The sequence below is a fragment of the Antechinus flavipes genome, chromosome 4 (genome assembly GCF_016432865.1).
Source record: "Antechinus flavipes isolate AdamAnt ecotype Samford, QLD, Australia chromosome 4, AdamAnt_v2, whole genome shotgun sequence".
Classification (NCBI taxonomy): domain Eukaryota; kingdom Metazoa; phylum Chordata; class Mammalia; order Dasyuromorphia; family Dasyuridae; genus Antechinus; species Antechinus flavipes.
Genome location: NC_067401.1, coordinates 96,819,120 through 96,963,298, shown reverse-complemented (window position 1 = coordinate 96,963,298; position 144,179 = coordinate 96,819,120). Strand labels below are relative to the sequence as shown.

The following is a 144,179-nucleotide window of genomic DNA, read 5'->3' as shown; positions in this document are numbered from 1 at the left end:
AGAGAACCTCTGCTTGGGGTAATGGTATCGATAACAGAGAGAAGGCAGAGCTGCTCAATAGTTGTTTGCCTCTTTTTTTTCTGCTCTGGAAAATAACTTTTGCCCTGAAAATAACAACATAAACATGCCTAAATAGGAGCTGATAGCCAAACTAGTAAGGTGAGCTCCTATTTGCTCTTGGTGAAGTTATATCATCTAGTTAAACTGAACTATATGCTCAATTACTGAAAGTACTGGTAAGTGTGATTACTTAGTATCACTTAGTAGTTAGTCGTTAATGCTATATGAAAAACTGTACGAAACAGGAGTCATACCATAATGTTGAAAGAGAGAATGTTGTTCTGATTTTCAAAAAAGAAGGAAAAGAACAGAATTTTGAAAACTGCAGGCCAGTGATCTTAACTTAGATGTTAGGAAAATTCTCCCAAGCTTTAATAAATAGATGGTGAGTGAACATATAAAAAGGAAAATATGAACATAGCTTTACCAGGTACAAGTTATGTAGATGACACATTTCTTTCTTTGACAGTTACCAAATTAGAAGATCAAGGAGATGTTATAAATATAGTTTATACAAGTTGATAAACAATCCCATATTCCTTGTGGAAAATATGGTTCGTAATATAATTAGATGGATTTAAATTTAGTTGAATGATTGAACTCAAATAATATTAGTTAAAGATTCAATGTGCATTTGGCAAGAGGTCTCTAGTGAAGTAGCCTAAGGATTTCTGCTTGACCCTTTGCCACTTAACATTTTATTACTAATTCAGACCAAGGGATAGATGGCAAGTTCATTAAATTTTCAGATGACACTAAGGTATGAGGAACAGTTTAACACAATGATCATAATTGATTCAAAAAGATTCAGCATTAGATAGAATCTAATAAGATAAAATTCATTAGGGATAAATGTAACCTCTTAAACCCAAATTCAGGAAACAAGTATCTGTATAGAATTAAGGACCCAAATCAGTTTGACTTTCATTGATTGGTTGATAATAGGTCCCAGACCAAGCCTCACTTTCTCATTGTTTGAGTTTTGATGGCTCAGAATGAGTGTAAATAGCAATTGTTTCTGTTTTGTCCAGAAAATCTGAGGGTCTTCCCTTCCCAGATTGATTCTCTTGAGAGATCAAACTAGGTCATCTTTTGCTTCAGTTCATGACTAGTCTTTAATAACTAAATGGATTTTGCCTCAAATAAACAGAGACTTGGGAGAGCTTAGCTTAAAAAGACCAGAGTCTCCTACTGCATTTGAGGCTATTGCCAATTGTCCTGAGCTAGATTTTGCCATTGGACTCTGATGACCCTTGAGGAGAGAATGAGTTAATGATTTTGTAAAGCCATGCCTCACTTAAATCCAATTCACTCTTGAGTCGAGAAATCACCCTCTTGATACCAGTGATGCCCTTTGAGATTGAAGGATGAACCCTAACAACAGAATTAGTGTAGATTAAAGTTTATTTTTTAAAAGATCTAGGGGCTTTAGTAGACTACAAGTTTAACTGTTCTGGCAGTTAGAGTAGTCAACAAAACTTAATTGATATTGTGCTACATTAAAAAAAATCATAGTTTCAAGGCACAAGGTTGTAGGTAATAAGTGGTCCTGCTTAATTTAATCCTTTTGAACCTTTTGGTTTAAAGACATTAATAAGGTGGAAATTATCCAGAAGAAGACAACCAAGATGATGAAAGGCCTTGAATCTACAACATATTAATACTGGTTGGGTGAAGTAGGGATACTTAGCCTAGAAAAGAAGAAAATTCAAGGATAATATGATAGCTATCTTTAGGAATTTGAAAGACTATGATACAGAAAAAGGATTATTCTCTTTGGTACCAGAAGTCAGAACCAGGAGTAGTATGTGGAAATTAAAAGGAACAAAATTTAAACAAAGTCAGGAAAAACTTTACCATTTTTATTATATCATATTATATATTATATAATAATATAAATTATTAATGTACAATTAGAACTATCCAGAAATGGAATGGGCTGCCTCAAAAAAGAATTGGTTTTCCTTCATTGGAGGCTAGATGATTATCGGAGGCTAGATGATTATCCATCAGATGTGTTAGAGTGAGTATTTTTTTATGTATGGATTGTACTAGATGGCTACTGATTTCTCTTTCAGCTATAAAATTTTGTGATTCTGTGGAAGAGAATCTTCCACAGCTTGAGCTAGCAACATATAATATGTAGTCACATTGGACTAGAAAGTCTTTTGATCCAGGCTTGGTGATAGGTTCTTAAGATGAGTATGATTAAGTTTTTAGAGAGTTACCATCAGAGTTGGTTACCAGGTGAAATTTTTGGCCAAAACAATAGAGGAAATTGCCTCCTAATTAATGAAGAGGATTGTGATTAGTGTTTACACTAAGGAAATTTAAAATCCTTGAAATATTCTATTATCTAACAAAGTATTATATAGGCTTAAGACATTTAATAATCAAATACTTCCTATGAAATCTCTAAATGTTTAGCTTTCTTTTTTCATAATTTGTATTGATTATGTGGAATTGGGTATGTTTCTCTTGTTCTGTGTCTTTCATATACTCACACAAATCATTCATATATATGCACATACATGTGTATGTTTATATGTATGTATATGTATTGCATATGTATATAAATATATGCATATATACATATACACACGTGCATATAATATATGTATATGTAAACATATACTTTAGAAAATAAAAATAATGAAGCTTTTGAAAGTATGTAATATTCAAATAATCATAAGGGATAGTTATTATTGTGAGTAAGCTTCTCAATTGGTCATAATATCTCCTACATCTAAAATTGATACTTTACAATTAGGAGGCACATGTATCATAGTTATGCCAAATGGTGGTAAAAATTAAAGTTTGCATGCAAAAGATGAGAGACACAGAGTAATAATTGCCCAGTCTTGATCTTTGAAGAAAGGCAACTGGTAGACAAGCATAGTAAAATATATTTCCTGAAATGTACTTATAAATACAGAATGTTTACTAAAACTAATCACAGAGAACTAAAATTCAAATACAAATGAGTTTTGTATTTCTAAACCAATTTGACACAAAGCAAATGCCTAAGTGGAGAACTTGGCCAGACCATATCCCTGAAAATTCAAGAAAAGCCAACAATGTTAATGAAAAAATACTCATATTTATATATTAGTTTTTACAAAGTAAAGAGTAGTAAATTTTGAGTTTGCAAAATATTTCCTTAATAACTCTTTGGAGATAAGTATTAAATAATGAGATTCTTTAGGGGGCAATTAGTGTGGTACAAATGTAGATACTTAAAGTCTGCAAAAGACTTTATAATTGAATCTTTATTAATTTGCCTTATTGATTTCATTTATTCAATATTTACTTATTTGAATTATAACCATTTTTGTTTCTTTGTTTTATAGAATTTTTTCCTTTTACATTATAGTCATTTTAGAATGTACCCTTCTCCTCTACCCGCTCCTACTCCTTTCCTTACAACAAAGAAGACAAAGACTGATTAAGAAAAAATAACTGTTATATTGATCAAAGTTGATCGTGTATCATTCTTAGTCTCCAATCTCTATAATGGATAAAGGAAAAAGCATTTTTCTTCATTTCTTCATCTAGGTTAATTTTGGTCATTACCATTATATATAATTCACTTTGATCTTATTGTTTTCATTAGAGTAAAACATAGTTTAAAATTTCTCCTACAACTTAATTCTCATACTCAGAAGGTCTCTGGAGAAAGTTGTCTCTGTAATTGTTTCTGTTCAGGAATTTTGTAGAATTCTTTGATAGTTGTAAACACAAAAATTACTTAGTTCAATGATACCATGATTATCAATATCAAGTATATAACCAGAAGACATGAGGTCAAATATGTTCAGCAGCATCATGGAGAATGTCTTGAATAACGTTCAAACGAAAGAGGGAATTCTTTATAAATGGAGGTAGCTATTTTCCAGTTGTTTATGTTTATGAATGCCATTGGTATCACTCATTCGACAACTTACTAAATGACTACAATGGGCCAGACACTGTGATGTAGAGAATACAGAGTGAAAAATAAAATAACTAAATCCCCACTCTCAAGTCCCTTACATTCTAGTGGGACAAGCACCATATATTTACATAAGCAAACACAAAGTACTTTCAAGCTAAAAAGGGATTCTAAGAACTAGAAGGATCAGAGAATCAAGTCCCTAAGGGCCTTTTCAACTAGAAAAATAAATGCTCAAAAGAGATTGTGTGACAATCCATACAGGAAAAATCAAATGGATGAAAAATACATATTGTTTAGACTTGTACCTGAATTACCAATCCAAGGAGTGGAGTTGGACCCAGAAGTGAACAGAAGAAGAATCAGCTATATTGTATTTGGCAAATAGTAGTCCTTTTGATGATCTTAAATTTATCTTTGATAGAGCAACCTATCTTTACTTAAAAAAAAAAAAGTATTGATACATTTTTCCTTAAAACAATAGTCACTTTTTAATAAATCCTCCCAACTCCATTACAAAGTACACTTTTCAAAATTATTGTAAATAAACCCATATACAAATATCTGTAAATTATCTAGTAAAAAGAAGAATTTTTATAGTTTTTTGTTTGTTTCATATTGAAAGTATGGCAAAACCAACTGTTATAACTCATTGCCCTTTTGTTACCTCTCCAAGTTGACTTTATTTACATTGCTGCGTTGCTGAATTCCTTGATTCTTTTTTTTTTTTTTTACATTTTTCTTTTTTTTAAATTTGAACTTAAGAAATAAAACAAGTATTTTCATAGCAAAGTCATCATGTAACTTCCTTTTTTTCCTCTTTCTCTCCCAACCACCAAGTGACTACCATCAGATGCAAATTTATAGATATAGATCTATAGATACAGAGATGGATAGGTATAAGGTATCTATACATATATATGTGTGTGTGAGTTCTTTCTCTGGATGCAAATAAAATCTTATTTCATAGAACCTTCCAATTAATTTGGGTAATCTTGTTTATTTCTTTTTTGCTCTGCTTTTTTTCCCCTCTTTTCTTACCAATTTCAATTTTGTGTTTCTCTGAATTCTTTGTATTCATCATTAATCATTCCTTACAATGAAGTAGCATTCACTTGTATTCATGTACCATAATTTGTTCAGCCATTATTCATTTATGGGGTACATGATTTGTTTTCATATTCCCATTATTACAATAATGGTTCTATGAACACCTCTGAGCATTTGTCTTTTCTTTCTGTCAATAATATTCCTGGTATACAGCCTTAGTAGCAAACCCTCTGAACTAAAGGGTATACAACTTTAATTTTCTTCAAATAAATTAAAATTATTTTCCAGTACATTTAAATTAGTTTATAGTTCCACTAATAGTGAATTCATATTCATTCTTATTTTCCTATAGGCTCTCCCACAACAGGCTTTCTTGTCTCTTTGCATCTTGGTAATCTTTATTTATGTGATATAGTAGTTCATTGTAACCTTCATTTACATTCCTGCAATTGTTAATGATTCTGAACATTCTTTCTGATGGGTATTGAGTTTGTATTTTCCTTTTTGAAAACTTCATTTGGAAAACTTTGTTGTTGTGCAATTATTTTAATCATGTCTGATTCTTTGTAACCCTATTTGGGGTGTTCTTGGGAAAGACACTAGAGTAGTTTTGCCATTTCCTTTTCCAGATCATTTTATAGTGGGGGAAACTGAGGTAAACAGCATTAAGTGACTTATCTAGGGTTCCACAACTAGTAAGTGTCTGAGGTCAGAACTGGACTCAAGAAGAGCAGACTTTTAGACTCCAGGCTCAGCTCTCTTATCCATTATGTCACAGCTACCCCTTACTTGTCTGTTGTAGAATAACTATTAATATTAAATATTGATGTTACTTCTCTATAGATTTTTGATGTCAAGCTTTCATAAGAGGGATTTAATGTAAAGATCCCTCCTCCCCACCATCTTTATCTGTTCTAGTTCCAGGTGAACTGATTTTACTTTTGAAAAACAATATTTTAAATTTTATATAGTCCAGATTGTCTATTTTATCTTTTGTAAAACATCTTTTGTTTTCTATGAAATGTGTCTTCTGAAAACTACTAGTCTCTGATAATTATATATGACTATGAATCATGGGATAAAACAATTCCCAACAGATCCAAATTTCAGGTGATCCAAAGGGCAATGAATGGGGAGAGAAGCATGGTAGGCATAAGTCAAGTGCAGCATATTCAGTGATGATTTACATATAAGATATATAAAAGAAATACAAATACATGTAGATCAGAGATGTGCAGTGTTTTTTTGTTTTTTTTTTTTTTTTTTTTTTGAAGCAACTAGGGTTAAGTGACTTGCCCAAGGTCACACAGCTAGACCCTGTTAAGTGTCTGAGTCCACTCATTTGAATTCAGATCTTCCTGACTTCAGAGCTGGTGCACTATCCACTGAACTACCTAGCTGCCCCAGAGATGTACAGTGTTATCCTGGACATGTAATGGGCTGAGGCTTGAGTTGATGGACTGAGGTCCCAAGCACATGAGGCTAAATAGTAATTGGACCATACTCTATTAATATATAAGCTTGGAGAAAGAATGGCCCCCACCCACTCTTTGTGCAAGTCCTGATGTGTTGTATAGGAAATGACGATTTTGGTGGGTGGAGGCAGGGGAGTGGAAAAGGAAGGGGAAGGAGAGACTTTTGGGATTGCCATTGCCACGGTTTGCCCAACTCATATCTCTCTCTGTTAGCTGGCTTCCTGTCGCAACTGCCCATATTGCTATTGCAATCTTTCTTGCCTATATTTGCTATTGCAATCTTTATTCACCTCTTCACTTCAATAAATATTGAAGATTTTCCCCTTAACCTGAATTCTTGACTCCAGCTGATTTTAAATACATGGTCATTACATTTGGCGCCCAATGTGGAGCTGCTCGCACTGGACATTGCCCTTCCGGTGGATTATAAAACCTGTCTGCCGGAGCCAGTGCATCTTTGTCAAAAATCAAGAAGTTAATAGTATAAAGTGCTAGATTTAGTAGTTCTCTAGGGTTACCTGTGGCTCCCCCTTTCTTTTGTTTTTGGAGGAGCGTCTTAATGTCTCTGTTTCTCCTCTCTACTATTGCCTGTCCTTGAGGATTAAAGGGTATGCCAGTGGTGTGTAAAATCTTATACTGTGCACAAAAGTGTGCAAAATGTTTGGAGGTGTATGCAGGACCATTGTCTGTTTTTATTGCTTGTAGCACACCCATAATGGCAAATGCTTGCGTGAGGAATTCAGTGACCACTTGGGCTGTCTCTTTTGCTGCTGGTATAGCAAAAGTGAATCCTGAAAAGGTGTCTATCACAACATGGATAAAAGACAGACGACCGAAAGATTTATAATGGGTTTGTGCATAATAAGACCCCTTGAGCCCAGAAACCTGCTAGCAACCCCCACTTCCCTTTGGTGCTTTTCATCTCCCTTCCTGAGATGTCAGGGAGGGCGTGATTATCTCCTTTTTAGTGCTTTCACCTCCCTTCCTGAGAAGTCAGGGGGGTCATGATCACCTCCTTTTTGGTGCTTTCACCTCCTTTCCTGAGAAATCAGGGAGGGTGTGATCACCTCCCCTTGGGGGCTCTGACCTCCCTGAGGAGTCAGGGATGGCATGATCACCTGTGTTCTAAAACAAAAGAAAGTGGGAGATGTAATGGGCTGAGGCTTGAGTTGATGCACTGAGGTCCCAAGCACATGAGGTTAAATAGTAATTGGACCATACTCTATTAATATATAAGCTTGAAGAAAGAATGGCCCCCGCCCACTCTTTGTGCAAGTCCTGATGTGTTGTATAGGAAATGACGATTTTGGTGGGTGGAGGCAGGGGAGTGGAAAAGGAAGGGGAAGGAGAGACTTTTGGGATTGCCATTGCCACGGTTTCCCCAGCTCACATCTCTCTCTGTTAGCTGGCTTCCTGTTGCAACTGCCCATATTGCTATCACAATCTTTCTTGCCTATATTTGCTATTGCAATCTTTATTCACCTCTTCACTTCAATAAATATTGAAGATTTTTCCCTTCACCTGAATTCCTGACTCCGACTGATTTTAAATACGCGGTCATTACATGGACAAGTCATTTAATTACTTTGAACCTCATTTTCCTGGTACATAAAATGAGGATAACAATACTTATATCTCAAGGTTGTTGTAAAATATGAGTGAGAGGATTGTAAAACAACTTTAAAGTGATATATAAATGTCAATTATTACTAATTCAAATAGATTTAAATAAACAGAGAATGGACATAGTGAATTCTTATATTCTCATTTTCCTGGTCAGTTGTTGAACTAGGAAGATGTGTTTAAATCATCTGTGAAATATTTATGAATATATTTCATCAAAGATACTTTTGATATGTACATAGGTCATGGTTATAAAAATGTTTTGTGTTAGATTATGTGATGATAATAAACTGTGTTGGACTTGACTCCAATTCCAGTGAACTGTGATAGAAAGAGCCATCTGCATTCAGAAAGAGGAATGTAGGGACTGAATGTGGATCACACTATATATAGTATTTTCATCTTTTTTGTTTTTGTTTGATTACTTTTTTTTCTTATTTTTTTCCTTCTTATGTAATGTAACAATTAGAAGAATTACACATTTAACATGTATTGGATCACTTGCTATCTAGGGGAGGAGGTGGGGGAAATGGAGAGAGAAAAAATTGAAACACAAGGTTTTGCAAGGGTGAATGTTGAAAACTATTTTTGCATATATTTTGAAAATGAAAAGTTTTTTGTTGATATTTTTTGTTTTTGTTGATAAATTTTCTTTTGAAACATCATACAAATTTAATGCAGCTTAGTCTCTGACAATGTATAATCTCTGAAAACAAATATGAAAGAGTCATGAATAATAGCACATGCCACCCTCTACTTTTGCATTGTATGCCTTATTAAAGCATTTAGAAATGTATAAAAGTTGATACAAATATTGTTTGTTGATTATTTATAATTTGCTGCTTTTAACAATTATTTTCTTTTGCATTTTTGTTCTAGTCATATAGTCAGGTCTGACTCATAGTTATCTCATTTTGGGGTTTTCTTGACAAAGATTTTAAAGTGGTTTGCTATTTCCTTCTCTAGCTCATTTTACAGATGAGAAAACTTAGGCAAACAGGGTTAAATAATTTGTCCAGGATCTTGTAACTACTGTCTGAGGTTGGATCTGAACTCAGGTTTTCGTGACTCCAGATGTGGCACTCTCCATTGTGCCATCCAGCTGCTCTTCTTTTGTATACTCATATTCATTTTATGTATTTTTCTTTTCATCCTACATTCTTCACTCTGCCTTATTTCATAAAACATCATGAACATTTTTTATGTTAGACACCTTGTTGGTTAGTAGACCTCCTTATAAAACCATATATGCTTTTTTTTCCTGTTATAGAATTTTGTCCTTTTTTATATGGTTTGAAAATCAATCCTGAGTGTCTTTAAAATTATGTCATTTCCAACACAAATTTCTTCTGCATGTATTTGTCATGTCTAACTTTTCATCATTATTTTTAGATTTTTTAAAGGTAAAAATGAAGGAACAGGAGAACATTCATAACTGATGTCCTGAATCTTTTCAGTTAAGTTTAAAAAATAAAACAAAATTCAGCAACAATTTGTAAACAGTGATTATTTTTCCAACCCACTTTACAAAAGTCAATGACACAATATTAAGGTAATCTCATGTTCAAGAACTCTGCAATCTACTATATTGGCCTTCTTGCTGTTACCCAAACAAGACTCTCCATCTTCCAATCTAGGATTTTTATTGGCTGTCCACCATACTTAAAATTCTCCTGCTATTCTTCTCTACCTTCAAGATTCCCTTTCAAGTTTCAGCTAAAGTATCCCTTTCTGTAAGAAAACTTTCCAGTCTACCTTATTTTTAGTACCTTCCATCTGAACCTCCCCAAATTTTCCTGAATATATATATGCATATGTATATATATTTTTTTCTTTTCTTTTTTTTTTTTATTATAGCTTTTTATTTACAAGATATATGGATGGGTAATTTTTCAGGATTGACCCTTGCAAAACCTTCTGTTCTAACTTTTCCCCTCCTTCCCCTCCTCCCCTAGATGGCAGGTAGACTAATATATGTCAAATATATTAAAGTATATGTTAAATACAATATATGTATACATATCCATACAATTATTTTGCTGCACAAGAAAAATTGGACTTAGAAATAAGGTAAAAATAACCTGAGAAGGAAATAAAAAATGCAAGCAGACAAAAAGCGAGGGAGTGGAAATGTTGTGTTGTGGTTCACACACATTTCCCATAGTTCTTTTGCTGGATATAGCTGGTTCTCTTCATTATTGAACAAATGGAACTGGTTTGGTTCTTCTCATTGTTGAAGAGGGCCACATCCATCAGAAATGATCATCATATAGTATTGTTGTTGAAGTATATAACAATCTCCTGGTCCTGCTCATTTCACTCAACATCAGTTCATATAAGTCTCTCCAGGCCTTTCTAAAATCATGCTGCTGGTCATTTCTTACAGAACATTCTTACAGGATGTTATTCCATAACATTCATATATCACAACTTATTCAGCCATTCTCCAATTGATGGGCATCTATTCGGTTTCCAGTTTCTTGCCACTACAAAAAGGGCTGCCACAAACATTCTTGCACATACAGTCCCTTTCCCTTCTTTAAGATCTCTTTGGGATATAAGCCCAATAGTAATACTGCTGGATCAAAGGGTATGCACAGTTTGATAACTTTTTGAGCATAGTTCCAAATTGCTCCCCAGAATAGTTGAATGCATTCACAATCCCACCAACAATGTATCAGTGTCCCAGTTTTCCCACATCCCCTCCAACATTCAGCATTATCTTTTCTTGTCATTCTAGCCAATTTGAGAGGCATGTAGTGGTATCTCAGAGTTGTTTTAATTTACATTTATATATTTTGTTTTTATAGACACAGAGACACACGCAGAGACAGACACACATACATATATAAAACACTACTTTCTATCTTATTTGCATATTTATGTATTCATCTATATCTCATTTGCATATCTTTCCAGCGATGTATCTATCTCCTGTTTGCATATCTATCTACCTATTTATTGATCTATTTATTTTGTTTACATATATATCTAGGTATCTATCCATCTATTTATATATGTATATCTTATTTGCATATCTATGTATCTATGCATTTATCTCTTGTTTGAATATCTATCAATTGGTCAGTTGATCTATCCATCTATTTATCTTTCTTTGTTTTTCTTTCTGTTTCTTCCTTTCTTTCTTCTTACCTATTCACTTATGTATCCATCTATGTATCTATATTTTGTTTGCATAGTTTTGTATCTATATCTTGTCTGCATATCAACGTAACTACATTTTGTTTGCATATCTATGTATCTATTTATATCTTGTTTGTATATCTATCTATATCTTGTTTGCATGTTGTCTCCTCAAACTGTGAACTCTTTGAGATCCCTTTATATCCCTGAGGCTTAACACAGTGCTTGACACACAATAGCCACTTAAAAAATGCTTATGACTTGCTTTGACAACCCAAATGAATAGCAAGGTGCACATATGTAAATATACGAATTTTAGTTTTATTTCACATGTCACATATACTAAAGAAAGCACAGTCCAGTACTTGTATTTGGTTTAGCTCTTTATCCATTGATCAAGTGACTGTAGTTGTCTAACAAACAGCACTCCCTGTCCTTTTCCCCCAACCCAACAAATCCTTACATTCTGTTTTTGAGTATATTGACATCAAAACAAGTTTGTGAAGTTAAACAGCTAACAGATCATCACATCATCTGAGAACATCATGTCTGCTTGGCTTGTGCTAAAGTACCAAGTAAGGAATGTCTAAACCACTGTCTGTACTGAAGATACATGTCTCTGGCAAGCAGGACTATATCATCATTAATTCTGCTCTTTTCTAGACTGACATTTTCCTCTGAGAATGTTTCAAGGTCTCTATGAAAAAGATTCATACTGCCACAGGACATCTTTTTGTCATGCATATAAATTAGATGAAGATTTAGTGCCATCTTTACTACTTTTTGATTCTTCAAGAAGCACTCATTTAAAAAGTTCCATACACTGGCATTAAGTTGAAGAGGTCAGCAGGATGTGCAAACCTATTTTGAGACTTTTTGCACCATCACTGGATTCCACTGGTTGTAGCTGCCTGACAAAGTAATGATTTCTAATTTTTTTAAAAAACATACATTTTTTTGACTGTTGGTTATGGCAAATTTAATGGTACATTCACAAATTTCTACATTAGCTTTTATATTGTGAAATGGTTTGTGAAAATGAAAGTCCTTATATTTTATTTTATTTTTCAGACCTGGGAATATAGCAAATGTGAGCAGATTTTTTTTTTTGGGGGGGGATGATATGCTTACCAACTGTGTGATCCTGGGAAGTCACTTAGCCACTGTCATCCCTCAGTTTCTCATCTAAAATAGGGAAAATAACAGCACCTACCTGCCAGGGTTGTGAGCATAAAACAGTTATAAAGCACTTACACAGTGTCTAACACTTAGTAGGTACCATATACATGTTAATTATTATTTTTATATTTTAAAACACTAACAAAAAGGAAGATACATATTTTATTTTCCACATAATTATAGTGAATTTTTATATTATCAAGTCAGATTTTCAAGAATCAGATTCAGCTTCTATGAACACAAAGTATAGAGAAAAGTCAGAAGGTCTTTTTTAGATGAAACAAGAAACAGCCTTTTAAAAACCTGGAATGCTAAAGCCCTTTACTGAAAACATGTCAGGGCATGCCTGTTTGGGATGCTTTCAAGTGCTTTAGGCTCAAATCTCTACATATGTACTTTTCAAGTTGTTTTCTTTTAGCCAAGCATCCTGTTGATGGTATTTGTGTGCTTGGCTTTTAATTCAACTCTTTCAGTTCCAAATAAAAATTTTTTAAAAATTCTTTGTTTCCATATCTTAAACAAAGCAAATGATAGAGCAGAATTTTTACTTATGGTTCCTGGGAGCTACTGTCATTGTAAGAATTCCAAAGAAAAGAATTTGTAAAGAAAAAAGAAACTTTAAAACTAGCACGGTTTGGGAGGTAGGGGGTGGGAGTCTTTTTTGGGCTGGCTCTAGAGTAAAGTCAGCAAATCAAAGAATGTAAATATAATTACAATGGAAAATAGTCATGGAATTCTGGAAAACATGGATTTGACTGCTGACTGGGATGGTTTCTAACTGTGACATCCTGGCCAAGTTGATTTACCTCTCCAATACATTTCATCATTTATAAAACGAGATGATAATAATAGCAACTACTTCCCAAGCAACTACCTACTCTCAAGGTCATTGTGAAGATCAAATAGGATAGTGCAGGCAAATGCTTTGCTAACTTTAAATGCTACTTAAATGTCAACTGTTTTTATTAATGGGCCACTAACCTTCTAGTATTAGCTTAATTATTTTCTCCCTTTTGATTATATAGAGCAGAACAACATATTCACCTGAGTCAAGGAAGTAAGAAAAATACCACCACCACAAACAAAAAAAAAATCCCTCTTATTTCTTCTCTGCGAGGTAAGTGTTGATTTATAGGTGAATTCTCCCACTCAATGGGAAATTTTCTTTTGTGGTAGTTTGGACTAATTATTATACTATTCGAAATGGGGCATAGTCGAATTTGATTGCCTATCTCCATAGTCAAAGAACCCATTATCTATGTTTATCCCCTGAAGGAAGCAGACACCAAACAAATTAGGCCCTGATAGGAAGTTAGGACTTAGAGCAGGGAGGAACCCTAATAATCCAGATGGTTCAAACCCCTCATTTTATAGCTGAGGAAACTCAGGTTCAAGATAGTTGAGTGGGGTGATGGGGCAGTAAGGAACAAGATGCAGGATTTAAGCCTTCAACTCCAAATCCAGGGCTTTGCTTTTGCTATTAGTATGGGCAGCATTCCCACATTCCCAAACAACGGGTCCAAAAACAGAGAGAAAAGACATGCTCAGAAGGTTCTGTTTTGCTTTGTTGTTGTTGTTGTTTGAAGAACCAGCTATTCATGACATTTAACTTTTAGGAAATTCTTTTGTATTGTCTGTTTTATTGGGGACTTTCCCATGGTGTTACATAGATAACAAGAAACTATCCCAGGAGAAAACTAACACACAATCATAGCAAAGCTGAAGTCTGTTAAAAAAGAAAACCCAAAACAAAACACAAACTCTTTCCTTCCTTTCCCAGCAAAAGAGCCCAATTTATAAATGTCTTTTTAAAAATGGCCTTGTTATAACATATAAATTTTGATTTTTTTCCCTAGTTGTAACCTAGCAAATTGGTCGGGAGAAAGTAGCTGGATTCATGCTTTACATTTTCCTTAGTTGGTATAATTTAACTACTTCTATGTCTGAGTTTCAACGCTTCAGACTGAGTTCTGCTGTTTCTAAAAGAAGAACAGTAATCCTCATGTAAAATTGTAGTATTGCTGCCCTAGGCAGCAGATGGTGTTATTAAATACACAGGCAAAGTCTAAGGTCATAATGCACTAACAATTAACCAGAAATACGATCTGACACAGTCATTTAATGGGTAACTTAGTAGATATATACCACTCATATAGCTGTGTGTATAACTAGAAGGTATATAGCAATACCCTTAGAGCAATCACATAGGGGGCCTAGAAATGTCACAGTGGTATTCTTGTGTGAAAGCAATGTACTAGAGAGAAAGTGAAAATCAATTTGATTTTCCCATGTTTTTTTTCTTTCTTTTCCCAACTTTCAAATCGACTCTACCAACTCAGAGTATACAATTTCTCAACAATCATTTAACTTAATTTGTGGGAAATTTTTGAACTGGTTATTGTGCACTAATCTCCCCAAGCTCATGTGATTAGAAATCCAGATTTTCTACTTCTTGGCTTTGATGAAGCCATTCTGTTTCTATACCTTCACAGGCTCAGATGTTATTCCTGAAATTCTACAGTTTGGTTTAAAGGAAAATTGAGGTATAAAAAATTTCATAGACTATAGAATTGGAAGGAATTGTAGAGATAATTTAGTCTCTATTCTATCTATTTATCTGTCCATTCATCCATCATTAAACTTTCAGAAGTGCAAAGAAAAAAGGAAAAAAAAATGCTTCTAAGAGCATCTGTAGGTTATGGTATGATAGCCTATATGGACAGAGAAAAAAAAGCGAAGGAATGAGGAGAGGAAGGAGGGAAGGAAGGAAGGAAGAAAGAAGGAAAGAAGGAAGGAGTGAATCTTCCAAGGGACCAATTCTAGTTTTACTGGAATTTACTTTATAGAGGTTTACTTTACTTTATTTTACTTCATAGAGCTTTACACACATATATATATATACTTATATGCAAGTGAATTGGATTTAAGTGAGGGAGAGCTGTGCAAGGTCACCTGCCCCACTTTCCCTCCAGAGCCAGTTGGGTCCAGTGGTCAGATATAGATCAGGATAGCTGGAGATGGTCCTGGATGAAATGGGAGACTTTGGCCTTTTTAAACTAAGATCTGTAACAAGTTTCAGTTTAACTGAGGCCAGACTCATTCAAATTCTAACATTAAAGAACAGCTGTTGAGCCTACAGAGGCTAAGGTATTATGTTGTTGATGTTGGTGTTCAGTCATTTCATTTGTATCTACCTCTTTGTCACTCCATTTGGGATTTTCTCGACAAAGACTTGTCTTCTTGACAAAGACACTAAAGTAGTTGATCATCTCCTTCTCCAGCTTATTTCACAGATAATAACAGGAAAAATGAGGCAAACATTCTTAAAGTGACTTACTCAGGGTTATTGAGTTAGTAAGTACCCGAGGTCAGATTTAAACTTAGATCCTATGATTCCAAGTCTGGTGCTCTATCTTACTGCCCTAATATCAAATAGACCAAAGAAACAAAAACAAACAAAAACACACACACACACAAACCTCACTTGCAAAAACTAGACTAACCTCCATGTCCAAAATAGAAAGGAAGAGATGAAAAATGAAAATTAGGAACAGTGTAATGTCTGAGCAACCAGTCAACTAACATTTATTGAACAATGACTATGAACCAAACACTATGCAAGTAAGGAGAAAGACAATCTATATTCTCGTGGGAGTCATAATCTAATCAAGAAGGCAAAATACAAGTAACTATATAGAAACAATATATAGGCAAGATACATTGTAGATGATGAATAAAGAGGAAAGCTCTAGTATTAAGGGAGATCAGGAAAGGAATCTTATAGAATGTAGAGCTTTAACTTAGAGGCTAGGGAAGCTAGGAAGCAATAATGAAGAAGGAAAGAGTCCCAAGTATGTGAAAATTCTTGGAGTCAGGAGATGGAGTGTTGTGAGTTCTGAGGAAACAATAGTATTCCATTCTTAATCCCAATTTGTTTTTAAATTTTGTCTTTTTTGGTTTAAAGGGTAAATATGAATCACAAGAACAAATACACACACACACACACACATACACACACATATATATACACTGAACAAAAGAGCAGCTCATCCAGCTATGGATTGTTGAATATACATTTATACTTTCAGCTACAAATAGCTCGATTTTCAATTTATCTAGATTCCTCCTGAAATTTCAATTGATCCTCGGAAAAGTTGGTTGGGTATACTTAGACTGAATGAATGAGAACTTTTTGGAGTGCAGAATATTACTGAAGGGCCAGCTGTAAAAACATGGCAGCAGAAGCGGAAAGAGCATCTCATGACCAAGAGCATGAAAAAAAGTATCTAAAAGCTCAAGGCAGCAGTACAACTCAAGACCTTACTAAGCATGATGAATGTTATTTCTAGGACTCCCTCCAACACACTTGGACACTATCCAGTGCCACATCCTTAGGTGCCCCATGGGATGGTGTATGCTGAAGAATAGTTCATATTACATCTTATATCCAAGGAGAAGATTCCAAACTAGTGTCTCCATTTCTCTGATAGGGAGGTTTCAAATTATTCCTGGACCACATGATGTTGCTGCTTATTTAATTATGTTGAAAGAAAACAAAATTTGCAAATTATTATGGACAGTTTGTTTTTATTATAGTTAGGTATGTTAAAGCATCAGTAGAGCTAAATTACAGTCTTAACCACAGATAAATTTCCAAAAGACCTACATATATTCTCTGTCTGTCTCTGTCTATCTGTCTGTCTGTCTATTGGTCTCTCTCTCTCTTTCTCTCTCTCTCTCTCTCTCTCTCTCTCTCTCTCTCTCTCTCTCACACACACACACACACACACACACACACACACACACACACACACCACATACAGGGAGGAGCTCAGGGAACTAAGCCAACGATTCTTACTGGACCATGGCAGCCTCTGAAGGTTAACCAAAGGAGTATGTCTGTAATAATATCTTTATGCATGGCATTGATGCTTCTAGCTTTTCCTTGCCCAGTATCATTTTAAAAATAATGTTAGGGGACATTTGTGAATGTGGTTGGTTATTCCACACTGTGGAAATGTGGGAAATGTTAATTCCCCATTATAAATATATTTTATTACTGAGAGGTATTTATATTCATATATGTAACATTCAGTGACTACAAGTACAGGTGCAGTTTGGCTTTCAGATAACTTGATCTGCAATATTCTGAACTTAAAAAACAGGAAAATTTCCAGGATATTTATTCACATTGCTAAAGATTTCTTTACTACACAAAATAGAGGATTCAGTACAAAATTCATTTAAATAATAAGATGTCCTAATGTATTTGAAATTAAATTAACTTTAGAAATCAATTAATAAATATAATTTTCAGAGGCACAGCTATTATATAAAGCAAAGTATGGCACTTTTTGTACTTAGATATAGCTAATAATACCTATAGATAAGAAGCCATCAGTATTAGTGTCAATTTTCTTCAAAAGACATTTCTATTTTTATAGAATCAGTCTCTAAGAGAAATAGTTTACTACTATTTTCTTTAAGTTATAGCAATAGTTATTAGAATAACAAAAATCAGGGTGCAACTTAATTTCCCAATCATTATGATCAATCCATCCATTCTTTTGTCCTTATATGTACACTTCTAAAGTATGTATTTTTATTTCTGGATACAGAAGAATCAAGGGTCAATTTGAATCAAAATTGATAAAGGTGGCTTTCTTAATTTCTTTGTCTACAAAAAAGCAAATTATAACCTTTTGCACTTCACTTATGTTTTTCTTTCTAAAATAATCCAGCAAAAATCAAAATGTCTATTCTAGCCTATTTTTATGAGAAATGGTAAGTTTGGTCTTTTCATACCAAAAAAGCACACGTGTGTAGCATTCTCTTGGACAAAGAGAGATACATCTAGGACTATTCCGGGCTATTGATAGAAAGCTGTCAAAAACTGTAAGAGGTCTGCATTTAGTTTGTGCTATAACTAAGTCAAGGGAAACATTTATCCCCTCTAAAGTATATTGTAACTCTGCAAATTCTAGGGACACTTTGTGTGCTTAATTCTCAGTGTGCCAGGAATGGAACTGTAAAAAGCTTGCTAAGAAATGAGTCACAAAAAGGTGTTAATGGATGTGCAGTGTCAGTTAAGTGTTGACAAGGTATTACCAAAAAGAAGAGGAAATCCTAGTTCCAGAAGAAAACTAGCTTTTCCAAGAAGCCTTTCTTGATCCCTCTCTCTCTGTCTATGAGAAATCCTGCTCCCCCACCTTCAGGTTTCACCTGTCCTTTTTGCTTATCATATTTCACTCAGGTTCCAGTTCTTTGCTTACACAACTTTCTACTAGATTTTTAGATCCTGGAGGGCAGGAATTGCTGATTTGAGTTCCATTAATATAAAAGGAGCAGATCTTAAGGAAGAGAGATGGTTCAGTCAGAGACAGAAGAAATGCCTGTGTAGAATGGAGAACAGTGAGCAGAGTGACAAAGAGAGAGTATCATCAGAGGAGAAAAAAGAACTTAAATCCTTACCAATTTGGTAGCCACATTATGTGAAACCCCGAAGAGATTAATGGACTGGGAAGATGCTACGTCCTGAAGAGGATTCTCAGCTAAAACCATAAGGTCAATGCTGGGATCTGGAGTCATTCCTTTGGAAGCATTCATTTGGGGAATATGTGGCAGGTATTCATAACAAGACATTTGTGGGTTTTCCTATGTTTTCCTTTCCATGTTTTTTTGTTGTAATAAAATTGCCTTTGATATATTGCATGCAAAAAGGGAGAAACTGGGCAGTCAAGGACAAGGGTGGTTTTTCTTTTTCTTTTTTTAAACCAAGATTGTGGACTAAGTATCTGAACCAGAAAGCAGTCCCATTGTATCATAGTGGGTTTCAAAATAAGAACTCAGGAAGCCTTCCCCAAATCTCCTTTTGGCAGGGTCCTCTGAAGGCACGCTCACACATACACACACACATATATTCTCACAAAAATTTTATAAAAATAAAGAAAATAGGTTTGTGTTTTGGTAGTTATTGGTGTTTCCTTAATTATCTCTTGAAAGTAATATTATATTTTCATCTATCTGAAATATCTTGTGCATTGATCTTTCTGTGCTTTTATATGTCATTTCAAAAGTTAATTTACTGGTTGGGCCCAGTTAATCTCCTTTACTTGGCTTTCTAAGTACCATTTTTTTCTTTATTTAAAAGACCTATCACCCCAAGAGTTACTTTGATTTTTGTGCTCTTTCCCTTTAACCCCTACAATAGTGGAGCCATCCAGAACCATCTGGACTGCTTGACTGCTTTCACAGATTGGATGAAATAAGAGTCATCAAATCCATTCATTTTGGTGAGATGGATGACCATTTGGATTATAGAAATGGAGCATCATTGAATCTTGGAGTTGGAAAGATCACTGATGAATAATTCTGTCTGGTCATTATGCCTTAATGTCTTCTAGGCCTTATCATCTGTCCTGCTTCTAAAGTCTTCTAACTCTTATAGTCTGGTCGATTGATATAATTGCTATCCAAACTTCCAATGCAACCTTTGGACTCCCACGTTTTCCCAACCATTCTGAAGCTGAGTTTTTTTTTTTCCTATGTCATCTCCCCAGAGTATGAGTTTCCTAACAGTAGGAATTGCCTTGAATTTTCTCTTCAGTACTCAGCATTTAACACAGTGCTTGGCACATAATAAGTGCTTAACAGTGGCTTTTTCATTCATTCACTCATTCATTCATTCTAGACTGAGAAATTAGCATCCAGATGTGAGGGTTTCTCTCTCAAAGATGAAGAAAATACAGCATGATAGAATCATGGACAAATTAGCTCTTTTTAAAAAAAACTATTAATCTCATACTTAATTCATATTTGAAACCTCTTGGGATGATGTGACTCACTTAGGTCTCATTCCAATCTTTCTGTAGCTTTGTTTTCACTTCCACAAATATTCAGACTATTTTAGGGTAGTGTTGCTTATGATCTTCAACTCAGTAATCATTTACTAAGGAATTATCCTAGGCATTAGGATATAAATACAGAAAAAAATCAGTTCCTTCCTTCAAGGAGTTTCTATTCTATTTGAGATTATAATAAGTAAGCCAACAAGTAAATATATTAAAACAAAAACAAACAACAAACAAAAACTTTAGAAAGATCAATCAACCAACAAGAATTTATTAAAAACTAATTTTGTGTCAAGTACTCTTCTAAGCCTAGGGGTACAAAGAAAGAAAAAAACATAATCTCAATCATTATAAAACTGACATTTTAATAGGGGTGACAACATACAAAAGATGATGCATATGATATGTATATATATATATATGTATACAGGCTAAATGAAAGGTAATTTCATAGGGAAGGGACTGGAGGGCAGGAGCAATGGAAGAGGGAGGCATCAGAATCAGGACCCAACAGAAGGTTGGGTCTTAGGAGAAACCAGGAAAGCCATTCCAGAGAGGGAAGCAAGGAAGAAGAATATTTCAGGCATGGTTGACAGTCAATGAAAATTCATGAATTAGGAAAAGGGATGTAGTGTCTGAAGAACTTCTAGAAGGGCTGGTATCACTGGATCTTAGAGTTTATGGAGGGGAATAAAGTAGAAAAGTAGGAAAGAGCTAAGGTAGGAAGGATTTTAGAAGCCAAACAGCAGGACATAGTTGCACATAATGCATAATCCCTGCAGTAATTTCCCTTACTGGAAAGGCTGAACTGAAGGGTTGCTTAAATTCAAGAAATTTAAGATGACTAAAAATGATCAGGTGTTCACAATTAGTTCAGCACCAATCTAATGATCCACTGTGATTATGGGATCCACCAGGTTGCTAAGGATAGCTGAACTGAAGAATGTTATCAGGCTGAATAAGGATAGCACAAATCTGAAACAATCAAATTAAAATTTTCATGTCACTAAACCAGCTACGCCCAGTGAAAGAACTCTAGGAGAATAAAAACCATTACATTGAATTCCCAATCCCTATATTTTCACCTGCTTACATTTTGGATTTCCTTCACAGGCTAATTGTACAATATTTCAGAGTCAGATTCTTTTTGTACAGCAAAATAACGGTTTGGTCAAGTGTACTTATTGTGTATCTAATTTATAATTTAATATATATAAGATACACTGGTCATCCTGCCATTTAGGGGAGGAGGTAGGGGGAAGGAGGGGAAAAATTGGAACAAAAGGTTTGGCAATTGTCAATGCTATAAAATTGCCCATACATATAACTTGTAAATAAAAACCTATTAATAATAATAATAAAGTAAAATAAACAGAAAAAAATAAAATAAAATTTTCATGTCATTTATCAATAGGATTGACCCATAAATGACCTCTATACTTCCAATCTTAAGAAAGATAGGTTGACCAAATCTAAAAAAAAAAAGTCAATCAATGGGTTTAAATTTGATTCTGGAAGTCATAGGGAGTACCTGGAGTTTACTGAATTAAGTGAAGGGTGACATGGTCACACTTGAACTTTAGGAAAACTCTTTTAGACATAACACATGAATTGGGCTTTGAAAGAAGTGAGGGACTTCATTAAAAAAATAGATTTTTATCATTACTTTCAGTTCTAAATATATCTTTTCAAAATATATTCAGAGAACTATTCCTTATAGCAAAGTATATTTTTAAGTTCAGTGAAACTAACCAACATATTAACTAAATTTGAAATATTGTGAATTGAATATTGAAATTGAAAAATTAAATACTAATATTCCAAATTCATTGTCTTCCACTTCTGCAAAGGAAGAAGGGAAGCCCATCTTCTTATCTCTTCACTGAGGCAAAGAAAGCTAAGAATTCTAAATTATAGAGATGAATAGGAATTGCATTCCAGATAGAGGGGAATGTCATGTGCTGAAACACCAAGTAGGCACAGTTTGTCTGGGAAATATAGTGTGTAAAATGGATTAAAATGATTTAAGTCTAGAAAGAAAACCTGAATCCAGATTGTAAAAGATTATTAAAATGCCAGATACAAGAGATTACATTTTATCCTAGGGGAAATAGGGAGCCACTGAAGATTTTAGCAGGAAAATTACATGGTTACACCTGTGCTTTAAGATTAATTTAGCAACTGTGTGGAGGATGGATTGAAGAAGAGAGATTGAAAGCTGGGATTACACTTCAGAGGTTATTGCAGTAGTAGTACAGGATAGAGTTGAAGACCTGAGCAAGAGTGATAGACATGACAGTAGGAGAAAAGGGAACAGATCACAGGGGTAATCTGCAAGTAGTACAAGACTTGACAAGATATTTGGATGTTGGGAGTGATAGAGAAGAATAAAGGATAACACTTTGTAATTTGCAAAGTACTGTGCATTTACTCTATTTGTGTTAAGGAGTTAATTAGAGCTAAAATGGAACAGGTTACCTTAAGGGGAGGTTCATTTCCCTTCTTGGAGGTCTTCAGGCAGAAGTTGGATGACTACTTATTCTGTATGTTATGATGAGGATTCTGTTTGTATGTGGTTTGGATTAGATGGCCACTGAAACTCTCAAATATTTTGATGCTGTGATCTTGAGGGTGCCTCCTGGGTTGTAAGCCTGGACAACTGGAATGATGATGATGACGTCAATAGAAATAGTGAAATTTGAATGAGAATTGGGTTTAGATAAGGAGATAAAGAATTTCAGTTGGTGATGTTGTATAAATGAATTTGTATTTCAAACAAGTATTTGAGTTTGCTGCCACTTCTCTCTTCATGGAAAGATTAAAATGCTCATTCCAGCACTTTGCTGGTCCTTTTAGCCTCCTCATTATAGCAATTTATACATCCTTTCATACTCTGCACTCCATCAAATTCTTTTTTGGGGGGGTTTAAAGCTGTATATTTATAGCATTGCACATATAAATTATTAGAGTTGGATTAAGGATTACCTTTTTGAAGTGCAAATCAAAGCAATATATAATATGTAAACCTTCCAGACATCTAACAAAACACTTATTGTGAAAAATCTTAAAACACTACAAATTCTAACTAAATAACTCAGCTATATGGGAACAAATGACCCCTAGAGTCTACCTAGAGCTATCACTTGAACACAAAGCCTGAGTTTTTGGTAGTCTGGAAAATTCCATTTGTTAACATTGGAGTCTTATTTATTTATTTATTTTTATTAAAGCTTTTTATTTACAAAGCACATGCATGGGTAATTTTTCCAACATTGACCCTTGCATAATCTTTTGTTCCAAATTTTCCCCTCCTTACTGCCACCCCCACCCCTAGCTGGCAGGCAGTCCAATACATGTTAAAAATGTTGAAATACATGTTAGATCCAATATATGTATACTTATTTATACAATTATCTTGTTGCACAAGAAAGTTCAGATCAAAAAGAAAAAAAAAAGAAAAACTGAAAAAAAAAAAACGCAAAACACATAACAGAAAGAGTGGGAATGCTATGTTGTGTACCACATTCTGTTCCCATGGTTCTCTCTCTCTCTTTCTCTCTCTCTCTCTCTCTTTCTCTGGGTGTAGATAGCTCTATTTATACACTGCACAAGTGGAACTGGTTTGATCATCTCAATTTTGCAGAGAGCCATATACGTCAGAATTGATCATTGTATAGTCTTGTTGCCAGGTATAATGAGCTGTTGGTTCTGCTCATTTCACTTAGCATCAGTTCATGTAGGTCTCTCCAACCCTCTATGAAATCACCTGCTGGTTGTTTCTTATAGAGCATTAGTATTCCATAGCATTCATATACCATAATTTATTCAGCCATTCTCCAATTGATAGTTATCTACTCAGTTTCTAGTTTCTTGCCACTAAAGAGAGGGCTGCTACAAACATTTTTGCACATGTAGGTCCCTTTCCCTCCTTTATGATTTTTTTTGGGATTTCCCAATTAATAATATTATAACAAAGATTATAACAAATTAGAGTAAATTCTCTATATATTTTGGAAATGAGGCCTTTATCACAACCTTTAATTATAAAAATGTTTTCCTAGTTTATTGCTTCCTTTCTAATCTTTTTTGCATTAGTTTTGTTTGTACAAAAGCTTTTTAAACTTGATATAATCAAAATTTTCTATTTTGTGATCAATAATGATCTCTAATTCTTCTTTGGTCACAAGTTCCTTCCTCCTCCACAAGTCTGAGAGGTAAACTATCCTATGTTCTAGTTTATTTATAATCTAGTTCTTTATGCTAAATCATGAACCCATTTTGATTTTATCTTGGTGTGTGTGTGTCCATGCCTAGTTTCTGTCATACTAATTTCCAATTTTCTCAGCAAGTTTTTTTCAAATAGTTAATTCTTATCCCCAAAATTGGGGTATTTGAGTTTGTCAAACACTAGATTGCTATAGTTATTGACTATTTCATCCTTTGAACCTAACCTATTCCACTGATCAACTAGTCTATTTCTTAGCCAGTACCAAATGTTTTGGAGACTGCTGCTTTACAATATCGTTTTAGGTCAGTTACAGCAAGGCCACCTTCATTTGATTTTTTTTTTTATTAGTTCCCTTGACATTCTTGACCTTTTGTTCTTCCAGATTAATTTTGTTGTTATTTTTCCTAGGTCATTAAAATAGTTTCTTGGGAATCTGATTGGTATAGCACTAAATAAATAGATTAGTTTAAGTAGTATTGTCATCTTTATTACATTCATTCAGCCTATCCAAGAGCACTTAATATTTTTCCAATTGTTTAGATCTGACTTTATTTGTGTGGAAAGTGTTTTATAGTTTTGCTCATATAGTTCCTGACTTTTCCTTAGCAGATAGATCCCTAATATTTTATACTATCAACAGTTATTTTAAATGGAATTTCTCTTTGTATCTCTTGCTATTGGATTTTGTTAGTGATGTATAAAAATGCTGAGGATTTATGTGGATTTATTTTGTATCCTACAACTTTGCTAAAGCTGTAGATTAAGATATAGCAACTTTTTAATGAATGCTTTTCTGTAGTGTAATCACTGACCCTATTTTTCTATTTTATAGATATCTTTACTACAAAATATTATCATCTATTTTTTGCTCTATCTGTTCCCATTCTTCCTACTCTCCATACCTCAGCCCATTTAAACAATTTTTAAAAATTTATAATATCAATTTAAAAAACTAAAATGAAACAATTTTAGAGAATGTTTTAAAAATTACAAAAACTCATGAGATATTTAGAGGCATTTTTGATTACTGCAAAAGGAGGTGAAAATCATTGTTGTATCAGCTTTGTCTCTTCTAAGTTTTATTAAAAAATAAAACTTCTCAATGCATATAAAATGACAAATGTTGTTCTGGATAACTTTATTGTAATTCTTAGATAGGTAGGAATATTGTTAATATAATGCAGATCAAATAGAAATTTATCAATTTCTCATGCACTATTATGAAGTGCATGAGTATTTCCAATAAAGTTTTCTTGTTTTGATGAAGTATACCATTAATGTTTTCTGTGTTGTGTTTTCTTTGAACTCTTACTGTCTCCTTCAGACCATTTGGCTTTTGCTTTTGTGATCATTATGATTCCTATCCTTGGGTTGGTTGTAGTTAGAGGAGGGAGGGAAGATTATAGACTTTATATAGTTTCCTGTCAGGAATTCAGTGAACCAAATATGTTTTACATTAAGTACCAAAACTTTGAAACAGAGGAAGAAGATAGCAATGAGAGACAGACATTATAATTCTTTTTTTTTACCAAATGGAAACATTTACTTATGAAAACATATATTGTTTTACTTTCTCTCATTCACCAGTATCACATATTGCTATAATCTTTACTTTTTAACACTAAGTAAATATTTTGTCTTTATTTATACTTCAACTAGACAAAAAGAGATTCTGTGTTTATGAAGACCCCCAGCAGCAAAGATGATTAGAATACATAGTGAAACTGCAGCCACTTAATTTTCTCCTTTTTATTATTATGACCCTAAGAAACATCAACAAACCTGAACATTTCCTTATTCACAGAATAAAAGATAAGAGTTTTATATGCTGCTGTGAATTTCTATTACATACAGCTTAATGCAAAAAAAAAGTATACAGTAAATTAAACACAGTTGTTCCTTCACTACTCTGCATAACTGTTAATTTACTTTTGTCTTTCCATTTTTTGTGGGCTTCATTCAAGGGAAACAGTCAAAGAGCCTTGTATAATGCTCTAAAAAGTATTCATCGGAAATATTAATGAACCATTTTGATTAGAAAGAGAATAGATTCCATTGATGCTTGGACTTTCTAAAACAAACTAATCCAGAGAAAGAAAAAGATAAGTTAAATTCTGAAGTCACTTAAGATATAGGGATTTGATATTGTGATTCAGGGAAATTCATATCATATTGTTCCCTCCTTTTCTTCACTGCTCCCTTTGACATTCATACAGAAGTATAAGATTATAAAAGCCTCCTTGAGGAACACTGAGTTGCTTGAGAATCAGTGTTTTATGAAGTTCATGATCATATAGGCTTATCTAATTGGAAAACTAGTGGCAATTCCCTTTTTAAAGTGAGCTACCACAAACATCCTTCAAATATAGTGAAATGTACTTTTTCCTTTACACAAAATAACTATTTAATTTATATATCTATTCAGTTGTTTTTATATCCTTTTACATTCTATATTATGAGAGCTATGATGAACACTTTTTTTTTTTTTTTTTTTTTGCTGTCTAACAAAATGCCATATGTGGACAGCTACTCATAAACACTTCTGATGGTTAGATAAGGAATGATTCTCATTGCAGCTTAAAAAATCCCCCCAAACTTCCTGTAGGCCTAGAGTGATCTGTAGCAGATAAACTAGTCTCTGACAGCCTTCTTTTCCTCTGAAGACTGTTACTGTTACTACTGCTTTTACACTTTATCTGGAGTGAGAAGCACTTTGTCCTTACTTCCTGAGAGCATTGATAGTTCCTTGATGACTTCCTGCTTGGGTAGCTATGTTAAGATGGGTAATGGATTTATCAGAGAAGGACTTCAAGGTGGTGATGATGGAGCAAAAAGGGCAGCTGGAACTAGAGCTGTCTGTCTCCACTGTTGAATCAGAGGATGAAAGAACTTGAGAACTGGAGGGATCCTATACAGAAGCAGAGAGGTAGGGTTGGAAGGAATCTCTGAAACATCTGATTCATTCTTATCATTTTACAGATGAAGAAACTAAGACCCACAGAGGTCAGATGATTTGCCTAAGGTCATACAAATAATGAGTAGCAGATCTAAGAGTTCACCTCTGACTCTAAATCTCTTGTTCTTTCCTCTTGAACAACTTTTATCTGCCCAATCTACAGTTGGCCAGGGTTAGTAATTCTCCTCTGAAAGGAGAGCAGCAGTATGGGTGAGGAGGATGGAGTATAGCTAGATAGTGCTTTTTAATATTCAAAGTTATATGAATATGTCAAAGGTATCTCAGTCTCATTGATGACCAATAAAAATGATGCTATAGTCTAGATGTAACTTTTATTAAAGATGGAGTGATTATTAAATGATAGAAATAGAAGTTGCATATTCACTATCCCCCCTAACATGAAACTTGAAAAGACAGAATATTTGGTATCAATGAATAGTTGCAAAAACCCAGAGTGCTATCAATGTACTGTCTTCAACTCTCATTGCAGAGAATAAATGGTGAGTGGTCCAAATAGGTAGCAACTGAATAGCACCTAATTTACAGCAGGAGCTCGGTGCTTTTACTCTCTTTGCCGCTTCACTGGAACAAGGAGAAAAAGACATTAGGATGAAGGATAATGTGCTATAGACACATAAAGATGAAAGAGAGAGTGAAGCATTAAATGTCACTTATTTGAAGGTCCACTTTGGTCTGTTCTGCCCTGTTCCCCCTGAAAATACATTCCATGTGATTTTAACCATCTCTGCACCATTCTAGAGCTCAAGTTTCCTAGAATTTTCCATTTATCTTTAATTCAACCATGTAAAACTGTAGTCTATAGTTTTATGGGGAATAACTTATGGATTTTAAGGTATCTGATAAAAGAATAGAATGCTGTTGTTTTTATAAAATCAAGAACTGAACTATCACTAAAATATATAGAAGATAGTATGAAATATAACACATAATCAATGTGTTATTAGCAATTATGATTATTTTGTGATATAATCTACAATAGTAAAACACTAGTAATAAATTAGTTTTATTTTATATTATATAATAGTTAAATACTATTTTATACCTGTATATATTATTGTGGTTGTCATTTTCATATTTAATGCAACATGAAAGTCATATGATTACCTTGAAATTTACATTTGTATTATGATTACTAGATTTACCTACAACCTTTCAACTCTTACAACTCTGATAATCATGGAAATGACTTGCCCAACACCACACAACTGATATATGGGGGAAACCATTTCTAGAATCACTAGAATGCAGGCCTGGCATTCTTTGTACTGAGCCATTTCTATCCACTGTATCACTTTTCCTTTAGATGCTCTCTGATTTAACTTCCTTCCTAACTGTGACTCCAAGAACTGAAAACAATACTATAAACAAAATCCCAACCTGAGGCAAGTACAGAAGTACCATTGCCTCCTTGTTCCTAGAAACTTAAATGCTCTTGCAGCACACGATTATATTAGTTCTTTTGACTGTCATATCACACTATTTACTCATTGTGATCTTTCAGTCCAATAAAATCCCCAAAAGCTTTTTTTTTTTTTCAAACAAACTGCCATCTAGACATGTCTCCACTATCTTGTGCTTAGAAAGTACAAGATAGTCAATTTTTGAACCCAAATGTAGGACTTTTACCTTATTCCTAATATATATATATATATATATATATATATATATATATATATATATATATATATATGTACCTTATTATATTCAAAACCATCAAAATATTTTTGGATCCTGATTATCATCCAGTATCTTAGCTATATCTTCTAACTGGGTCACCTTTGAATTTGATGAGCACACTATTTCCGTTTTTTTTTTTTTTTTTCAAGTCAGTGATAAAAACGTTAACCAGCATAGGATCAAAATACAGATCCCTGGGGGCACTCCATTAGTCATGGCCTTCCAGGATTGACAATGAGGCATTAACTATTTGAGTCTAACCAATCTACTAGTTCTGAATCTTCTAACTGTACTATTGTCTAATCTCTACCTCTTCACCTACCATTTTAGTAGCTGCCAAATTAATAACAAGAGGTAATCTGACATGTCCTGTCCTTAAGAGATGGAAGATTTGTGATTTCCATTTCTATTTATATATGATCACTAACTATCCCTTTAATAATATATCTCAGAAATTTTTTTTAAAGATTTGAACACAAGCTTACTGGCCTATAGTTATTATTATTATTATTTTTGAAAACAGAGATTATATCTTTAATGCTACAGAATTCTCATTCTCCATGACCTTGAAAATTTCACTGACAGTGATTCAATACCTGTCATATTTTTCTCTACCTGGGGATAGGTTAGGTTACTTGAAATTGTCTAGGGCAACTAAGTACACTCTTATTATGTTTCCTTTCTGATCTTTGGTATCAACCTCCATTAAGCTTCCCATTTTGTCCTTTCCAGGACAAAGGTCATTGTTCTTGGCTGAGAAAATAGAAGCAAAGTAAGAATTTAGAAGCTTTGTCTTCTCTTTATTATTAAAGTCCACTTCAAGCACTGGTACCATACCTTTTATAAAAAAAAATCTTTTCTCCAATAAAGCTCTTAAAATAAAATTTTAAAAAACTTTCCCTCTATTTCCTTGACAACTTCAGCTAATTTGAATTGTCAGCCCATGTATCCAATCCATTGTCAAATATTTGTTTTTATCTTCCACTTATGTCACCTTTGAGTCCCTTTCTTTGTACTCACATAGCCACTTCTCTCATATGGGTAGCTTTCTAATTGATCTCCTTGCCTCAGTTCTCTTCTCACTCCAAATCATCCTCCATTCAGCTACCAAAGTGATTTTTAAAGTGATTAATCACTAGATCTGACCATGTATCTCCCCCAACTTATACTTCACTACAAAACAAGCTCCATTGGCTCCCCATTATCTCTAGGATGAAATATTGCTATTCTAAAATCTTCATACCTTATCATCTTCTTACCTTTCTAGACTTCTTAAACTTTATTCTCTCCTATATACTGTATGAGCTAGATGCATTGGCTTTCTTGTGTTTCTCATATGAAACATTTAGTTTCCTATAGTCTTTGCACTAGCTGTACTTCAAGTCTAACTAGTTCTGCTCTTCATTTTTACCTCTTGGCTCCCCAGAATCCTTTATTTCTCATCAAAATTTACTTTCTGTTGGAGAGCTTTCCCAGAATTTGGCCCTCCTCAAATCCCCTTCCATTTATTCTGAAATAACTTGAATGTACCTAGTCATTTACAAACTCTTATCCTTTAAAATGTGAGCTCTCTAAGGGCAGGGACTACTTTTCCTTTCTTTGTATTCCCAGAATTTATCATAGTGCTGGGCACTGTGACAGAAAGAACAAATAAAATGCTTGTTGAATGACTAACTGACTGGCTGGCACTATTCTTAAGAGTATAATGCCACACTTTTGTATTTGTCTATTGTCATCTATGCTTACTTCCATATTTTGCACATATCTTTTAAAATTCTGAGTTGGTTGGTGATTCTTTGTACATCAGTCTTTTCAGACAGTTCCCATTTTTCTCTTTATCAGAGGAAATTTTTGTCTTCTAAATTACATTCTTAAGAGTTTCCCATTCTCCTGGGATGACATCTCTTGTAAAATTTTAGTCAATCAGATTCTACTCATCCCACCTCTGACTCCTTTGAAATTTGCTGTGCCTGTCACACTTAGCCAGACTTGCCTCTCTTCTTTATCACAAATTCTTAGGTGGAAGTAGTAATCTTCCTTTAAAGATCTCACTTCAGCAACCAGTTCCTCCTTATTAGGGACAATCAGATTCAGAATAGAATTTCCAGTTATTCATTGCTCTACATTTTGAAGGATGAAATTAGCATTAAGGAAAATTAGTGGCTCTGCATTTGACAGAGAAAATGTTCCATCTAATGTCTGGATAATTGAAGCTCCCCATTATTATTATATCATGATGCACTACCAGGCTTGTGTATCATCTGTTCCTGCTCCTTACCTGGATCCATTTTTTAATCTAATGGTCTATGTAGATGCTGATGACAAAAACATAATTTCACTTGATCTCTTCACTGATCTTTTTTCAGATGTTTCTCCCCATATTTTCTACTTTGGTTCCTGAATTTCTTTATTTAATTGAAGAACATTTATTAAACACCTATTAAATGCTAGGACATGAAAACAAAAAAAGTTGATAAATCAATGAGCATTTATTAAACACTCACAATGCCAGGTACTAATAAGCAGATAAAAGTAAAAATAATGTTGTTGCCCTCAAAGAAGTCACAGTTTGATGAGGGAACAAATTTGAAAACACCATGTACAAACCTAATATATGCAGAATAAATGGGAAATTATCTCAGAGGGAAGATAATGCTGTAAAGGGGAATCAAGAAAAACTACTTGTAGAAGGTGAGGTATTAGCTTAAAGCAATCCAGGAAATCCAGAAGAGAGATATAAGGAAGAGTAAGCATTCCAGCTTATAGCTCAACCAGGTAAAATGCCCAGAATTAGAAGATGGAGTCTCATGTGTGAATGATGGATGTATCACCAGATCACAGAATATGTGATGTTGGTGTTCGTCCTTCCTTCTTGAAGGGGACTAATGACATCAGCAGGGTGATGTCTTGACTTACAAGTAAATTGGATTTAAGTGAGATAGAGTTATACAAAGTCATCACCGTCACTCTCCACAGTCATAAGAGTAGGGAAGAAAAGAGAAAGAAAACTGGAAAGCTAAAAAGGAACTAAGTTCTGAAGGACTTTAAAAGCCAAACACAGGATTGTACATTTGATCCAGAGTTAAGAGCAAGTCACTTGAGTCTATTGATCAAGATGTGACATGCACCTTAGGAAAATCAATTTAAAAGCTGGATGGAAGATGGAAGAGTCGTTCACAGTCTTGGCATTTCCTCTATATGTATACATTGTTTCTGAAGTTTTAAGTTATAATTATGGTGGGAAGTAACTTCTTTGATCTGAAAAATCACATGGTGATTATTAGTATTTCTCATATATGGCTCTAGTTTGTTAACTTTTAGAGCAATATGAATAATTTACAGTTTTTAACAATTTAAATTGGTCTACCTAAATGAATTAGTAACCTAAGAGACCCTATTTTATGCTGCATGGAGATTTAAATATTTTGATTAATGATTTAGCTATGCTAGTGCACTGAAGTATTAAGCTGAAGATCCTATTAAAAGCAGTGACTAATAAGTACAGTACAATAATATTGTACAAACAATAAACTACATTTTCTAAGTACAGGGAGATGGAAGAGAATCTGGTTGCTCTCTCCTTTATTGTAGCTCAGAATTATGCAATCTGTATTTATATTTATAATTAAATGGCTCATTCAACATCATACTGTCCATGTAAATTTGACCAAATTATTCAACCTCCCTGAACCTCAGTTTCCTTTTCTGTAAAATGAAGGAATTGGGATAGATGATCTCTAGGGCCCCTTCCCAGCTCTGATTTTTTCAATTAAGCTATCTAGATAGGTTTGAATTATATAGGAAGAGTTATTGATGGTGGGAATCTCTCTCTTTCTTTCTCTGTCTCTTTCTCCATGAATGTGTGTATGTGTATGTATGTGTGTGTGCTTTAATATTAAAGAGAATAGTGTGACATTAACTAAGGGGAGGGAGCCAGCTACCTGATGCAGTGCATAGAGTGCAAAATCCGGAGTCAAAAAGATTCATCTTTATGAATTCAAATATGGTCTCAGATAGTAGTTATGTCACCCTGGGCAAGTCATTTAAACCTGTTTTCCTCAGTTTCCTCATTGTAAAATGAGATGGGAAAGGAAATGGCAAACTTCTCTAGTATCTTTGCAAAGAAAACCTCAAATGGGGTCATAAAGAATCGTACAGGACTGAAAAATGACTAAACAAGGACAACAATAAATAGAGTTAAGGGACAAGCTTTGGAATCAGACTGGGCCAGGTTAAAATTGTGCCTTTGTTATAGGCTGGCTATGTAACTATAGACAATCCAATCAATATCTCTTAAATTCTCTTAAATCATATATTCCAGGAAAATTATTAATCTGCAGTGGTAGAGAGTATTCACATTAGGAGTTTCCCCATGCTATTGAAATCACAAAAATGCTCCCTGCCACAAACAAAATTAAATTCACTTTTCCTTTACATGAAATTGTTAGAGTTTGTCTCAATTTAGACAAAAGATAGAGTAAGAAGCATTACAATCTAAGGAAAGAAATAAGACATGAGAAAGTATAAACAGCATGGGAGACATTTAAGAAAACATATCCATTATGATAATTAAATCAGTTTACTTAAAAAAGGAAAAAATAGTGTTTGCATATAGAATAAACACAACTACATACAGTATTTATGTAGTTGAAGCAGACATGACAAATAATTAAAGTGAATTGTCAGGAAAAGGGCATTTAAACCAATCTTTCTCTTCAAGATAAACTATAAACTTTTTAAAAAAAGAAAAAGTTAGAATATTATTATCTCTGGGTTATAATCACTTATAATAAATAGAACCTATAAAATCAAGCCTGTGAACATATATGAAATCTCAACTGTTATTTTGTGGTCAAAATGTCTGTCCCTCTATGTCTGCTAGACATCTGATAGAATTTGTTTAGAATATTGAAATCAGCAGAATGAATATAGAAATGTTCATTAGGTTGTATGTATTGTTTGAATTTCAGGGTTGCATTATTTCGGGTTTTTTTTTTACCATCTACCAAACCTTTTATTGTCAATATCCAAAACTTCACTTATTAAGAACATTAATAAATTACTTACTGATTAGTTTTCAGGATCTGAACAATATAGTAATTTCAAAAAACAAACATGTTGACAAACTAGTCAAAATCCATGAATATATAGAAATATTTATAATAAATGGACAGTTGTTATTTTTCATATGAAGAAAAAGATTTTTTAAATTAACATGAAAGTTATTTAACATTTAATACTGCCAGAATGCTTTCTTAAAAAGTTTTAACTAAGTTACAATTTTGTCAGCAATGTTCAATTGTACCCAGCACTGAGTTTTGTTTACTTTAATTATTTTTCACAATTTCATGCTTTTGATTTTGTACTTTGAAACTGTCCTTTAGTTTACTCCTTTATCTTACAATTTTGGGGTTGTCTGATAGGAATAGAGGAGTAAAGTTATCATTTCTTCTATGTGTTAATCTGAATGAGCAACCTCCATACCATGCTACAGTCCGAGATTCCATTTTCATCAAAGTTCCAATTGCCAAAATTGAGGAATTTTGTTTTAAGAGGGACTAACAGAACTACCTTCACATCAGAATTCTAATTAGAAGTTAGAGGCCAATTAATCTGTAAACTTCTCAAGATTCAACACTTTCTCTGCCCTAGGGTTAACAGATTTCCACTTGCTCCTCACCAATCCCAATGGTTCAAAGTTGCGTTTGTTGAAATGCTCCCTATTACCCCTCCCTACAGTCTCATCTCCATTTAGCTTATACCTCCTTGTCATGAATGTCAATTTTCCAGGTTTTAATATGCATAATTTATAAAACTTGACCAAAAGTATGTGTATCTGAGAAAGGTATGATTTTGGCCATTCAGTTACATCATTTTTCAGATGGGAAAATAGAAGATGAGAAAGATTGTTTCCTAAGTTTCTGTTTTCTCTTTCTATTGTTTCATTTTTACAGTTCCTTTCTTGATGATCTGATTTGCCTGAGGTTATACAATTGGTATATATCTGAGATAATATTCAAACCAAGATTTCTTTGACAAAGACAAGGTCTAATTGAGTTTCAATTGATCAACAATGGACAGAAGCTGCTACACCCAAAGAAAGAATACTGGGAAATGAATGTAAACTGTTTGCATTCCGGGTTATTTTTACCTTCTGAATCCAATTCTTCCTGTGCAACAAGAGAACTGTTCAGTTCTGCACACATATATTGTATCTAGGATATACAGTGACATATTTAACATGTATAGGACTGCTTGCCATCTGGGGGAAGGGGTGGAGGGAGGGAGGGGAAAAGTCAGAACAGAAGTGAGTGCAAGGGATAATGTTGTAAAAAATTACCCAGGCATGGGCTCTGTCAATAAAAAGTTATAATTATTAAAAAATAAATAAATAAAAGAAACAAATAGATTAAAACCAAGACTACCTAACTTCAAGGCAGAAACACCTGATAGGCTATTTCACATGGCTGTTTATTAATTGTTTATGCGTTCATTGCTGCAATTATGCCAATTAGGTCTACTAAAACTTCCTATTATTTAAGCCCATTTCAATCCTTACCATTGCATTTTAATCCTTTCATTCATGTCTAATTGACTGTATCATATTCCCAGAAAAACTATTCAAAACTTTCTCCTCTTCAACCAGCCCTGAAATCAGGAGAATCTGAGTTCAAATCTGATCTCAGACACTTAACTCTTTCTAGCTATGTGACCTTGGGCAAGTCACTTAACCCCAACTCAGCAAAAAACCAAATAAAGCTTTCTCCTCTTCCCTAATGTCTTCATTACTACTCCATTCTCATCTTTTTGAGTAGACTACTCACCCACTTTACTGAGGAAGTAAAATCATCTATTAAGAGCATTTTAATTTTATTTCACAATGCAAAATCTTTGTATATCTTCATTTTGTGCAAAATATAAAAAAAATTTTGTATGATTTCATGGACAAACAAACATCAATTAAATGGTCCCTGTCTTCAAGGAACTTATATTCTATCAGGAGAAAACATATATATATATATATATATATATATATTATATATATATATATAAATAAATATTCAAACACTTAAATGTTCTGTGATCTTATCAATGTGAAAATTTTTTCTCTTTATATTCCAGTGAAGAGAAGAAGGATCTTCTACTAGCCAATATTTGTTAATATTTGTACTTTTGGTTCTATCTCTTCCCATTTCCTCCAGAAGTATGCCTCATTCATTTTTCATCTTTATTTTGTACCCATAGTCTGGTATCCTGACTGCTTACAAATGTGTTTAGCCCTATCTTTTCCTTCAAAAGATTTCCCTTATCCTGGCCATCCCTTCAAGCTGTTGTCCTATAGTTCTTTATGCTTAAACTCATTTACCACTTGGAACTTGACTTCTGACACACTCTATTAATACTTATCTTTCAAAGTATATCAATGATCTCTTCATTTTTAGAAATGACATTTTCTCAAGCCTACTAGACTACTATGCAGTTTTATATGCTGTTGACCTCTTCCTCATGGATACCTTTGATTCTGTTCATTTTTGTGACAAACAATATTCTATCTTGATTCTCTTGTTGCTCATCTTATCCTCATTCTCCTTTGTTGGATCATTATTGATCACTTACTCCCTAAGAATGAATGTTCCTTAAGACTTTGTCCTTTTTCTTTTTATAGTTTCTTGTCTACAGTTCCTTTCTTGGTGACCTTATCAGTTCTTAGTGATGAACTTTATGAAAATGAGTTCTCTATCTACATAGCTAACTCTAATCTTGTGTCTGAACACCAGTCCACTTTTTCTAACTGTTGATAGTCCTGCTGACAACTCAAAACTAACATGTTCACTGCCAAACATACTCTCCTCAAATGTTTCTTTCTCTAACGCTTTTATTTGTATTGATGCCACTACATCCTCTCATTTATCTGGGCTTGTGATCACTTATTCCTTTGCTTTTCCCTTCTCCTTAGCTCACCACCTTATATCAACTGTCAAATTCTGCTATTTCACCTTCCACAATATCTCTGAGATCTATTATTATTTCCTGCCTACTCTCAAGGTAGCCATCTTAGCTCAGGTCTTCCTTAACTTTTACACAAACTATTGTAATAACCTCCTAACTGGTATTCTTTCCCTCACTTTTTTCCTACCTTTTCACATATATCTTGTATACTATGACTTAGAAATTTTGTTGTTCCTCTATCTTAATCACTTCATCCTTCCACTTATAAACTTATAATGGCTACCTATTACCTATTGAATAAAGCATAAGATCTTGATTCTGCTATCTATATTCTGGCTCCAATCTTCCTTTCTAGTCTTATTTCATATAATTCCCTTTCACATATTTTATGTGCCAGCCAAATTGAACTATTTTGTAAGCATTATTCTCATCATGCCTTCTCCCAACTGTTTCTTTGCTCATGGTGTTTTCATGAATTGGAATGGACATCTTCTCTTCTATCTCAATTTGTTGAAATCCCCCCACCCCATTCTTCAAGTCTTAATTCAGGTGTCAGCTCTTCCATTAAGAATTCACTCTTCTTATTACTACAGGATAAAAGTGGTCTCTTCCTCCTCAAATTTCAAAGAATATTTGCCTGAACTGTTCCTTTTCACAAATATTACATAAGAATTCATAATTTGGGGTATTAGCCCTAGTTGTTTAGACATTCAGTCCCCATGAAAGTATATGAGAGGTTACTTCATGAAATCTACTGTTTCCTTTTTATTTGTTACTCTATCATAGAAACAAATTACATATATCCAGCTGACCCTGCTTATACCAAAGACATAGTATTTGTTTACGATTTACTCTGATTTTGATTTGAGTTGATTGATGTTTTGATATTTTGTTGATTTTTCCAGAATATGCCCATGTGTGGATTTTAAATGAATAGTTTGGTAATATCTAGCATTAATCTTTTCTCCTTTAAAAATGTGAGTAGGCTATTCACAGCATCATATTGAGATGGCCTTTTATTCTAACTGCCTCTGGGACTTGGAAAAATGAAATTATTTGTCATCAAAACGAATGTAGTTGATTAATTAGAGTGTCTAACTAAGAGTCAGCAAGACCTGGCTTTGAATCTTGCTTTCAAATTGGATGGCTTTGTAACAAATCCCTTAGCCTCGTTTTTTTCATCTGTGATAAGTGGGTAATAATATCTATAGCACTTGACCATAAGATTGTCATGAATATTTAAGAACCTAATGTATGCATAATGCTTTGTAAATTTAAATGCTCTAGATAAATATCTTTGTCCAAGAACTGATAGCTACAGCCATATGTAGCAGCATCAGGATTTGAACTCTGTACCATAAGCCCAACCCTCTTCAACTATACTACACTGCCTTCCTAAATTCCCCCAAATGATTGGGATCAATGTATTCAGCTTCTCAACCATGAAGACTATTAGTTTGTCTTCGTGAATAGCGTTGGTTCTAGAATGCTCCAGGTTTCAGTTCAGATGATTATCATCAATCATTTTTTAAATGCTTACTGTGTTCATGGCAATGTTCTGTGGATGGATGGATTTGTCTATTACACCTAAGACTTAGTCTTAGAATTCAAGTTTATAATTTTAAAGGGAAGACAGGACTGTAGGAAATTTTCCCATTTTTAACAGCAGCCAACCAAAGTTTCTAACAGCAAAGGGAAACCTTAAAATGAGATTAAGGATAGTGATGGGTGGCTTGAAAGTGTGAAATCTTTCCACTTTAGACCAAAATCCCTAACAGTATAAAATATTTTGGATTGAATAACACTTTATGTGGGCTATCCTATAGAAGGTGATAATGTACCAATGAATAACAAAACCTCATTTCCTCCACCTACCCACCTACCCCCATCAATTTCATTCCAAACAGTGAAGATGCTACATTACTTCCTGGAACTGAATTGAAAATTGCAATAACAACAAAAAAATTGGCCATAAGAAAATCAATTACAGCTATCCCTTTCATATCACTACTTTCCTCACTGCAGTTTTGATATATCATGGGTCAGCATAAGAAATTAAATTGGAATTTTGGGGGAGTTTTGCTGAAACTGCAGATGACATGTGAAGGCCAGTAGATGACACAGAAAAAATGTAGAAATTCAGAAATGCATAAAATATGTGTATAGCATTGTATAATATCAATGTATTTTCTTTTTTTATTCCATAATAAATCAGACTTCTTCTCTAGTATGAAGGGAAGGCCAAAAAGATTTTATATAGATTTTCCAGATGTCAGAGGTGCTGCCCTGAATTTCTGTGATGCGGAAGGAATAACTGCAATTAATTTACTATTAGAAAAATTAGCATTATTAATGAGTGATAAAAATTTTAAATTTAACATACATTCCTCTAACCAGAAAATCCCCACAAAAGTGATTAGTATACATTTTATTTATTTTCAAAGTGGAAAGAAAGATAAGAGAAAGGAATCTGAAGGACAATCCCTTTGTATTGTGTGTGAGAGATAGTAAATGAAGACTGTAAACCTTCAAAGATATTAGAGTAATATCAGCCATCTTTATTTCTTCTCAGGATGATCTAAATGAGTAAAGAGCCACCTGAAATTCTACTTTTCTTTTATATCATAAGGGAAAGTTGATTGAATATTTAAGTATTTCATCAATTGAAAATACATGCTTGGTGTCATATAGCACTAGAGATCTGTTTATATGTTAGATGAAAGTAATGATGAATGAAACAGTGAGGTTTTGTTTGTGCTTTAAGAATTTTTTTGTTCTTTCCACATTGACTAAGAAATGCTTTTCTAGTCATAGCCTCTACTTATGAATCACTCCATCAGTTTTGTATTTCTGATCTTTACAAATATCACCATCTTTAACAATTGTTCTATTTCTCAGAAACTGGTTGCATGGGAGGTTATTCTTCAGTGACATAAGAGATGAAGATTCTCTCTCTGTACATGTCATTCCCTCTTTGCTTTCCATTTCCCCTCAAGGAACTTATATTCTTATTATGAAAAAGAATATACTATAGGGTGCTTTTCAGGGTTTGGGATAAGGTTGGTGGGGGGGAGGTGGAGGAAAAAATACCATCTAGAGCAAGGCATAGTGATGAAGTCTGAATATTAGATGCAGAGTGAGGAGGGGAATTAAAATTGTTCAGCCTGGATTCATCCCTAAAATAGAGGCATTGGGAGGAACTCAATAAAGGGAGAAAGAGGCTGGCATAGCAGAATCATCTACTAGGATGAAAACTATAGAGATACAGCAGATGGAGCACTAGATTTGAAATCAGGAAGACTCCTCTTTGTGAATTCAAAATTGGCCTCAGACATTTACTAGTTGTGTTTCCCATCAAATCACTTAATCCTGTTTACCTCAATTTTCTCATCTATAAAATGATCTGGAGAAGGAAATGGCAAACCACTCCAGTATCTTTGCCAAGAAAACCCCAAATGGCATCACAAGGAGTTGGACACAACTAAACAACAATAAAGCAAGGATCATATATACACAAATGCTGAATAAAAATTTCAGCTATCTAAAGCATGCACTGAATGAGAAGTTCTGCCATAACTGAATTTTCCAGAGAAATTAATGATATATTTCTTTAAATACCAATACATGATTAAAAAAAAAAAAAAAAGCTTAGGGTCTCTATCTTATCTAGACTGGAAGTGAAGAGAACTCCTTATGGCTTTGATCCATCCTGATTAACATGGGGAAATTCTTTTTCTGTCTTGGGTCAGTTCATCCTTGCTTAAGAGAACCCTAATTTTCCCTCTTCTCAGAGGGCCAGGGGCTCATTGTGTTAATGCTAAACTTAGTTGGAATACCCAATCAACTTTCCCACTGCATCTCAGCATTCCTGGTATCTAGGATTACAGACTTATCACAACACCCAGCTAAACAATCAACATATATAAATTTTTTCTTAATAATTTTGAGTAGGAGATCTTTCTAAAATATATCACACATGTTCCTGCCTTTTTAAAAGAGTAAACATAATTTAGATTTTTAAAAAATAACACATTCATTACAGATATACAGTATGGTTCAGTTCTTCAAACAGTGATGTCTTTCAAAGTCTTTTGAGATGTATGATTATTTGTCTTTATACTAAATAGTCCCTAAATGCTATGCTTTCAGTTTTTTTTCCTGGTTTACTTTTAATTCCCCCTTCCCCCCTTTCTTCTCTACTGTCAGATGTCTCTCAGTATACCTATATACAACAATTTCCTTTTATTCTTCTAATTTGTTATTTTTAATCTGAAGGTTCAGAATCTAGGCAATCAAGTATATTAGAATTGGGTGTAAATCAAGAATAAGTAGGCTTTTTCTAGCAAGGCAGAAGCTCTTCCCTCATATGAGAAAAAGACTGAAACTTTAGTTTAGAGACTATGTGGTATCAATTATCTGATAGATTGAAATATTCTTATTATTTTATTTTTGTTATTTAAAAAGGTCTTCAAATCAGGTCAAATTGTTCTAGACCAGATTGAACCAATTCAAAATACTCTAAATCTTCTGATGACAGTTTTAGATAATTCAGGTTACTGATCATGATTATTTTTATGACTATCACTTTGGTGTCTTTTAAAGCTTTTTATTTTCAAAACATATGCATAGATAGTTTTCAACATTCACCCTTGCAAAACCTTATGTTCCAATTTTTTTCTCCCTCCCTTCCCTCATCTGTCCCCAAGTAATCTGATAAATGTTAAATATGTGCAATTCTTCAATATGTATTTCCACAATTATCATGCTGCACAAAAATTTCAGATCAAAAAGGAAAAAAAATGAGAAAAAAAGGAAAAAACAAGAAAGCAAACAACAACAAAAAAGTGAGAATACTATGTTGTGATCTACACTCAGTCCCCAGAGTCCTCCCTCTGGGCGCACATGGCTCTCTCCATCAAAACCATTGGAATTGGCCTGAATCACTTCTCTTTTGAAAAGAGTCACATCCATCAGAATTGATCGTTATATAATCTTCTTGTTTCTGTGTACAGTGTTCTCTTAGCTCTACTCATTTCACTTAGCATCAGTTCATGTAAATCTCTCCAGGTCTTTCTGAAATTATCCTGCTGATTGTTTCTTATAGAATAATAATATTCCATAAGATTCATATATCATGACTTGTTTAGCCATTCTCCAATTAATGGGCATCCACTCAGCTTCCAGTTCTTTGCTGTTACCAAAAAGGCTAACCCTTTCCATCTTTTATGATCTCTTTGAGTTACAGGTCCAGTAGAAACACTGTTGAGTCAAAGAGTATGCACAATTTAATAGCCCTTTGAGCATAGCTCCATATTGCTTTCCAGAATGGTCGAATCAGTTCACAACTCCATCAACAATGTGTTAATGTCCTGGTTTTCCCACACCAACATTCATCATTATCTTTTTCTGTCATCTCAGCCATTCTGAGAGGTATGTAGTGGTATCTCAGAGTTGTCTTAATTTGCATTTCTCTGATCAATAATGATTTAGAGCATTTTTTTCATGTAACTAGAAATGGTTTTAATTTCTTCATCTCAAAACTGAAATTTCACATCCTTTGACCATTTATTAATTGGAAAATGGCTTGTATTCTTATATAAATTTGAGTCAATTCTCTATCTATTTTAGAGATGAGGCCTTTATCAGAATCCTTGTATGTAAATTCCTCCCCCCAGTTTATTGTTTCCCTTCTAATCTTCTCTGCATTGTTTTCCAAAACTTTTTAACTTAATATAATCAAAATTATCCATTTTGCATTGCATAATGTACTCTAGCTCTTCTTTAGTTACAAATTCTTTCCTTCTCTATAGATTTGAGAGGTAGGCTATGTTTTGTTCTTCTAATTTGCTTATAAGTATCACTTTTCATATCTAAATCATGACTGTGGTATCTATTTTGAAAGCCGCCATAATAAACAGTTGCCTTTTTCCTCTGATTAAAAATATTAAGTAATGTATTTAAGTATTTAAAAGACTCATTTAAAATGCTACTTGGAGATCTTTTTTGCCTCCTCTTTTTCAGCTGCATTCCAGACAGATGAGCTTTCCAGAAAACTGAGTTCTGGATAGATGAGGTACAAATATAAAGTATGGCTATTTCCCATTTGTATTCTGCAGATAACATGGGAAATTAGTTACCAATTATTTGAATACTTATATTCAGGGACCATTTTCTCTTAGTTCACTGAAGGCTTGAAATTTTTTAATAGCCCTGTGAATTGAAATGACAGGAGAGAAAAATGCTTCAGGTTTCTTTCAGTGATTTTTAAACTCATAAAAATGCCCTTAGTATATCTAAGCCAATGTCTGATCCCAGACAAATAATGACCCTTGGAAATCTATCTCTTGTGGCTATCTCCATATTGATGACACTTTCCTCATCCCCCATTGGTCTAAAAGATTTATCTCCAAAAAATAACCGCTTCTGTTCAGAATCTTATTGGCCAAAAACGTTGGCCAATGGGCCAACTATAATAGTTCATAGCAGTTACTATAATCAATATAGAGAAAATCAATTGAAGATGAAAGTATTTCATGTGCTGTGAAAGAAGAAAAATTTCTCCAGGTAAAATTATACCAGAGATTCCCAAACTACTAAAAACATCCAGAGTCATAGGCTTTTTCTGTAGGTGGGATGCACCTAAAATTGGAAGGGACTTATTGGACCCTTATATTAAGCCTAGGGAAATGAATTGGATTATAAAATGTCACCCAGTGAATAAGTGTCAGGAGCAAAATTTGAACTCAGGCCCTCTCACTGCAGAGTCATCTCATGGACCATGCCAGGCTTATACTCAATTCTCCATATAAGAATAGTCAATTCCCTTTCTTTCCCCTCCCTCCCCCATCCCTTTGAGAACACCCAAGAAGCTTATTGGACTGTGCTCTGAGATCTTCTGATCTCACTCCACCATTCTGTCACTGTTTATATTAGGTATCAGGCTCACAGCAATCATGTGATAAATTTTGCAGTCAGCATGTTTACCTTGTGTTAAACTTTTACTAATAGAAATCAAGTAATGTTTACCACTGAACTGCTCCTTGCCATGTTCAAACAGCACCTGTGAACATTTTTTAGCATGCATTTTAAGTCCCCTCATTTTGTATTTCACCTTGTTGGGAAGGCTGGGGAAATGGCTTCTGTTGATTCTCTGGTGATTATTAAGTGACTGCAATCACTGATTTCAATTCATTTCAAATGAACAGATATCATTTGAGCACCTGTTAAGTGGGAAATACCATGCCACATGGTACAAAGATGACTGAAAGTTATCCTTTGGCTTAAAAAGTTTATGATCTGTAGGGAAAACAAGGAAGAGATGATCCATGTATTTAGAGCTGGAATGGACCTTGTAGGTCACTGCTTCCATTCCCCTCATTTTGCTGATAGGGAACCTTAGACCTAGAGAGATGGATAATCCAAGGTCATAAAGGTGTTAAGTGTCTCAGAGCTGGGTTCAAACTCAAACCCTTTGAATCCAGAATAATGTACCATGATGACACAAACATAAACAATAATTTTCATTCATATATCTACCCCCTTTGGAACTTCATTTTAATGTACTAACTTCTAAACATACTGTGTCCTAATAAGTACAAACAGAATAATGATAGTGATATATCATTTTTAATATTTAAAAATATTTTGTGAAGACTGCCTAAGCTTTTTAACATTGCTATGAAGATACAGGTACAGCTAGTTGGAACAGCAGATAGAGCACCAGGCCTGAAGTCAGGAAGTCTCATCTTCTATACTTCCTAGTTGTGTGACCTTGCTCAAGTCAGCTAATCCTAATTTCTCATCTATAAAATGATCCAAAGAAGGAAATGACAAATTTCAGTATTTTTGCCAAGAAAACTCCAAAAGGGATTAGTCATAAAGAATCAGATGAAATTGAAATGACCAAACAAGAAAAATGATTTTTGTTACATATTAAAAAGTCACAGAGATAGAATGAGGTAAATGATTTATCATGGTAATGATTGAACATTTACCTAATGAAAATGATATGCTTGCTGCAACACCAAGAGTTGCAAAGTTAGGATCTTGGCCTTCTAAGTAGACCCAGTGACCCAGTTTGCCTATCTTTGAGTTGAAAGTTAAGGGTGTGACAGACTGTTGATTTTGTATTTGGGGTTTGGTGTTTCCCTTTTCTGATTTGAACTTTGGATCACTCAAAGGACAGGCGACCCCTCAAGACTAGGATCTCATAACTCAGTTTTGTCCTACCTTTCTCACTAATAAGTAATAGTAAAGATAAAGTACACTATAGATAAAGTAATTCTGTGTGTGTGTGTGTGTGTGTGTGTTTCTTTTTAGGGGTCATAGGTGGAGAAAAAATAGTCATTTTGTTAGTTTTTATTACACTATGGGCAGGGCCTCAATAGGACTTTGTTTTTACCTGCCTTATCAAGTAGGTAGTTTTTTTTTATGTTCTCTTGCAAAGTGTGCAAAGTCATTTCTAGATGAAATAGCTTTGTGCAGGAAATCTAGGTTAACTCAACTTTTATGATTATGGGTAAACCCAAAGGTAGAGATGTAGTCAAAGGAATATAGAAACCCAAGAAAGAGCTGATAAATAGAAGTATAAATCAAAAAATTTTGCATATACAACTACATACATACATATACACATGTATATATGCCCATTTGTGTCTAAATGTGGCCATCTCTAGGACTGGGAGTGGGAAGGGAAAAAAAGAAATTTACATGATAACTTTATTTTATATTTAAAAAGAACAGCATGTTATACATAGTAGTTTTGCAGTTTTATGTGCAATCATATTTTTAAAAAAAATATACTGTGTTATAGAAGAGATTATTTTATTCCATAAATTAAAAACAAAATATATTAAAAAAAAAAAACTTAGCATATGTAGAGAGCACCATGGAACAGGGTGCACACATTTTTGGGGTCTTGCAGGCCAACAGCATTAAATGATTATCTCAGATCCTGTGGCCCTGAAGTGGTGACTAGAAGCAGTGTAATGCTGCCAGGAAGCCTCTGCCTCCTTACTCCTTTCTTATGTCAAGGCAACTGGTAACCTCTCTGGCTAGGCTGATGGGAGAGGGAAGGGGCAATTTAGTTCATAAAAGACAGGTGAGTTTGAGAAATCTTGAGAAAGCATAGGGTAATTCAATACTTAAGTAATCCAGTTTTATGAACAAGTAAAATGGACCCAAACCTATACGAGTTGGCAATATAATTTGATTTTACTTCTCTAGGCATTGGGAGGCTTACTATTTGAGTCACCATGGTCTAATGGTTTTAACTGGGCCTTAAATACATGGTATTTGATGTTAGAAGCATATACTGATTTAGGATGAGGGGGAGCCTATAGGACCAATTGCAATCTCTTCAAGGATAGAAAGGAAGGAAGAAATAGGCATTCTTGAAATGCCAATTATGCACCCAGCACTGTGTTAATAAGAGTTTTTTCATTATTGTCTTATTTGATCCTCAAAACAACCTTAGGAGGTAGGTACTACCATGGGGGAGGGGAGATGTGGGATTGTTATTCCCAATTTACAGATAAGGAAACTGAGGCAAAATAGAAGTGAAGTTCCTTGCTCAGGATCACACATCTGGCAAATATTTGAGGCTGGATTTGAACTCAGGTTTTCTTGACTTCAGGCTCAATGCTCTGTGCTAACTCATTGCCTCTAGATTTTATTCTGTGCTCTCTCTTGAGTCATATAATGCTAAACAAAGAGTGGTTTTAATAATGATAATAACTTATATTTATCGAATATTTTATATAATTATCTCATTTGAACTTCAAAATAGTTTTATGAGGAAGGTGCTATTATCTCTCTTATTGGTAGCAAATATCTAAGATAGGATTTGACCCCAGCACCTTTTTGACTTTCAGTTCAATACTTGATGCATCATTAGAGAGCCCATGCTGCCTCTCAATTTACCAAATATTTATTTTATTGATGATTAGAAATTATCAATCTTGAATTGAACTTCTTCCAAAGTTTTTGTTAGCCTGATTGTAGAATCCATCCACTAAAAACAAAACAAAACAAAACAAAACAGCTTCATGCCCACTAAGCTCCTTGGTTTATCATGCTCTTTTCAACTCTATCCACTATTTATGTAATTACAATAATATACTATCATCTGCTTTTTCATTGCATGGATTCTTGGAGGAAAAAAGGAACAGAAATTAAGTACTTGTCAGTGCTGAATAGAATATCATGTCCTTAGTGGATCATATAAAATTAGCTAATATCATGAAGTATGTTCTTTATTGGCATCAATAATTCTGAATGATTCAATGAATTTCTCCATGTTTCCATGCCTCAATTCATTTACCTTCTATGGATGGCCTTGTCTCCCTTCTAGCTCTAATGTTCTATGGCTTCTTTTTAAAAATTTTGATAAGGACTTCCGGTTAAGATGGCGGAGAGGAGGCTCACAGTTGCATAAGCTCCGCGCTTTCTCTCACTATCCACTTCATTACAAGCCTCTGAATCAATGCTTGACTGAAAAAAACCCACAAATAGTTACCAAGAGAAGCCATCCTTGAGATCTGCCAAGAAAGGTCTGTCTTTACTGGAGGGCTGGGGCGGTTTTAGATCGGGCACAGGCTGAGGGCAGCGGCAGTGAGAGCACGGGAGCAGACTGGAGAGGGGGTGGAGAGTGATCGTAGCCGTTTCTGCGAGGAGAGCTTCGCTACAGGTTTGGATAATTTCCTCCGGCAGCAAGTCAACAGCCCAGCAGAAAAGCTAAAAACACCGGGGCTGAAGAATACAACCGCAAACAGCTGAAGTCTCTCAGGACCTGGCCCCCCCCCCTTCCCCCCCCCCTCAGTGACTCAGCACGCTCTGGGATCTCAGAGCGCAGGCGCAGCACAGTCCTGCTAGTGCCTCACTGCTACCACCTGCAGTCTGTAGAGGAAGCTCGATAACACACCCAGCCCCTCCCCCAAAGAAAGACTCCAGTTTTTTTCTGTTTTTCTTTGGTAGTTTATCTCTGATTAATAGACAGAATGAGCAAGAAGCTGAAGAGGACTTTAACCCTTGACAGCTTCTATACAGATAGAGAGCAGACTCTAAATCCTGAGGAGACTAAAAACAGGCAGTCCCCAGGTGATTCCCCAAAGGAGGAGATCAGCTGTTCCTCAGCACAGATGAACCTCATAGAAGTGATTAAAAAGGCTCTCACAAGGGAGCTAGAAGAAAAATGGGAAAAGAGTCTGGAGAAAGTTAAAGAGAGAGTGGATAAAGAAGTAAAATCCTTGAAAAATAGGATTAGTGAACTGGAAACAGAAAACAGCTCTCTAAAAAACAAAATTGGCGAAATGGAAAAAAATTCCACAGAACAAAAGAACTCAATTGGACAATTAGAGAAAGATTTTAAAAAAGTGAGTGAAGAGAATACTTCACTGAAAATCAGAATTGAACAAGTGGAATTGAATGACTCGAGGAGACAAGAAGAATCAGTCAAGCAAATCCAAAAAAATCAAACAATGGAGAAAAATGTGAAATACCTTCTGGGGAAGACAACAGACCTGGAAAACAGATCCAGGAGAGACAATCTGAGAATCATTGGACTCCCAGAAAAACATGATGAAAAAAAAAGCCTGGACACTGTCTTCCAGGAAATTATCAAAGAGAACTGCCCAGAAGTCATAGGAACAGAGGAAAAAATAAACATTGAAAGGATTCATCGATCACCCACTGAAAGGGATCCTAAAATCAAAACACCAAGGAATATAGTGGCCAAATGCCAGAACCCTCAGGTGAAAGAAAAAATATTGCAAGCGGCTAGAAAAACCCAATTCAAGTATCAAGGAGCCACAATAAGGATCACCCAGGATCTGGCAGCATCCACATTAAAAGATCGAAGGGCCTGGAATATGATATTCCGAAAAGCTAAGGAACTTGGTATGCAACCAAAAATAACTTACCCAGCGAGAATGAGCATCTTTTTCCAGGGAAGAAGATGGACATTCAACGAAGTAAGCGAATTTCATCTATTTCTGATGAAAAAACCAGAACTTAACAAAAAGTTTGATCTACAAATATAGAACTCAAGAGAAATCTAAAAAGGTAAAGATTAATCTTGGGAACTATATTTTGACTATATAGATGTATAAAGAATACATGTATACCTTGTTCTAGAAATTGATGTGGAAAGGACATTGTACCAGAAAAAGGGTAAAGTGGGGGTAGTACATCTCATGAAGAGGCATAGGAAACCTATTATATCTGAGAGAAAGAATGGAGGGGGATGAATATAGGGGGTATCTTACTGCCTACAGAATTGGCTTTAAGTGAAAAATCTTAAGACATATTCAATCTATGGTGAAACTTCTCCCATCTCATTGAAAAGTGAGAAGGGAAAAGTGGAAAGGGAAGGAATAAGCTAAGGGGAAGGGAATACGGGAACTGGGAGGGAAAGGGGTAAGATAGGGGGAGGAACTCTAAGGAGGGGGGAGGGATACTAAAAAGGGAGGGCTGTGAGAAGCAAGGGGTGCTCACAAGCTTAATACTTGGAAGGGGGGGAAAGGGGAAAGAAGGGAGGAAAGCATAAACCGGGGTTAACAAGATGGCAAGTAATACAGAATTGGTCATTCTAACCATAAACGTGAACGGGGTAAACTCCCCCATAAAGAGAAAGCGGTTAGCAGAATGGATTAAAAGCCAGAATCCTACAATATGTTGTTTACAGGAAACACACCTGAAGCGGGGAGATACATGCAGGTTAAAGGTAAAAGGTTGGAGCAAAATCTACTATGCTTCAGGTGAAGTCAAAAAAGCAGGGGTAGCCATCCTGATCTCAGATCAAGCTAAAGCAAAAATTGACCTAATTAAAAGAGATAAGGAAGGACACTATATCTTGCTAAAGGGTAGCATGGACAATGAAGCACTATCTATATTAAACATATATGCACCAAGTGGGGTAGCATCTAAATTCTTAAAAGAGAAACTAAGAGAGCTGCAAGAAGAAATAGACAGTAAAACTATAATAGTGGGAGATCTTAACCTTGCACTCTCAGAATTAGATAAATCAAACCAAAAAATAAATAAGAAAGAAGTCGAAGAGGTAAACAGAATACTAGAAAAGCTAGATATGATAGATCTCTGGAGAAAATGTAATGGAGACAGAAAGGAATACACTTTCTTTTCAGCAGTTCATGGAACCTATACAAAAATTGACCATATATTAGGACATAAAAACCTCAAACTCAAATGTAGTAAGGCAGAAATAGTAAATGCATCCTTTTCAGACCACGATGCAATGAAAATTACATTCAACAAAAAAGCAGGGGGAAGTAGACCAAAAAATAATTGGAAACTAAATAATCTCATACTAAAGAATGATTGGGTAAAACAGCAAATCATAGACATAATTAATAACTTCACCCAAGAAAACGATAATAATGAGACATCATACCAAAATGTATGGGATGCAGCCAAAGCGGTAATAAGGGGAAATTTCATATCTCTAGAGGCCTATTTGTATAAAATAGAGAAAGAGAAGGTCAATGAATTGGGTTTGCAATTAAAAATGCTAGAAAAGGAACAAATTAAAAACCCCCAGTCAAACACTAAACTTGAAATTCTAAAAGTAAAAGGTGAGATCAATAAAATTGAAAGTAAAAAAACTATTGAATTGATTAATAAAACTAAGAGTTGGTTCTATGAAAAAACCAACAAAATAGACAAACCCTTAGTAAATCTGATTAAAAAAAGGAAAGAGGAAAATCAAATTGTTAGTCTTAAAAATGAAAAGGGAGAACTCACCACTAACGAAGAGGAAATTAGAGCAATAATTAGGAGTTACTTTGCCCAACTTTATGCCAATAAATTCGACAACTTAAATGAAATAGAAAAATACCTCCAAAAATACAGCTTGCCCAAACTAACAGAGGAAGAAGTAAATATCCTAAACAGTCCCATCTCAGAAAAAGAAATAGAACAAACTATCAATCAACTCCCTAAGAAAAAATCCCCAGGACCAGATGGATTTACATGTGAATTCTACCAAACATTTAAAGAACAATTAACTCCAATGTTATATAAACTATTTGAAAAAATAGGGATTGAAGGAGTCCTACCAAACTCCTTTTATGACACAGATATGGTACTGATACCTAAACCAGGTAGGCTGAAAACAGAGAAAGAAAATTATAGACCAATCTCCCTAATGAATATTGATGCTAAAATCTTAAATAAAATATTAGCAAAAAGATTACAGAAAATTGTCACCAGGATAATACACTATGACCAAGTAGGATTTATACCAGGAATGCAGGGCTGGTTCAATATTAGGAAAACTATTAACATAATTGACTATATCAATAACCAAACAAACAAAAACCACATGATCATCTCAATAGATGCAGAAAAAGCATTTGATAAAATCCAACATCCATTCCTAATAAAAACACTTGAGAGCATAGGAATAAATGGACTTTTCCTTAAAATAGTCAAGACCATATATTTAAAACCATCAGTAAGCATCATATGCAATGGGGAAAAACTGGAACCTTTCCCAGTAAGATCTGGAGTGAAGCAAGGTTGCCCACTATCACCATTATTATTTAATATCGTATTAGAAACACTAGCCTCGGCAATAAGAGTCGAGAAAGATATAAAAGGAATTAGAGTAGGCAATGAGGAAACCAAACTATCACTCTTTGCAGATGATATGATGGTATACCTAGAGAACCCCAGAGATTCTACCAAAAAGCTATTGGAAATAATTCATAATTTTAGCAAAGTAGCTGGCTACAAAATAAATCCCCATAAATCCTCAGCATTTTTATACATCACCAACAAAACCCAACAGCAAGAGATACAAAGAGAAATTCCATTCAGAATAACTGTTGATACCATAAAATATTTGGGAATCTATCTACCAAAGGAAAGTCAGGAATTATATGAGCAAAATTATAAAAAAGTCTCCACACAAATAAAGTCAGACTTAAATAATTGGAAAAATATTAAGTGCTCTTGGATCGGCCGAGCGAACATAATAAAGATGACAATACTCCCTAAACTAATCTATTTATTTAGTGCTATACCAATCAGACTTCCAAGAAAATATTTTATTGATCTAGAAAAAATAACAACAAAATTCATATGGAACAATAAAAAGTCGAGAATCTCAAGGGAATTAATGAAAAAAAAATCAAATGAAGGTGGCCTAGCTGTACCTGATCTAAAATTATATTATAAAGCAGCAGTCACCAAAACCATTTGGTATTGGCTAAGAAATAGATTAGTGGATCAGTGGAAAAGGCTAGGCTCACAAGACAGAATAGTCAACTATAGCAATCTAGTGTTTGACAAACCCAAAGCCCCTAACTTCTGGGAAAAGAATTCATTATTTGATAAAAACTGCTGGGATAATTGGAAATTAGTATGGCAGAAATTAGGCATGGACCCACACTTAACACCATATACCAAGATAAGATCAAAATGGGTCTATGACCTAGGCATAAAGAACGAGACTATAAATAAATTAGAGGAACATAGAATAGTTTATCTCTCAGACTTGTGGAGGAGAAAGAAATTTGTGACCAAAGATGAACTAGAGACCATTACTGATCACAGAATAGAAAATTTCGATTACATCAAATTAAAAAGCCTTTGTACAAATAAAACTAATGCAAACAAGATTAGAAGGGAAGCGACAAACTGGGAAAACATTTTCACAGTTAAAGGTTCTGATAAAGGCCTCATTTCCAAAATATATAGAGAACTGACTCAAATTTATAAGAAATCAAGCCATTCTCCAATTGATAAATGGTCAAAGGATATGAACAGACAATTTTCAGAGGATGAGATTGAAACTATTACCACTCATATGAAAGAGTGTTCCAAATCATTATTGATCAGAGAAATGCAAATTAAGACAACTCTGAGATACCACTACACACCTGTCAGATTGGCTAAGATGACAGGAAAAAATAATGATGAATGTTGGAGGGGATGCGGGAAAACTGGGACACTAATGCATTGTTGGTGGAGTTGTGAACGAATCCAACCATTCTGGAGAGCAATCTGGAATTATGCCCAAAAAATTATCAAAATGTGCATATCCTTTGATCCAGCAGTGTTTCTATTGGGCTTATATCCCAAAGAAATACTAAAGAAGGGAAAGGGACCTGTATGTGCCAAAATGTTTGTAGCAGCCCTGTTTGTAGTGGCTAGAAACTGGAAAATGAATGGATGCCCATCAATTGGAGAATGGCTGGGTAAATTGTGGTATATGAATGTTATGGAATATTATTGTTCTGTAAGAAATGACCAGCAGGATGAATACAGAGAGGCTTGGAGAGACCTACATGAACTGATGCTAAGTGAAATGAGCAGAACCAGGAGATCATTATACACTTCGACAACGATATTGTATGAGGACATATTTTGATGGAAGTGGATTTCTTTGACAAAGAGACCTGAGTTTCAATTGATAAATGACGGACAAAAGCAGCTACACCCAAAGAAAGAACACTGGGAAACGAATGTGAACTATCTGCATTTTTGTTTCTCTTCCCGGATTATTTATATCTTCTGAATCCAATTCTCCCTATGCAACAAGAGAACTGTTCGGTTCTGCAAACATATATTGTATCTAGGATATACTGCAACATATCCAACATATAAAGGACTGCTTGCCATCTAGGGGAGGGGGTGGAGGGAGGGAGGGGAAAAAAAATCGGAACAGAAATGAGTGTAAATATAATGTAATTATTAAATAAAAAAATTAAAAAAAAAAAAAATTTTGATAAGAGATTTTAATTTTCAAAATATATGCAAAGATAGCTTTCAACATTCATCGTTGCAAAACTGTGTTCCAAGTTTTTCTTCCTCCCTTCTCCCAACCCCTTCCCTAGATGGCAAACAATGCAATATATGTTTAACATATATTAACATGCAGAATTCTTCTACATATTTCCACATCAACAAAAAAATTAGATCAAAAAGTTTAAAAAAATGAGAAATAAAGAAAAAACGTCAAGCAAATAACAACAAAGAGTGCAAATACTATTTTGTGAACCCCATTCAGTCCCCATGATCCTCTCTCTTGATGCAGATGCCTTTCTCCATCACAAGTCTATTGGAATTGACCTGAATCATCTCATAGCTTTGAAAGAGCCAAGCCCATCAGAACTGATCATTACATAATCTTATTGTTATGTACAATGTTCTCCCGGTTCTACTCACTTCACTTAGCATTAGTTCCTGTAAGTCTCTCCAGATTTCTTTGAATTCATCCTTCTGATCATTTCTTACTGAACAATAATATTCCATAAAATTCATATACTATAATTTATTCAGCCATTCTCCAAATGACAGGCATTCACTCAGTTTCCACTCCCTTGCCTGTGCAAAAAGGGCTGCTACAAACATTTTTGCACATGTGGATCCTTTTCCCTTTTTTATGATCTCTTTGAGATACAGACCCAGTAGACTCACAGTTGGATCAAAAGGTATGGACAGTTGGACTTTGAGCATAGTTCCACATTGCTCTCTAGAATGATTGGATCAATTCACAACTCCATCAGTGTCCCAGTTTTCCCACATCCCTTCCAACATTTATCATTATTTTTTCCTGTCATCTTAGCCAATCTGAGAAGTATGTAGTGGCACCTCAGAGTTATCTTAATTTGCATTTCTCTGATCAATAATGATTTAGAGCATTTTTTTTCACATGACTAGAAATGATGTTCTGTGGCTTCTGATTAGTGTCCTCATGTGAAATGGGAATCATAGTGAGAAATGGGTAATCAAGTGGGTTCAAAGGGATTTGGTAGGAAGGATGATGCTACTTGAATAATATGATGAGAACTTCATAAGTGTTTGTTGAATTGAATTGAATATTATTTTAAAATTTTCTTATATTTACATTTTTTGACCCTTTTCTTTCCCCATATAGTATTCTGTTTTGTTTTGTCTATACTTCTTTGATTTGTTTAAATATAACATAGGGTATAGTTCTATCTTTCTGCAAGTGCTCATGAGAGAAAATCCTCATTGTGAAGACCTGAAAACTCCAATGGAGTATATATAATCAGTGACATCTAACCAAGTCTGTAGCAAAATGAGCCAAGAGAATAATGACTTTCAAAAATAACAGCTAGCAATTTCATAGTGTTTTAAACATTTTACATTCATCATTTCATTTGATCCTTACAACAATCTTATGAAGTAGATAATAACTTTATTTCCTTTTTACAACTGAAGAAACTGAGGTTGAGGTAATTTAAATTGTTTGATCTGAGTCATACAGCTATTGCATATGAGGCAAAATTTGAAGTCATGTCTTCCTAACTCTAATTCCAACAATCTATGCACTATTGTACCTAATAATTCTCATTAGAGAGCACAGAGACAGATAAAATTCCAATTTGTGCCTAATGTAGATCCCTATTTGTTCAAGTTTCATGGTTATAAAGTATTCTTCCAATGTCTTGTCATGGTTTAGAAGCAATCAAGATGAGGGCTTTGGCAACAGCATCCCAGGTCAGTTAGGGCCTCCAGGTTTACATGGTTCAGACTATTTCTGTAAAAGAACATGTCTAACTAAGGAAAGGAGACTTATCATAAGAGGAGACTTCAAGGAAATGAATTTTTTGGTTGCAGAAGCTCTTGAAGAAAGGGTGCTGATTTGTAGCGAGTCTGTGCTCTGTGTCAGTGGAATAAATACTCCACTTTTAAGATCATGGATCTTTTGAAATGTGAGTAAAAACTTTTTTTATTTTTATATTTTTAGAACTGCTTAGGAGTGGGAGAGACACCTCCTCTATGGAACCTCCCTCTTTTAGCAACTCATCAATAACTTCTTGACATTGAGAGCTGACTCAGGAATTAAATGTTTTGCTCATAGTTTTCCAGTAAGTGTGTATCAAAAGGAAGACACAAACCTAGGACTTCCTATTTCTAAGACCAATCATCAACCCACTAAGCCATGCTGTCTACCAGATCATTTTCCATTTGGACATTTTCCATTTGGAAAGGAACACTGGTTTTATTTGTTTCCAAGATAGAAGAGATTACATCCAAATTGCGAGAGATTGCACCTTAAATTCTGTGCACTGGACAGTATCAAGCTAGTATCTTTACAATGCATTGTAGAGTTGTCACATCAAGATGGGTAGATGATAACATTTTTTTAGAATTCCTTCCTTACACATCAATGACATCTTCCTAAAATACCTCTTCAATCACATTTCTTTGTCCAATAACTTTCAAGGACTTCAGGGTACTTATCCCAGCCTTAAAAAACCTTTCACAATCTGTCCTGATCTTACGACCATCTCTCAGTGTGAAAGTTCTACTCTAAGTAGATTGTTCTACTGAATCTGCCATTTTCCATTTCTCATATCTTAATTTGAAGTTTTCTCTTCCTGAAATGCTCTCCACTATATTCTATTTCCTGACTAGACCCAGCTCAAGCTTCACTTCTTTTGTGGATCTTTTCCTGGCTTTTTAAATTGATAGAAATCTATAATTGCTCTCCGAATTCAGGTCTTTCCCTACTCTGAACTCCCAGAGTGATTACTATCTGTATCATTCACTTGGCACTTAGTCATATGCTGATTTCTATTGTTAGGTAACTTTTCAAGTATGTGTGTATATGTATATCATGAGTCCTTTCCACTAGGCTACAAATGGCTCATAGGCAGAGACTATGTCTCATACTTCTAAGTTACTCATTGTACCTGGGTAGATTGTCAACATTCAATTCATAGTAAGTACATGGTAAATATTTGTTGAATGAATAGGTCAATGGAGCATTCGATGGTTGAATGAGAGGATACAAACTTCAAATGTTCTTTGAGCAAGTTCCTTGAGAGAGAATCTCTGAAATTTGGAAGATGATCACATAAGAGGCATATGTTTGTGTAATTGTAGACATACACATACACATGCACATATACATATATATCCACATATTTATTCACTCATACATCTAAATGTGTGTGTGTGTGTGTGTGTGTGTGTATACATGTGTATATATGTATATACTAATATTCTACTGAGTCATGCCCATCTTTTCTGGTCCTAGTGTCATACATTTGTATATATTTTGCATGTTGTTTTTCCATGTAGGGTGTGAGTTCCTTGAAGAAAGGGACTAATTCATTTTGGGTTTTGCATCCCCATTGATTAGTACAATGCTTGTTGGTTGAATGACTGATTGATTGGAATGAACATTGGATTTTGTCAGACTTCAAAATCTGGCCCTTCTCCTTCCCTTTTCTTATATATTAAATGGAGTTAGGTTAATTGATTTCTAAATTTGAAATCTTTTATTTCTGCCCAGATGCTTACTGCTTATATGAAATTGGTCAAAACACTTAAATATTTGGGCCTGATGTAATTGAGAGGGATGTTGCTACCTGTGGTAGTGGGTAAGGTACTTAAATAATATTGAAGAACAAACTTTTAAGGGCATGAGAGCAGTTGTACTTGATTCCCATTTCAGTAGGGGTAACTTCAACTCCACCCTCTCTCTGATGGTTTTAAAGTGAAATTAGGAGGGCATCTTTTCAAGGGACTTCTGTTTCCCCAAAAGGACCAACCCTTTTGGGCCTTATAATGTGAGGCAACTTGGAAAGAATAGTGAATTAGATTAGAAGTTTCTGTTAGGAGAAAGGAATGCCACTTGAAAGCATGGCACATCCTCAAACCTTTCACTGCAAGTAGATACAAGCCCATTGTTGTTCTGTCCCAAGTATTCTTTCTTGTCCTTGTGATGACAGCTTCATTTCTTCTTCCCATAGGCTTTTCTGGCAATTCTTCTCTACCAAAAAGAAGATTTGCTGAAATATCTTTTTCAAGTCAGACAACTTGGCAAAGCTGGGCAACAGCAGAAGAGTGACTGGTTTCAAGTTGTTTTTATGAAGTACATCTGGAGAGTGATCAGGAAATGCTACCAAGCAACAAAACTAAATTCTCTTTAAAGTTATTTGTTATTTTGAAGTTAAATAATAATAAAACTTTATATTGATATGGCTCCTGTTTCTCAAAGAACTCAAAGCATTTTATAACATGGCATTCTTCCAACATCCTGTTAGGGAGGACAATTGGCAAGGTCATCATTGCCACCCTTTTTTGCAATGTCCAAGATCTGGAACTGTGGTAAGGGGGACTTATCTCACAGTTGGTTCATTTGTCCATGCTTGTCTGATTGGAAACAAATGCAGATATCAGTTTTATTATTCAGTCACCCAACCCACAGCTCTGATCAGAGTATACACCTGTGTGGCAAGATAACATACATAAAGAGCCCAGAGCATCATGGCTTGCATTTGTGGCTACAAGAACTAAGAACTATATGAGAACTTTTATAGAACTGTAGATTTCCTTTCTCATCAGGGACACAGCTAATTGCTTGGAGAAGAGAGAGATCAAATGGATGGAATCTTTCCTTCATGCCATTGCATTAGACCTGGAGATTAGTAATTTTCTTCCATCTCCTCATGGAGGTGCTCAACCTTGTACAAACTAGAGATGGACTTCCCCCTCAATCTATAAATTAATTAATCAACAAGCATTTATCAAATGTCTACTTTGTCATGCACTGTTTCTGATGCTGAGAGTTCAAAAATAGATATTAAATAATTCCTTCCCACTAGGAAATTGCATTCAATTTGAGAAGATAATAAGTAAAAGCACACAATAGATATAGAGTAAATAACAAATAATTATGAGTGGGAAGGAATTAAAAACTAGGGGGATCAAGAAGACACAAGAGTGGAAGTTAGAGTTCCCAAAGACTCATTGGGTCTCAACAGATACAAGTCAGAGATTGACTTACCACCTACTCTACTAGCTCAAGTGGCCAGGAAATTTCATGTAAGGTATGTGGTCACCAAGCATGTAGAGTTCTTGATAGCAATAACTCTGCCATGCTCTCATCTCTAAGTTGTTACATCTCTGTGACCAGAAAAGAAGCTCCAGAATCTCAGGTTGGCTTCCTTGTGATGCTTGGAGGCCAGGTCCTGATGAAGGCTAGAGGGAATAGTGTTCCTCTCAAGAAGAAGAGATAAAGGGAGATGGAAGGAAGTAGCTTTAATAAAGACATGTCATAAAGTAAGCCTGCATCTTGGTCTCAGGCTTTGGGCATTATACATAAAGATATAATCCCACAAACACAGAGATGCTTTCCTCAAATCTGCTAGCCACTGACAAATTGGATTACATAAGACTTTTTGCAAAGAATTAAGGGAGAAAGACCCCTGAACAGTAGAAATGATTGGGAATGGAAGGTATGATTCCAATCTGAAATCATATAGCTAGGGTCTTTGTGTCTGGTTATCAAGCCAGAGCAGAGAGAATGAGAGAGTGAGACAAACAGACAGACGACAGACAGACAGAGACAGAAAGACAAAGACAGAGCCAGAGACAGAAAGAGATAGAGACACAGAGAAAGACAGACACACATAGAGACAGAGAGGTAGAGAGACAGAGAAAGACAGAGAAAGAATCAGAGAGAGAAAAAGAGAGACAGACAGACAGACAGATAGAGACAGAGAGAAGGAGGGAGGGAGTCATATGGCCCTATGATTCTGACCTTTCACTCATCTGGTGTTTTTTTTCCCTAATTATTTTTTAAAAAGTTTTTTATACAATAGATTTTTATTGATGTAATTTCTCTTCATATCACTTAGATTTTCTTTTGTAACCTTCCCACTCCCTTCTCAAATAATCATCCTTCAATTCTTCATGATTAAGATTCTTTTTAAAAGGCAAAGAAGAAAAAGAGAAAAAAATTTCATATACTGTAGTTCAATGACATCAGTAGCTGGTGGATTTTGGGAAAACATCTCATCTCTATGGTGACTGAAATGATGGGGGGAAGGGAGAAACAAAAGTGCCGTTATATCAATGAGAAAAAAAAAAAAACCAGCCTGACATCCATTTAAATTAAAGGTGTCTGTGTATTCAAAGTCTGAAATAATACAAGTAGTAATCAGTTAATTGACAAATTAATAATTTATGTAAGCTAAAAACATGACCTATACTGTTCAAGTGAGTAGCTACAGTGAGGGTATTCCCCATTGTCTGTTACATTATTTCTATAATAGTAAAAAGTGAGGGTGAGGCTAATGATAATATTTTTGGTTGATTAATTTAAATAATTTCAATTTGCTGGAGAGGGTTGCATGCTTTCTCAATATTTGATTAAAAAATAAACACCTCTGAATTGAAGAGTTTATTTTGGTGATGTATATAAAGTATCCAAAATAGGATTTCATACTGCAGACCTCCCATAGAATATGGTACCAAGTTCATATTGAAGGCAGAGTTTCACTGTATAATTAGGAAATTCTTCAGTTCAGTTAGTGTCTAACTACCTTGGCCCCAAATGAGAAGGTGTCATGAAATCCAAACACCTCATCACCTTTCAACCTTTCATATCATAACAACAGCCATTTCCCTGGAGGGCATTAATGCAGGGGGACCAGTCACTTCTCATAAAAGGGCCCACACTGAAGTCATCTATAATAAAGCTGTCTGACTGGGAGTCATTATGACTAATAAGGAGGACAATTGCTGGCAAGTAACAGCGGGCTATGACAAGCTACAGGTGTCAAAGGTCCAAGTCACATGTCTTTTGCCTCTTATAACATGTGCTTCAGCCTGAGGAAAATATTATTATTATTATTAGAAATTTTCAGTCTATTTGGTCAAAAAATCCCAGTTGTGCAGATGTTAAATAGTGTAAAATGCTACTATTGAGAACTATGATCCCAAGATGTCATTTTTTTCTTAGTTTTTTTTTTTTTTAATAAGAGGTAAGAATAGTGAAACACAAAAAAGTGATCACACAGTATTAATGTTTCATTAGGTCTTTAATATAAAAGGTTCTTTTTTCAATCTGATTTTGAGACAATAACTTTTTTGTTTTTATAGTAATAGCTTTTTCTTTTCAAAATGTATTTCAATAATATTTTTCAATATTCACCCTTACAAAACCTTATGTTACAAATTTTTTCTCTCTCCTTCCCTCCACCCATTTCCCTAGATAGCAAGTAATCCAATATAGCTTAAACATGTGCAATTCTTCTAAACATATTTCCACATTTATTATGCTGCTCAAGAAAAATCAGATCAAAGAGGAAAAAAAAAAGAAAATATAAAAAGCAAGCAAGCAACACCAAAAAAAATGTGAAAATACTATGTTGTGATCCACATCGCCATAGTCCTCTTTCTGGATAAAGATGTCTCTTCTCCATCAAAAGTCTATTAGAATTGGCCTGAAATACTTCAATGTTGAAAAGACCAAGTCTATCACAGTTAACATTTTTCTTACCTTAAATATTGTTATGGGTGTGGTTTGGTATTTTTACTGCACAATTGTTGCTTGCAATGTAAACATTTTCCACAAGATGAAGGAAAATGAAGCTAAGTTGCAGAATGAGGCTATTATTTTGTCTTCTCTTCTTTTCTTTACATCTGTTATTGCTTGCAACATTATTTCATAGCTCCAGTTATTTCTGAATTGTAACTGTCCCTGGCTCCATGACTTGTTTTCTTGTTACTAAGATTTTACACTAGCCATTCATTTTATGGGGAACATCCTCTCTTCTCCAAAACCCAGACCCAAACACCTCTCAGAACTATAAGTCTTAGAAGGAACTTAGCGATCATACACTCCAATTTCCCACCACATTGTGACTTCAGTCAAACTGAAATTTGTTGAAGACCTTATCTTTAAAAGACCAAGATCTCCCAGGGCCATCTCCAATAATACTGATCTATATCTGCCCCCTGAACCCAAATGGTTCTGGAGGGGAAAGTGAAGCAGGTGACCTTGTACAACCCTCCCTCACTTAAATCCAATCCAGTTGCATGTCATGGAATCACCTCCCTGATGATTTTCTTTGAGAACAAAGGACAAGCAACAACCTCTGTGAATAAAGCTAGTCTGAAATTGGTCAACTGGAGGACTTCTTTCTTTTTTTCCTTCCTTCCTTCCTTCCTTCCTTTCTTCCTTCCTTCCTTCCTTCCTTCCTTCCTTCCTTCCTTCCTTCCTTCCTTCCTTCCTTCCTTCCTTCCTTCCTTCCTTCCTTCCTTCCCTCTCTTTTCCTCTTTCCTTTCTTCCTTCCCCTCTCCCTCCCTCTGTGCAGATAAGGAATCTCTCCTTTACTTACAGATGCTCTTAAAAGCACTTTTTTTTTTTCTCTTTTGTATCTCTGAACCTTTTCCAAGATGAAGTTTACTGACTAGATTTCTTTCTTAAGGACCAGGCCTTAAACCAAAATCAATCTGATTCTAATTGGCCATCTAGGTTGTAAGCCAACCCCCATTTAGTCATTGTTTGGGTCCTGATTGACTCAGATTGAATGTAAATAGCAGTCATTTCTGCTTTGACCAGAAACCCTGAGAATTTTCCTTTCCCAGATTCATTCATTCATTTAGATTTTTTTTTTCCTTTTTTGGATTAGGTGAAAGAGGAGATTCTTTGTCTCAATTGCCACCTAGCCTAAATCACTAAATGGGTGTGACCCCAGTCAAACTGAGATCTGTTGAAGACCTTAGCTTAAAAAGCCCAGGTCTCCCATTGCATCCAGGGCCATCTCCAGTCATCCTGATCTATATTTGGCCACTGGATCCAGATGGTTCCAAAGGGGAAAGTGAGGCAGGTGATCTTGCCCAACCCTCCCTCACTTAAATCCAGTTCACCTGTATATCATATTATCACCTCCCTGATATCATGTCCTCTTCAAGGATGAAGAACAAAAAACAAAACAACAACAATAGGAATTCCCTGTATGATATCCTTACACAAAGGTGGTCATGCAGCCTTTGCTTGGACACCTTCAGTGTTGAGGAACCTTGCTGCTTCCTATAGGAGCTTGTTTCTCTTACTTTATATCCAGTTCTGTTGGCTTCATTTCAGTGACTATTCTTTACCTTTTTTCCCTTTCATTTCTTAATAGCTTTATTGTTATTCAAATACTTAGTAGTATTCTTAATCATATCATCTGTGTTTCATCTGTGCTTTGTCTCTTCACCCAATTACTGAAGATAGGCACTAGAACTTCAGTTTCTCTTGTATCCCTCCTCCTTTTTTCACCTCAGTCCTAGAACAGTGCTCTGCACACTTAGGCAATCTAATAAGGTAGGGTAACACATCATTCTCCTTTCTCTTGCCTCCATCAGTGTAGCAGCAAAGGAGTGGTACAGTAGGTTAGTCAGTCCTTCTGGATTCCTTCAAATAGTTCTGACATTGACTCATTATTTGAATTTGAACAAGTTACTTCCCTCTCTATGACCCAACTCCTCATGAGACAAACTACATTGTGTGCATCTCAAAGGAATGTTACAAGAATAAATGAAATAAAGTCTATAGAACACTTAGAGATAAGTGGATGAAAGATATTTTAAAAGGAACCTCTCTTCCTCTCTCTCTTCAGCCTCAGACAGTAATTAGCTGTGTGACTTTCAACAAGTCTTTTAACCCTGTCAGCCTCAGTTCCTCATCTGTAAAATGAACTGAAGAAGGAAATGGCAAATGACTCTAGAAACCCCAAATGGAGTCATAAAGAGTCAGACATGACTAAATTAAAAAAACAAAAAAACTGTTTCCCTCTGTATATGTCCTTGAGGTCCATAACTTCCTTAGGAGCATGGAATAAGAGTAGTTCATCTGCAGCCATCTCTGTTAGGCTTGCCTGGAGAAGAGGAAGAAAGATCCAGTCACATCATTAAGTGGTAAGCAAAATGGCCTAGTTTGTTGACCATACCCAAAAACATGATTGCCAAACCACTATAGCATCTATAATTATACATGGATTCAAAGAAGTTCTCTTCCCTTTCAAACTTCATGTTATGTTTTGTTTGGTATCTCTCTAAAGCACCAAGCAATGGAATTAGAATTATTTGTGATATTTCTTATGCTCCCATTAGGCTGTAGGGTTCCAAAGGGTCAGGTTTTGAGTCTAATCTAACGTTTGTATCATCCCAACATGCAAAAAAAAAAAATGAACTATACATAGTAGCTGCTTAAAACATATTAAATGAATGAAAGGATTTATTATTAATATACTATATGATAATACTTATCAAGCATCTTTTACACATGATATTTTAAGCTAGTAATGAAATTAAATTCATGTTAATTTCAGATATCTAGATATCACACCTGTCTAGATGGATTAGAGTTGGGGAATGTTAAAGGAAAACAAGATAATAAGGTTATTTTATTCTCCCCACTATGGAGCTACCTTATGGAGGCTGAATATCTTCAAAGAATCCTGAGTGGGAGTGTTGTGTATTCACCTTAGTCTTATGTTAAACCTTGTGGATATCAGATAATGCTTAGGACCATTCCTTCTTCTGGGGATTCAATTCAAGTATGTATTAAAGGCCTGCTTGACCTTTTAAATCCAATTTCCCAGGTACTATGCTAAACACTATAAATCCAAAACCAAAAAATGAAAATCTCTGCTCTCAAGGAGCTTACATTCTGTAAGGTCAGGGCAGAGAAATTCAACATGTAAAGAGATAAACAAATAAAATGTAAGTAATGTATCAGAGGGTTGTGTTACATAAATAAAGGAACACAAAGTATTCAAGGTCAGGAAACAATGATCATTGTTACTGTGCATGTGCTATGGGGTATAACTCAATAATCATACTAAGCAGGGGGAACCAATTAGTGAAGAGAGAGGATAATTGAATTCTCTCAAGTCCTTAGATTTTCTGACTTCTCAGGAAGGCACTGACCCATTGCTGGAGATTCTCAATGGGGTCAAAATAGAAGTGCATACAGTCTTAGCTAACCAAGAAAGGCTTATACTTAGTCTCTTGAGTAAGAGTAGAGATCATGAGGCTATGCAAAGCATTAAACAGGGTTAGCCTATCTTTAGTAAATAGGGCAGGCAAACCCTTAGGATGCCAGGTTTCTAGGGCTTGTCAGCCTGATGCTCTTCTGATGGAGAAGTTCAGGTTACCTACAAACAGACCATTGGGTAAATGCCCAGATATGGCCCGGGATACTTCTTTCCTTCTCTGTAATTAGTTTAACCTGATTTGGCTGGAATTGCTGGACCTGTGGTTAGGTTGTCCTGAGTGGGATTATCTGAAGATTTATGTCCACCCTTGAAGGGACAGTGTCTCCCTCTAGCTTCCAGTTCTCCAAAGATAAATCCCTACCATCTTGCCCAGCCTCCACTGTAGGATAAGGGCTGATCATGTTGACCCTGTATATCCCCTTTGCTTTGCTACATAGGCAGTTTCCATTAGGCTGTGAAAGATGCATCCACTTATTGAGGTTAGAAAATATAGGCCAAAGGGTAGATTGAGAAGGAGAAGGTACTAGGCTAATAGATAGTTGGTTGGGTAGGGTTTTTATTTCCTTCTTAATTAAAAAGTGGATCTAAAATATTCACTGGAACATAGAAAACATTTCTGATTGTTAGTCTTTTGGGAAGATAGTTTCTTGAATCATCTGTTCTTCCTTGAGTTTTCTTGGCTTTTGATAAATGGGTAACAATACCTGCAATAAGGCATTGTCTTCCAGCACAAGAATTTTTTTTTTTTTTTTGACGGGAGTAGAACAAGAATGGAGAGAAGAGGGCAGAGATTTGTATGAAGCAGCTCATCTAATTAAAACTAATTAGACAAAGAGGCCAAGGGAGAGCAGAAACATTTTACTTCCTTTCCACCAGCCCAAGCAAATGGACATAGAATTCTGAGCTACACAGGAATGAGAATAGCAAATTAGTTATTTCTCCTAACAGGGAGAGATTGATAAACTAGGCCCATTTCTCAGATTTGTTCTAAATAATGAAAGACTGAAAACTATTCACTTCTGGAAGTAATCACTCATGCTACTATTAAGATGATGAAATTATGTTTCTTCTTTCATAAATTTTCTCATTACAAATATGGCATTCATTTACAAATATGCTCATTGCTTCAGAGTTTTTAATATAGCATTTGTGAACTTAAACTTTTTGGATAATTATTTCAATATAATTGATTTCATTTGTATTTATATTTATTTTTATTTTATACATTTAAAAACATTTTTCTGAGAAAGGTTCATATGTCTCATATGAGTCCTAAGAGAGGCCATGACACACAAAATATAATGAATCCTTGCTAGAAAAAATTAGGTAATTAGTCCTCTTAAGCCCATTTATTTTGTGCCACTGTTACAATAGGTATCCTAACTCTGATTAGAAACTACTTTAAGAACTTTAAGAATTGTCTTTTACGTGGTGACTAGCAGTTTAGAAACTTCAAGAAAATAATTTTTAAGGGGGAATTAACTTTATTAAATTTAACTTCTCTGTGGGGGCCCCATCACTTGCTTTTTAAAAAGCAATATTCTCTCCACAAAGCCTCTTGATAGAAACAATGGGTTAACACCTGGAAGAAAAAAAAAAAAAAGGAGTTCTGATCAGGACAGATTACAGTTTCTCACATGAGTTAAGCTGAGTAACCAACCTAGCTTCCTACTCCTAAAACAGGGACAATGTTTAGTAACATATGAAGCCTGGCACTAGTGGCATGTGAGACGCCTTTTTCTAATTTGCACACAATGGGACAGGTTGCAGGAAGTAACCAGCCCAGTATGCTCTATCCTACCTGGCAGGAAGATCTCATGAGAGTGCCAGGAGCACATCATATTGACAGGTCAATGGCTTTCTTTCACAATACACAAATTTCCCTTTAGGTAAAACAAAAGTTTATTTTTGGGGTTCCTGCAGCAAACACCTATCTCCTCTCTTCCACCAAGTTTGCAGATAGCATTCAATTCAATTCAATTCAGCATTTATTCAGCATCTACTTATTCATGTAGCAGCTTAGAAGAGTTTAGGGAATCTTTCTAGTTGTGTTACTTTAAGCAAATCATTCACTAAATATTTAATTGACTTACTTGAAGATGTGAAGAATCTCAATTTCCTCTAAGATTCCTTTTAGCTTTAAGTCTATGACTCTATAGAGCAGTGGTTCTCAAAGTCTGGTCCAGAACATCCTGAGGAATTTCTGAAATACTTTTAGAGAGTCTACAAATTCATAATTGGTTTTTATTTTTAATGTGATCAACATCTATAACTATAACCCACATAAACAAAAAAATTTTGGACAGATCCTCAATCATTTTTAATAGGATAAAAATATTGAGAACAAAAGTTTGAGGACCACTGCACAGAGTATTCTGCGATACACTGAAGCTAAGAATGACCAAAAACCAAATAAACAAATAATCCCTATTTTGAAAAAAGCTTAAAATATTTGAGAAGGGGGTAGGTTATAACACATCCACAAATAAATAAATGTAAGATAATTTGATAAAGGAAACAGTATGGGGAGACAAGAGAAAAACTAGAGAAAACTTCTCAAATTAGGTGATACCCAATCTGAGCCTTGAAAGATACTGATTTTGAGAAGCAGAAATAAAGAGTATTTCAGGTATAGGTATGGAGTATGTCAATGAATGGAGGCAAAAGATGACATGCTGAGCTTGGGAAACAGTCTGACCAATTCAGTTTGACCAAATTGTCCTTTGTCTTTTTTTCAAAATGAGGTCAATGCCATTGTTTACATGGTAGGCCATGTAAAGAGAATTAACTGGGAAAGGACTAGATCTTGTCTTAATCTTTGAAGGTTCAGAATTTTTGCATACTCATCACATATTCCCTATTACTCTCTCCTTTCTCCTTTCTTCCCTTCCTCCCCTTCCTCCTTTCCTTCCTCCCCTTCCTCCTTTCCTTCCTCCCTTCCTTCCTTCCCTTCCTTCCTTCCTCTTTCTCTTCTCTGCTTCCTTCTTTCCTCTAACTCTTCCCTTCTTCCTTGTTTTCTCCTTTCTTTTCTTCCTTCCTTCCTCCCTCTCTCTTTTTCTCTTTCTTCCCTCCCTCCTTCCCTCTTTCCTTCCTTCCTTCCTTCCAATTGGGTCCAATAAAAAATTGCTGCAACTATTAAGTAGGACGAAGTAAAAACATTGTTCAAAGATTAAAGTATTTTTGATTATTTGAGTAATAACACATATATATAGGTTTGTTTACAAAGTATGATTCCATAATAACCCCATGGATATTATTTTAGAGTTGAGTGGACTGAAACTTCAAAAATTCAAGTGACTTTCCCAAGTTTGCCCAGATAGTTTATAACAGAGGAAAGATTCAAACCTTGTCTACTAATTCCAAGTGCTGTGTGCTTTTTTCCCCTACCACTAGTTAATATATAATAACTCATATCTACACAGAACTTTCATGTTTACATGAAACATGTAAACAGCCTCCTGTTTACATTAAGTAAAGTTTTAAAGTAAAATAATTCTGTGTTCCATTCTGTTCCTCAGAAAAATTATTTTAGTAATTCTGTGGAGGATGGATTAGAGAGTTAAAAGACTGGAAGCAGGAAACAATTAGGAAACTATTACAATAGACTGAGTGAATGATAAAGGCTGTGTAAAAGGAGAAAAGGGTGGCTTGTATAAGAGATGTTATGGAGGTAGAGTTGATAAAACTCCATACCTATACCTGAAATACTCTTTATTTCTGCTTCTCAAAATCAGTATCTTTCAAGGCTCAGATTGGGTATCACCTAATTTGAGAAGTTTTCTCTAGTTTTTCTCTTGTCTCCCCATACTGTTTCCTTTATACAGGTATTATCATCTCCCTTTTACAGATACCAAAATTAAGACTTAGGTTGTGGCTTGCATATTTCTGTCAAATGAAGCAACATATGGAAAGATCAATGGGATTGGAATGAGAATATAGAAATGTAAGTTCTGCTCTGTCTCTTACTAGCTGTGTGACTTTAGGTAAGCTGCTTAACTTGTCTGGGTCTTATTTTTATCATTTATAGAAATGGGGATAATAAGTGTAATACCTACCTTATAAGAGTTGTTGAGAGGGTTGAATGACATAATAAATGTAAAGCACTTTAGAATTGCAAAGACCCATTTTAAGGTTAAAAAATGTAATATGATTACATCAGCATGTCAAACTGAATGTGTTCAAAATGGAACTCACTATCCTTGCTTTTTTTTTTTTTTTTTTTTATCCTACTCCTCCAAACTTCCCTTACTCTGTTAAGGACATTGCAACTCTTCCAAATCATCCCCATCCACAATCCCTCAGTCATATGTACATATTACAGGGTTTATAGTATAAAAGATCTTTCCCCTCATGTCCGCTGCCCCCATCAATGGGATGTTCGCTATAAGCCAGACCCTCAGACTGTGCTATTATGTTTGAGTAGAATCCTGTCTCAAAGAGAGGAAATCAGGAGTGGGGATGGGGTGGTGTTTGGGGCTACAGATTTAGCCCTGCCCATCCAGTTTCAGGGGCTCTCCCAAAAGGTAAGTATTATGAGAGAGTACTACACCTCAATGATGTGATAGCTCAGTAACAAAAACTGACATGCTTATACCCAATACTCATTATCTTCAAACTTGTGTCCTATATAAATCAATAAAGACTTATTTTGCTAAGAATTTCCTTCTTCATTTTGAATCTATCTGCCAGCTCCTTCAACATGTCCAGCTCTTACTCAGCTTAAAAAACTTTCCTGAGCCCCTGTCATCATCTCTAACTATCATCCTATATCTCCTCTTACTTTCATAATCACATTCGTAGGGAAAAAAAAGTATCTCAATGGTTAACTTCTTTTTTCTATTTCCCATTCACCTATCAATTTATTGCAATGTGAGGTTTTGATCCCACTACTTGAATGAAATTGTCCTCTTCAAGGTGGCAATAAACTCATAACAACTAAATTCAAAAAAATTTTAATAATGTTCATCCTCCTTGACATTTTTAGCTTTTGACCCTCTTGACTCCTAGCCTAATCAGGATCTAGTATACTAAACTAAGTCATCTATCCCACATAGTAGAGAACCAGGTACCTTCTTCTATAAAAATGGAAGTAATAAACATCTACTTCCCAGGATTATTGTGAAATATATATACAGGTATGTATATGTATATGTATAAAATAATTTTGTGTAAAATAATCTGCAAATCTTAAAACACTATATAAATGCCCATTATTACCCCTTCCATTTCTTCTTTGTTGTTGTTGTTGTTGTTGTTGTTGTTGTTGTTGTTGTTGTTGTTGTTGTTGTTGTTGTTGTTGTTGTTGTTGTTCTTCTTCTTCTTCTTCTTCTTCTTCTTCTTCTTCTTCTTCTTCTTCTTCTTCTTCTTCTTCTTCCTCCTCCCCCTCCTCCCCAGATCCCCACTTCTGCTGGAAATATTGCAGAACTCTATTCAAACCATGAAACCCACTATACTGAAATTAGAATATTGAACACCTGTCCTTTCATTACTTTCCAATACTCTTTGGACCTTGCTATTTACTCTGCCACTTTACTTACCTAAATACTACTTGGCCTTTCAAACTGCTAACTACTGAACATAAATATAAACCTGAATCCTCCTTTCTGTGTCATCCTTTAGAATAGGGACTGTCTCAGTTTCTTAGTTGTGTCCCCAGTACTTAGCATAATGCTTAGCTTCTAGTTGATGCCTAATTGTTTTTTCTATTCTTCCCTGGATATTCTCTCCTCCCTTGAATTCTGGACCCATGTCATTCTTCATTCTCCTCTCAAAGTTTGACTACTCCTTATCAGTATCTTTTGTTGTATCATCTCCTAACCTTTAAGGTTCTGCTTCAAGCCATCTTTTATTCCATACTCTCTCAGTGATTTTATTGACTTCGTGAGTTTATCATATCTACACAGATGACTTCATTTTTCTCTCTTATACCTCATATATCCAGTCATCTTCCTCTCAAATTCCCATATGTCTACAGTTGCCCAATGAATATGTCTACTTGTTGTCCCATTGACACCAACGTGTGAAACTTAATGTTTAAAATAGTACTTATCATTCCCTTTCATTATTCCACTTTTCCAAACTTTCCTAATTCTGATGAAGATACTGACATTCTTCTAAGTCATCTCAATTCACAACCTCATAGTCAGCCTTGATTTTTCCTTATCTTTCATGCCCTACATCCAATAATTTTCCCAGTCTTATCAACTCTACCTCCATAACATCTCTTATACAAGCCACTCTTTTCTCCTTTTACACAGCCTTTATCATTCACTCAATCTATTGTAATAGTTTCCTAATTGTTTCCTGCTTCCAGTCTTTTAACTCTCTAATCCATCCTCCACAGAATTACTAAAATAATTTTTCTGAGGAACAGAATGGAACACAGAATTATTTTACTTTAAAACTTTACTTAATGCTTCTAGGATAAAATGAAAACTTCAGTCTGATATTTAAAGACCTCCACAATCTGACTATAACCTCTCTTTCCTTAATATTTCATATTACTTCTCTTCACACACTGTACAAGATTTAAAAAAGTTTTTTAATAGTTTAAAATTGCAGTAGAGACACTATGAATGGTCCAGTCAAATAACTGGAACTAGTTATTCTAGCTTGAAGAAGGTACGGTTATTTTTCTGTTGTCTCCTCTGTTAGATTGTAAAGTCCTTGAAGGAGGGACTTCTTATTTTTGCCTCTTTATATCTTCAGAGTAATATAATGCCTGATGCATAGTAGGTGCTTAATAAATATTGATTGATTGATTGATTGATTGTTCCTGACTTCAGCATTCTGTTTCCACTTCTTTTGCCCAGGCAAGCTGCCATGCCTAGAATTCACTTCCCTCCTTGCCACCATCTCTTAGAAACCTTAGTTTGCTTTAAGGCATGAAGCCTAGTTTGATTCTTCAATTTTTAGTGCTCTATCTCCTTTCTCTAATGATGACCCATTACACACACACACACACAAACACATACATGTATGTGTGTACATATGTGTGTGTCTATATATATGTGGATGTGCACTTATTATATGACCCAATTAGAGTAAATAGGCAGAAGTTGTTTTGCTTTGTCTGTATTCAAAGTATCTGGCACAGTTCCTGTCCGGGAGAAACTTCATAAATATTTGGGTCAAATAAGATTTATGAATAAGATATCTATATTGCCATTATGGGATTATATTTTTACTTGGAATCAGATTAGATATTCACCCAATAAAATGAGTAACAGGTATTGTAGGATGCATGATAATTATTGAAGAGATCTATATGTTAAGCACTATAGTAATTCAGAGAAAGGAGAGATTATTGTGAGTAGAAGATAATTAGAAAATGTATTCTTTATGAAGAGTTTATACTCTATGTAGGTTTTGAAAAATGGGTAGATTTTAGATAGGTGAAAAAAATAAGAGTATTCTATATGTAGAGAATGCTGTGGGTAAAGACACAGAACAAAAATTTGAAAGGTATATTTGGAGAATGGCAAAGACTCCGGTTTATTTGGAACTGGTTTCATTGGAAAAATAATAAAAGACAAGGTTAAGTAGATTGGGTTATATTGTAGAGGGCCTTGAATATAGGGATATGAGTCTATATTTAATCTTTTGTTCAATGAAGAACCATGAAATAAAATAGATGAGGGGAATATTTGTTGTGATTGTTCAGTTATTTCTCAATCATGTCCAACTTTTTGTGAACCTATTTGGGGTTTTCTTGCCAAAGATAATGGTAATAGTTTGCCATTTTCTTCTCCAGCTCATTTTTACAGATGAAGAAATAATTTACCTTGGAGTGACTTGTCCAGGATCATCATATAGCTAGTACGTATGTATGGGCATATTAGAAAGATGAGTCTTCTTGACTCCAAGACTAACATTTTCTCCACTGTGCTATCTAGCCACTTCCAGTGTTTCTAAATAAGAAATGGGAAAAAGCCTGAATAAGAGTAGGAATAGTAAGGATGAAAATTGCTTATCTGCATCACAAAAAATAGATTTGGTGACCAATTGGATGAAGGAAGAAGTTGAGGAGGCTGAGTTTTGGATAAGAATCTAAAACAATGATCATGAGCAGGAAAAAATGATTCAGAGAGATATTGATATAGTTTATTTTCATTCCAATGATACCTTTACCTCTTTGATGATTGTAATATTCTCCAATAAATCTATGTCATCTAATCAAATCTCATAACTTGGGGCCTCCCTCCTCCTCTTATATTTCTTTTAAGACTATTTATTAATGCATTCTGTGTAAAAGACTTTAATGAGATTAGGAATAGGGATCTGGGTTTACAATTTTATTGACATAACGAACTCCTAGGTGAGGAAACTCTTATGTTTGACATTTCTTATACAATTTCTTTTCTTAGAGAGTTTCTGAGAGCTTTGAGAAGTTGTGACTTCTCCAGGGTCATACAATCAGTATGTGCCAGAGAGAAGACTTCTACCCAGGTCTTTCTGGCCAGCTCTCTATAGCACCTCTTTTTCAATCAGAATAGTAGAAATAAATCCTTATAGGTTATCAGTGCACCCAGCATGCATCTCTTCTGCCCTTGGCCTGTCCAGCTCCTACATCAATCATTCAAGTGAGGGAGGCAGGATAAAATCCAAGAAGTTCATTTACCCTTTGCTCTCAGTTTTTTCTGGTCAGGGCTTTCTCACAAGCTTTTTTAGTCACAAATTGCTCTGGTAGATTTATCCCACTGATGCAATGCAGGAATTCAGAGCACTTTGCTAGCTCCAAGTACTGGCCTCACTTCCAAGCAATCATTGTTCTCTTCTCTCTTTCTCCACTCCTTTTTCTCTTACAATCAGGTGTGGGAATTTAATTTCATCTTTATCTCTTTAATGCCAGGCATTTGGGGGTGGGTGGGGGAGGTATTTCTGACAAAGCATATGGAAATGGCAGATCTATACAAAAAAAAATCCCTCTCTAACTTTTCTTCAGATTCCAGTTCAGTTTCCATTCTAAAATTTCTTCATCACTCATGAAGCCATCAGGCCAGAATCCTCTGGGAGGAACATGGGTGCTACATAGAAAATGTATGTTATATGCTGTCTTCCCACATTACCAAGAAAGCTCAGTGAGTATCTTGTTTGCTTATATTTATCTCCTCAGAGTTTTGCACAATTCCTGGTACATAGTAAGTGCTTTAAAAATGCTTTATATCTTCCTTCTTTTCTTTTTCCTTCCTCCTTCTTCTTTCCCATATCTCTTTTTCTTTTAATCTCTGTCTCTCTCTGTATCTTTCCTCTCTCTGCGTGTTTTATCTCTCTCACTGTCTTTCTCTGTCTCTGTCTCTGTATGTGTCTGTCTCTATCTGTGTCTCTTTCAGTCTCTCTGTCTCTGTTTCTCTGTCTCTGTCTCTGTCTTTTTTTCTCTCTTTCTGTCTGTCTCTCTTCTCTTTCTCTTTCTCTCTCCTTTCAGTGAAATATTGCTAGGTAAAGAGATGATTGGAGTTTGGCTTATAATTGTCCAAACTCCTTCCACATTAATGTAAATGAATTTTTATAGCAAAAACTCTAGCTTCCTTTTTTGAGTTACTGTATGGATCATCTTGGACTTGAGACAGACTAAAACTGAAAAACTCCTTACACTTTCCTGAACTATCTTGATAATTGCTCAATCCTTTTCTTGGCAGGGCAGCCCTGGCCTGAGAGACCTTGATGCTTTACATTCATCTGGCACCTGCAAACCAAGGAACTCAATGTCAGGACAAAGTGTTCTACTAATAGAATCTAATTATAAATGCTGCAGCAACTGTTTGCCACTCTTTATTTTTCTTAAGGATTCCATGACGTGACTTTCTAGTCTCTTTGTCAGCCCTGATAGAAAATCTAATGAGAGGAATTATGGTTCAGTGGAAATAGTACTAGATTTGGCATCAGAAATTGAGTCTGAATCTCATAGCAGGTATTTACTACCTGTGTAACTTTGGGCAAGTTGTTCAAGAAGTTCTCCACTTCCTGACCTATCCACCCCCTTGTCATCACTATAGCCTCATCTTTCAAATGAGGAGTTTAGACTATGACCTTTAAAGCTGAGCACAACTCTAAATTCTCTGATCCTCAAACATTTTCCATTAGTTACATGAACCATGTCAATTGAGCAAAAAAATCTTTTCTTAAGTGCCTACTATGTGCTAGTTTTTAATGGACAATGGAAAAGAAACAAGGAAAGAAAATAAACATGTATTAAACACCTACTATGTGCCAGACACTGTCCTAAGCACTTTACAAATATTATCTTATTTGATCCTCATGACAACTTGGGAAGTGGGTGCTATAATTATCTACAATATATAATTGCAGAAACTAAGGCAGAAGGAGGTTAAGTGACTTGTCACTTAAGTAAGATACACAGTGAGTAAGTGTCTGAGGCTGGATTTAAAGCCAAGTAATTTGCCCCTGGAGGATATCAAGTCAAAAATGAAACAATCCCTGCCCTCAAGAAGCTTATATTTTATCTAGGAAGACAATAAGTACATATTTAAGTGTGTGTATATACATTATATTGCATATGTATACACACACACAAAGTGATTTTAGTGGTCTAGGAGGTACCTTAGGTTGAAAGTGGTGTTTAAACTAAATTTTGAAGGAAATAAGGAATTCTGAAGGGAGAGGTAAGGAAGAAGTAAATTCCATAGAAGTACATGCATGGGGGATGGCTATTGTAAAGAGATGAAGATCGAAGATGGGAGTGTCCTGTGTGAGAAATAGCAAGAATCCAGGTTGGATGGAAGGAAGGAATATAGGAAGGAGAATGAGATATAACAAAGCTGGAAGATAGGTTGGGACCAGGATCTGAAAAGCTTTAAAAGACAAGTTATATAAAAATTAAAGCGAAATGTATTGGTTTAGCTATAGAAATTTTCAATTTTTATAAGTTGTTCCTACTTGTCTCTAACATTTTTGATTTCTGCATTATAAAAGCCATCACAGAAAAATCCAACTGCTAGAATAACCTTTCACAATATAAATCAAGATGGCTGCATCAGAGTTTGTTCTCTGTTCCTTCATCGTCCCAAGCTGAGTCACTTTCTGTTTTTTACAACATGATTTCTGAGCTAGTACTGTCTAAATAATCCTGAGCTACAGGCCTGAAAGGCCTGTGTTTCTAAGAACCTTCTGCCACTTAGTTCCTATCCCCTTTAAAAATGTTTCCATGTGAGCAATTGAGGTTTCAGAGAAATGCTTTCACAGTTCCTTATTATGAGACTATCATCTGTCTTCCCTTCATGCCCACACTGCCCGTACACACACACACACACACACACACACACACACACACACACATTATAGTCTTCCTCACAGTAGCTACATTCTGGATACAGATCTCCCTCTAACTTTTTTTCTGGGTTTTCATCTTTGTCATGTTGGAGTTTTTTCTCAATGATTTAGTGGTAAAACATTAACTTCTCAAAGTATATACATATGAATTTTTTTTTTCCTTCAGAAAGACCAAATACTTTTTTTGTATGAGAACACTTCCACAGCTATGTGGGAGAATTCTTTGGATGGGAATTCCTGAAGATCATGTACCCCCTATAGCTCAGGATCTTAGTGTTGAAGAGTTAGAAGGAGATAAGGATTTTGAGGTCAGTTGGTTCACTACTTTTATTTGACAGATGAAGAAAGGAGGTAAAGTGACTTGGTAGATAAGTTCTAATGAGTTGCTTAGGGACACACAGCTGACAAATGTCAGATGTTGGCTCTAAACCTAGTACTTTATCTACTATACCAAGATGCCTCTGCATGAAAGAGCCTCGAATTCAGGTTTTTGTGAAGTTGTGGGTTTTTCTCTTCAGAATACCTTTCTTACTAGTCACCTGAAATCAAATCTTCTAGAATTTCAATCTAAAGCTCCGAATTACCTTATATCCTAAAATTCTCCATGAACGAATATCCTCTTTGGATGCTTCATTGTAGCATCAAGGTGAGCCTGGGCTCTTAAAGACAATGCCAGTGGAAATGAGGTGAAGTTTTATCAGGTCCCTACTGAAGTAGAAAGGCTTTGAATACAGGTGGTGTTTGTTATATAAAAACCAACCTAATTGGATTCAAAGAAGCATACTCATTGAAAGGTTGCTACCAGACATTGAATTTTCCTGGCTATGACAACTCATGAATACTTTTGTTACAAGGAGGAATTCTGTGAGTTCTAGGGATTTCACTGGAAAATGGCAATGCTGTGAGTAAAAAATAGCAATAAAGCCTTTAAAAAGATGTTGCCCCACATTCATCTCAATTACCCTATTTCTTTTTTTCTTTTTTTCTTTTTTTTTTTTTGGAATGACCATTAGCTGTGATACCTGAAAATGAAGAAACTTTAATTAACTTCCCCCCCCCCAACTCTTCACTTCTTCCTTTCATCTAAAATCTTTTATCTGATTAGATATCATAGAAATTGCTCATAGTAGTAACTTACTTCGATAACATAGTAATATCAAAGATACATAGTAGTAACTTATTTAAATAAGATGAGGTATATTAGGAATATGTTTTATCTCCTTATAGCATGTAGACATTGAGTTTGAAATGAGCTTTTTCATGTTATATGGATGTATTTATTTGTATTATATGGATGTGTTTATATTGTTATCTATATTGTTTGAATTTTAGTCTTTATATATTTCTGGTTTTCTATGAAGCATTGAAAAGATTTCTAATGAAGCAATTAAAAAGATACGTATTCTTTAAAGATTAATCTTTTTTTTTTTTAATGTAGAAATAAGATGAGCTTTGTAGAATGTTATCCTAGAGTCCAAGCCTATTTCCTTTATTTTTATATGTATCATATTCTTTATATCATATACCTATATATATCATATTTATCCTATGTATCATCTATCTATGTATCCTATTATACATCACTTTTATTTAACTTATGTTTAATCCATGCTTTCTGAAATATGAACTGTCTCTGTCTAGTTGTTTATATTATGTTGTATTTTTTGATGAAGTGCTATAACTTGTTGACTATATATCTAAATGAGTTACACCTGGGGTTCTTCTCTGTTGATTATGTGTGGATTTCTATATCTCTGCATTATCCTCTGTTTTCAATACATCTGTGTAATTGTCATGTATAATTTCCTGAAATGTAATGATGACACTTTTTTGTTTCATTTTTAAATTGTTGGTCTTTTAAATTGCTTTCACTTACCAGAACCTAATATTGCTTTCTAATTTTCCACTTCTTATTTTTTTTTTAATCTGTTGCTATATTTCTGCATTTTTGCTTCTATATTTGTCATTTTCTTAAAGTTTTTTTTTTTTTTCCGGTATTAAGTTTTTCTGCTATCTATTCTAAACTGCCAGTTTCCTACTTTGATTTAAAATTATACTTTTGGAGGTCTAATTTCCTTCCTTATGTATTTCTGCATTTCATCTATTAATCTTTCCAACTCTTCTTAATGTCCTTATGGTTCTATTTTAATTTTGGGATTCTAGGAGTATTATTTCTTTTCCTCTGGGAATTTATCCTACTTTTGTCTTACTCCACAGTACAATATTTATTCTTCATATTATGACAGAAATTCTGACTTTTTTGTGTTGTGGATTCCTTTGGAAGTCTAAGCCTATGAATCAATTCCTTCTCAAAGTGGATTTTTCAGTTTTAAAAATTGAATTTAAGTGTAAAATTAATTTAAATTTAAAATCAAAAAAGGAATTTTCAATTCTTAAAATAAAATACATAGGATTACAAAAGAAAGCAATTACATTGATGTATAGTTATTAATAAATTTTTAAAGGGTAAGAAATTTTGGAATTAGAGCCTTTTTTGATCATTATTATTTGCTCATTTCCTCAATTATTCTGTTTTTTTTTTCTTTTTTACATTGGATTCCTTTTCAGGATTTCATCCCTTTCCCTTTTTTGTAGTTGTTTTTTATTTGTTACATTTATTGCTATTTATTTCTCAACTCTATTACCAGAAATCATCAGGATTTCTCTCATATTTATGAAAGTATCTTCTTTTGTTTTCTTCCTTCCCTTATCTTTTAAAGTTCCTTACCCAGTTACCTCAAGAAAGTTTTTATCTTTTTCTTCTTGTATTCACTCTGTTTCCTTCATTTGTAGGCCCCAAATGACCCTAATAATGGCTAAGAAAAATAAGTGTGATTTTTGTTATACTAATATCTAGGAAAAGGAAATCTGTGAATTTTTTAAGCTTTTTATTTTTAAAACATATGCACAGATAATTTTTCAACATTAGCCCTTGCATAGCCTTGCATTTCAGATTTTCCCCTCTTTCCCCCCACCTCCTCCCCTAGATGGCAAGTTAATCAAATATATGTTATACAAGTTAAAATATATGTTAACTCCAATATGTGTAAACACTTATATAATTCTTTTGCTGCACAAGAAAAATCAGATCAAAAAGGAAAGTAAATGAGTAAGAAAACAAAATGCAAGTGAACAACAACAACAACAAAAAAATGAAAATGTTATATTGTGATTCACATTCAGTTCCCACTCTCTCTGGGTATAGATGGCTTTCTTTGTCACAAGATCATTGGAATTGGCATCTGTCATCTGATTTTTGGAAAAAGTCATGTTCTTCAGAATTGATCATTGTATATTTGCCATGTACAATGATCTCCTGGGTCTGCTCATTTCATTTAGCATCAATTCATGTAAATCTCTCCAGACCGCTCTAAAATCATCCTCCTGATTGTTTCTTATGGGACAATAATATTCCATAACATTCATACACCATAACTTATTCAACCATTCTCCAACTGATGGGCATCCATTCAGTTTCCAGTTTTTTGCCATTATGAAAAGGGCTGCCACTAACATTTTTGCACATGTGGATCCCTTTTCTTCCTTTAAGATCTCTTTGGCATGTAGGCCCAATAGAAACACTGCTGGATCAAAGGGTATGCACAGATTGGAAATTTCATGAATTTCAAAGTAAAATTAGACATTTTCATCAACTGCTAATATCTTTGGAAATAAGCAGAAGTCTCTATTAGAATCTCAGAAAATTTCTTCATTTGCTTTCTTATATTTTGCTAATTAAAGCTGTTTTTCATCAAGCACTAGTATACAAATGAAAAAATTATTTCTTATTCAATTTTATTGTTTTTCTGTTTTGTTTAATTAGGAACATTGTTTTGTACTATTTTTCATTGCCACATTTCAGCTCCATTATGGATTAACTAAGCTTTTAAGGATGAGTCTGGAAGTATAACAACCATTTGTAATATTGTTTCAACGGTAAAATGCATTTCAAATTTTAAACAATCGACTTGCAAATGAACTTTTGAAATACAACCTATTTGCAAATTAGGAGCTGTCTGTATTTTGGTCTTCTAATTCATATTTACATAATTCTCTTTCCCAAAGTAGGTAAGCAGAATCATATTTTAGTATGAACTCTCAGTAATCTAAATCCATTTCATTATTCCTCTTATTCTCCATTGTTTTCTTTTGCATGTATTGTCTTATTCTTAATGTTAGAAAATATTTAAACTTCAAAGGACTTTAGAAATTACTTAGTCCAACTCTTTCATTTTATAGATGAAAATACTTAGGTCTAAAAAGTTTAAATGATACATCAAAATTATATGACTAATTGGTGGCAGTTAGTCTCTAGATGTCTTAAGTTCAGTCAAGTCCTCTTCCCCTTACACTGTCTGTTTTTTTCTAAATCTACAATTCTAATATGTAGTGTCTGATTTTAACCAAAATGTATTACTGGAAAAATCATCATAAAGTAAATAGGTCACTTTTTGTTTGGTTGCTGTTGAACAATGATATTATTAGAGATTGCATTTCTGAGCAAGGACTGGATACTAAACATATCACAGATATGAGTAACAAAATACCAATATGTCATCACTTTTCTCACTTAAAATAGTGAAATTATATCCACATTTGATAAATTAGTCATAAATGAATTTTACACATTTATTACACAAAGGAGTCCAATGTGCCCTTGCATATACAGTAAAAACGAATCACAACAAAATAAAACATATACACTACATGGTAAATTTAACCCTCCTAAAATTATGTTAGTTATGATAAATATTAATTAAAGATATTAAAGGCAACATGGCAAAGTTGAGATAGATCTTGAGTGGGAATTGTTTCCTAGATACTCATCTAGGCTCTCCATTGTGTGTCCTTGGGCAACTTATTTAATATTTCTGAGCCTCTGTTTCCTTATCTATAAAATGATGAAATGAAACCAGATACCCTCTAAAGTCCCTTCCAGTCTTATATATCTGTGATTTAATTAATGATAATTGTACTAGCTTCCTTTGTATGTAGAAAAAATTTTGAGGTCTAATTTAGATGTATCCTTAGGGGGAAAAATTCCCCGGGGAAGTTTGAACTGAGGATGGCTTCTATTTCTGGTTACCTTTTGAAAGCTCTGGCATTGAAAATCATTGTATGAACCCCTTTTTTCAAAATCAGCCATGTTGGGATTTGTCTATTTGAAGGATTTTATTTGTAGGGTTTGAGAGAAACACATCCTATTATTATACCTGGTCCTTTTCTTCATCTTTTCTTCATTATTTTCTCTTCTTCTTCCCTCCATCCAATATCAAGGACAATATGTAAGGGGAAAAACTATATACAAAAGGATAATTTAATGAATGTCCATGGAAGGAGAAAAATGAGAGACCAACTCCATTCTTTTGCTCAGAAAGAAAACAAGCATTTATTAAGCACCCACAATATTAAGTGTTTTACATATATTATCTTATTTGATTCTCTTAATGAAAGTTCTATTATGATTCCCATTTTATAGTTGAAGAAATAGAGGTAGACTGAAATTGACCTAGTCCAATTAGCAAGTTTCTAAGACGGAATTTCAATTTATAATTTTCTGACTCTAGACCCAATGTTCTATCCACTGATCCATGTAGGTTCCTTGGATGATGATAGAAAATTGAGGATTATTACACAGTGAAGCAACATGTACAGTCAAAAACATACTGGACTTAGAGTTAGGAAACCTAGGTTTTAGTTTTAGTTTATATACTAGCTAGCTGTGTGATCCTGGACAAGTGACTTTCTCCAAATCTGTTTCCTCATTAATAAATTAGTGAATGTATACCATACATTTATATGAGGAATATTTAAATGATACGGCTTTGTTGCTCTTAAATAGTTCTATAAGTGAGCTTTTATAAGGAGGCAGGGGTCTCCTTAAGTTACTGTTAAAACTAGCAGCATGGATTTGGAGCTGCTGAGGAGTGAAGTATAGGTATTAATTGGCCAGCATTGAGTGAGTAGAGTGGTGAAATGCAGTGTTCTAAAACAGGAATAGTTGTACTTAACATGGATTTAATAACTGAGATTATTGCTTTCAACTACTACAAAAGGAAATATGAACTTGGGAACAACTTAACCTACCATTAGTATCTCTAATTAAATAAAATCTTTTTTGCTCTATTTCCTGGCTAACAGGTCAATAATTCAATTCTGTTCAATACAAGAAACATTAAATGCCTACTATGTGAAAGACATTGTACTAGATGCTGCTAATATTTATATAAGCTTTATGGTTTCCAAATCACACATGCTTGTTTAATCTTCCAAACAAACCTATGAGGTAAGTGCTATTATTGTTTCATTTTACAGATGAGGATATTGATCTAAGCTTTGTAAATCATTTCATAGTCTTTTCTTCTTCATGAAGTCTTTCTATACTTGCCCAGTTGATGACATTGATTCCTTCCACTTTTGAAATCTCAGCATTCTTCATTTGTCAATTAATTAATTGTAAACTGCCTAGTTACATTTCTGATACTGTTATTTGATGTTTCATATATTTATATTTGTCTCTTCAATTCATAATAACAATAGTTGATAATTATATAGTATTTTATACTTTACAAAGTACTTTCTATGTCTTACTTCATTTAATCCCTCAAATTATACCACTTTACTCTGTGAATATGTACTATGGATATTATTATCCCATTTTACAGCTGAAGAAATTAAAAATTAGAGGAGGTAAATTATTTATTCATGGTTATAAAAATTATAAATGTCAGAACTGGATTAGAATCCAATTCTCTCTCCTTCTGGAACCACTGCTCTTTCTATTATAAGGACAGCTAGATAGTGCAGTGAATAGATAACTGAACCCAGAGTCAAGGAAGACAAGTTCAAATCTAGCCTCAGATACTTTCTAGCTGTGTAACCCTAGACAAGTCATTTAATCCCTCCTTGATTCAGTTTCCTCATCTGTAAAATAGTGATACTAATCTCTATTGTTGTTGTGAATGTTAAGTTGTTGTGAAATAATTCCTAAGGTTATTGTGAGGATGAAATGAGATGATATTTGTAAAGTGCTTTTTAAATCATAAAATTCTATATGAATGTTGGCTATTATATGATGATAATTATTATTACAATGTTTCTTGAGATCAGGAACTATCATATTTCTAGATAATCCTCTAGCATATTGACAAGTATAATTGACTCTTGATTCAACAAGTTATTGTTAAGTTCTTAACATAAGCAAAGTCTGTGCTGGCTGCAAAGGACATAAGGCAAAAATGAAAATTTCTGCCCTCAAGAAGCTTTCATTTGAACAGACGACCACAACATTAGAGATAAAAAAGCATTGAATAAGGCAGAGTATGACAGCAAAAGAGAGATGAAGACAAAGCTATAGGATTTTTAAAAAAATTATAGAAGCTAGAGCTTATTGCAGATGTAGGTACTTAGGGAATAGAAGGATTTGTGAAGAGATGGCATCTGAGCTCAGCCTAAAAGGAAGAGGATTTTAATATTCAGAGATGAGGCTGACTTATAGTGGTCTGAATTGAGAATGGGAGTGATTTATGCTGAAAGCAATAAAATTTTTTGTCAGCACATTTAAGGATGTGGCATGTAGTTTAATTGGAAACCCAAGTGAAGTCCCAAGATCCAACTGGAAAACCCAAGTAAACAATGAGTATTAGGGCAGCCATATTGATATCTGAAAACTAAGGCAGATGGTCAATCTAGAGAGAGTCTGGAAATGACTTCCAAAGAGGGATTGAAAAAGTCAGAGAATTAGTACTAAAAACAAGGGATATCACCAGAGAACTTAGGGTACAGTAGTTTTCAGGTCATGGAAGGGAAATGGAATCTATAATGTTCTTACCAGAGGCTGCTTTAAGGACTTGGAATGTCAGTACCTCAAGCTTTCACTGGGAATTTTGAGTCCATCTTTGACTCTTGCATCAGAGAAGATCATTGGTAATCCAAAATCACAAGTGAGAAGGTACCAATTAACTGGGAAATTCTAGCCTAGAAGTATTTGGCATAGAAGAGTCATATGTGGAATATTCTAGGAAAGAGATAGGATAAGAACTAGTACATTCTAAGAGGAAGAAGAGATAATGGTTAGGGAATAGGCAATTTATTAGAAAGAGTGTACTTAAAGATAAGAGAAGTTATCTATCTAGCACCTTCATTTTACAGATGTAGAAACTGAGGCCCAGAGAGATTAAGAAAACTGCTGAAAAGTTACACAAGTAGTAAATGGTTGAAGTAGTTCTTGAATATAAATGCTTTGACTCTACATGCTCTCCTCATTTTTGCTGCCTTAAAGGAAGGACCGATAAAGAGATCATGGATTTATAGCTGGAAAGAACCTTAGAAGTCACTAATCAAGGCTCATCTAAAGTCTCAAGGGATTTAAGAAATTGTCCAGGTTTGCACAAGTCATAGGGAGGAGAACCAAAATTTCAATTCTACTCCCCAAATACCTTTCTATCCTTTGTTCTATCCCTTGTACTATTCATTTTCCTAAATAATGAATGTTCTAGGCATGGAAGATAACTTTCACAAATGTACAAGCAGACTGTGGATTGGCTAGTTATCTCATTTAACTGATATTCATAGAGTGAATATGTGAAGAAGAAAAAGAATATGAAATAAATCTGGATCAATAGTTTGGAGAGAGATTGTGAAGATCCTTGAATAAGTCTGAGGAGTTTGTATTTTATTCTATGACTAAAAGGCAATATCAATAAATATTCTTTGATTCATTGATTTGATCTATCAATCACTGATTGATCCACTGAATGATTTCTATTTCATTAGCTAATTGTTTAGGGTCCTCCAATGCAACATGAAAACTTTAGGGGATAAGAGAGAGTTATAATCTACATTTTGTTACTGATCCAATATGTGATTTGGATAAATCCCCTCTAGTCTCCAGGGCCTCAATTTTTTATCTAAATTTAAAAAAGAAAAAACAAGATCAGTGACAGATTAGTGCAATGGAAAGAGAACAATCAGAATACTTGTGTTCAAATATAACCTATAATACTTCTTCAAGACTTTGTGTAGGTCACTTAATTAATCTTGAATCTTAGTTTTCTCCTATGTCAAATAAGAAAGTCTTCAAGATTCCTTCCAGCTCTTCAACTATAATCCTATGATTTTTAAAATTCATTTCAGTTGTCATCTCCTGTGGGAAGCCTTCTCTTATCCTCCCTATATGTTAGCAGTAGCAAGTCATCTGTCCTAGTTTTTAGGTATCAATATGGCTGTCCTAACACTCATTGCTTCCTCTGCTTCCTTGGGTTTTCCATTTGGGTCTTAGGACTTAACTTGAGTTTCCAATTAAGCTACATGCCATAGCCTGAAATGCATTGAAAAAAGGTTTTATTGCTTTCAGCATAGGTTACTTTCCATTTTCTCTCCTTCTTAAATTATCTGATCTCCATTTTTCCATTTATATTCTCTATTGGTTTAGTTGACTTCTTGAGGGCAGATACTGTCTTTTGTTATTTGTTTCGATCTCTTTATCCTCAACATTTAGCACAATGACTCCCACATAGTAAGAACTTAGTAAATATTTTTTGAGTTAGATGTCCTTTAAAGCCCCTTTTCAGAGGTAACATTCAAGGATTCTAAATCTTTCCCCTATCTATCAAAAAGTCTTTCCTGGTTCAGGCTGATCAGATATTTGGCACTTACTTGCACAAGTTTATAAACTTTGCTTAACCTCCACAGAAGAATTCCTTCTAGTAAGTATTTTGTAATCTGGATTCAAGAGTGCTAACAACTTCTAGTACTTAATGTCAGTTTGCCTCCCCTCCCCCCATTCAAAGATAAGAAATGTCAATAATCTTTGGTCCAATCATCCACTTGTAGGGGTTCATTTAAATGGTCTGAAAACACTTGATAGGAGTTGATTATCAGCCCACTCCTTCCCAGATCTGCTACTTAAGGAAATTATTATTGGTCATGTGCTAAGTCATTTGTTTTTGCTTAGAGTTGTGCTGTTTTTCCCTCAGATAATGGTAACCAAGGGGCAGATCTCCTATTTATCTTGACTTATCTTCTAAAAAAATATTAAATATTCTATCTTTAAACCAGGTCATTGCTCCATCTAAGGAATCACATAGTTGTTACTACTAGTGTATCTCTTGTTCCTAGTTCTTTCCTTCATTGATATCTGAAAACTCTGTAAAAGAACCTCTTTTTTTTTTTTTTTTTGGCATTCTTTCTACCCTTTAAAACTGAACTTTGACTCTCATTCTCTCAATTCTGCCAATGATTTCTTTTAAAAGTTTTTTGTGTGTCCCTAGACAACTATAGTTCCATGGGGAAATGAGTGAGTAGCAAGTTGATCAGTAAGAGTGTGATGGTGGATTGAGAATTGACCTCTGAGTCAGGAAAGATTCTAGTCTTTTCTCTGACACATACAAGCTATATGATTTTGGCCAAATCACTTCACTTCTTACTGCTGTGGGTAACTCTTTAAGATTATATATATGTTGAACAATGTACTGATTCAAGGCAGTTCCAGTGTACTTGGGATGCCATCTGCATTCAGAAAGAGAATTATGGAGAATGAATGTAGATCAAAGCATAGCATTTTCATCTTTTTTTTTTTTTTTGGTTCTTATTTATTTGTTTTTTTTTTTTTTTCCTTTTTTGTGTTTTTCCCCTTTGGTTTGATTTTTATTATACAATATGACAAATATGGAAATATGGTTTAAAGAATGGCACATATTTAACATTAGGTTGTTTGCTGTCTTGGGGAGGGGGATTGGTAAGAGAGGAGAGAAAAATGAATGTTGAAAACTATCTTTACATGTATTGGAAAAATACTATTTTAAAAAAAAGATTATAAGTTGAAGAACAGGTACTGAGCTGCCTTGTTAGAGGAAGATTTCTTCATGGGGAATTCACTTTTCCAATTATACTACAGGCCCAGAAAAAAAATATGCTCAGCATTTGCCATGTTCTGTTATGACTTTTCATATTTCTAGATCTTCTCTTGATCTGAACAATCCAACAATGCCTCTTGCTTTTTCACCATTTAAGTTACCAGTTACTCTATCTCATTCCAGAGCAATTTGTTGACCCTCCAAAATCTGTTCCCAAACATAACTAACTTCAATAAATGGTATTTACAAGGAATGATTAGTCCCCAAAATATCATCTGATTACTCTGATTATTCCTCTGAATTCAAAATGGAAAAAGGCAAGTCACTTCTTTACTATGTCTTTTAAAAAGAACTCTTTATAAACAGATTAATGCCCTAAACATTTTTTAGTCCCTTTGAGCCATGTCCAGATTTAGGACCTTATGGCTTGATTCTGACTTATCCCTAGTCTATAGGATCTTTAAATCATACCCCTGAGATATCTCCCCAAATAGACAGCAGACAAACTTTTTTCATTCTTCCTGATTCTTATTTATCATAAATATTAATCAGCCTCATTGATTCACCTTTCCATTTTACATCCATTAATAGACACCTCTCTGGATAGACATCAAATAGTTTACCCACTTTAACCAGGCTCATTGATTCTTTCGATGTCTTCCTTCTTCCTTCTCAGATAAATACCCTTCCTTTATAAGAGTTAAATAACAATTTCTACTCTACCTTACCCTCTTCCAGCCACTGTTTTTTTTTTTTTTTTTTTTTTTTTTCCTTCTATCTAATCTCTTGAGAAAGAGTCTCAATAAGGTTTAATTTGTCTGGTCATTTCTTTTATCCTCTGTTCCCTTCTGTATGGTTCATCTCTTTCTGAGTCTGCTTACTACTTTCCATTACATTGTATAGAACATTCCTTTCTGCCATTGCAGCTGCTCCTGTCCCCTCCCTGTTCTGACGGTCATATTTCTTGCCCTATCCTTAACCCCTCAACAAGCTTATCACATAGGAAAGCAGAGGAGTCAATTTCCAACTACTTGGATTTTTATTGGAAAGGATGGACAGTGTCTACTGGGCAGAGTCAGAGACATTCATTACCAGAGCCACAGGTGTGAGAATTGGGCTGTCTTGATAAAAAATAAAAAATCACCATACACAGGCTTTTTTTTTTTTCTTTCCCCAATTAATTAATTTCTAATGGTAAGAAACAACATTATCATTTATCCAGTTAATGGCATATATATTTTTAAGGAAAGTTCTGCCCATTCTATTGTGACATTCCAAAAACAGGGGTTTGCTTGAGCAAAATACCTGACAGTAGAAGAATGAGTTGGAGCAGCTGAACCATTGAGCAAATCTACATGTAGATTTTATAAGCAAAATAATAGATACAACACTTATTTTGACTATAAAGTCAGGGGTGGTAGTTGCTATTATTATCCCTATTTTACAGATAAGGAAACTGAAGTTGAGAGAGGGGTTACGTGACATGCCCCAAACTCACACAGTTAGTATTTTTTCAGAAACCCATGATTTCATTGGTATGGGTACATACTCCTTTCACCAATAAGATTATAAGTTGCCTCAGTTGAGGAAAATGTTTTCAAAGGAGTCTGATTGGTGATTTAATTTTTAAAATCTGATAAAACTGAAGCTCTTTTGAAGATGAGTGCCTTGGCTCCTTCACTGCATGTTTCTATAAAAGGAAAGTCACATGAATATTAAGCCTCATTCTGCTATGTATATGTCATGCCCCCTGAATGAGGACCTTCATTCCTGGGCAGAGCCAAAGAATAAATTTCCAGTATGGACTGGCCCGCTGCAGTGCTGGCTTTTCACCTCCTCCATCCTCTCTCTCTTCAAAATCTTAAAAGGGTTACTGATGCAAAGTAGATGTCTAATAATCATATAGGCATTTTTTTTCAATATTTGAAAAGTGCTGTGCTTTCATTGGTATGATTCTCTCTCTACCAAAGCACTGTCTCAGCTCCATGCTAGACGTTCTTCATAAGTTCCTGTAGCCAAACAAATATACCACCTCTTCTGATAATAATAATAATGATTGTACTTATATAACACTTTAAGGTTTCAGTGTGCCTTACACATAACTCCTTTTACTTTTACAACAACTCTTAGAGATAGATGCTAATGTTAGCTCCATTTTACAATTGAGCAAACTGAGGCAAACTGAAATTAAATGACTTGCCCAGGATCTACTAAGTTTTGGGGACCAGATTTGAACTCAATACTTCATGATTCCGGATACAGTGCTGTATTCACTTAGCTGTTCTGATGATACTGTCTCAAACTTAGCTAGGTTAGATCTTGGATAAAAGATTAAAAAGTCCATAGTCAAGCTTATTCTTGAAGTCTTTCACTTTGGTAAAACTTGCTACAATTTAAACTCTCCTGAGATAGCCTTCTAGAACCCAATGTACCTCCATACATTGATATGACATCCAACAGACAATAATCTTTATATTAAGCACCCATATTGCATAATGTATGACTCTTGGATAAGACAGATAAGTCTCAATTATGCATGACCCTAAATAGGGAGAAGTACACTGTTTCATTGGAAGAGCTATACTATCTGCTCACTGAATACCTACCTCGAATACCTGTCATTATTTTGTCTTTTCATTATAATTGATCTTGAAGTTCTCATAATTGACATCACTCTCCCAGATTAGACAACACAAGTAAGGTCACTGTTTCCAAAAGACCACTATTAAGATGTCAGTACAGAGGGGAAGGATATCATTAGGCTGAAGGAGACAGAGAGGGGAGTCTTAATCCTACATACCTCACCTTCTAACACATTACCTTGAATTAGTTAATTAGATCCGATAGCTGTTACATTAGATATGTACACTGGGGAAACACAGAGAGCTGGAGGATATTAGAAAGGTAGGGAAGGTGTATTTTAATTGGGAGGGAGAAAAAGAAGGCAGAGAAATCACAAAGCCTTGGGGTTGGGGTTAAGGATAGGACAGGGTAGTATATCAATGGGAACATATGACGACATAATAAGAAAAGTAGTAATAAAGCACTTTCCCCATGCCCCTGAAGAATATTTCCATAACTGCAGCACTATAGTTGAGTAAACACATGGAAAGAGCCTACACAGAAAGCACTTAGGAATGTTTTGAGGGAGAACTACTCTGACCCAATAGGCCACTGACATCTCCAGGTGATGTCGCTGCTTTGTACCTTCATGACTTTCTACATGAGGTCCCATGGTTATTATTCATCCCCGTCGAGCATGATACCACTGGGCACAAAGTTTTGGAGCTTTTCTCTACTTTCAGCTTCTGTGTCCAAGCGGGATTCTCAGGTGAGGTACTACTTCTCCCAGGAAGGAAAAATATATTTTACAATTTTTCTTTTAGCTTATAGCCCAAAGACTTGTCACAAGTTAATTTAGAAAGGCAGAGCCCTCATACACTCAGTTGTTGGACTAAGGAAAAACTCATAACATTGATTTTTCTCCCTCATAAAGAGAATCATTCATTTTCACAGCTTTCATTGTAACAAGGGTTTTCTCTCTAGAAAGAATTTCCTCGCCCTAGGAATCAAACTCATTGGAACACAAAATACCTTGATGACTAAATTGTGCAGCTTACTTGTTTTAAATCTACTGTCTTGAACTTGTACTTTTTGTTGACCAAGGGTGAGATCCCTATCAAAATACTCAGTCTGATTTAAGGTTAGAAATTCACTAAATAGTCAAGTGGTAAGCTATTCACACAGCAATACCCCAGTATTTGCCTTTTTGAAAAATGTCAACTCTTCTCTGGTTATGAGCTCTTAAGAAGAGTTTTTTCTTAATCCCAAGATTCTTTTTCTTATCTCTTGAAAGTGGATGGAATGGGAAAAAAAGGAAACTTAGTTGGACTGTTCCAAAGGTTGCTTCACATTTCATCCTGTGTATCATATTCTTACTTATATTATACAGTATGTAGCAGATCTCAAATCTTTCAGGCTTTGAACTCCATCCTATATTAATATTTTTTGGTTTTGTGTTTATATGTCTTGGTGGCCTTAATATTATTCTAAATACTTGGCATAGAGGTTTATGTCTTTTGAATTTTGGATATAGAGTTCTAGAGCAAATTAAATTAGAAAAAAAAACCAATAAGAATAACTTGGAGAGCAGTTGGGTATCCAGTACCTTCCAAAGTTCCCAAGAATGTTCTACAGATAGAGAATAATTCATTAATCTGAGAACTTCTCTGTTGTAAGTTCACTTTTTACTAAAGGAGATGGGCTTTTGTTTCATTTTTGTATCTTCAGAGGCATTATTTTGCACTTAGTGGGTCACTTAATAAATATTTAAATAAAAAAATTGAATTGATTTAAATTAAAGGAGGAGTTCCTTAGTCTTGCATTTATGTTGGGAGCATATTTACAGAGATTTTTTAAAAAGGCTCATTTCAACCTCCTTTATAGAAAAGATCTATTCATTACTTCCAGCTAATTTAGATTACCTGAGTCTACACAACCTCTCCCAAATTCTTGGGCAGATTTTACACCAAGATTCCTGTGCAGTATGGGACAGAATACTATTTAATTCTAGTGAGGTCATCATCAGCAGTGTTGGTTGCATCTTACCAATCTGCTAAATCTTTCCTCTTAATGCTGTATCTATGTGTTAATTAAAAGATCTCAGAAAGTTAGATTCTGAAGGAGGCAAAAATGGGGTTCAATCAGGCTCTTCAGAGAATAGCTGTATGCTCATAGCCAGAACCCTCAATAAAAATGCCCACTTGCTTTGAAAGTGGACCCATTTCCATTGCATATTAGACAGCAATTGTGAAGGTAATTGGTCGTAAATCAGCAATTGACAATAAAGATCTCCCTCACTTATAATCCTATTTACTCATATTTTCTCCTATTCCTTTCTCCATTCCCAATTTTGAGGAGCAAATATATGTTGTTTTTGTTTCCTCTCTTCACCATTTCCTTCAGGTAATGGCAGTGACAGCAAGAGGAATTGGGCTGATAAGAGGTGCGAACACCTCTGTTGAAAGCAAGAGGACAGGTTCTTAATTACAACTCAACCCTCTTCAGCTGCTCCTTCTGAACTTTCAGGCCTCCACTAAAGGGAGAAATTATTCTCCAAGCCAGAGCCTCTGAATTTAGCTCTGTTAATAAGACACCTAGAAGCAATTTATCTGTGATTCCCTTACTTTGATTTAGAGGCACATTGTCTTTTAAAAGCATGAAGGTGGATATGGAGGAGGGAAGAAAGGAGAAAAACAGAATTTGGAGAAAACAAAAAAATTTGGAAGGAGGATTAATTATTCTAGTAAATATACTGAATGAAAAGTTTATTTCCCAGTTTACTTCCACAGGCCTACCATATACCTTTCCATTCCTCTTATAGTGTTTATGTTATAACTAAACTGAAAGAATAACTCTTCTTCAACTCATTATCTCCTGCCTCTCTACAGTAGAAGAGGTCAACTTTCATGCCTTGGGATAATCATAGATTTACAGCTGGCCTTGGGATCCAACACTAACATTTTACAGATGAAGAAAAGTGATCCTTGGAGGGATTAAGTGACCTGCCCAGTGTCAAAGAGCTAGTCTGAGCAGGGATTTGAACTAAAGTAATCCTCACTCCAAATCTAGCATTCCACTCACCTCTCTATCTGTTCAAATCCTTTTCTTTCAAAACTCAGCTCAAATACAAATTTCTTCACAATATGGGAGTTAGTCTGATATGATACAGACTAATGTATTGGATAAGGCATAGGACTTGAGGGAGGAAGACCTGTATTCAAATCCCAATTCAGATTGTCTTTTTTTTTTTTTATAATAAATTTTATTTTATTTAATAATAACTTCGCATTGACAGAATCCATGCCAGGATAATTTCTACACGATATTATCCCTTGCAATCACTTAGTTTCGTTTTTTCCCCTCCCTCCCTCCTCCCCCCCCCCCCCCCAGGATGGCAAGCAGTCCTATATATGTTAAACATGTTGCAGTATATCCTAGATACAATACATATTTGCAGAACCAAACAGTTCTCTTGTTGCACAGGGAGAATTGGATTCAGAAGGTAAAAATAACTCGGGAAGAAAATCAAAAATGCAAATAGTTTACATTCATTTCCCAGTATTCCTTCTTTGGGTGTATCTGTTTCTGTCCATCATTTCTCCAATGAAACTCAGTTAAGTCTCTTTGTCAGAGAAATCCACTTCCATCAGAATACATCCTCATACAATATCATTGTCGAAGTGTATAATGATCTCCTGGTTCTGCTCATCTCACTTAGCATCAGTCCATGTAGGTCTCTCCAAGCCTCTCTGTATTCATCCTGCTGGTCATTCCTTACAGAGCAATAATATTCCATAACATTCATATACCACAATTTACCCAGCCATTCTCCAATTGATGGACATCCATTCATTTTCCAGTTTCTAGCCACTACAAACAGGGCTGCTACAAACATTTTGGCACATACAGGTCCCCTTCCCTTTTTTAGTATCTCTTTGGGGTATAAGCCCAATAGAAACACTGTTGGATCAAAGGGTATGCACAGTTTGATAACTTTTTGGGCATAATTCCAGATCGCTCTCCAGAATGGCTGGATTCGTTCACAACTCCACCAACAATGCATCAATGTCCCCGTTTTCCCGCATCCCCTCCAACATTCATCATTGTTTTTTCCTGTCATCTTAGCCAATCTGACAGGAGTGTAGTGATATCTCAGAGTTGTCTTAATTTGCATTTCTCTGATCAATAGTGATTTGGAACACTCTTTCATGTGAGTGGTAATAGTTTCAATTTCTTCATCTGAAAATTGTCTGTTCATATCCTTTGACCATTTATCAATTGGAGAATGGCTTGATTTTTTATAAATTTGAGTCAGTTCTCTATATATTTTGGAAATGAGGCCTTTATCAGAACCTTTAATTGTAAAGATGTTTTCCCAGTTAGTTACTTCCCTACTAATCTTGTTTGCATTCGTTCTGTTTGTACAAAGGCTTTTTAATTTGATATAATCAAAATTTTCTATTTTGTGATTGGTAATGGTCTCTAGTTCATCTTTGGTCACAAATTTCTTTCTCCTCCACAAGTCTGAGAGATAAACTATCCTATGTTCCTCTAATTTATTTATAATCTCGTTCTTTATGCCTAGGTCATGGACCCATTTTGATCTTATCTTGGTATGTGGTGTTAAGTGTGGGTCCTTGCCTAATTTCTGCCATACTAATTTCCAGTTATCCCAGCAGTTTTTATCAAATAATGAAATCTTATCCCAAAATTTAGAATCTTTGGGTTTGTCAAACACTAGATTGCTATAGTTGACTATTCTGTCTTGTGAACCTAACCTTTTCCACTGATCAACTAATCTATTTCTAAGCCAATACCAGATGGTTTTGGTGACTGCTGCTTTATAATATAATTTTAGATCAGGTACAGCTAGACCACCTTCATTTGATTTTTTTTTCATTAATTCCCTTGAGATTCTCGACTTTTTATTGTTCCATATGAATTTTGTTGTTATTTTTTCTAAATCATTAAAATATTTTCTTGGAAGTCTGATTGGTATAGCACTAAATAAATAGATTAGTTTAGGGAGTATTGTCATCTTTATTATATTTGCTCGGCCTATCCAAGAGCACTTAATATTTTTCCAATTATTTAAGTCTGACTTTATTTGTGTGAAAACTTTTTTGTAATTTTGCTCATATAATTCCTGACTTTCCTTTGGTAGGTAGATTCCCAAATATTTTATGCTATCAACAGTTATTTTGAATGGAATTTCTCTTTGTATCTCTTGCTCTTGGATTTTGTTGGTGGTGTATAAGAATGCTGAGGATTTATGGGGATTTATTTTGTATCCTGCTACTTTGCTAAAATTATGAATTATTTCTAATAGCTTTTTAGTAGAATCTCTGGGGTTTTCTAGGTATACCATCATATCATCTGCAAAGAGTGATAGTTTGGTTTCCTCATTGCCTACTCTAATTCCTTTAATCTCTTTCTCGACTCTTATTGCAGAGGCCAGTGTTTCTAATACAATATTGAATAATAATGGTGATAGTGGGCAACCTTGCTTCACTCCAGATCTTACCGGGAAAGGTTCCAGTTTTTCCCCATTGCATATGATGCTTACTGAAGGTTTAAAATATATGCTCCTAACTATTTTAAGGAAAGGTCCTTTTATTCCTATGCTCTCAAGTGTTTTTATTAGGAATGGCTGTTGGATTTTATCAAATGCTTTTTCTGCATCTATTGAAATGATCATATGGTTTTTGTTTGGTTGGTTGTTGATATAGTCAATTATGTTAATAGTTTTCCTAGTATTGAACCAGCCCTGCATTCCTGGTATAAATCCTACTTGGTCATAGTGTATTATCCTGGGGATGATTTTCTGTAATCTTTTTGCTAATATTTTATTTAAGATTTTAGCATCAATATTCATTAGGGAGATTGGTCTATAATTTTCTTTCTCTGTTTTCAGCCTACCTGGTTTAGGTATCAGTACCATATCTGTGTCATAAAAGGAGTTTGGTAGGACTCCTTCAATCCCTACTTCTTCAAATAGTTTATTTAGCATTGGAGTTAATTGATCTTTAAATGTTTGATAGAATTCAGATGTAAATCCATCTGGTCCTGGGGTTTTTTTCTTAGGGAGTTGATTGATAGTTTGTTCTATTTCTTTTTCTGAGATAGGAGTGTTTAGGATATTTACTTCTTCCTCTGTTAGTTTAGGTAAGCTATATTTTTGGAGGTATTCTTCTATTTCATTTAAGTTGTCGAATTTATTGGCGTAAAGTTGGGCAAAGTAACTCCTAATTATTGCTCTAATTTCCTCTTCGTTAGTGGTGAGTTCTCCCTTTTCATTTTTAAGACTAACAATTTGATTTTCCTCTTTCCTTTTTTTAATCAGATTTACTAAGGGTTTGTCTATTTTGTTGGTTTTTTCATAGAACCAACTCTTAGTTTTATTAATCAATTCAATAGTTTTTTTACTTTCAATTTTATTGATCTCTCCTTTTATTTTTTGAATTTCAAGTTTAGTGTTTGATTGGGGGTTTTTAATTTGTTCCTTTTCTAGCATTTTTAGTTGCAAGCCCAATTCATTGACCTTCTCTTTCTCTATTTTATACAAATAGGCCTCTAGAGATATGAGATTTCCCCTTATTACCGCTTTGGCTGCATCCCATACATTTTGGTATGATGTCTCATTATTATCATTTTCTTGGATGAAGTTATTAATTATGTCTATAATTTGCTGTTTCACCCAATCATTCTTTAGTATGAGATTATTTAGTTTCCAATTATTTTTTGGTCTACTTTCCTGTGGCTTTTTATTGAATGTAATTTTCAATGCATCATGGTCTGAAAAGGATGCATTCACTATTTCTGCCTTACTGCATTTGAGTTTGAGGTTTTTATGTCCTAATATATGATCAATTTTTGTATAAGTTCCATGAACTGCTGAAAAGAAGGTGTACTCCTTTCTGTCCCCATTACATTTTCTCCAGAGATCTATCATATCTAATTTTTCTAGTATTCTATTTATCTCTTTGACTTCTTTCTTATTTATTTTGTGGTTTGATTTATCTAATTCTGAGAGTGCAAGGTTGAGATCTCCCACTATTATAGTTTTACTGTCTATTTCTTCTTGCAGCTCTCTTAATTTCTCTTTTAGGAATTTAGATGCTACACTACTTGGTGCATATATATTTAATATAGATACTTCTTCATTATTCATTCTACCCTTTAGCAAGATATAGTGCCCTTCCTTATCTCTTTTGATTAGATCAATTTTTGCTTTAGCTTGATCTGAGATCAGGATGGCTACCCCTGCTTTTTTGGCTTCACCTGAAGCATAGTAGATTTTGCTCCAACCTTTTACCTTTAACCTGCATGTATCACCCCGCTTCAGGTGTGTTTCCTGTATACAACATATTGTAAGATTCTGGCTTTTAATCCATTCTGCTAACCGCTTCCTCTTTATAGAGGAGTTTACCCCGTTCACATTTATGGTTAAAATGACCAATTCTGTATTACTTGCCATCTTGTTAACCCGGTTTATGCTTTTCTCCCTTCTTACTCCCTTACCCCCTCCCTTACCCCCCTTCCCAGTATTAAGCTTGTGAGCTCCCCTTGCTTCTCACAGCCCTCCCTTTTTCAGTATCCCTCCCCCCCCTTAGAGTTCCCCCCCCAACTTGCCCCTTTCCCTCCCAGTTACCGTATTCCCTTCCACTTAGCTTATTCCTTCCTTTTTCACTTTTCCCTTCTCACTTTTCAATGAGGTGGGAGAAGTTTCACCATAGATTGAATATGTCTAAAATTCTTCTCTTAATGCCAATTCTGAAAGCAGTAAAATACTCACTATTTTCATTCCTCTCCATTCTTTCTCTCAGATATACTAGGTTTTCTTTGCCTCTTCATGAAATGTAGTACCCCCACTTTCCCTTTTTTCTAGTACAATGTCCTTTCCACAACTAGTTTCTAGAACAAGGTATACATGTATTCTTTATACATCTTTACAGCCGAAATATAGTTCCCAAGATTAATCTTTACCTTTTTAGATTTCTCTTGAGTTCTGTGCTTGTAGATCAAATTTTTTGTTAAGTTCTGGCTTTTTCATCAGAAATAGATGAAATTCGCTTATTTCGTTGAATGTCCATCTTCTTCCCTGGAAAAAGATGCTCAATCTCGCTGGGTAAGTTATTTTTGGTTGCATACCAAGTTCCTTAGCCTTTCGGAATATCATATTCCAGGCCCTTCGATCCTTTAATGTGGATGCTGCCAGATCCTGGGTGATCCTTATTGTGGCTCCTTGATACTTGAATTGGGTTTTTCTAGCCGCTTGCAGTATTTTTTCCTTTGCCTGAGGGTTCTGGCATTTGGCCACTATATTCCTTGGTGTTTTGATTTTAGGATCCCTTTCAGTAGGGGATCGATGAATTCTTTCAATGTCTATTTTACCTTCTGTTTCTATGACTTCTGGGCAGTTCTCTTTGATAATTTCCTGGAAGATAGTGTTCAGGCTTTTTTTTTCATCATACTTTTCTGGAAGTCCGATGATTCTCAGGTTGTCTCTCCTGGATCTGTTTTCCAGGTCTGTTGTCTTCCCCAGAAGGTATTTCACATCCTTTTCCATTGTTTGATTTTTTTGGATTTGCTTGACTGATTCTTCTTGTCTCCTCGAGTCATTCAATTCCAATTGTTCGACCCTGATTTTCAGTGAGGTATTTTCTTCACTCACTTTTTTAAGATCTTTTTCTAATTGTCCAATTGAGTTCTTTTGTTCTGTGGAATTTTTTTCCATTTCGCCAATTTTGTTTTCCAGTTCACCAATCCTATTTTTCAAGGATTTGGTTTCTTTATCCACTCTCTCTTTAACTGACTTCTCCAGGCTCTTTTGCCAAGCCTCCCTCTCCTTTTGCAAAGCCTCCCTCTCCTTTTCCCATTTTTCTTCTAGCTCCCTTGTGAGAGCCTTTTTAATTTCCTCCATGAGATTCATCTGTGCTGAGGGACATAAGGTCTCCTCCTTCGGGGATTCACCTGGGGACTGTTTGTTTTTAGTCTCCTCAGGGTTTGGAGTCTGCTCTTTATCTGTATAAAAGCTGTCCAGGGTTAAATTCTTTTTCAGTTTCTTGCTCATTCTGTCTATTTATCAAAGACAAACTATCAAAGAAACAGAAGGAAAAAAAACCCCTTGAATGGAGGCTGCTTTCTTTGGGGGAGGGGCAGGGTATTCGTGAGGCACAGGTCCTACTGTGCTATGGCGCCTGCGCACTGAGTTCCGAGCGCTCTGAGATCCGAGCGGGCTAAGACACTGTGGGGGAGGGGTGGCCAGGTCCCGAGAAACTCCAGCTGTTTGGGATTGTATTCTTCACCCCCGGTGTTTTTAGCTTCTCTGCTGGGCTGCTGACTTGCTCCTATAGCAAAGCTCTCGCGGCAGAGACGGCTGCGATCGCGTCCTACCCCCTCTCCGCTCCACCCGGTTCTGAGCTGCTATCTGTGCTCTGGTTGCAGCTGCTGCCCGCAGACTGCTTCCAAATACCGTCCCCGCCCTCGCGCAAAAACAGACCTTTCTTGACGAGTCTCAAGGATGGTTTCTCTTGGTAAGTAATTGTATGGTTTTTTTTCAGTCGAGCATTAATTCAGAGGCATGAAATGAAATGAATAGTGAGAGAAAAACACGGAGATTACACAGAAGTGTATTTCCTCTCCGCCATCTTGGCCGGAAGTGTAATTCAGATTGTCTTAGTACAGTTTCAGTAAAGTTTGGAATACCAATGTTCAATATAATAAACCATGGATCATAGAACAAGAGAATAAATCAAGTCAGCTTTATTTAACAAATATATTAATATTAATTTAATTTCCCTTCATCCACTCCCCCATTCATTGAAAAAGCAAGCAATGTGATATCAATTATGCATGTGAAATCATGCAGTACATACTTCCATACTGTTGATGTTAGGTTGTTTTCATCATGTTCTACACTTTGTGATTCCATTTGGGGTTTTCTTGGCAAAGATGCTGGAGTGGGGGCAGCTAGGTGGTGCAGTGGATAGAGCATCAATCCTAAAGTCAGGAAGCCCTGAGTTCAAATCTGACCTCAGACACTTAATACTTCCTAGTTGTGTGACCCTGGGCAAGTCTCTTAACCCCAATTGCCTCAGCAAAAAAAAAATAAAAAATAAAAAATAAAAAAATAAAAATAAAAATCCTGGAATAGTTTACCATTTCCTTCTCCAGCTCAATTTACAAAAGAGAAAACTGAGGCATACAAGGTTAAACAACTTGCCCAGCATCACCCAGCTGGTAAGTGTTTAAAACAGATTTGAACTCAGGAAGATGAATGTTCCTGCTGCTCTAGGTCTGATACTCTATCAGGGTACCACCTAGCTGTGCTATTTCCATATTAGCCATGTTGTAAAAAGAAAATCAAGAAAAATGAAGTGAAAAAATTAATCTCAATCCATACAAAGACTTCATCTCTTGTATCCCTAAAGGTGTATAGCATTTACCATCATGGGTGCTTATCTTAGATCATTATGTTGATCAGAGTAGTAAATCTCTCATGGCTGATCATTGTTACAACATTGATGTTACTGTATATAATATTTTCCAGATTTCTGCTCAGTTGACTTTGTATCAGTTCATACAAGTCTTCCCAAGTTTTTTAGAAACCACCCTGGTTGATCATTTCTTATAAAACAATAATATTCCATCAACCATATATCATAAGTTGTTAAACTATCCCCCAATTGATGAGCATCCCCTCAATTTCTAATCAATTTTTTTTTTTTTTTTTTGCTGAGGCAATTGGGGTTAAGTGACTTTCCCAGGGTCACAAGCCAGGAAGTGTTATGTGTCTGAGGCCAGATTTGAACTCTTAGGTCCTCTTGACTTCAGGACTGATGCTCTATACACTGTGCCACCTAGCTGTCTCTCTAATCTTTTTCTACCACAAAAAGTACCACTATAGATCTTTTTGTAAATAAATCCTTCTTTTTCTTTGATCTCTTTAGGATGCACACATAGTGGTATTTTTGGGTCAAAGAGTGTGCACAATTTTATACTTTGGGCATACTTCCAAAATGTTCTCCAGAATGGTCTCAACTCCACCAACAATGCATTCTTGTCCCAGTTTTTTCCATATTCCCCATAGCATTTGTCATTTTCCATTTTTTTTTATCATGTTATCTAATCTAACTGTGAGGTGATGAATTGTTTTAATTTGCATTTTCTAATCAATTGTGATTTAAAGCATTTTTTCTTATCATTATAGATAGCTTTGATTTCTTCTTCTTAAAACTGCCTATTTATATCCTTTGACCATTCATCAACTGGGGAATGCCTCTTATTTTTATAAATTTGACTCAATTCCCTATATATTTGAGAAATGAGATGTTTGTGAGAAAAACTTGCTCTAAGACGTTTCCTCTACTCTTTTTCTTTTCTTCTAAGTATTACTGTATTAATTTTCTTTGTGCAAAATCTTCTAAATTTAACGTAATCAAGACCATCCACTTTATTTCTTGTGATCCCCTCTCTGATGTGAGCATAAATTCCCTTTTCCATAGAGGTGACAAGTAAAATTTTCCATACTCCTCTAATTTGCTTATATATTACCCTTTATATCTAAATCATGTACCCATTTTGATTGCATCTTATTATATAATATGAAATGTTGGTCCATACCTAATTTCCACTAAATTGCCACTAGATTGCCTTAGGAAAAATTCTTTCCTAAGAATTTTTGTTAAATAGTGATTTCTTGCTCTCCAAACTTGGATCTTTTAGTTTATCAAACATTAGATTATGATAATCATTTGCTACTAAGTATTGTACACCTAATCTGTTTCACTGATCTACTACTATTACTTAGCTAGTACTAGATTGTTTTTATGATTACTGCTTTGTAATATAGTTTGAAATTTGATATTGCTAAACCACTTCTTTTCCATTTTTTCCATTGATTTTCTTGATATTCTTGACCCTTTGTTCTTCCAGATAAATTTTATTATTTCTTCATGTTCTATAAAATAATTATTTGTAGCTTGATTGGTGTAGTGTAATGGGCTGAGGCTTGAGTTGATGCACTGAGGTCCCAAGCACATGAGGCTAAATAGTAATTGGACCATACTCTATTAATATATAAGCTTGGAGAAAGAATGGCCCCCACCCACTCTTTGTGCAAGTCCTGATGTGTTGTATAGGAAATGATGATTTTGGTGGGTGGAGGCAGGGGAGTGGAAGAGGAAGGGGAGGAGAGGTTTTTGGGATTGTCATTGCCACGGTTGGCTCAGCTCGCGTCTCTCTCTCTTAGCTGGCTTCCTGTCGCAACTGCCTATATTTGCTATCGCAATCTTTCTTGCCTATATTTGCTATCGCAATCTTTCTTGCCTATATTTGCTATCGCAATCTTTATTCACCTCTTCACTTCAATAAATATTGAAGATTTTCCCCTTAACCTGAATTCCTGACTCCGGCTGATTTTAAACACGTGGTCATTACAGTATAGCACTAAATAAGTAATAAAATTGTCATTTTTATTATAGTGGCTTAAATTACTCATGCACAATTAACATTTCTCTAATTGTTTAAATTTATCTTTATTTGTATAAAAAGTATTTTGTAATTGTGTTCGTATAGTTCCAGAGTTTGTCTTGACAGGTAAACTTTCAGGTATTTTATATTATTTGCAGTTATTTTAAATGGAGTTTCTCTTTCTTTCTCTTCCTGCTAGGTTTTGTAGGTAGTATATAGAAATGTTGGTGATTTAAATGGAGTTATTTTATATCCTGAAACTTTACTAAAGTTAATTGTTTCAGTTAGGTTTATTAGTTGATTCTCTAGGTTTCTCTGGGTATAACATTGTATCATCTAAAAAGAGTGATAATTTTGTTTCCACATTTCTTATTCTAATTCCTTCAATTTCTTTTTTCTTCTCTTATTGCTAAAGCTAGCAATTCTAGTACAATATTGGATAATAATGATGATAATAGGCATACTTGCTTCATCCCTGCTCTTATTGGAAAGACAGGTAGTTTATCCTTATTACAGATAATGCTTGCTGATGGTCTTAGAGAAATACTACTTACATTTGGGGGATATTCAAGGAAAACTTGTATGAGGGTTTAATAAGCCTTTTTCAGGGCTTCTCATCTACCTTTTGTGTCCAACTGGCACTCTAATTTGTGACTCCAAGAAGTAGCACATGCAGTGGCCACAGACTAGGTATACCATTTGGACAGATGAACTAAACCAGGTTGAAGAGAAGCCATTGGTGAAGTAGTAGGGAATCTATCTCTCAAGCATGTGAAGATTTCCTCTAGTGGAACAGTACCTCTAGATGAGAACGGTCTGTTCCAGTGGCCACAAAAGCAGTTGAAACAGATGCTGGGAAATACTTAAAGCTTGGTCAGACATCAAACATACCAAGGTCATCCTCTGAATTCTGGGCCCATTATCTGTCATCCTGATTTTTGTCTTGCCACTGGACTTTGATGACTCTGGAAGATTGGAGTAAGGTTGACAGATTTGTGCAACTTGGTCTCACTTAAATCCAGTTCACTCATGAGGCAAGATATCATTTTATGATAACACTAGTCTCCTTCAAAAATAGAAGACAATAGAAGATAAGCAACTTATCATTTAAAAAAACTATGCTGTCTGGTGTTTTTAATAATAATAATTGTTATGATTTGGTGAAAGGTTTTCTCCATCTATTGAGATAATCTATGATATTTGGTTTTTTTGTTATTGAGATGATCAATTTTGCTTATAATTTTCCCAATATTGAACCAGCCTTGCATTCCTGATATAAATCCCACCTGGGCAGAGTATATGATTTTTGTAATATATTGCTATAATCTCCTTGTTTGCATTTTACTTAATTTTTTGCATCAATATTTATTAAGAAAAATCAATCTTTGGTTTTCTTTCTGTGTTTTTGTTCTTACTGGTTTAGGTATCAAAACCATATTTTTCAAAAAAAGGAATTTGATAGAATTCTTTAAGCAAATATACTTATGATTAAGGGTGGCAGTAAGAATGGAAATAACATCAAATCCTTTGGCATCCATATAGAAATGAACATCCATGATGATTTGGTTTGTTTTCATTATTGTTGTTGCTTTTCTTTTTTCTTTTTTTTCTTTTTTTGTAGAGTTTTTATCTGTTTTGAGCAGAACTAGGGAGCACGAAGTCTGGACATGGACACATGCTAATTCATGCTATTGTGCTGGTGAGAAGAGGAGAGACTTCAGAGCAATTGTTGGCAGATTGATACTCCCCACCAATAAGAAAGAGACTTTTGGACATTACTATTGGTCCTTCTTCAGATCCTTGCTACCCACTTTACTCTGGGCAAGTCATTTGAGCTCGCTAAACTGTTTCCTTATCTATAAAAACAAGAGGGTTAGATTCCATGGCCTCTAAGACCCCTTCCAGCCCTAAATCTGTGATCTGTGATCTATATCTTTCCTCATGCTAGAAGGAATCCCCCTTTCTTCTAACCTATATTTATTTGTATTTATAGCTCCTTCCATTTCACCAAAATCCTGCTCTAGTTTTCATTATGGTATGAAGATGACTCTGAGTTGCCAAAGGCTATGAAAGCAGAGCTTAAGGTTTGTTACTAGAAAGGCTTTAAGTAAAAACTAACTCATATACTATATGTCAATCATCAGAAAATTGAAGGCAATAGCAGATTTGCCCCAGGCTACTGACAGAGGGATATTGTGTTTTTTCTCAGGGCTTAGTCCTGGGTATGATGGATCCATGGTCTATTCTGGTCCCAGCTGCCACCATGGCTAGGATTCCAAGTGCCATGCTGCCCCTTTCTAAGAGCCACTTCCCCACTCACCTTCCACAGAGGTATAGGTGGATACTTTGGGGAATACCCTCAGTTTCACCATAATTTCACCCACTGGTTAGATTTTTATCTGCACAATAGTCTCTACTATCCTCCCAAATGAATTTTGAACATATTTTGTTGTTATGATTATGATGTCATCATTTATGAATTTGCCATATTCACAAAGAGGTCATCAGCAGAAGATTGATTGGTAATGACTATTTCTTTGACCAAAGAATTCATTATGACCTTCAACTAAATATGCAAATATTGCAGAGAGGATATCAACATCCATGAAATAAGGAATTTGTTGAATCACCAAAAACCTAACAACTCTTTAAAGCAGGAAATGTAGTGTTTTTCATCTTTTTGCGTCAACATGATGTATTGTGTTTAGTAGGTATTCAAGGAATTTTTGTTCAAATATAATAAATTGTAACCCCATCTCTCAAACGCAGTATTTTGATTATTATGCCAAGTTGGAATCAGCAATTTAGATAATAGAGATCGGGTTCTGATTATTAACAATGGTAAATTACAAGATGAAAACCTAAGAACTCTTTGGAAGTCAGTGGCCAATCTTCTCATCTGTGTCTGTTTTGGGAGGACTGCCCAAAACCTTTAAGGGGAGATGGAACATTTTATGCCCAGTCTCCCTGAAGAGGTTCCCCCCATCCTTCAAAAAGGAATAAAGAACACTCAATGAAAACTATAAAGATGTTTGGCAAAACTAAAAAGAAAGAGAAAGAAGCCAATTAAGCATAAATATTTCAGAAGAGTTGTTTTTTGACCTAACCACTAAAAACCAGCAGACCCTAATTCTCCTAAATGTTTAGATGCAAATAATAGGAAAGGGAAGCTAGCTAGCTTCAGAGAGAAATCAATTAAGAGCGTTCACATCTGTCTGAAGAATACATGTGTGGTATGATGTCTGAATAGCAAGGAACAAGAATCAGACATCTGAAATGCTTTCCAGTGTTTTTCTTAGAAGTTTGTGTATCATAGCAGCCAAAACTCAAACATGATCTTTCTCTGCATTAGGAGAGACATAGTTTCCTGGAATACAGAGGTAAGAATATCTTTATATCACTCTTTGGGTCAGGCTATATCTTGAACACAGTGTTCAAGTCTAGGTATCAGAATTTATAAATGATATTGGTATTCTGGAAACTGTCTAGAGAAGAATAACCAGAAAAAAAGTTTTGATTCCATATTATTTGGTGATTGGTTGAAAAAACTCAGGAATGTTTAGTTGGGAAAAGAGAAGGCTCTGGGTAGGATTAGATTTTTATCTGCACAATAGTCTCTACTATCCTCCCAAATGAATTTTGAACATATTTTATTGTTATGATTATGATGTCATCATTTATGAATTTGCCATCTTCACAAAGAGGTCATCAGCAGAAGATTGATTGGTAATAACTATTTCTTTGACCAAGGAATTCATTATGACCTTCAACTAAATATGCAAATATTGCAGAGAGGGTATCAACATCCATGAAATAAGGAATTTATTGAATCACCAAAAACCTAACAACTCTTTAAAGCAGGAAATATAGTGTTTTTCATCTTTTTGCATCAACATGATGCATTGTGTTTAATAGGTATTCAATGAATTTTTGTTCAAATATAATAAACTGTAACCCCCATCTCTCAAACCCAGTACTTTGATTATTATGCCAAGTTGGAATCAGCAATTTAGATAATAGAGATCGGGTTCTGATTATTAACAGGGGTGAATTACAAGATGAAAACCTAAGAACCTAAGAGGTGGTGGGAACAATAACTATGTTCAAGTCTTCGAAGGATTACCCTGTGGAAGAAAGATTATATTCATTCTATTTGATTCCAGAGAGCAGAACCAGAAGTAATGAGTAGAAGCTACCCAAAAAAGTCAAATTTCAGCTTAATAATAAGAACAATTTCCTAATAATTAGAATTATTCAGCAGTGGAATGTCCAGAAGTCACCTCCAGTGGAAATGGGTTCCCCCTCACTGTAGATTTTCAAGCAAAGGCTAGACTAAAAAAGACAATCCTTTTGGGGTATGAGGACTAGATGACTATTGAGATGATTTCCAACTTCAAAATTCTGTGATTTTGTTACATATCATATACTTTCCAGGTATCAATCTTTTTTTATCTTCATGATTAATTGAACTTTGAAGTCAATTGTACCTAAATAGTCTAATTTATTCTATTATTCTATTTTTTTTAAATCATGGTTTTTCTAAAGTTTGTAAACTGAATGTACAGATATTAATTAGAGATGAGAACTATGGTCTTTGATGGAGTTATGAGTAAAAGATGTGGATTTTATGAGTTCATTAAAATTCAGATTTAACCCATTAAGTGACTTATGTATGTATTAAGCACTGTTAACCTAATCTAACCTAACCTAATCTAACCTAACCTAACCTAACCTAACCAGGAGACCTGAAAATGATGAAATCTTGCCATTTCTTTTTTTTTTTTAATAGCTAAGATACTGTGGCGTTGAATTAGAAACAAATTAACAGGAAAAAGTACAGTCTGATCAGAAAATTAAAGGGAAAAAAGAATCACAGTGAGTCATTTTTCAAGCCCAGGTTGGAAAGAAAAGGAGGAAGGGAGGGAGGGAGGGAGGAACAAAAAAAAAAGAGAGGAAGGGAGGGATGAAAGAAAGAAAGGAAGAAATGAAGAAAGGAAGAAATAATGAAAGAAAGAAAGAAAGAAAGAGAGAACGAAAGAAAGAAAGAGAGAGAGAAATGAAGAAATGAAGAAAGAAAGAGAGAAAGGAAGAAATGAAGAAAGAAAGAGAAAGAGAGAAAGGAAGAAAGGAAGAAAGGAAGAAAAAAGAAAAGAAAGAAAGAAAAGAAAAGAAAGAAGGAAGGAAGGAAGAAAAAAGAAAGGAAGGAAGGAAGGAAAAAGAGAGGAAGAAAGACAGAAAGAAAGCAGAACACAAGCTTATCCCAAACATTTCCTCCACAAGTGAATAGGGCCAACCTAAAATAAGGTTTGACGTCAGGAGGCAAACCAGAAGAATGAGAAAACAAGAAAGGAATCTTACCATAAAACTTATTATGTTGACACTCAAGGGACACTCAAGACATAAGCCCAGAAGAAAAGAATGACTTCAAAACATCTACTAGCAAAATTTCAAAGAAAAATATAACTTGGGTGCATTTCAATTAAAGTCAAAATTAAATAAAAATAAAAATGTTTTTCAAAGAATTAAAAACATTTTTAGCAATTAGAGTGCTAGAGGAAAAAATGGCAGAGAAATGAGGGCAATGGAAGAATTAGGAGTGGAATTGATGGCTTGGCACAAGCGGTATCTCACATAATTTGGATGCTCAAGTAGAAGTTTATGAAAACAAGGAGGGAAGGGGCAACTGGCAAAAAGAAGGAAGAATATACATAAACACATACTTTTGGTTATAGAAATAACTTTCACTCAATAGGAAAATAAGGGGAAAAAAGGGGAGCAGAGAGGTGGGGATAAAATGGAGTATAGATTAAAAATTAGTCCTAAACAAAACAAATCTTAACTATAATATGAACAAGGTATATAAAAAGTCAAGGATGTACAAAAACATTCAAAGCATTTATTTTTGCAATGACAGACAGTTGGGAACCAAGAAATGCTCATACATTGGCAAATGGTCAAACATTCAAAACATGAATTGATGTAATACTATTGTGCTATAAAAAATGAAGACAGGAATGGCTTCAGGAAAACCTGAGAAAATTTGATGAACTCTTGCAGAATGAAATGAGTAGAATCAGGAAATCAATTTATATGGAAACAGCCATATTATAATCATAAACAACTTTGAAAGATTTAGGAACTAAACAACACAACTAATCATGATTTCAGAGAAATTATGATGAAATATATTAACCATTCCTGATAGAGGGATACAGTACAGATTAAGCTGTATTTTGGGGGACATGGTCCATATGAGAATTTGTTTTGTTCTACATGTTTCTATGGGGAGTTGTTTTTCAGTTTTCTAAATGAGGAAAGAGGGAAGTAGAAGGGAGAGAAAATAGATTTTTATTAATTGGAAAAATTAATTGAATCCTATACATGCCATGGCCTTTACCATATGAAGATGACATGTGATTATTTAATCTCTTTGAAGTAATCTCAAGTACAAAGTCTGGTAGAATTCCATTCTTGAATAACTGAGAGATCATAGATACTGGGAAATAAATCAGTAAGTTTGATGAACTAAAATTCTAAAACGTTGAACTGTTTTATGTACCATATCTTAGGGGAAACAATGGTTTATGTGTAGCATACAAAGCTTTTAATATTAACAAAGTTGAAAATGGAAATCTTGCTCCATAGAAGAACAATATGACCAATCCAAAATGGAGTGACAACATTTATCAGGGGAAAATATAGGCTAAAAATCTCTTTATCTAAATGTATTTATTTTTTATCTTTTTTTTTCCTGTTTCTTAATGGGGACAAACCCACTATTTAAAGGAGACGTCAGAAATAGGGAGCCATGTCTACTCTAACTAATATGCTAGCAGCTTCCTGGTATATAGAAACAGAGCAGCTAGCACAAGACCTAGAGTCAGGAAGACCTGAATTCAAATACAGCCTCACTTACTAGCTGTGTGCCTCTGGACAAGCTTACTCCTGTTTACCTTGTTTTTCTCATCTGTTAAATGGGAATAATAATCCAAGGTTGTTGTAAGGCTCAAATGAGATATTTGTAATATATTTAGCATAGTGCTGGGCACATAGTAAAGGCTATATAAATCTTAGCTATTGTTACTATTATTACTGTTATTATCAATTATAACTAAGCAGTATGGTACAATAGAAAGCATGTGAAATTTAGAGCCAGAGGATGAGTTTGAATCCTAGCTTTGCCAATTTCTCCCATTATTATCCTGAATAAATCATTTACTCTCTCAGAATTTGCATTTCCTCATTTATACAATGAAAAATTTAGACTAAGTGACCTCCAAACCCCCTTCTAGTTCTAAATATATGATCCCCCTCTAATTAACTTGTAGTACTAGTTTGGGGCAATAAATGATTTTTCTTCTCTGGGCCTCACTGGACTAGATGAAAGCTAAGGTTCTTTTGGTTCTCAATTCTATGATCCTGTGATCCAAAAGAAAAGACAAATTCAGCAAAAAGGCACAAGTAAAGTACTATGAGTATTCCAGAATGGCTTGGTAAGTGAATTCTGGGATTAACTGATCTAAACTTCTTACTTTGTATTATGGATAAAAATGGCTTGGTGAGTGAATTCTGGGATTAACTAATCTAAACTTTTTACTTTGTACTATGGATAAACTACCCATTTTACAAATACTCTGTACTTTTTCAAGAAAATTTCTTGAAAAATCACATAGTGTTATCATTTTAGGATTAATGGCCTAATTATTACACTTAATATTATTACAAAATTGAATTTGCAAATTAATTTTCATCAATAATCTTTGCTAAAAAAAAAAAAGAAAAACCTAGAGGTTTCAATGAATTTTAAGTTCTTTGAATGAAGTGATATGATATGGCAACCAAAAATGATGATGTGATATTGGAATAAAAGAATAAATTCTAGTACAAGGGAAATGATGGTCTTGATGCACTTTAAGGGGGCTGGAGACAGCTATTGATGCCACAAAGGAAACTAAGAAGCCAGATAAAAAGAGAACCATGAGAGAACAATGTCATGTACTCCAAGGAAAGAGAGAAAGTCTAAGAGGAGGGGGATGGTCAGTGGCATAAAAAACTGAAGCCCTTTTCAGGTCTGCTGATCCACCTTTGACATCCACTTGCCAAACTCTCACCCGTAGCTCCAGAAGTTATAGCAGGAGCAGAGGCCACACCTCCCAGTAAAGAAAAGAAAAAAAAAAGTAATGTGATTTTAGGTGAAGGAAAGTGGTGGGTTTAAACAACTCAAGGGTTTTTGCTGCAAAAGAAAAGAAAAAGGGATAATAGCTTAAGGGGAAGTCGCCATTAAATGAGGGATAAGAAGAGGGTAGAAATAAGTATGTCTTTAGGCAATGGGGAAAGGGCCAATAGGGATAGATTGAAACTGAGAAAGTGAGAGGGAACAGTTTATGAGACAGATTCTTAGAAGAGTCACAAGGGTGAGATTAAGTCATAAACATAAGGTTTGGTTTGGCAAATAGTGCCTTCCCTTCTTCAGAACTAGGTGTAAAGAAGAAAATGGCTATTTAAAAAAATACAGAGCTGGGGAGGGATAGCATGTTGAATCACAGAACAGGACTCCAAAAAGAGATTGTGTTGCGTGAAATCTCATAGTAAAATGTAATAGCAATAAATGTAAAATATTACATTTGGTTTCAAAAAATCAACTTCACCACTATAGGATGAGTGAGGGTGGTGAGGCTAGGTAGAAGCTTGTCTGAGAAAGATCTGAGATTTTTAGTTGATTACAAGTTCAATACGAATAGACAGAATAATAGGACACCGATAAAACTAGGCAATGCTGAGAGAAATTGTGTCCACAGTGAGGGTTGGTAATGGTTCCGCTATATTCTGTCCTCGTCAGAACACATTTGGAATATTGTGGATATTCTGGGCATCATATTTTAGAAATGACGTTGATAAAACTAGAGAACATCCTGGAAAGGATGAAGAATGATAAAGATCCTGAAGCTCTATGGGGATCCATTAAAGAAATTGATGTGATAGGTAGCTTCAAATATTTGAAGGGCTATCTTGGGAAAGATGAATTAGATTTCTACTGCTTGGCCCCAGAGAACAGAACTGATTTTTAATGAGTAGAGGTCTCAGGGATGCAGATATAAGCACTAATCCTCACTAGTCTTCACATCTCCTTCTTTTTTGAAACCAAATATGAGACTTTACACTTAGTGCTATTACATTTTTCTGTTAGATTTCACTCAGTGTTCTACTAAAAGGAAAACTTCCTAACAACTAGGGCTGTCCATAATCACAATGGGATGCTCTAAAAGGCATATTGTAGTAGTTTGCCCCTCACTGGAGCTCTCCAAGAAAAGACCAGATGATCATTACTTAATGATTTTATAAAGGGGATTCTTATTTAGATACAAGTTGGACTAGTTGATTTCCTTCCAACCAAAAGATCTAGGATTCTCTCATTCCATATTGGAATACTTTGTCTTGACAATAGAGTAATGAATTTGTTCAGTGATCTACTCAGCATTTATAGCAAATGAACTATAAGACAAAAAGAAAAATGCTCACTTAAGATGCTTCTACATTTTCCCATAAATCCTCCTTAATATGCCCTCCCTCTACCTCCTACTCTTCCCCCACCCCCAATGCTGACTCTCTTTTAGTTAAAAAAAATTACATGAGTTCATCATTAGAGCTATAGACATATTATCCCCTCTAGGTGACAGCTGGTTGGCAAATTAAATAGAACACTTGTCCTGGAGTCAGGAAGATTGAGTTCACTTACCAGTGGTGTGACTCTCAGCAAGTCACTTAACCTGTCTTTCCTCAGTTTTCTCGATTATAAAAAAGGAGTAATAATAGCACCTACCTCACAGGGATGTTTCAGAGATCAAATGAGATAATATTCATAAAGTACTTAGCACAGTGCCTGGTATATAGTAAGTACCGTGAAAATGCATATTCCCTTCCCCCTTCCCTTCCCTCTTCTCTATCTGACTGTCTTATCTCCTCTGATCACAAATGTCCTGGATGGTCTATTTTATGCCTTTTTCTATGTAGAAATATATAGACTGGTTTTATACACATACACACACACACACACACACACACACAGAGACAGAGAGAGACAGAGACAGACTGGTAAATAAATATATAGACTGGTAAATATACCCACTGGTAATACACTACAATCCACTTATGCACACTTCAGGGACTGGGAGGGGGAAGAAAGACACAACAAAAAAATAGATGAAAAGCTCACATACTTTGAACAATAGTGATGAGGCAATTATTCTTTGCCATGCCTGCATGGTGGTTGTGATGGGAGCAGGGGGTATTGTCTGGTTGCATAATTGCCTCAGTAGAGGGAGTTCTTGGGTGAGTAAACTTCATTCAATGTAGATTAGCAACTATTCTGTCATGTATATTCTTAGAGAGTTCCCTCAGGCAGCAAAAGGTTAAATAATTTGACTTGAGGTCATTTAGCCAATACATTTCAGAAGTAGGATTTGAAGCCAGTATATTCTCTATGGTACATTGATACTAATAGAAACTCATATGTATATCTTTGTAGGTATACATATATAAATATAAAATTTTGGTATATAATATACACACATGCAGTATTGGTAATGGGGATTTACTCAATCAGGAGTTCCCTGTAATCAAAGAAATCGCAAGTTCAGTCTTAATATATAAGTGGATGCATCTATTTTAGGCAAAATGGTGTATTTAATAGAGTGCTTCCTTCCTTCCTTCCTTCCTTCCTTCCTTCCTTCCTTCCTTCCTTCCTTCCTTCCTTCCTTCTTTCCTTTCTTCTTTCTTTCCTCCCTTTTTTCCTTCCTTCTTCCTACCTCTTTTTCCCTCCCTTTCTTTCTCTCTTCCTTCCTCCTTCTTTCTCCCTCCATCTCTTCCTTCCTTCCTTTCTTCCTTCCTTCCTTCCTTCCTTCCTTCCTTCTTTCCTTTCTTCTTTCTTTCCTCCCTTTTTTCCTTCCTTCTTCCTTCCTTCCTTCTTCCTTCCTTCCTTCCTCCTTCTTTCCTTTCTTCTTTCTTTCCTCCCTTTTTTCCTTCCTTCCTTCTTCCTACCTCTTTTTCCCTCCCTTTCTTTCTCTCTTCCTTCCTCCTTCTTTCTCCCTCCATCTCTTCCTTCCTTCCTTTCTTCCTTCCTTCCTTCCTTCCTTCCTTCCTTCCTTCCTTCCTTCCTTCCTTCCTTCCTTCCTTCCTTTCTCTTTCCTTTCTTTTCTTCCTTCTTTTATAATTATTAGCTATTAGATGACATGCAGGTCACTTAATTTCTCTGAGTTTAAGGCAATTCTATGAGATTATAAATTTTAAACATGTTATATATTCACCAAGGAAGGGAATTATCCTGACCAGAAAATCACAGGTCCTTAACTTTTCTCTAGGTCAAATAATGCAGATGAATAATGTACTGGATCGATCTTATTTGGGAAATTGTTCATTGCTTTCCATGATTCCAACCTGCTTATTGCCACAGACATCCATCTCTTTAACTCTGATATTTTCCTGGTGTTACTATATGGCTACAAATCATAGCATACCTTGATCTTGGAAGAACCAACATTACAAATGATTCAGAGTGTGAAGCATATGCTGGATGTACTATGTAGGCTGAAAAATATTACCAATCACTTTTGATTTGTGTGTGAGAAATTTCATATAAGTCATCTTTCCTGTCATATTTGAAAGAAACAGGATATGGAAAAGAGGTTAATGAAGAGAGATTGACTAATTGACTAAGACATTCTAATAGACAGTGGTGTTCCATAGTTATTAAAAGGACTAAAGAAGGGCCTCCAGTGCTTTGGTGGATCCCTCAGTAATACAGGATTTATAGGATAGCATGGATAAAGAATCTCATAATATGATGGAGTTGCAACCTGTCTCATTTGAAAGGCATCCACACTGATGAAACTACAAATATGTTAAAATGTCAAAATTTGAGGTGAATATTTCTTGTAAAATTAAATATTTCTAGTTAGAGTCTGGAAAGTATCTTCCATCCTTCCTCTTACTAACCTTCTCTTTAAAATGGGGCTTTGGGCCATGAAGCTCAAAGAGTGGTATAGAGTAAGAGAAAAGAGACTAAAATAGGTTGAATGAACTCAGGTATGTTGTCCATCACCAACCTACCTATGAACTTAAGAGAGCATGGCAGTTCTAGAACAGGAAGTTGGTGGGAAGGACCACCAGAGAAGCATGCTCTTTGAAAAAGATGGGGAGGAGGGTAAAGTTAATCTGGAAAGAGGATCCATGCTGTTTAGTAGTAGGCACAGGTCAAATTCAAGGTAAGAGATCTTAACGATTCAGATTTTGTAATACTGGTGGTTATATAGCATCTAAGGAGGAGGAAAAGACCACTGAGAAGAGAAGTCAACTTACAATAAACCAGCCAGAGAAAGAGATGGAAAGAAGGGGGTCAAGTCAGACAAGAAAGGATGAAGTAAGAAAGAATAAAATACAGTCTCTTTAACATTATATGGTATTTATATATCATTTTAAGATTTTAAAAGTACTTTACACATGATATGTCAATTGATTCTCAAAGCAATCATAGTGGGTAGGTACCATCTTTATCCTCATTTTATAAATGAAGAAACTCAATTTGAGGGAGAATAAGTAACTTGTTCAAGTAAATGTCTGAGATAGGACTTGAACTCAGTTCTTCCTGACTTTAAGTCCAACATTCTATCCATTGTGCCATTTCTATACTTGTCTATAAGACCATGAGAGATCACTAAAGACTTGGTAACTATCCTCATCTCCCAGTGTATCCCGCAGGGCTTAGCAGTGGGGGAAATACTTAAATAAAACCAAAAGGAAATAGGGTAAGAAAAAGATATGAGTTGTCTCTCAAAAGCCAAATTGGATGAAAAGAGAGGGCCCATAGAGAGAGGGGTGCAGCTAGCCAGTAGAGGCCACCATGGAGCCAAAGTTCTGAGGCTTGTTGATACAGAAACAGAGGGGTAAATGGGTGCAATGGGCTAGCATATCAGTTAGGTAGACCAATAATCAGATTCATACTTTGGGGTTTAAAAATTGTAAAACAAAAAATAAAGATGTAATGCAACCTGAGCATACCTTTCTCTATCCATCAAGGCCAAGAAAAATCCAAAACACTTATTATAGATGAGGACCTTTATTGTTTTAGTTTATTAAACCTAACCAACCTGAAGAAGGCAGAAAAGGTATAATAGAATTCTAGAGAAAATCATTTTAGAAACAGGGGCAAGGTATGGGAGCTAAACCAACATTTTGGACTTGGAGCATCTCCAATGAGATTTCTCCAAAAACCGTGACAGTTTTAGGAACCAGAACAAGTGATCAAACCATTGCTATTACTTTGTGGTAATAGAATGTAATAGGATACTATTGTGCTATAAAAATTAGGGAATAGATTATTTACAAAAAACAGGGTAAGATTTACATGAACTGATATAGAAAGAAGTGATTGAACCAAAATAACAGTTTATAACATAATATTAATATTATAAAAATGATTAATTCTAAAGACATAAAAAGTGATGTAGAATGAAATAGGTGGAATCAAGACAAATTATACAACACTATTGAAAACTCAAAGAAATCTGATGAACATTTGATCATCAATTTAACTCTCCATGATCCCAGAGAACCAATAATAAACAAAACATATCTACTGCAGAAAGGTGATGGATTCTGAGTGAAAAATTATATGTGTGTGTATACATTTGTGTGTGTGTGTGTGTGTGTGTATACATACACACACATATAATTTTTTAACATGGCCAAAAAAGTACTTTATTTTGCTTGAATAACTATATTTGTGACCAGAAACTTGTTTTTCTTTTTCTTCCAAAAAAGTGGGAGGGAAGGAGGGGAAGCGAAAAGGTAGAGTTCTATTAACTTTAAAAAAGAAAGAAAGGAATTAAATAAAAAATTTTTTTTCAAGGAATTTCTCACTAGCCTACTAAGAAGAGATTTCTTTCTTTCTTTAATTCTGTATTTCCTCGATTGCCTGCTGATAGAATCAGGTTTCCTTGATATGGACGCTCATCCCAGGCTTGGTGCTCTAGCATTTTGACTGGTAGCTTCTTGAAATGTAGTCAATGGTCATCTTAAGCATTAATTAAAGTCTTGCTCCTAATCATGCTAGAGATCCAACATTTTTGGCATTAGGCTGCAAAGAAAATAGAAAGGCAGATGCTCTCCTGGCTTTCATCTTTTAGCCAAAAAGCTATGCAGTTTATTAGAATTCTCCTTTCAATGGGCATATTGATTGACCAGAATAATAATTTACTTTTGGATCTTATTTGTATATAACAGTATTTCAGTAGAGCCTTATGGTTTGCAAAGCTCTATAGGTATGTTATCTCATTTAATCTTCACATCCACCCTGAGAAGAAAATGTTGCTATTTCCCCCATTCCCAAGGAACCTGAGGTTGAGAAAAGTTTTTAATAATTTGCCTGGGGCGAAACAGGTGAGAGGTGCCTGAGGTAGGATTTGAATTCAGATTTTCTTTATTCCAATACTATCCCTTTAGCTGTCTTTAACCACTCAGTCTCACAATCAGCTTGAGAGAGATATTGCAAGAATTAGAATCTCCATTGTACAGTTAAGAAAATTGAGGTTTGGAGAAATTGAATGACTTAGGACATACAACCAGTATCAGAGCTAGAATTTGAACTCAGGTCTCTTCCTGATTCAAATTCAAGCACATTTTATACTATATCATGCTAATGCCAAGAAACAGTTTGTTTATTAGGGTAAACAAGGGAAATAGATTTTCCCTAGCTGATATGCTCCTTCTGAGTGATTGGGATTACAATACCTTGTAGTACAAATGTAGTTAGAAGGAAGAGCTCAACTATGTGATGAACATAAAAACAAAATGGCTGCCTATTCTTGTCTCTAGGATAAAATTTCTTAGTGTGGCATTTAAGGACTTCTGCCATCTGGCTCCATTCTATCTTTCTGGTCCTCTTTTACCTTGTTCCCTTTACAACAAAACTATAATACTAGCTCTTTCCTAAATTCAACATGCTGTAAATAGCCTTTCTCCAGACATTCATTCAGTATGCTCCAAATGCTTTTAATGATACACTCCTTCCTCATCCCCACTTCCGCATCCTTCTCCCTTTCCCCCTTTTAGTTCAGATACTACTTTCTCTATATAACCTTCCCAAATTCACTCAGGCTCAAAGATTTCTCTTCTTTTTAGTTTTTCTTTTTAGTTTCAACTTTGTGTTGATTCCTCATCCTTTGCTCCTGCTACATACACCCTATCTTATATTATTCTTATGTGTATACATGTATTTTTCCTCTCGGCAGATTAAAAACTCCTTGAAGACCCAGGAACCTAATTTTCTTTAGTTTTGTATCCTTGGCACCTAGAATAGTGCCTAGCATAGAGCAAGTGCTTAATAAATGTTATTGAAATAATAAAAGAATATTAGAATTATTTTGAATTGCAATGTGTATTTGTTATATAGCTAACTTATTATGTTTGTATGTCTTCTTTCTCTTATCAGATGAGTTATAAACTTCCTGAAGGTAGCAACCATGATTATATTTCAAACCTATTCTCAAACACTTACTAGCTGTGTGCTCCTGGGCAAGTCACTTAACCCTGTTTGCCTCAGTTCTCATCTAGAGAAGGAAATAATAAATCACTCTAGTAAGTTTGCCAAAAAAATCCCAAATGGGGTCATAAAGTGTAGGACAAGACTGAAATGACTGAATAACAAAATCTTATATAGCCTCTAAAACAGTGCTATGCTTAACACAAGTAATAACAAGCAACATTTATATAGTGCTTACTATATACTTAGGTGCCATTATTATTCCCATTTTACAGCTGAGGAAATGAGCCAAACAGTGGTTAAATGACTTGCCTAGGTTCACACAGCTGGGAGCTATCTGAGGCTACATTTGAATTCAAGTCTTCCTGACTCCTGACCCAATGTTCTAATGGACTACCTAACAGCCTTTTGTGCTCAAGTACTCAATAGATGTTTTGACTAAAGGAAGAAAAATTTCCATGGTTCCAGATTGTCTCTAGGATAAAATTAAAAACTCCTCATCTCGGTCGACATTTAAAGCCCTTCACAGTTTGGCTCCAACCTACCTTTCCAGACATTTCACATTATTTCCCTTCATGTGCTCTATATTTCAGCCAACTGGCTTGCTCCCTCTCATTCACTCCACATTTCCAATCCATTGCCAAATCTTGTCATTTCTCAACATCTCTTATTTAAGCCCCTTCTCTCCACTCATATAGTCACAATTCTAATTCAAGCCCTCATCACCTCTCACCAGCCTACTATGACAGCATACTAATTTATCTACCCAATTCTCTCCCCATTGGAATTTAGCCTCTACTTATCTGCCATGGTGATTTTTTTTTCTAAAATGTAGATCTAACATGCTAATACCATGTTCAATGACTATCAGTGGCTCTTTATTACTTCTGCTAAAATATGATACACTCTTTAGGGCATCTAAGCTTCCTTCACTTCCTATCTGTTTAGCCTTTTTCCTCTTCTTCCCCTCTCTGAACTCTGTTATGTAGCTATACTGATCTCCCACAATTCTTCAGAAATTACATTCCATTTCCTATTATCATTCATTCCTGATATGCTTGCCCCTTCATCTTTTAGTTTCTCTGGCTTCAAGATTTGGTTGAAATTCCACTTTCTGCATGTCTTTCCTACCTTCTTTCCCATTTCCATCTACTAATACCTTTCTCTTTCAGATGACCTTTCTCTGCTCTGTAAATATGTGGGGGTGAGGTGGGGTGGGAAGGGGAGAAGGGGAAATTAGTTTTCCTGCACTTTCCCAAACCATATGGGTCTTTTCTCAGAGAGTTTAGGACATGAGGAACTGTAAGTCACCCCCTCACCTTCAGGTGAGAAACCAAACCATTTTGACTTGGAGCTAGTAAAGCAGTTTTCACCTTTCCACTAGGAATGCTACCATCTGCTCTGGACCCATACTCACAGAGTGGGTTGGATCACTGAGCAACTCCAAAGGAAAAGAATATCAAACTTTCCATATTTGAAGGTTGAGTCCCTGAAACAATTGCAGAGCACATGGAATTATTCCTACAGAGATTAGGGATCTAGGGGGAATCAGGGTGCTTTGTTATCTTCCTTTTCTGGTAAAGCAACCCTAACCTATTCCACACAAAGTCATCGAGCAGGTTTAATCATTAATTAACTTAAAAAGGAAAAGAAAAACCAAGCTTTTCATCTTAGAAGAAAATTTTAATTTTCACAGTGGCATGTGGAATTTAGGGACTTGGAATTGACTAGAACTCATCCCCTCACCTTAATCCAACTATCCTGATTGAAAATTCTATGATTTTCTCAGTAAGGTTCTCTAAATGGGATTTGAACAATTTTTTCTAAGGGTTCCTTTCTAAGAAGATATTGAAATTTCTTCAATAAAATCAAGAAAAAAAATTTTTTTGGTCTCTGTTTCAAAGAACCCCCCTGAAAATTTCCCCCAGTGGATCCCTTTCACTGAAAGAACATTCCAACCTTCCCAATTCCAGACCCACCCAATAACAGGACAAATAGGCTCAGAGAGAGATTAAAGAAAATAGGATTAATTAATTCCTGAGCGAGTATGAAGCTCCCAAGAAAAGGGATGAGCAACTGATTACTAGAGGTTTCTGGACAATCAGGAAGATAATCTATGGATTTTACCCTTGGCTCTGCAATCCTGATGATTCTCACATTGAAGGGAGCAATCCAGTTCTGTTTAAATGAAAAAAAAAGAAAGAAAGAAAAACATGAATAATTAGAAGATAGGCTTTAGCTCTTAGCAAAGACTATATTTCTCACATTAAACTCAATATCAATACTTGTACAGGATTATACATCAACTATTAGTACTTATTCAATAAATTAACAAATGCAAAAGTCTTCAATGATTATCTCAGAAGGAACTGGTTTGACATATAAAGGAAATATACATTGAAAAAAATATTATTACACAATGACAGCCTAAAACAGAGGCAGAGAAAAATATATTGTCAGTTTTTCTTTAGTGGATTCTGAAAACTAGACTATTGAGTAGTGAAAGCCTTGAGTGGATAATTTCTCTAGGGAGTTCCTGAAAATAAGAAGGCCAGATTTTATCCTAGATGAGTTCCCACATGGAACAAGATTCTGGATCAATCTCCTAGAGTGATGCTGACTACATTCCTCCTTCATATCCTTGGGGTACCCCAGAGGGGCAATGTAATGGCTTTCTATTTTGCTATTGGCTCAAATTCTCATTCTGGTGTGCTTACCTTCATTGTGATTATCTTCCCAGTTTCATTTAACCAATAGGCATCAATTAGCTTTTTTTTTTTTTTTTTTTTTACAAAGAAATGCTTACTGTGAACATATAGCAAGAACAGAAAGGCATATTTTTTCTTGCCTAGCACCTTGGAAGGAGACAGTACCTCTCAGTCCCTAGAGAATGTGAGCTTGAACTCAAAGCAATTTGTACCAAGCATTCCCTCCTATCAACCTTATTTCCTCTTGTAGCATAGCTACTAGATGAATTCTCATTGCAGTTATTACTGGGCTGAGATCCAAAGGTCATTCTTTGAGACCTTCCTGCTAGTCCAATTCAAGTGTGCTGGAACCAGCTCGAACTTGCTTGTGAGGACAACTGCTAATTTTCAGTGTGAGCATTTACACCTCGAGAAGAAGCAAATGCCACAAACTAGGTAAATTGTTTTTTCTGGTTGTCTAAAGAAAGTGATGAAGAAAATTTTAATAATATATATTAAATTTGAATCATGTATTATTTTGATGGGTTTTTTTGGGGGGGAAACATTTGTTAAACATTTACCAGAACATCTTTGCCTGACTGGCTGCAAAATCTAGCTGGGTTTCTGGCTTCTAGATCTCTAGGGGCTCACCATTCTGACCTATTGAACATAACAAAGAAAGAATAGAGAAAATAAAAGCAAAAACAAGTTCCTGAGCTCATGGAACACATGGTGGCAGCCACAGTGTAGAAAGATAAAGATAAAGAAAATCCCCTCTTCCTACTTCCATACTTCCTCCTTCATTCTGTCTCTGTCTTTGTGTCTCTGTCTCTGTGTCTCTGTCTGGCTCTCTTTCTCTCTTTTTCCTAGTATATACACATGTCTTTCTGTCTCTGAATGTGTGTCTGTCTGTCTATGTGTCTCTCTCATTCTCTGGGTGTGTGTGTGTGTGTGTGTGTGTGTGTGTGTGTGTGTGTGTTTCTGTCTCTTTTTGTCTCTTTGTCTTTCTGTGTGTGTCTGTTTCTGTCTCTGTGTGTCTATCTCTATCTCTCTCTGTCTCTGTCTCTTTCTTTGTCTTTCTTTCTCCTTACTGAGGTTTACAACATTTCTTTCTCATTCAACCACAAACAGGAAGGAAAGAACTAGACTAAGAGATTCACTTAGACTGGTGAATGTTCTTTGAAGGCACTCTCATTCTGGCTCCACAGCCAGACTATTTCTTCACCAGCTGTTCAGACTGGAGCTAGTTACTGAATATCTGCATATGCTTCATATCAGGGATTGAGACTTTCCTATTCAATGTCTTCATGCTTTTCCCTGTAATAGATACTTCTACCTTTTCCAGGTTGGGAGTCCCTATCACTTATCTCTTATATCACATTATACTTAATTATACACTTATTTTCCCTCAACCACATTGCAATGTATATTGCTGAGGGCAAGAATTATTGTTAATGTTTCTTCACAGTGCTTATCTTTGGTGTTAAATAGTAAATCTTTAGTAAATGTTGGCACTGAAGTAGTACAGGAATCTTGAAGACCTGAGTTGAAATTCAGCTTCTGACACTTGCTAGTAAGTCGTGTGATTCTGGACAAGGCCCTTAAAATCTGTCTGTTTCCTCATCTGTAAAATGCTATATATATAGCACTTATATAAATTGGATCATAATTGTAAAGTGCTCGAAAACTTCCTAGTAAATAGTAAATACTAGATAAATGTTAGTTGTTACTATTTTTAATCTGTAAAATGGGGATAAATATAGCACCTAACCCCCCTCCCACTCGTTATGAGGATCAAATGAGATCATAATTGCAAAGTACATAACACAGCACTTGACATATAGTGAGTGTTATATCATTGTTAGCTATTATTATTAGATGTTTGTTGATTGATTGCTCTTTCCTAAATGCAAGCTATCTGGTATATTTGGAATATAGTCCATCCTCTTAGTTTTCTTCAATGTTTAGCTCAGATGCTAGATTCAGTTGTTATGAAGTTTTTCCTGATCTTCTGAGTTCATGTTCTCTCTTTATATAAATTGTAATATATTTACTTATCTGCTTAAAAGTTATAAGTGGATTTTGAGTCTTCTCTGCAGAATACAAAGCTCTTGAGGGCAAAGGTTGTGTTCTGTCTTTTTAGCATAGAAGGCTAGGAACTGGGACCAAAATGTCATTAAAATGGACATATAAGAAAGAATGATCTTAAAAAAGCATGGGAAGATTTATGTGAAGTGGTAAAGTAAGCAGAACCAAGAGAATATTGAATACAATAACAGCGATATTATTTTAAGAATGACTTTGAAGAAATGAACAATTTTCAGATAAAGAAATTAAAGTCACTTATATGAAGATACTCTAGATCACTATGCTTAGAGAAATGCAAATTAAGACAAATTTGAGGTAGGACTTCACACTTTTCAGATTGGCTAAGATGACAGGAAAAGATAAGGATAAATGTTTGGAGGGGATGTGAGAAAATTGGGACACTAAGGCATTTCTGGTAAAGCTGTGAAATGATCCAATCTTTCTGGAGAGCAATTAGAACTGTGCCCAAAGAACTATCAAACTGTGCATACCCTTTCATCCAATAGTATCACTACTGGGTCTTTCTTCCAAAGAGATCATTTAAAAAGAGAAAAGGAACCACATGTGCAAAACTGTTTGTAACAGCTCTTTTTTGTAGTGACAAGGAATTGGAAACTGAGTGGATACTCATCAATTGGGGAATGACTGAATAAGTTATAGTATGTGAATGTAATGGAATATTATTGTTCTGTAAGAAATGATCAGCAGACAGATTTCAGAAAATCCTGGAAAGATATACATGAACTGATGCTGTGAAGTGAGCAGAACCAAAAGAACATTGTACATAGTAACTGTAAGATCATGTGATGATTACCTATAAAAGACTTAGCTTTTCTCAGCAATGCAGTGATCCAAGACAATTCCTATAGACTCCTATTTGCATCTAGAGGAAGAGCTTTGGAGACTGAATGTGGATTGAAGCATAGTATTTTCACCTTTGTTTGTTTTGTCTTTTGTGTGTTTTTTTTTCTTTCTGGTCTTAGTTTTCTTGTATAACATGACATATATATATATAGAAATACATTTAAAAGGATTATACATGTTTAACTACATTAGATTGCTTGCTGTCTTGGGGAAGGGGGAGATAAGAGAGGGAGAGAGAAAAATTTGGAACACAGAATCACAAAAATGAATGTTGGAAACCATCTTTATGTGTCTTTAGGAAAATAAAATACTATTGAGGGAAAAAAAGAATGACAGCAACTCAATCATTTTGACTATTATAAATATACAAATTAAAAGTAAAGGACATATGGAGAAAGATGTCATCTGCAGCCAGAGAAAGAATTGGTAAATAGAAGTATATATAGAAATAGAAGTATGTATAGAATAATTCTATAAAATTTATAACTATATATATATGTGTGTATAAAAATTATAATTATATATATATTATGTATGAATATATGTGTATATATATATTTACATATATATACCTATATATACACTTACACACAGAGACCATTTGTGTTTAATAGTAGCCCGGGAGGGAAGAAAAAAAGTAGTAGTAATTGTTGTTCAATCATTTTTCAGTGATGTCTGATTCTTCATGACTCCATTTGAGCTTTTCTTGCCAAAGACAATGGAGTTGTTGGCCATTTCCTTCCCCGGCTCATTTTACAAATGAGGAAACTGAGGTAAATGGGGTTAAACGGCTTGCCCAGGATCATGAAGCTAGTAAGTATTTGAGGCTAATTTTGAACTCAGAGCTTCCTGATTCCAGTCCTAGGGCTCTGTCCAACACCTAGCAGCATATAGAGAATTGATTGTCACATTCAAGTAGTGGTGCTTTTATAATATAGCTTGCTAAGGTTACTTTTTGTAGGTCCTAGCAGGTTGATGAACAAATATAGCAAACTGACAAATTCTTTATCATAACCAGTTATTTCAGGATTGAATAGAGGAAGTGAAACTCAAGTCATGCCATTTTTCCCCCCATTCATTAGTAGCTCTGGTAGAAGATTCTGTGGGAGAGAAGGTTGATATAATTGGTTAAAATGAAGTTCATGTTTGTTTTTGGCTTTCAAGTATACAAACAGTTCCCCCTCCCTCCCATCCCTCATTACTGCAAAAGTTGTTCTAAAGCTCAGCTTTTCAATGGGCAGAAAACATCCCCATCAAATGGAGCTCTTTTAGACAACATTTAAACTACATTTCCTTGTAGTTCATTTCTTTGAAAACCAGACAGACAGAAAACAGGACTGTTTCACACAACTACAACTTCAAACAGTCCTTAATGATGTGTATTTCACGGCATGGCCTGTTGAAAAGAGGCAGAATGTAATATGACTTTTAGAGGGGCCTGAGGAAAAGACAAGGTTCAGAGAAACAATCAAGTGGACATGCTTTGCTAAGCATCTGAATCCCAAGGTGAAGAAACCCTTAGAAAATGGGAAATAATCTGTAGTGTTGAGGTCAAAGGAGTTCCAAGAGGGTCTCACTTCTTCAAGTTCCAATGGATTGGTCCAAGAACAGTATTTCACCATATAAGGCAACACTGGAGACACCCAATGACTAGTGAGTCAACAATTGCAGTCTTTGTGCCACATTTAACTCCAAACAATTTTTGTTCTTCTTTATTTTGTTTGTTGTAATGATTATATGGCACAGAGAATAATAGAGCACCAGACCTAGAGTCAAGTTGTCCTGCATTCAAATCTGGCCTCAAGACACTTACTAACTTTGTGACTTTGATCAAGTCACTTCCATCTGCCTCTGTTTCCTCATCTGTTGAATGAGCTGAAGAAGGAAATGGTAAACCATTTAAATATCTTTGCCAAGAAAACCCAGAATGAGGTCATGAAGAATTGGACACAACTGAAATGATTGAACAACAATTTTCTTTGTATGAATAAGTAGAAAAGAGTATGAAGATAAAGGAAGAGATGCTGCTTTATTTATCATTATATCTCTCTTAACATCTAGCACAATAATGCATAAATTCTACATGTCTAATAAGTATTTGCCAAATAAAAAAAGACATTACATTCTTGGATTTTGTGACTTTTCATTGGTAATACCCCATTCTTCCCAATCCTGGAATGTTTTCCAATCTCAGGTCTAATTCTTAACTTTCTTGACTTCTTTCAAGATTGTGCTCAAATTCTACCTTCTACAACAGTCCTTCTCTGATCTCTCTCCAACTCTCTCCCCTGTACCTCCACATACACATGGACAGTCCCTCCCCTCTGGTATTTTTTATATTTATTTATATTTAATCTTTTTGTTTGTTTTCTTTTTCTTTTTTTTTTCTGAAGCAATTGGGATTAAGTGACTTGCCCAGGGTCACACAGCTAAGAAATGTTAAGTGTCTGAGAGCAGATTTGAACTTAGGTCCTCCTGATTTCAGGGCTGGTGCTCTATATTTAATCTTAATAGCTTAATATTGCATGAATTTTTGAGACACCAGGTATATTTTATATAAAATCATATATAATTCTATATTGTTTTTCTCATTAGATTACAAGCTTGAGGGGAATGACCATTTAAAACTTTTCTTTGTATTCTCAGCACTTAACAATGCTTTGTACATAGCAAGTGCTTAATAAATTCTTATTGTTTGATTGATATGAACCTAATTTCTAATAGCCAATTAGGAGACTTCTGTTTGGAAAGCTTTTTTTTTTTTTTTTTTTTTTGTAGATTGGTGATTTTGACAACAGGTTGAAATCATAAAATATGCTCCAGGAAGTTTTCTATAAATTATCAAATCAGGACCCCTGTTCTACTCCCTGCTTTGTTGTTATCTAGCTTTTTATGATATTAGGAAAATCAATTCACATTTTTGAACCCCAGTTTCTTCATTTTAAAAATGAAAAGGTTGTATAATTCAGAGTTAGCAAACTCAGTGGGGCCAGAACTTGATTAAAATATAATTGGGAAATGTTTAACAAAATAAATAAAAGGGACAGCTATGTGACACAGTGGACAGAACACAAGTCCTGAAGTCAGGAGGACCTGTTCAAATTTGACCTCAGACACTTAACACCTAGTTAAGGCACTCTGTGTGCCTAGGCAAGTCACTTAACTTGAATTCCCTCAGCTAAATAAATAAATATAAATTCAATACAACAAAGATAATGTTAACATATGGTTTTTTTTTTTTTTTTGGTCAATATGTCCACAGAGATCATTTTTATCTGAGTTTGACAATACTAGATTAGATGATCTGTTAAGTCTCTCTCAGCTCAAAATCTATGATGATATTCATTTTATAGAACTACCTCATTTTACATATGAGCAACCTGAGGCCCCAAGGGACTGTTACTTGTATAAGGTCATCAAGAATAGAGGCCGGATACCCTTTGATCCAGCAGTGTTTCTACTGGGCTTATACCCCAAAGAGATACTAAAGAAAGGAAAGGGACCTGTATGTGCCAAAATGTTTGTGGCAGCCCTCTTTGTAGTGGCTAGAAGCTGGAAAATGAAAGGATGTCCATCAATTGGAGAATGGTTGAGTAAATTGTGGTATATGAATGTTATAGAATATTATTGTTCTGTAAGAAATGACCAGCAGGATGAATACAGAGAGGCTGGCGAGACTTACATGAACTGATGCTGAGTGAAATGAGCAGAACCAGGAGATCATTATATACCTCAACAACGATACTGTTTGAGGATGTATTCTGATGGAAGTGGACCTCTTTGATAAAGAGAGCCTTAATTGATCAAAGATGGACAGAAGCAGCTACACCCAGAGAAAGAACACTGGGAAATGAATATAAACTGCTTGCATTTTTGTTTTTCTTCCCGGGTTATTTATACCTTCTGAATTCAATTCTCCCTGTGCAACAAGAAAACTGTTCGGTTCTGCACACATATATTGTATCTAGGATATACTGCAACCCATTCAACATGTAAAGGACTCTTGCCATCTGGGGGAAGGAGTGGAGGGAGGGAGGGGAAAAATCGGAACAGAAGTGAATGCAAGGGATAATGCTGTAAAAAATTACCTTGGCATGCGTTCTATCAATAAAAAGTTATTTAAAAAAAAAAGAATAGAGGCCGGATTCAAACCCATGGTAAAAAGTGACTTTGGTTCAATTAACCCCCCAGAGTTAGCTAAACCCCTTTGTTATTGCTTGTAGATTTTGAGCCACAAATGAGTTATCTGGAAGCCTTCGCTTACCAGGTAGGTTTAGTGTAAGGCCATATTTGAACTATATTTTCAAATTAAAAATAAAAGTCTTCCAGCTACTCCTAAGGAGCCTTAAGTACAAATTTGAGGAGGAAATAGAAAGGGAAAGAAAATCATTCAGTCACCTTTAGAGACACTTCATTGATGAGTAAATACTGCATCTCTACTTGATGGAAGTTTCCCAGTGCAAACAAGGATCAGAAATTATTGGAAATCCAAAGGAATAAGACCTGGTCCAAAGGATATTAAACAAAGAAACCCATCGATGGACAGCAAATACCGTGGTTAGAAGCAGAGACCAAGGTGGAGCCCAGGATTTGGAAAACTGCATGGCAACTGTAAGGAAAATAAATTACTCTCTACTGAGAGCAAATATGAAAGAAATAAGCTCCAGCTACATGGTAACTAGGACAGATGGGCTGTGAGTGAGGAAGCTTGCACCGCCCCATCAGAGAATCTTGGTGGCACTATTAACATGGTGACAGCTGATGTGTAGGTGGGGAGGTGGTTTCAGGAGAAGTTAATGAATGACTCAGAAGCATTATTTATTGTTGTTATTTATGCCCTTCCTTGCACTGATTTATAAAAATAATTCTCATGTATCAAAATTTCCATGGCCTATATTAACTGGTCATCAGGGGAGTACCTGTCAGATACACTGGTGCAATCCAAAAATTAATCTGGATGTAAAGCATAAAAAACCAGCAGAACAGCAACAGGCTAGAATGGTAGACCAGCATTACAGAGCAGCTAGAAAGTTAGATCCCATCGAAGTTGCTAGATTTTCTGGGGGAAAAATAAGACATCTGGTAATGAGATAACTAGAGGTCAGAGAGCAGAAGGAACTCTCTGAATCATCTGTTGAGATGGATGTCCTATATAAGGTAACCATGCCAGTTTGACTCAGTTTACTAATAAAGGTAGGATCACAGACATTTGTTGTGGCTTATATAAGCTACCCTTGGAAATCTTTTTTGAAAAACAATTTTATTATGTCAATGATGTCATTAAATAACTAAAGTATATCACAACAGAGAATATGCAAATTCTCAGATGTCATCTGGTGTAGGGATTCAAGTTTAGGGAACTTAAAGAAAATTTGTTCTTTTTTTTTCCCCCTAACTCTCAAGGCATCTTTCTCTAGTTAGGGGTGATAATTAAGCTAAATATGGAAGCAAGGTTGGATTAGTCAAGGAGGTGGAAAGGAGGCAAAGAAAAGGCTTTCTATAATCTCGTAAACTTTTTCTCCCAGATTGTGGGAGGCCACTTTGCAGCACAGAGACTTTTTTGGTCATAGCCTGGGTCTTTTTGTGTCCCAAGGCTGACCTTGCATGCTAATATATGAATATGTGCCAAATTTACTTCCATAGTTAGAACACCCAGAATCTTAAGGAACCAAGGGAACCAAGAAGATTGGCTTCTGTACCCAGGCCACCCATGAATAAGTCCATTGAGCAAAGGATAAGAAACAGCTATTCAGTCTATAAATATCCCCAAGGGTGGCCTGCAAAGCCAGTGATGTCAGAGAAAAGTGAACAGACATCTCCAAAAAACCAAGTTCAGTACGGAGAGGGGTAGCCACAAATGATAACTTCCTCTCTATCATTATGTTTCCAGATTTGATGCAGTAGGGCTGGTAAAATGTATTTTTCCCAGCAAAAAGAATAGTTAGAGCTCATAAGAAGCTCCCTAGAATCTCCCTGAAGTACATTAGGTATGTTTGCAACAGCTCCATCGGCAGTGAAGTAAGGCTTGAAGGATAGTGGAACTCTGCCCTTGAGTGAAAAATAAGGTAGAAAAATAGGTTGGAGTTGGGAGAAGGGGCAGCTGAAAAGAGCGAGATGGGAAGGGATGCCAAGATCTCCAAAAAGCCGTTGAGAGATCTCACAAAGAGGAACTCTGCTCCGCATTTGGCTGTCCTGGCTTGCCATTCACTGTGAGAAGAATGGGGATAGTGCCTTTCATAGAAGTGTTAATGGGAGATACAAATTGCTTACGTAGTGCCCCTGAACCAATGAAGGAACAGCCTGTCAAGAGAAACTTGGAGAAATTGCAACTGGAGATGATGCTGGGACAAAGCCCAAAGTGCTTTGTGCCATTTGCGGTTGGGAAGAGGGTGGAGAGGGGTGGGATATGTCAAAGTTTAGTACATGGCACCAAAGGGACACAGCCCTGAGGTCAGTATCCCTCTCATCACATGATATCATGACAACAGACAGTAAACAGAGAAATCAATAGGAGGAATAGGAAGCATCTTTGGAAAAACCTAATGAGACACTTGAGTTGCAGCCAGGATTATACAAGGGCCATTCAGCACTTGGCTAGAGAATTCACCCTGGGGATAACGTCTGATCAAATGTTCCCTGGGTATAGGGCTCCCAGGAATGGTAGTGCACTGCTTGTTCTAGTGCTGTTCACTAGCCAAATGGAGCTCCAGGGCGAGTTCTGTCCAACGGACAGAATTATTCCTAAATTGCTTGCCCTCGGCTTGCAAGACAGTTGGCTCATAACTTGTAACTGACAGGAGCAAATTTCTCATGACATCCAGTCAGGTCCTTTTTGGCTCTGGAGGCAACAGTTAGCCAAACTGAGTTGAAGTTATGGATTAAGTAGAGGGTTCAGTGCCTTATCTGGGTTAAAAAATAGTATGACTACCTTTTTCAGGATAGCTAGGAAGGTCCTAGTTTTAGAAGATGTTACCCTAGAACTAAGGAAAGGTTTTAGTTGGTACTCAGCACAAGCATTTTTTAATTTAACTATTACTGCATTTCCTTTACCTTGTTAATCCTGTAGAATTTGTGTTAAATTAAATTGTTCCTGGTTTCTTATCTGTAGATGATCCCTTTCTCACAATTTGATCTTACTCTAAGATTATGCAATGCTTAACTTGTGTTATTATGAACACATATTTTTTCTTTATTATTTTATTCATTATTATTCATATATTATTATAGTCTTTATTCAATTTAATTCAACAAGCATTTATTAATTGCTTATCATGTGCTAGGGACTCTGTTAGGTTAGGGATACAAAGACAAAAGTGAAGGTCTTTTCCCTCAGGGAAGGATGTTCACAAAAATTTGAGGAATTATGACTTCATGGGGCACCTTTTTCTCATACACTCATTGCATTTTAGAACTGGAAGAGAGCTCAAAGATCATTTTTATTAATAATACCTCATATTTGTGTGCTACTCTAAGGTTTGCAAATCATTTTATTAATAATACTCAATTAGGTAGGTAGAACACATAATTATCTCTGTTTTACAGATGAAAAAATGAGATTCTGAGGTTAAATTAATTGATAAAGAGCATCAAATTTGATTTGAAAAAGCTGCTGGGAAAGCTGGAAAAGAATCTGGCAGAAATTAGGTTTAGACTAACATGTTATACCATACCCTGCAATAAATTCAAAATAGATATATGATGTAATTAATATCTTAATATTAAAGATCAAGGCATAAAGTTAGAAGAGAAGCAGATAACATATCTCTCACTGCTATGGATATGAGATGGTTTATTAACTAAATAAAAAAAAGAGGCAATTACAAAAGAAAAATAGATAAATTTTGATTACATTAAATTGAAATTTTTTCTCAATAATATTTTATTTTTCCAAATACACATATAGTTTTCAGCATTCATTTTTGTAAGATTTTGTGTTCCAATTTTTTTTCCTTCTCTTCCTTCCCTCTACCTTCCCTAAGACAGCAAGCAATCTGATATGGGTTATACATGTACAATCTTTTAAAACATATTTCCATATTTGTCATGTTGTATAAGAAAAATCAGACCAAAAAGAAAAAAAAAAAACATGAGAAAGAAAAAGCAAACAAGGAAACAGAAAAGGTGAAATGACTATGCTTTGAACCACATTCCGTCTCCAGAACTCTCTCTGTGTTTATAGATGGCATTTTCCATCTCATTTCTGGGCAAAGCCAAATCCATCACAGTTAATCATCACATAATCTTGCTGTTACTGTGTTCTCTTGGAACTCATTTCACTCAGCATCAGTTCATGTAAGTCTTTCCAGGCTTTTCTGAAATCAGCCTAGTAATCATTTCTTATAGAACAATAATATTCCATTACATTCATATATCATAAATTATTCTGCCATTCTCCAACTGATGGGCATCCATGCAATTTGAAAATCTTCACAAACAAAATAAATACATCCATGGTAAAAAGGGAAGCAGTTAAATGGGAAAAATATCTTTGAATCCTATCTCAGATGTCCAACATAAATAGAAAACATATCTATTTATATGTATATATGTATATACATATATATATATATATATATTCTATTGGATATACATATATATGCATGGTATCAGTGAACACATATATGTGTGTAGAACCCAAACCATTCATATATACATACATTTGTATATTGTGTAGATGACCAAACCCATTCATATATTTATATACATATGCATATTTATGCATATATGCATAAACATGTATATATGCATAGGCACATATAACCCAAATAATTCTCATACGTGTATATACATAATATTCATACACACACAAATATATATATGCATGTGGATAATCAAAACCATTTCCCAATAGATAATTGGTCAAATGATATGAACATGAAATGAGTCCTTAACATGAAGTCTTGCAAACTATTGAAAACTATATGAAAAATGTTCTAAATCAATAATAATAAGAGAATTGTACATCAAAACAAACCTTGAGATTTCATCTTATACCTAGCTAGTTGTTAAAGATTGAAAAAGAAGAGAATAATCAATTTAGGAGTAGTTGTGGGAAGATCTGTTGCCTTTGTTCCTCTCTAGGCTACATTTCTAACTCTAGACTTTTTCTGTCATGCTTGTCACAGAAACCTCGGTCTGGAAATTCACCTTGCCCATGGACTTCTCATATTGGAAATACCCTCTGAACTAGTAGCTTTTTCCTCTGGACGATTCCTTCCAGAATCTCCATTTTAAGGAGGACCTTCAGGCCATCCATACTTCAGTTCTCTCTAGCTGCACTAGTGATGCTCTTCCCAGACATTTCTTTCTGCCCTTCTAACTCCTTAAGGGCAGGGACTGTCTTTCTTTCTGCTTGTATTTGTATTTCCAGTGCTTAGCACAGAGCCTAGGACATGGTAAGTGCCTAATAAAAGCTTGTTGACTTGACTTATTTCATCCTCTGAGAGTGGAGGAAGACAATAGTAAAAAGAGAATTGAAGGAATTCACAAATGGTATCAATAATCTCAGATAAGGTCATCTCTTGAAAGGAGAAACATGAGGGTGGCAATGAGAGCTTAAGGAATGTGGCACCAGTGTTATTAAGCATGCAAATAGAAAGAGTTAATATGAAGCTTCAAAATGAGATTAATAAAAGGAATATAAAACACTGGTGAAGGCAAAGTTGCAATTGTAATAATGATGACCTACAAATATCCTTCCTCACACAAGAAACCTCTTTGGGATTTCATCTTCCCAATTCAAGTAGTCACAGAATCATAGAAATTTAGAGCTGTCCCACTAGGGTACTAAAGCCACCTCCAACTGGCTTTAGAGAATGGATTGTTGAATTTTCAATATGAGTATTTACATGTCAGAAATTGGCAAGTGCTACAGATTAGGACTTTATTGTTTTTTCTTCTATTATATAGGCAAGAAAGTGATGGAAGAAATATTAATAGTACAGATTAAAATTTAAAATGTGTCATGGGCATATTTTCCCATCATAAAGGAAGTTGTTAAACATTTACCAGCACAGTCCTGGGTAAGCAAGTTCAGTTGCCATATAATCTAATCCACACCTGAAAAGTATCTCTCAATACAAAACACACAAGTTATGCATCTACAAGGGTTGCCTATTGCACTCTTGTATAGTTCTAATATTAAGAATTATCCCTGACATCGAGTCTGATTCCCATTTTGTTTTTCTTCCTTCTTTTCTTTCTTCCTTCCTTCCTTCCTTCCTTCCTTCCTTCCTTCCTTCCTTCCTTCCTTCCTTCCTTCTTTTCTTTCTTTCTTTCTTTCTTTCTTCCTTCCTTCCTTCCTTCCTTTTTCTTTCTTCCTTCCTTCCTTCCTTCCTTCCTTCTTTCCTTCCTTTTTCTTTCTTCCTTCCTTCCTTCCTTTCTCTTTCTTTCTTTCTTTCTTTCTTGAAATTAGGATTAAGTGACTTGCTCAGGTCATATAGCTATTAAGTATTTAAGGCTCGATTTTTACTCAGATCCTCCTAAACTCTAGGGCTGGTGCTCTATCTACTGCACCACTAATTTTTCCTCCCTCTTGTATTTTTTGCTCATTGCTTCTGATTCTGTCCTTTGGGATCAAACAGAAAAAGTTTAATCCCTCCTTTATATGATAGCCCTTCAAATACTTAAAGACAAGTAATACATCTTCCCCCACCCCCAATCTTATCTTCTCTAGGCTCCCAGTTCCTTCAACTGATGTACAAATGATGTGGACTCAAGACTCTTCATCATTTTGGTTACTCCACTTGTAGACTTTCTCCAACTTTATCTCAGCTATTCAGACAGGTCATTTTAGAGCCATATTCCATTAACAGAGATCCAAACAGTAAAGTTTGAGTCATACTTACAGGGCTGTTTTTTGAGAGGTATAGAATATTAAGTGTCCCCTCCATCTGAGAGCTAGCCTTTATCTTTACTAGCTTTCTGACACACAGAGGAATTCAGTCTTCCTGGAATCTTTTGCAAGTGCTAAATTACCATGAAGAAGCAAAACAAAACAAAAAACAGAGACGGCTTAAAAACTTATAGTGAAAGAGGATTTTGTAGAAATGCTCATTTTGGCATTTAAGTTGGGAAAACAGGAAATAGAGAATATTTAAAGTAAACAGTTCTTATTCTCTTCTCTCTTTCAAATCACTGTTTTGTGTAGTTAGGCCTAACTGGAAGACCACAGAGCAGAAGTTTGCTCCATCTGCTACTCTAGCTTCCATTAAAAATCTCTGTCAGGCCTCTCAAGGAAAATTCTGAAAAAAGTTTGAAAGTTTTTGCTTACAAAAAACAGAGCAAAGGGTCTGTCCAGTCAGTTGGTCAACAAGAATTTATTAAATACTTACTTGTGTGCCAGAAATTAATTGCCAGCACTGAGAACTAAAAGAAAGGCACAAAATAATTCCTGCCCTCAAGTAGTTCACATTCTACTGCAGGGATAGCTTGTGAATTATTAGGTTTATATGATCTCCTAGTTATGACAGATGGAAACCTAGCTACTACATGAAGCCTTTTGTTATATGTTCAAACAGTACTGACTTTTTCAGTTTTTGAACACTATACATTTTGTCACAGAAAAGATTTAATTTTGGCATCATCTTGGAGAAGATCTTGTCACATTCTCTAATTGACTCACATATGTATGCTTTTCCTCCCTCCCAAAATAATCTCTTTTAAGGCAGGGGCTTTGCCATATACTTCATCTATAAACTCCCTTCATGCTGAATGACAGAATGAAAAAGCATTTATTTAAGTGCTGACTATGGGTCATGTACTGCCAACCACATTGTAGGTATGCTCCATAAATATTTGATAAATTAAACTTACTACAGAAAAAAAAATGAATGTTTTTCTTCCACAGGAATGGGGAATTAATTAAGTTTGGTGACTCTGACACACTAGTGGAAATGGGCTTAAGCTTGAACACAGAACTGTAAATAGGATTTTTTTTTTCAAAAAAAAAATCTAAAACAAGAATAATTTGTATGTGTGTGTGTGTGTGTGTGTGTGTGTGTGTGTGTGTGTGTGTGTGTATGTGTGCAGGGGGTGTTAGGTAGAAAGTATAGATAGAATACAGAAGATAGTGTGAACATAGATGAGGGAGGGGATGACCCATTCCCCTAGAATCTGTCCCTAGACCCCATGGAGAATGGAGGCAGCATTAGGAGGAGCAGTATAGTATAGTGGAAAATATACTGGATTTGGAGTCAGATATCCATGGTACAAATTCCCGCACTTTTACTTATAATCTGTGTGACACTGAACAAATTCTTTAACTTCTCTGAATCTCCATTTCCTCAACTGTAAAAAGGGTTTAAGCTAGATGACTAAAGATTTTTCTCAGTTTTAAGTCTGATTCTAGGAGTCTTTGAGGATTTGGGGCCATCAGGAGTAATCTGAGGAAGGGTGAAAGTAGATGGGAAATGAGAAGGCACTGAAGCCTATTCAACTCAAGGCAATTCAACAAATTAAATACCTATTCTGTGCCAGGAACTGTTCTGGGTGCTAAGAAAGCAGAGACCAAAATGAAACAGTTCTTGCCCTCAAGGAGTTTACATTCACAAATCACTTTTTTCATCCACTAGGGCAAATCTTGTTAGGAAAAAATGAATGTTGATGATCGGGAAAGGAGGAAATTAACTGTTAGCCTAATTGCTGCCCATGCCAACATATTTACTTATACAACAATACATGAAATTACTTTTTGGTTCTGGTGCATCCTGAAACATAGCAGCTCTACCATAGTCATCCTCCACTAAGATCCAGAATCCTTTCTTCCCACATATCTCTAGCCATAGTTCTCTCTCTCTCTTTTTTAAGAGGAAGTAGAAAGGGTGAGAAGACTTGAGAAATCTTGGGTTCCTAAACAACTAATTATTTGCATTCTAGCTTACCAAAGTAATGGGCATTGAGCCTGTGTTGCCTATTGGGAAAGTTAAAAATCAGACTGTTATAAACCCATAGAGGGAAACCCTGTGGGGGATTATGTAACAGTGGGAGAGTTTTTTCCTCCATAGCCATAATTGGCAATTTCTGTACCCAAGGGAAACATTACAAAATATACATTGAGTGCAAATAGTAATTTTGTTGTTGTTGTTGTTATTGTTGTTCTGGCCAGAAACTGGAGAGTCTTCCCCTTCCAGATTGATATTTTTATTATGATAAATTAGGCCATCTTTGATATTCAATTTTTATCTAGCCCTAGGTCAATGAATGGACTTTTCCTCAGACAAAGCGAGGTCTGGGAAAGAGCTTCAATTAGAAAGGCCAAGGTTATCCATTGCATCCTGGACCATGACTAATCATCTTGACTTTTGTCTTGCCACTGAGCTTCCAAGGCTTTGGAGGAGAGAATGAGGAGAAAGTATCTCTGCCTCACTTAAATTCAATTCAAGAACAAGGCAAAACTTGACCCTTGTGATGTCATTGATTCTCTTTGAGAATGAAAGGCAAACAATAAAGCAGTTTGAGGAGAAAGTGATCTTAGTATTTAGTACTAAGAAAGAGTTCTTAGCACTGCTGCTGGGGAAAAAGCCAAAGGAAGGGAGACGGTGAGGTAGGAGGAACCCAAACTGTGGGATTGGGGGTTGTTTAGGATCAACATCTAATAGCTTCAATTCTAAATTAAATATTCTGACTAATTAGGTATTTAAAAACTGTTTTCAATATTTTGAAGGAACATCATTCCTATCAATACCCTTCAAATTTTGATATCCTGGGATTGCAGACAGAGCTATTCTACTTTGACTGTTGATTTGCTTTTTTCTCTTCTGGAGAAGAGATGAGAAAAATATCTTTCTTTTCCCGCTGGCTCTGAAGCGTGTGGAATTTGTACCACAAGAGAAAAAAAAAATCTGAATTAAGTAACATTATTTTCCCCCTTCCCAAGAGAGTTGGAAACTTTTTTTTTTTTTTTAAGAAATTGGTTGAAACTGATTTCCAAACTTTGAAGAGAGTCACCATTGAAATCATCATGATTACAACAGCGTCACAGATTGAGAACTAGAAGAGGCCTTTGATGTCATCTATCTAATCAACCACACATATCCTCGGACAGATGAGGAAATTGAGGCCCAAGGATATTAAATGGCTTGTCTGAGGTCACATAAGATAGCAAGCCACAGAGGCAAGATTCAGACCCAGATTCTCTGAGTGCTAATCCAGTGCTCTTTTCACTGGTCTATACTGATGATGTCAATTATTTACTTCACAAATACTGCATATGTTAAAGAACCCAAGTGTAGTCACGAACCCTACTTCCTTAGTAAGCAGTATTCTTAAAGTTCCTCTCAGTTTATAAGTATTTCTCTAAACAATTTTCAAGTTTTTCAATTTGGGGTGATGGTTGTTGTTAAGTATTGCAATGGCGTTATCATTTTTCATCTCTCCTTATCGTGGCTTTTTAGATCAAGACATAGAAGGAGAAATTACAAAATGATTTTTTCCCCCTTTCATGAATGCTTAATTAGAACTACAAAGCAGCCTCCTGCTTTTATGAAAGGGAAAGGGGAATTTCTTTTTCAATGAGTGCTGTCTTCTCATTCTGTGGTCTAAGTATATAAGCTTCATCTTTAGTATTTGTCTCTCCAAATATGAGAGGAAAAATTGAAGGCAAAAGGAGAAGGGGATGGCAGAGAATAAAATGGATATGGATAGTGTCGTGAAAACAACAAGCAGACGTGGGGAGATCGTGGAGGACAAAAAAATTATGAGGTCATGGATTCAACGATACTGGAATGTTGTTCTGTCTCTAAAGAGACTGCCCCATAGGAAACCAAGCAAGAAAGGAAACCTCCTCCTAGTGCAGGCAGAATTTGACAGAGAAACTAGGGCTGCAAAATGAAGTCTGCTCCTTTTTGGCTCAGACTCAGTTCTATTGTCTTCAGCTGTGCCCCAGGCAGGTTAATGTGGCCTTAAATCATTCAGAACATCAAGGGAAATTCCTTGAATCTTGGCCTAGGGCTTGCTGCAAGTTCAGTAAAGACATTAGTGGCTCAGTTTTAAGTCCTGAAGTACCTGTAGGTCTCCTGGAAAATCAAGCGGTTTCCTCCTTCTCCCTAGTTCTGGTTCTGTTAGTTAGATCACGGATTAATCGCTCAGCTCCATTGTTCTGGTTCTGATACATTCACTCAGCATCACTGCACTCATTTATCCCTGATACGTGGAGCAGAGATTTGGGAGACTTGAACAGGAATTGTAGGTAGGGGCAGGGACGATGGGCTTTTGTTGTGAACTCCAGTAATTGGGACTGAGGGTGATTCCAGGCAGGGAGGTCTTGACAAAAGCAACTGAAAGCAGTTCTTTGGCCCACTTGAGCACTTAAGTGTCCCTGGCCTTCAGCTGCTGCTAGGCAACAACCTGCACAAACACAGCCAGAAGGTCTGGGCGGCGGGGAAGTATGAGAGGCTCTGTACTTAGCCCTTGACCTGCTCTTGCCCCGTGGGGTGAGCCACGCATGCCCAGGATCCTCCGCCAGAGCTTCACACCCTGTTCTGCACTTATTGTTTTTTTAGCTCCAAGGCAGTGTGCCAGAGGGCTCACTGGAGGACAGGCTTGATGTTTAAAACAAGCACAAAAGGGAAAAGTGAGTGATTTCTTGGCTGGTCACACAAAGGGGCAGGAAAGCAGCAGACTGGGACCTGGAGACCTCAGTCAAACTTGAAGGCTTTACAAAGAAATCTTGGCCTGGAAGGTGATGATCAAGTCAGTGCAGCTCATTCTTCAGCCCAGAGACTGAGGGTATTGCTAGGGTCCTCTTCAACACTTTGCACCCTGCCAATAGGGTTGAGGATTGACGTACCCACCACCCAGAAGGCTTCCCCTACTTGTCTTCAATTATCCAAGTATTGTTCCTCCCTTCAAGGCTCAGGTCACTTCCCTCCTTCTCCACAAATTCTTGCATCAGTGTTCCAGCCCACAGTGATCTCTCCCTATTCTGAAGTCCTATAACAATTGTTGTCAGAACCAGCCATTACATCCTCTGTTGTAGTCTCTGTTAGTCTCTATTGTATAGTCTTAAAATTGGTCGGACTGTGTGCTATCTAAACTTTGTGTCCTGACCCCCACCTGTGGCTCTGCATACAGAAAGCACATAATAAATGCTTGTAGGTCTTGAATCCTGCCTTCCCAACTGGATTTGGACTATCACATCAACAGATGGAGAGAGCAGAGAACAAATCTATTCCTCTTCATCTCCAGCATCTGTTAGGGTGATTTACATGTCATAGTCATTCAGAACTTTTTTTGATGGATTGATTTAAATTATCTTCTCAGTTGAATAATTTAAGGTTCAGCAAAATTATGAGCATTTAAAGTAGATTTTCTTGACCTTACAACAAGTTGAAAATACTATCCTATATCATCCCTATTTTACACTTGGGGAAACTGAGGCTGAGAGAGGTCATCACTTGCCCTATGTCACACAGGTAGCAAGTATCTGGGGAATTTGAACTCAAGACTTCTTGACTCCAAATCTAGGGCTCTATCCATTGGATTAAATAGAAGTAATATTTACTAGGTATTATAACTACCAACTACTAAGTTGAAAACTAATCAATATCGCTGACACTATGGTTCAGAAATATAATAATGTGCTTTTTTTTTGAGAGGCAATTTGGATTAAGTAACTTGGCCAGTGCCCTATAGCTAGGAAGGGTTTTGAACTCAGATCCTCTGGAATCCAGGGCTGGTGCTCTATCTGTTGTGCTATCTAGCTGCTCCCAGAAATATAATAATGGGAACAAATAGACCAAGGCCATAATTTTCAGGCAGTCACAAAGGGTTAATATCATTTCATCCTATTAACACTAACATCTCCTATCTCTATCTTGTGGCACTGAGAATAAAAACCAAAAATAAAGGCCAAATGATGTGGCCTCTGAAAAAGTTTGTGTCACTTGCTGGGGAATATGTAAGGATGGGAATTGGGTCATCAGGACAATAAATTTCCCAGGAGTCCAAAGTAAGTACACTACAGAAATGGCAATGAGTTGTGAGGACTGATAGATATGTTAGGGGCAGAAGAGAAGGTAAGATGGGAAAGGGATGAGGTAGGGAAAAGAGACTACAGGATAATCTGAATGAAGAATTTGATCCAGGTTCTCAAATACAAGTTTACACTAACCTGACTAGGATATAGGAAGAGGATAATTCTTTTCTGGTAATACGATTTCAGTGGACTTCAATTAGTTGACTCTGGCATCTCACTCTATGTGACTCCAAGTCCTTAATGTAGTTATATGAGTGATTATTTCCCCCTTTATAGAGGGTAAGAAGTCTCATCTGAAGGGAAATAATAAAAGGAAGAAAAGAAATTCCAATTTCAATGTAACAGAAGCCCAAATTCCTTAAATTTAGAAATATACTGCATCTGGGAACTTTGTGTGTTAAACAAATAGAAACATAAAGTCTCTTGTAGGACAGAAATTATCATTCTCATCTTTGTCTAGCACACCACAGTGCTTTGTACATCTTAGGAGCTAATAAATGATTGTTTAATTTAATGTAGATGATATTAAATCATTACCAGGATGCCACAGTGTATAGATTATTGACCAGAGGAGAGATTTAGCAAATAAGATTGTACCCCAGATTTAGAACATATATAAACTAAGCAGACTGGAGCAAGGGTCAGAATTAGGGTTAGAATTAATTTGTATTTTTTAAAATATCTTTACCAGGACTACTTGTTCCCAATTCCCTCTCCATTGACTATTTATGCCCTAAAGGTTCTAAGGATAATCCTCTGAGACTGGATTTTTTTTTTTTTTGCATTTTTGCTCACAAGTCTCTGGTGAGCTTTCCATTGATAATGTCAGCCATGTTTAATTAATTTTTAGAAACATATTTATTAAGGTGATATAATAAGAACAATTGTTACAAGACCTATTACATACACACACACACACAAATATACACACTCTAGGTATACTTTTTTTCACAAGTAGGGATCTAGGGGGAAATGGGCTCAAGCATTTGTGGCCAATAGTAACTCATACCTACCTTCTGGTTTTTCTTCCTTTGGTAGAGTTGCCATGAAGCTCTCCTTTTGTGTAGGAAACTTTTTGCAGAGTTCTGAAGGAAGTTCAGAGTCTATGTAGAATACTGGAGTTACCTCTCTTCCAGGTGTTAGGTCTGCTTGTAGTTCTATTGTCTGGGGATATAGATGGAAAGTGTAAATCTTCTGCTCTTTCAATTTTTTTAAGTTTGAAAAATCATCTTCATCTTCTGGTCAAGGATTGGGGGGTGAGAATGTGATATTCCCTTTGGGCTCACTTCTTATCCCCCTCCAATTCCTTATTGTGTTTCCCAATGAAAGGGAGTCTATTCCTCAAAATAGCTAACGAAGCTTAACTCTTGAAATAATTCCTAGAATCTCATTCTCTGGTATACCTAGGCCAGAGGTATGTATAATCCTTTCAACTAACCCCAATGCTTTTTTGTCATCCAATTTCATCCAGTGGCTTGAAGTGACTTCACTCCTCCTACCTAGTTTGTATCTTTATCGACTGATTCGGTAGAGATATCCAGGAATTGTTCACACCTAATTTAAACATTGATCACTAATTTTATAACTTGTAACACCAAAAGTATGAAGACATGTAGCAAATTTTATTATTTACATTAATTGTGATTGAGTATGAGTATAAGATTTGTATATCATGGATGCTCCTTTGGTATTCACAAAAAGTATAGAACATCAAAAGAAGCCTCCACATTTTGGATAGAACTCTCCTGGATGAGAAAAGCACAATTCAGACAGGAATGGTTGGATTGTGACCTGCATTATCTAAAGGACTCCACATCTGTCATATCACAGATCCAGCAGAGTATAGTGGTTCATATTTTTAATTCCACCTACTGGGTTAATATTGAGGCTGAGTTTGGGGATTCTGAATTGTAAGGGGCTATACCAATAAGATGTAAACACTAAAATTAACATTCAAATGGTGAGCCACCTTCAGGTTGTCTGAGTGGAAGTAAACTGGTCCAGCTAATACATCAAGGGGAAGATGAAATCTTAATTTTTTTTTAATTTTAAAAAGTTCATAGACTCATTGGATTAGACCTTGAATTTACTCATAAGTGCAAATGTGTTCTAGCTTCTCTATTCCCTCCTTTCTTGTTTGCTTTTGAGGGCAAGGACTATTTGTTATCAGCTTTATTAATTTTTTTATCTCCAACACCCAGTAGCCTTGCACTTAGTAGGTACTTAATAAATGCTGCTTAACTTGAAGGTGGAAAAGCTCTTTGAAACTGGAAAGAAGTTTCTTGGATATTCATAACAGTGTCTGTTCTGAAGTATTGCCCCAGAATCACACAAAATTGTTTCTAAAATTCTTTTTTATACCTTTCTCCATTCTGCCACTGCCACTTGCAACCTATATCACCTTGGGCAAATAACTTGCCCTCTAGATCTCCTTTCCTCATTTGCAAAATGAAGAGTTGGGACTAGGAAACTTTTAAAGTACTTGGTCAAATGTTGCTATTTCTATCTGCAAATCATCTTTTGATCTTTTCTCCCTACTCACATAGTCATCATCCTAATTCAGACTTCTTCTATCACTTCTTGCTTAGACAATTCCAATAGTCTTTCAATTAGTTTACCTGTCTCTAATTTTTCCATTTAATCCATCCTCCCCACAGTTGGTGGTTTTCCTAAAACATAGATCATTCCATACTCAATAATCACCAGTGGCTTTCTATCATTGTTAGGATAAAACAATAACTAGTTTATTTGATGTTTAAAACTTTTCATAATCTGATCCCAATTTATTTTTCCATGCTTCTTACATGTTAATTCCCCTCTTTACAACAAACAATCCAGGCATACTAGCCTATTTCCTTTTCCTCACAGAGTGTGCTCCCTCTCCTATCTCCAAGACCACTGTCCTCTCATACCTGGAATGCCACTATCTCATAATCCAGGACTTCCTTCAAGATTCATTTTAAATATCTTCTTCCGTAGGAGATCTTTTCTGACCCTTTTGTCATACCCAGTATCTTTACCTCTTCGGTTACCTGACACTCTGCAGATATCTCATAGATTCCCACTTTTTACACATGTTGTCCCCTCTGTTAGAATATATACCCATTGAAGGCAGGAGTTGTTTTTGCTTTTTCCTTAAATCTCCTGTGTTTACCACAGTTCCTGGAATAGAATAAGTTTACTTAATACTTGTTGGTTGATGGATGGATTAAATCTCTGATCCTATGAGTTTTCTTTCTTCATTCCTTTCCTCAAATACTTGCTATAAAGTCCTGTTAAATGAGAGAAGTTACTTTGAATATCACAGGGTTTCAATTACTTTCAGGATATTTTTGTTATATAATCTAATTTACATAACTCCTGTTTCAATTTTAACTCATTTTAATTTTGTGCTTTATTCTCTGGCCATCATCTTCAGCATAACACCTTTCATATACTTGTAGTACAATTACTCAGCCAACCTTGACTTCTTCAGATTAAATACAACAATCCCAAGTCGCATATCTGCATAGGTTAAAAATTTGACAGGTTATCCCATAAAATGTGTTTCAGTGCATTTGCAGTAAATGTACAGAAGAGTGATCATTTAAAATCATAGTCAATTGCCCAGAATTCCACTTGAATACCATTTGATACCATTTGGTTCACAAAGATAATTTTACCTGGAGATTTACAGAAGTGCCTCTCATCTGAAAGTAGAGTATCTACAACCTTACTTCTTCCTGAGCTACCAAAAATCCCACAAGGTTAGCATTCAAAAGGATAAATTAAGAATAAAATGAAAAGTGGGGGTGCATATGAGAACAATGTGCTAGGAATCTTTGAAGATTGGGGAAGATTCATAATGCATTCCCTTAAAATTCAGAGAAAGGGCAGAAAGAATACCTTAAAGGGAGGCAGTAATGGTATCTAATAGAGATTTTCCTAGCCCT

At 35.2% G+C, this 144,179-nt stretch overlaps 1 long non-coding RNA gene across 1 annotated transcript; it reads right to left on the bottom strand.

Annotated features, from left to right (window-relative positions):
• Positions 1–66,259: 66,259 nt before the first annotated feature.
• On the bottom strand, positions 66,260–141,515 carry LOC127559645 (uncharacterized). The gene is made up of 3 exons (XR_007953176.1): positions 141,261–141,515; positions 119,761–119,811; positions 66,260–66,499 (listed from the first exon to the last, which is right to left on the bottom strand). It is a non-coding gene; the product is annotated as an uncharacterized LOC127559645 (long non-coding RNA).
• Positions 141,516–144,179: the final 2,664 nt, after the last annotated feature.